The sequence below is a fragment of the Polypterus senegalus genome, chromosome 4, assembly GCF_016835505.1.
Source record: "Polypterus senegalus isolate Bchr_013 chromosome 4, ASM1683550v1, whole genome shotgun sequence".
NCBI classification, from domain to species: Eukaryota; Metazoa; Chordata; class Cladistia; order Polypteriformes; family Polypteridae; genus Polypterus; species Polypterus senegalus.
The window spans coordinates 139,391,689-139,535,867 of NC_053157.1; the positions used below are offsets into that span (position 1 = coordinate 139,391,689).

Sequence of the window (144,179 nt, forward strand, 5' to 3'; positions counted from 1 at the left end):
CTGGGAAATGGAAAGCATGTGATGAAGCTTTACTGTTGGTCTGGTAAACCGGACCCTTCACTGCGTTTGTTAGTTGGCGTATAGGTGGACTAACCTTTAGCCATTGTTATACTGTATTTTAAGAAAATGTGTCCTTGTAGTTTTCAGTCTTCTTTTACTCCTGTGCAGCACCACATGTCTTTCAAAGGAAGTTATGTATCTAAAGTCAGGGCCGTCTTAATGCATGGGCACGCTAATGATAACATAAAATAAAGGTGTCCAATGGTCTGTGCTATAAATTTGTCTTATGTTTGATTCCAAAAATTTTGATAATTTTTATAGTCAAAATCGCTACATTTGCGCATTTCCTGTTCAAATACAGGGGAGAAACATGAGGTGTGGCGGCAGCGAGAAAAGACGAGCCTCCCCTCAGACTGCGCTCTTCCTCACACATTGGGTTGATGCATGCAGTTGGCGTGTGCCTGTTGCTGTCTCTCTGTAAATCGCCAATATAATGTTTGCACACACGTTTATTATACACCCTGACTTTCCACAGTCTGGCTAATATCGTTAATGAATGTGTGTGACATATTTGGTGTTGCTGATTGGACACAAAACTGTGAGAAGGCACAAGGTAAGGCAGACAGTACCGTGCTGCACTGAAGGGGACGGATGTGAGCCCAACTGGTTCTTGTTGCTGCTGTTCTTCTACACAGAGGCTCTGAGCGCCAATAAGTTAGTGATATCAGAAACTCAAGTGCACTGCAGTGGTTTCGTGGAGAAGGAGAGGCACATGGACTTCATTTCCAAATAAAGGTAAGACCATAAACAGTTTTCAATTTTATAAAAAATGGGATCAAACTAGGAAAAAAAACAATCCAATATTTAAAAACTAAATTTTGACCTTACATAAAATATTCTTTTGTTTTTTCATGTTATTCTTTTGTTGAACAGTCTGAATTAAAATTGGGTAAAGCATCAGAATTAAAAGCTTTTAAAAACAACTAAATATTTCAATTAAGGTCAAAATTGAAATCCATTTTTTTGTACACCACTTTATACTTTCATTTGTATTGAATGAGTATAAATGGTGGAATTGCAACAACAAATGTAGAACATATGGAGGTTGCAAAGCAAATGCTCTCTCTCACCGCTGTAAATGTAACGATCTTTCTTAGCCAAATATGTGCTGTACCTATGTGTGTGTAAAGAATGCTGATGAGATATGAAACATCTGTAGTCAATGGGCATGCTGCCAATGGGCATGAAGAAGCTACTCTTTTGGGTTCATATATTTGTAAATCTGACTCTGAAGAAGTCCGTGTCTCACCAGCCATGAACCTCACCGCACGTCACTGACTGCTAGTCACTCCATAGAATTCTGCTTTAGATTCAGTACGAGCAGCGGATGTCGTCGCAACATACAGAAACGCACAGCCCTTTTGGTTTATACGCTGCTCACTAACCAAACTGTGTGTTGCTTTTACCGCAGTTGTTTTGATTATTGAGGAGCGATCTCAACAGCCTTGATAAACCCGGTGAATAGGAAAGTAGCCATCTTACTCACACTTGGTACCCATTTATTATTTACATCACTCTACATAAAGACAAAATATAGAAAAAATAAAAGCAACTTGGTATTTATGAACATATAACAGTATCAAATAGAAGAAAATATAATACAAAATAAAACATATAGGTGGAACGGTGGCGCAGTGGTAGTGCTGCTGCCTCGCAGTTAGGAGACCCGGGTTCGGTCATCCTCCAGGCGCTCCGGTTTCCTCCCACAGTCCAAAGACATGCAGGCTACGTGGATTGGCGATTCTAAATTGTGTGTGTCCTGCGGTGGGTTGGCACCCTGCCCGGGATTGGTCCCTGCCTTGTGCCCTGTGTTGGCTGGGATTGGCTCCAGTAGACCCCCATGACCCTGTGTTCGGATTCAGCGGGTTGGAAAATAGTTGGATGGATAAAACATGTAAACTAAATGTCAAGGGGTGATGTTGTCCTGGGTGGGTGGCTTTTGGTTTTAGCGATTGATTGGCGTTGTTCATATGTTGAGTTTTCGAGAAGGGTGTAGCTGTAATAGCTTGCAATACCTATGACACAGATGGGGTAATGCCCACAACGTCAGTCACAAAACGCCCTTTGACCCCGATAACCCTCCTATGACCCTAATCTTAACCATAGTGTAATGGGGCCCTAATGTTAATCATAGTCTAATGCGATGGGTGTTACGTGACTGGCGTTGAGGTCATTTTGTGATGTTGGGGCATTACATGACTGACCTAATAGATACTACGGTCTGGAATTACACTCGGTTGGAGTTTTCTGCCATCCAAATCTTGGGTCTCTTATCTCCGACATCACTTCCTCCATTGCCCTTGTGTTGTTGTTTTATCTTCTTTATTTTAGTCTCTTGGTCAAGCCATATTTATGTTAAAATGCACACGTGGAATTTCAGGACATGTGACATTGTATATATTTGATTGGCAATCTTGTCTTGATGACAGATGACTCTGATCAAAGAGTTTGATCTTTGAAGTACCTCTGCACTCCTTCCCTTCTCGAGCTGTAAACTAATCCTCTAATTCCTAGTACAGCATCCATCTGTTCCCGGGTTATAAATGAATTAAATCAGGTTCTGTGGCATCTGTGCTTATTTCCCATTCCCAGGTCATATATTAATTAGAAAACAAACCGACTGCAACAGATGCATAAATTACTGATACAATACAGTAGGATTTTTGCAGTGCCTGTAATGAAATGAAACTGTAAATTCAGTTCATCCTGGTTCATTTGAGCAAAATAATAAAAATTTAATATAACGTCTCTGCAATTCGAAAATTGAAGAGTTTCCACACCAGGACAGTCTGTATCCCCCTTCCTATTGGAGGTCTTTAAAAGTGTAGTGCCTCCATGTACTAGCATGGAAATGGGTGTCTAACATTGGTATTAGTACTGTCACCAGGCTCTGGCAGATAAGCAAGGAAGAGTGTCATTGTAGAGTAAGCATGTGACCGTGAATGTGAACTCTACCTCTGATATACCTAAAAATGACTCACATATACACCACCATAAACGGGCATATTAACATAATCTTCTGTAATAATTTTATCGCCTTGATTTCCAGTGCTCTGTCCTAACTAAACCTGAGCACACACTCCCCCTCATGTGCCGTGGACTCAGTAGCCATTAGCTGTAACTGACTAGTGTTGGCTTTCCTGTACAACATGGAAGGACTTCAGCTTGAGCTTATTGGTCTTCAGTGTGTTGTAGCCACTTCTTCTGGAGAATCTTTGGAGCAGTCAGCTCAGGTAAGCATTTTGCTCAAAATGACGAAGCTTTGTCTTTCCCCCATCCTCTTTATACTGTCCCTCTGTGTTTTGCTCCTCTGCCTATCTTGGGTTGCTTGTTCTTATTTATAAATGTAATTTCTTTCCCACTATGTGTACACACATGGCCTACTGCTATTATCTTCCAAATTCTGTTTACAATGTCTTTCCTACCTTTGTGTTAGTCGTCAATTTTTTCTATTTTATTGAAGATGTAAAAACAATGTAATGTGAGATTCTGCACCGGTTTTGATAGATAACAAGATTTTCACTTTTCAGTGGCTATCAGACATCCTTGTTCAAGGAGTAGACTAGGCTGACATCAAACATGATGGTACAGTAAATGAAGTACAAAAATGCCATATGTGAAAGACAATTATAACTAATATAATCGAAAAACAACTCTTTAGATGCTGAGCTATATACTTCATCTTCTTTCAGCTGCTCCCATTAGGGGTTGCCACAGTGGATCATCTTCTTCCATATCTTTCTTTCCTCTGCATCTTGTTCTGTTACACCCATCGCCTGCATGTCCTCTCTCACCACATTCATAAACCTCCTCTTAGGCCTTCCTATTTTAATTTTCTCTGGCAGCTCTATCCTTATCATCCTTCTTCCAAAATACCCAGCATCTCTCCTCTGCACATGTCCAAACCATCACAATCTCGCCTCTCTGACTTTGTCTCCCAACTGTCCAACTTGAGCTGACCCTCTAATGTACTCATTTCCAATCCTATCCATCCTCGGCACAACCAGTGCAAATCTTAGCATCTTTAACTCTGCTACCTTCAGCTCTGTCTTCTGCTTTCTGGTCAGTGCCACCGTCTCTTCAACCCATATAACATAGCTGGACTCACTACTGTCCTGTAGACCTTCCCTTTTACTCTTGCTGATATCCGTCTGTCACAAATCACTCCTGACACTCTTCTCCACCCATTCCACCCTGCCTGCACTTTCTTTTTCACCTGTCTTCCACAATCTCCATTACTCTGTACTGTTGATCCCAAGTATTTAAACTCCTCCACCTTCGCCAACTCTACTCCGTGCATCCTCACAATTGCACTGACCTCCCTCTTATTTACACACATGTATTCTGTCTTGTACTACTGACCTTCATTCCTCTCCTCTCTAGAGCATATCTCCACCTATACAGGGTCTCCTCAACCTGCTCCCTACTCTCACTACAGATCACAATGTCATCAGCAAACATCATAGTCCACGGGGACTCCTGTCTAATCTCATCTGTCAACCTGTCCATCACCATTGCAAATAAGAAAGGGCTCACAGCCGTTCCCTGATGTAATCCCACCTCCACCTTGAATGCATCTGTTACTCCTACTGCAGATCTCACCACTGTCACACTTCCCTCGTACATATTCTGTACAACTCTTACGTACTTCTCTGCCACTCCCAACTTCCTCATACAATATCATAGTTCCTCTCGAGGCACCCTGTCATATGCTTTCTCCAGGTCCACACAGACACAATGCAGCTCCTTCTGGCCTACTCTAAACTTCTCCATCAATGCCTTTAGAGCAAACATTGCATCTGTGGTGCTCTTTCTTGGCATGAAACCATACTGCACCTCACTAATCATCACCTCCCTTCTTAACCTAGCTTCCACTACTCTTTCTCATAACTTCATGCTGTGGCTCATCAATTTTATTCCCCTGTAGTTCCTGCAGTCCTGCACACCCCCCTTATTCTTAAATATCGGCACCAGTACACTTCTTCTCCACTCCTCAGGCATCCTTTCACTTTCCAAGATTCCATTAAACAATCTGATTAAAAACTCCACTGCCATCTATCCTAAACACCTTCATGCTTCCACAGGTATGTCATCTGGACCAACGGCCTTTCCATTTTTCATCTTCTCCATAGCTGTCCTTACTTTTTCCTGGCTAATCCGATGCACTTCCTGATTCACTGTCTCCACATCATCCAACCTCTTCTCTCTCTTGTTCTCTTCATTCATCAGCCTCTCAAAGTACTCTTTCCATCTGCTCAACACACTCTCCTCGCTTATGAGTACGTTTCCATCTTTATCCTTTATCACCCTAACCTTTTGCACATCTTTCCCAGCTCGGTCCTTCTGTCTAACCAGTCAGTACAGGTCCTTTTCTCCCTCCTTGGTGTCCAGCTTCTCATACAACTCATGCACCTTTTCTTTAGCCTTCGCCACTTCTCTCTTTTCACCTTGCGCCTTATCTCCTTGTACCCTTGTCTACTTTCTGCATCTCTCTGACTATCCCACTTCTTCTTTGCCATCCTCTTCCTCTCTATAATCTCCTGTATTTCCTTATCCCACCACCAGGTTTCCTTTTCCTCCTTCCTCTTTCCAGATGTCATGCCAAGCACCCTTCTTGCTGTCACCTTACTACATCTGCTGTAGTTTCCCAACTGTCTGGTAACTCTTCACTGCCAGCCAGTACCTGTCTCACCTTCTCTCTAACCTCAACCTTGCCCCAGTCTTCCTTTTCAAATTCCACCATTTGATCCTTGGCTCTGCCATCACTCTCTTCCTCTTCTTGATCTCCAACGTCATCCTACAGACCACCATCCTATGCTGCTTAACTACACTTTCCCCTGCCACCACTTTGCAGTCTTCAATCTCCTTCAGATCAACTCTTCTGCATAGGATGTAATCTACCTGTGTGCATCTTCCTCCACTCTTGTACGTAACCCTATGTTCCTCCCTCTTCTTAAAATACGTATTCACCACAGCCATGTCCATCCTTTTGGCAAAATCCACTATCCTCTGACCTTCTTCATTCCTCTCCTTGACACTATACCTACCCATCACCTCCTTGTCTCCACTGTTCCCTTCACCAACATGCCCATTGAAATTCACTCCTATCACCACTTTCTGTCCCTTGGGTACACTGTTCATCACTTCATCCAACTCACTCCAAAAATCTTCTTTCTCACCGATTACACACCCAACTTGTGGGCCATATGCACTAACAACATTCATCATCACACCTCCAGTTTCCAGCTTCATAATCATTACTCTGCCTGACACTCTTTTCACCTCCAAAACACTCTTGACATACTGTTCCTTCAGAATAACTCCTACCCCATTTTTCCTCCCATCCACACCATGATAGAATAATTTGAATCCACCTCCGATCCACCTGGCCTTACTCCCCTTCCATTTAATCTCTTGCATGTACAATATATCAAACTTCCTTCTCTCCATCATATCGACTAACTCCCTCCCCTTACCAGTCATACTGCCAACATTCAAAGTTCCTACCCTCAGTTCCACGAACTTTACCTTCCTCTTCTCCTCCAGCTCCGGAAACGTCTCCCCCCTCTTCTTCTGCTTCTTCAGCCAACAGTAGCCCAATTTCAGTCAGCACCCTGTTGACTAACAGTACTGGTGGCAGTCAGTTAACCCGGAGCTCAACTGATCCAGTATGGAAATTTGTATTGTCTGCATATTAATTTGGCAAAGTTTTATACCGGATGCCCTTCCTGATGTAACCCTCCCCATTTATCCGGGCTTGGGACCGGCATGAAGAAACACACTGGTGTGTGCATCCTCTGTGGCTGAGCCATATACTTGCTGTTATAAAAAAGCTCTTAATATTTAATACCATTAATAATGAGGTTAAAGTCTTCTGTCACTTCAGGTACAAGTTGTGAAGGCCTTTCCAATAAACTTTGCTGCTGTAGCATCAGAGGTTAAAAAGAGAAGCATCACATTGCAGAAGACAACAGTCTGCTATTGTGGTATTGAATTTGCCTGCACACTTGACCGGCATTTTCAAAACGTAGACATATGGAATTATCTGAGGCCAAACACAAGAGGATTCTACGCTTTGATGGGACCAAAAATCTCCCATTTGTTTGGTGTGGGCATAACATCACACTGAATTTTGAGAATGTGATATCAGGTGGGAGGTGAGGGTCTATCCAGGTTCTGGTGGCTGAGGGTGCAAGGAATCCTGGGGTCATTTTTGATTCCTCCCTTTCTTCTTCAACTCACCAAAATCACATGAACATATTTATAACTAGCACCTCTGCATCAAATCCATTGTCTGCTTGTTCCTCTCCTTTTCTGATGCTGAGAAGCTCATCTGAGCTTTCACATCCCACGTTGACTTCTATAGCCCTCTCTTGTCAGGTGTCCATTCCATTCTTTTATATCGGCGCCAGTGGGTTAAAATGTCTGCTGCAACAGTCCACACTCACTCCACATGCCTGTTCTGTAGCATCTTCACTGGCTCCCTCCGTCTCACTGAATATATACTGTAGTTAGCCATTATGGATGCAATTAGATGTTAATCAAAATGACACATTTTATTGGCTAACTGAACAGATTATATTATGCAAGAATTCAAGACAACTCAGGCCCCTTCTTCAGGCAGGATGTAATACAGAAATTAGAGGTCCCTCTATTTATATAGACCTTAGGACGGAGACAGCATTGGAAAACCTTTAAGTGGGTCATCTTTAATGTAAAAAATTAACAGACCCCTCCAGCTGAAGATTCATTTAGCAGAAGAGGTGAGCAGTGTACAGACTACAGTAGATCTTCTGATAACCACCAAACCAGCCACAACTAGGGAATCCATTCTTGGACGGGTTTATCCATTCCCAGGAATTCAGGAATCCTGCATGTCATTCCCGGGAATCCCAGGCTCCCGGGGATGACACAGTGCACGGGCATCTCACATGTGAACAGTTTTAGAACGACAGACACGTATTTTTAATAAAACTACTGCAATATGTTGACACCAATAAAAGACTAACCTTATCTACAAGCAGTTTATGCTATCATATAAGTACCTGTGTCTAGTTAGTTGCGGTAATGAGTGTAGAAAGCACAACTTGTCCAGTGTCCAGTCGTCCAAGCGAGAGTGCACCTTCGTGCCACTGAAGTAGGCAGCAGAGCCATCAGATACTGGTAGACTTGTTCTAAACAACGGCCGCGCTTGCCGTTGCATTGAAACACCACCATTTCAGCTTTTACTGATGCATCCAGTTTCTTGTCATCATTCTGTAATGGCAAGTTTCTTGGCACAGATAATGCGGATGCAACAGACTGACACATTGCAATTTCAAGTTGCTGTTCAAAGCTGTTGTCTGGCAGATGTCAATGAAGTCTGCCCCGTCCCCGAGTTCGTGAGCTGCTGAGTGCGGACTCCTCCCAGTCCACTGAGCCGGGAGACTGACTGCTGCTGGTCTGTTGTTCACTGAATTAATGAGCAACACACTACACCGTGGGCCAAAAAACTGTGCCACTTAATTATTTTCAACTATAACTCGATTTTTACACTTTTACACGCTATATATGCGAGCTTGGCCGTTTCCGGTTTCCCAAGAATTACAGCAGTTTGATTCCTGGGAACGCGGGAATGAAAAATGTCCAGGAATCACGGGCTCCCGATCCCGATGGATTCCCTAGCCACAACTAATTGTCCGAAGACGAGCCTGAGTTGCCTGAAAATCTTGCATGTTGTAATCTGTTCAGTTGGCCAATAAAAGATGTAATTTTGCTTGACTTCTCATTGCATCTCACTGAATACAAAAGCCTGTTGCTAACCTATTATTCTGTAAATGGCATATAACAGACAGCAGTAGCTGCCTGCCACATTTATCCTGGATGACAACCTACATGTGAGAGAGATGCTATGAAATGCCCCCATCCTTTGTCCCTGGCTTACATCTTTCAGGACAACGAATCCTGTGCATTACTTAGATACTGTTGGGGCTGCTACAGATGGCCGCTCTCTGGCAAGCTAACTTGTGCTGTTTGGGTATCGGAAGTAACCAGCTCTGCTAAATCCATTCATTCCTTTACAAGGTAACTGAGTTGCTGCGGCCTGATAACATGAAACATCTCACTTTAAGTATAAGCACTGTGATGAACTGATGTTCGATTTAGTTGTGATCTCCTTGCAGCATGAGCTAAAAGAGTAGCTGCACAGAGGCCATCTCTGAACACTATGAGTGGAGCACTTCCTTGTGACATCAACTGATCCGTCTCTCTGTCAGCCCCCACCTTTTCTGTGCAGTGTCACATCTACACTCCACCTGTTCATACTGAAAATCCCATCCTCTTCACCAAGTTAATTACTGTGGACAAACACCATGAAGCATCTCAGTATGATGAACTGTCAATGGCCAGCTACAAACCTGCAATGTCTGGCTCAGAAATGATCTTCTTGTAGTGTGCGCTAAAGGAATATCATATTTAAAAAAAAAAAAGGGGAACGGTCTAAGCCAGTCGTAGTTCAGGGACATTTATGACTTACCAGAACAAGACAAGATTTCTGCATGCAGGTAGTCCTAGCTGAAATTCCAAAGCAGGAATTGACTGGCCAGGTTAGCTGGCCTGGGGGGTTACAGGTGGCCAGGACATTAAGGCTGGAGTGGTCTGGTTAGGTAGGTGGCACTTCCCCCTCCAGAGGGAAAGAAAGCATGGGCTGAATCATCAAAATTATGGCTCTGCAAGGGACATGTCAGGGACTATTAGATTGGATAAATGAAGCCGGCAAGTCATGTGATCGAACCCTTTTTCTCTTCCCCTCTCTCTTTCTTGATCATTTTCCATCCTGTGGAGAGGCCATTTCTGCTGCCCTATGCAGACGGTATGCTGGATCAAGGAGAACGCCAGACCAAGCTGGACCAGAGACTAAGACAGAGAGCCATCTGGTAATCTAACCATATTTAATGCTTGAGTTTTGTTAGTTTAACAGCATTTAAATATGTGGCGCATAGGGAGCAGCCGATTATCTATAATACACGAATACAAGTGCTCACTTTTTCTCTTGTCTGCTTTAGCACTCCCAACTTGTTGCTTTAGGTCCCAGATTTAAAATGTAATATAACATATGAGGACTGTATCTGGGGTTTGGGGGCATTTTGTTAAGGTCTACATAAGAAGAGTATAAAGGGGAGAATAGGGTCTCACTGCAGGACCGCATCTCAACAAAAGAGCAACGCAAAGCAGGAGTGTTCTAGAAGGCTGACGTTCCAAGCCTTTAGCTCAGTAAAGCCGCACTGTCCAGGTCTTCATGATGGTATCACAGATGTGCTTTTTGTTTACTAACACCATTTATTTTATTTCAGGCAGTTCTTGTTTCTTGTTCTAACTCAATGATGGTGTATTTGACGTATTTATCTGGTGTTTAATACCGACTTTCTTATTTTTTTAAGCTATTCCAGTGCATCTATTCCTGTTTTACACTATTAAATATTTATGAAGCTGTGAGAGCACAGGCAAGGCACTATATAAATACAATGCATTGATATTAAAAAACATTAATAGTTAAAGAATCTCTGCGGTGGGCTGGCGCCCTGCCCGGGATTTGTTCCTGCCTTGCGCCCTGTGTTGGCTGGGGTTAGCTCCAGCAGACCCCCGTGACCCTGTGTTAGGATATAGGAGGTTGGACAATGACTGACTGACTGACTGAATTAAAGAATCGGACACCATCTTGTATTGTTCTGAAGTCCGGGTTGACTCTTGATTTTCATTTTTTTTTTTTGCCCGTGTGAATTCTGGCAATGGCACCATAAATGGCTGTGTGGAGACGAGGCCTTGTGGTGGTGTTTCTCTGTAATGATGACCACGAGATAAACCCAGAATGATTCCATGAGAAGGAAACAGCATTTTGAGACAGAATGTAAAGCAATTTTAATGTTCCTCCAAGACATGTAGCACACTTACGAAATGACACACGGAGGGATTCATCCAATAAAACAGTACGTGGTACAGTATATTACTGAGGTGGACAGAAATGATCTTGTACAAATATTACAGGAACAATAAAAAAAATAGAGAAGAGTACTATTTTCCTTCACAGTGTTTACATGAACAGTCACTTGAGAATATAAAATACATAAAATAACTTTGACAATTCAGTACGCTTTCACTAGAATTCGACTACCCGGTAAGCCGTAATATGTGACATTTTAATGTCCCTTAGGAGGCCTTCTTTAACAGTATCCCATTATGTCTACAGTAAAAAGCAAGTCACAGTTTTTTATGTAATAAACTCAACATTTATTTATTTTTTTACAAAGGCATCTTGAATGGTGGGAGATATGATCATTAATGGAATGTCAAAGAGAATGGCTCAATATAATTCCACCTTAGCCATTATGGCGGCTTAGCAGTTAAGGAGCAGCACTGTGTCTCCGCTCACTTCGGCATTTTCTCCACGTTCCCCTCCCTCAGTTCGGCTAATAGAATGTCACTGGACGTCATGTCGCTCTAAAATAACTTTTTTTTTTTTTTGCCTAATGGATATGCTCAGGCAGTCCACCAGTGTTTGGTCCTCCAAGCTGAAGGCAACATCTTCACTTAGAAGGCAATTAGTTGAGAGAGAGAAAAAAAAAAAGGCATCACGAAATAAGGAACAACAAAAATGGCGACTAGAAAAGAAAAACCCCAACAGAACTTGTTTACTCTTCATTTATGCTACAAACGGGTATGGCAAAGGGTTGGCCTGTTGGGTCACCATTGGAGCTGAGTGAAGGCCACTTCAGACCCGTAACGTACAAGTGCTGGGTCTCTCCGAGGTCCCCTCTAAATCAAGGCATGTAACAAAGGCACAGAGGATCTAAAGGGGAGAAGCCCCAGCGGGGATGATGTGCTTGACACAGAATACGCGCCTCGGACCTCAAATGGCCCATTTGGACACAGAGGTCTTGCACTTTGTATTTGTTGGTGAGCTACACTGTTTCATTCTTCCTGTTTTAAGTTATTGCATATTTGATCGGGTGCTTTTGATGGTTTTACATCTGCATGGTCAATGAAGAAGTAACTGAAGAACTTTTAGCTGTTCAGAGCACATGAAGGGAATGAGCTTGGGAAGTTAAACCTGCGCTTTCTCTCCCAGAATGCCAAGAAACAGAGAGCAACTGTATCATCTTTAAGGTGGGAGCTGATGGAGGAAACCCAACTAAACAACGTGCAAACTGCCAAAATGAAAAATGATGCATCATCATTTAAAATCTAATACTATTGGAAGGTTCAAAATACTCGTAGATTCAGAGAAAATAATACAGTAGTTACACTGGTGAGATGAAATGCAGAACATTTCAAATAAACAAGGCCAGGTAAATCTAGGTTAAAACTAAAAGCAGCCCACCTATGGCCGCTGTTACCATAATACCTGTGGTTAAGTAAGAGCTGCTCGCCCACCAACTGACACAAATTAAACATGCAGGAGGCCAAAGAATCCAAAGCGGGTCAATGCTGATTAGTGATGGACGGTTCACAAACAACTTGCTCTGTCTAAAGGACTCTTTTTCGGTGAATCATGGGACTTGTTTGCGAACACAAATGACCCGATTCAGTCGACTCAACAGGAGTGTTAAAGCACATGCGTGCTGCCGTCAGCCTGCTTCATTTAGATGCTTAAAGCAACTATGCAAGTACTGCCCGTCTCATAATCTCTGCCGCCGAGTATTCTTTCATTCATCATTCAAATGCAATACACTATCAACGCAGTTATATAAGAATGTGTTAATTGTTGGTTTAGTACAATTGGGCTAAACAGAATATACTGTATAAACATATTATTAAACTAATATGGTCAACAAGATCATTGCACAAAATGGAACCTTATCTTCTTATATAATACACTACCATGGCTGTCCATTTCCGTTTGTCTGTCCACGATTTTAAATCACCTGTAGCTCGCAAACCGTTTGACCTTTTGACCTGGAATTTGGCACACATATACTATGTGACATCTACTATCCGCTTTCGGGGTGGTGATTGACCTCCAAGGTTATTCCTTTTTTTATTTTTATTTTATTGTAGAATCAACTTTCGGCAGCAGACATCAGGGTGGCCATGCGGCACATGTGTATGGGTGCCGTTCTCATCCCTACGACCTTCGCCATCACTTCCCCAACCTCTTCATATCTTAAATCATTCTTGAAGCAGATTGAATACTTAAGTGCCAGCTTCAGTGGAAAATTAAAGAAAACGTACTAAATAATTGCAACACAAACACTGACTTAGTCAGTTTTAAGGCAAAAAGATGCCGACGAAAGAATAGAAGAAGTGGGCCGCCATGGTGGAGAAAAGAAGAGCTGTTCAGAAAGCAGCAAGCGTATCAACCTCTGAGCAAACAAATGCTAAACATACAGAGAAAGAGAATGAAAACTATGAACGCTCAAGTGCAAATTCCTAACAAATATTTACTTTCAAATTTACTTTAGCACATGGCTCATTAAATGCACAAACCCTTAATTATTCATTGATTTTTTCAAGTTCCAACAGACGCATTACCCGAGAATGAGTGTTACGATTCTTGTTCAGTTGACTTGCTAATGAGTTACGATTGTTGATCATTTGATTCAAGAACAAGTCATGAAAATCTCATTCATTTGATTTGTGAAAAAGTTACAAGGTTCTCATTCATCTGATTCATGAACTGAATCATCATTGCCCGAGATCAAACTGAACAGTTCTTATTCACTTATGATATTGTACCATAACATCTTATTTTAATTATGCATTTTAAATGTGTTATCATCATGTTAAATATTTAATATATCAAATAACACACAATTATACATATGTGATGCAATCGGGGGGGACGACCTTAGGACTACTTCAAATATGCAAAAAAGAAATGATTCACTTAAATGGGTACTTCAAATGCCCATCACTAATACTAATATCTCAAACTAATGTTCTTGTGCTAATCTCAAGAGCAGATGGCAGGAAAATGCATGACCCTCCAAAAGCATCCCCCAGTTACACACTTTCTGAATTTGTTTTTTTTTTTTTTTCTTTTCATTTACTAGGTTTGGGCACCAGGGTCTCACACAGCCAGAGTGACAGCCACTAAACTAGGAACTGAAACTAGTGACGTGAGACTCCAGCAGTAACTCCTGTGTCACCGTGAAATTCGGTTTCAGAGCAGGAGTTCCCGTGTCCCCAAGGAAGCGTTCACTTTTAGTTAACTTACTATTCAGTATAGGTCAAGCCATACTAATATGTCTCATGGTTGGTTAGTTTTCACTATTATCCTATTATTTTTCTAAGGAATTGTTTAGCTGTAAATGTTTTGAGGTTGCTGTTTCTATATTTTATTGCATCTCCTACAATATATTATTGTTTTGCTCACAATAAGAAAACAGAATCTTTTGTTTTTTCTTGTCTTTCTGCTTCTCTGTTCGCTTTTTTTGCTTCAGGTTTTTTGACTCTTTGAGTTAAGGTTATGTTTCAGGTTTTGTTGCTTTGATCACTTGCCTACCAGATACAATTTTTGCTTTGCTTTGACTCCCGTTTATCTCCTGGTCCATCCTCTTGCCCTCACAGCATAAAGAAAAGGAACAGTTTGTACGTAAGTTTATGAAAATATCTACCCTTTTTCTGCTAAACCATTAAAATGTGCAAAACCAAGAAAGGTGGGCTGTAGGTAAAAGCCCACTGCACCGTACAGTGTAGTCTAAAATTAGCACCATGCTGTTCATAGCTGTTCAGTCCTCTCAAGACAAAACTATGACAGATAGATAGATATGACTGGCAGTTTTATAATTACTGACTCATGTGTGTGTATGTGTGTGTGTATATATATATATATATATATATATATATATATATATATATATATATATATAATTTATTTATCTACCTATTTATGTATTTATTTATTTAATGAGCTTATGTAAACAGCCTTGGGATAAAGTTCTATTTATCTATCTGCCGCAAAATATTGCAATAAATGGTAAGCATAGAGAAGAAGTAGGAGTGTAGCTGCCTTATTCACACATCTTTATGCGTTTATAAAGCCCTGCAATTTGCCAACAGAAGGTTTGTTAGTAATAATTGTAGTTAAAGAGCAGCAGATGTAGGACCAACGTTGTGTCGGGGATGTGACTGCTGAACTATTATAGTTTGGAGTGTTATCTAAAGGGGTGGAGTCTCATACCATGGCCCATCCTTTCTTCTCTGTCACAGAGGGGGTGTGTCTTTAAACCCCGCCTCCAACTCCAGTAGCCAAATACAACAATGGCAGTTTTATGACCTGGGAGCTACTGGGGCAGACTAAATGAATGGGAAAGAATGACAAAAGAATATTCCTGCAGTCAGTCTTTTCCCAGGTGTATCCATGTTCCAGCGACTCTCTGCATCATCTGAAATTCAAACAAGCTTACAAATGTAATGAGCTGATTTGAGGCAAAACAACCAAACTGCTGCTTGGGCTTCTCAATGCAAAGTGCACTCCAACCAACGCACACATAAAACGACATGCAGAATTAGAATCCTTTGGAATTAAGATTCTGTGAACCACTGAGCTTTGTTTAAAGCAAAACATAAAATTATAAGTGCAATAAAAATAAAACAGAAGATGCCTATTAATATACTTTTGGCCCCTCATGTTCTAATGTATTCATGTAAAAATGTAGACCAAATGTAGACCAAACAGCAAAACAAGTCCTTGTGGACCTCTACAGTACAATTGAAATAAAATACAAGCAAATGATTACAGTTTGAACACTGACTTAGTTTGAATGCGGCTGTTAGGTTAGCATGACTAAATTCTGCACAGGATCAACTTGTGTTTTGGTCATTGGTTATAACTTCACGAAACAACTTTTTATATACTGTACAGTGTACAATTGATAAAAAGTGTTTTTTGACAAGTTAATAAAATTATTAAAAGAAAGGATTTCAAAATTGAAAACTATTTTGACACAAGTCTTTGGAAAAACTGAAGAAAGTAGGGCCTTTAGTCACATTATTGTGAGATTTAGAGTAAAATAATGAAAGGAAGATCGTGACTGTCTGGATACACTCATTTTTGGTAATTCTAGTAGCTGGATATGAAAGCGGACTACTACACCTGGTGCTTGTGAGATGTTATGGCCTTTGTTTTGAGTATGTCAGCCAAAAGATGTGCACACGTTCTTCAGTAGGCCCTGTTTTGCACTGTTTTGAAAACAGGCCATTCAGGACAACAAAGCACACCAATCCTATCCACCTAATTTCTCCAAAAAAGTTCTACTCTCCACCACACTAGTTGGTAATTTATTCTATGTGTCTGTGATTTTCTTTGTGAAGAAAAACCTTCTAACATTTGTGTGTTTTCCCCTTGACAAGTTTCCAGCTGTATACAGTAAATGTATTCTTGTTGTTACTTCACCTTGATTATGCTGCCAAGAAAGGTTCCAAAATTCTAACATTGATGGACAGGAGGTGCTATCACTATTTCAAATTACCAGATTGATCTCATGATATATGATTTCCAGAAAATCACTTTGATGAGAACCACAAATAATTGTTTGGGAGGCAAACTTTGCTCGGAGATGAAGAACAGCCAGGCTTAAAGCTTTCGGACTTTGTACACCTCCATTTTGGCATGGGAAGAGTCGTGAAAGCATATAATAATGATCAAATTCGCAGAAGCCCTTAACAATCAAACTTAAAATAAAAATAATTTTGGAATAATTTGTGATGGTACTGATTTGCCACCTTATTTAGGCCATTTTATGCAGAAAGTTAAAAAAAAAAAAAGCATTTTTAACCCTTCATTTCCATTTCCTGGCCATGCTTATTTCAATACTAAGCCACAGTGATCTACAACCTTTCTTGGTAGCACAAAGGTCAAGATAGAAATCAGCACAGGGGTACGGCGGAGCACAAACCTCCCCACAGCCTCTCATAATCAGATAGTGCAGCCTAACCTACAAGTCTTTAAAAGCGGGGAGGAAACAGAAGTATCTGGAGAAGAAACTCTGAAGACTCAGGTAGAACAGGCACCCAGGATTCTGCAGCACCACTAATGAACGCACCACCCTTTTTCAAATTGTGGATGTTAAATTTGTTTAAATAAAGGTACATCTTATTTTCTTGCTGTTTTAGACCCACAATAATTCCCAGTCTAGAAGTCCCATTCACCTTCTATATGTGTTGTTCCATGATTGCACTGCCCCACCCGTTCGCTCATTCAACAATGCTGCTCAAATTCTTGTCACACCATGCAAATGCCCTGCCCAAAGAGGTGTCTCCTTTTCTGATCATCACTCCTGCCCATGACACGTGGTTCACCAAGCAGCCACTGCCTTAATTTCTACCTTGCTGAGTTGGTAAAAGATAAAATCCAGGTTTCTCCATTTTGGCAGAATGCTTTCAACTGAGAAAAGATTTAATTGACTTTTTTTCAGTAAACTATAAAACTTAAATTGACCCATCCAAAATAAACATGGCTGCCTAAAACTATCAATCTTCTTCTTCTTTGTTTGTTCTTAACAAAGGCAGTGTTGCCATCTCAACAGTCTCAACATCTCATTCGCCACAACCATAAATGTGAAATTACAGTTTCTCTGATTTAAAGTGATCATTGTCCAGTAGAGGACATGAGAGTGCTTGTAGAAAGCATGGAGTGACCAAATAACTTGAGACTCTATTACTGTGTGGTAAGTTAAAAATGCACCAGTGAGACGCCAAGTGCTGCAAATGCTCCTCTGTGGCCAACAGACTTGTAGGAGACGTTCTTCACTTCATTCCCCAGTTCCATCTTGAGATCCCTTGGCAAACATTTCATCTTGTGACAAATGGCTCTCGAAGCTCTCGAAGGTCACAATATTGTTTCCAGGAGTGCTGGTGCTGAGGAAGGACCCTACCGCCCGTCCCTGCCGAGCGTGGCCCACTGCATCGCTAAACACCTTGTTAATCTGCTCCTCGGAAGGCATCCACCAGTCTGGATTGGAGGCACAGTGCATTCTTATAAACTCTGTGGAGGAAATGACAACACTTATTATTCCAAGTTCTTTTAGGAGAAGAAGCACAGATCTAGAAAAGTGGGAGGAAAGCATTGAACATTCAATGATGTGATTTGGCAGAGGGTGAAGTCATCACAATGTGGACCCAACTAATGTGTCATCACTACCCAAGAGGTTAACAACTATTTGGAAGAGGCATTAACATAAAGATCAAGTAGGAAGTGGTTGTTCTGCAAGTATATTATGGTAAAACAACCATTAAAACACACAGCACAGGATAAAAATACATTCAATAAGCTACGCCTAACATCAAATGGGCTTTGAACTCCGGACATGTTTACAGATCCTAGCCTACAGGGTCCATCTCATAACATGACACTGGGATCAACCGTGTGTGGAGGTCAGTCAACTGCAGGGCAGAGCAACACTTGCTTACAGTCAGTTTTGACGTGTCGGTCATCTTACGTTACAAACCGATGTGAACAAAATGAGAAGCAGTCATACAGGTTTTTTATTTACTGAGTTTGTCAATGTTTCTACCATTCATGTCACACCATGCAAATGCCCTGCCCAAAGAGTTATCTTCTTTTCTAATCACTCCAGCCCATGACACGTGTAGGTGTAGGTGCCAGGGAGGAAGGACAGGCATCCTGGCCAGGATAAAGTAAGAACTCATACCTGGCCAGGGGGCCACAATAGATGGACTAAGCAAGCAAGTTCACCCAGCACTGTTCATTCTCCCACACGACAGGTGGCAGTGTTCCTCAAGGCTGGACCAGAATTGGACACCCACAGTTTGACATTTGAGTTGGAGTCCGGAAATGCAGCCAGTCAGGGTCTTTGGATTCCACCAGAGGGTGCTGCCAGGGGAGGACTGCCCTGGTTTCAGCTCGACCCAGAAATACTCTGGACAACCTGGGCATGAGACCGGAAGCAGTTCCCGGGTCAGCTTTAATAGAGAGCCCACTGCCATACTTAAACGAGTCAGAGTCAGGAATCGGTGGGCAACACTTTCTTAGAGGTGGGAGGAGATTTGTGATTTGATGCGTTTTGTTTGCTTTCTGATGAAGAAGGCGTTTTTGTTGAATAAAATCCTTCATTTGAACCTTGAAATTGTGTTGGCTATTGCTGTGTCAGTGGTTTGGAGCTCAGTGGAGCCCCCTTGTGGTTCCAATGGTTATCTGTACTATTTAGCGCATTTGATTATAGCACTGGTGGTGTGTTGCATGTTGCTTATCACATCCATGTTATAATTTTACCGTACTATGTAGATGTGACAATACTGACCCTATATGCCTATTCACACTTTATATAGTACACTTCTTGTGTGGTCTTAAACTTGCTATCAGATGTTTGACTTATTCACTCACTAAAGTATGTGAACAGCATGCTTGTATGAAATCCCAGCTACCCATAATGACTGTTGGGTGAAAGATCATTTTAAACAGTGACTGGCTTATTGTACAGAGCCTGATGCAATGTCAGAAAAATTCTAATGGAAATCATCCTTTCATTTATTATGACATGATCCAGGTTATCTGCAATTCTGTCCCTCTGGATCATTCTGCATACTAGTATCATTTTGAAATGCTGGCAGTGGAATTAATTATCAAAGCTGATTAATCCATTCCAGTGTCATGGAGGCTAAAGTATTAACTCTTATTAATAATCTGCCCGGGTAGACCTTGTGTTCGTGCAACACTCAATGGGGAAAAGGATGGCAACAGAAAATGTCAGGATATTTTGTGATTGTGATGGCATGAGGGCACAGTGATCGGTGCTGCCACCTCAGGTTCGTGTAGTGGCGACACATTAGTGGGCCCACATTGTGAGGACTTTCTCTTTAGGGTAATGTCATCAGTTCATTTTAGAGTTACTATGCCTAGTTGCGGTCTTCGTACAGTCCGCATGTGATGCCAGTGTCTGTTTGGGGGGGTTTCCTCCTACATCCCAAAGAAATGCACATGAAGTTAACTCGCAATTTAAAATGCTCCCCCAGCCCACAGCCCCAGTGTGCGTATGTGTTCCTTGTGAAGAGCCAGTCTCCCATTCAGGGTAATTTTTGTCATTTTTTTTATTTTCCTGATGCCCAAGCATAAACACTGTTTCAGCATTATAAACATAAAAAGTACCATATTTCAATAGTATAGTGCTAAACTATACAGATTATATAGAAACGATTGGCTGAAGCACCTGACATTGCCCAACTATATTTATATAATGGGATAGGTTAACAAAGCAGATATTAAAGTGTTTGTTAAATGTTGACCCTTTTGTCATTCGTGCCTGAAATGCTAGTGTCCCATTCGTTATCTACACATGTGTCTCTGTCAGGTTTTTTTGTTTTTGTGTGTGTGTATGATTGGATCCATAACTGTCAAGGCTCCTTGCTGGGTTGAAACAATGAGTTCTACTTCTTTGTATTTCCTGAATAAGTATGGGTTCACAAACCGATCCTTAATCTCACATTAATGAATTGGATGGCTGGCTGAATAACTGAATCCATGGAGCACTGAAAGTATAAAAAGCACCGCTGGTTCGCAGACATCGCTGCAGGCCTCCTTATTATTATAAGAGACAGCAACAGTGTCGGTATTCGATAAAGTTGTAAAGATGATTCAAAGTTTCTTTAATTTACCTCTGATTTAAAATTGCTACAAATTACTGATTCAAAATGCTGCATTGCCTCATCATAAGATGGACTTGAACAATTGTCTCTGTCAAGAAACAGCAAAAGTCACTAACGGCATCCACACTCATTCTCTGTTTATGTGAACAACTCGGCACGTACTAAAAAACTGCAGTTCATTTGGTTTCGTCTTGGCTTATCCCTGTCTTACTTAGTAAGCATATGCAGTGTTACACATGCGCCTCAGAGGAACTACCTTTCTGGCTCATCACAGGTATGCAATACCCCACTGGGGCGTTAGGGGGCGCTGACGCTAACAGTCTTGTGTTTCCTCCGCAGCAATGGGAAGACGTCCCTATTGGGAAATTAACCCACATGCTGAAGGGGTATAAAGGTCCGATGGTGTCTGTTTTGGACCCGAACCTGATAAAAATATGGAGTTCTCCGTAACTAACTGCTCTCTGGAGCTAAGAATTTGCAAAACGAGAAGGCAGCATTGCCGTGGTTTCTGTTTTGCACCCGTGAGCACTGATTTTTGTTAATGTTTCTGTTCAAGAATTAACAGGAGGGGACCCTGTTGACTCCTCCGTCGTTAATTCATCCATCCACAGCAGGTTTACAACAGCGTTCTCTTTTTCAAAAATTTTAGGTTTTGCCTTGATAAAAAATGTAATGTCCTCAGTTTATTTCTGAGTTACTCTTGCTTTTACACCTCACAATGCATGACCAGTACTCTGACTGCCTGAATCTCGTCCTGTTGACTTAACATCACAAAATAACAGATTGTGGTGAGCAAAACAGCTGAGTTTCCTTGTGCAAGACTGACATTACATTTCATTTTGCTTGCAATTTTACAACTGGAAAAACTCACAAAAAGGATGTTTTCGAGTTTTAAATGTTTTTGGTGGGGAGCAATGGAATAGACCTGTATATTTTTCAGAAAAAGGTCCAGATTACAATAAATGTAAAAACTTTCTTTTAGAGATTCAATATGACTAAACACAACCCAAACTGAAACAAAACAGTGTACTCTTTGAGAAAAGCTGGAATCCAGCAAGGCAATGAAATTGTTATCCAGATTTGGAGAGAAGAAAATGCTGTACCTCTGGTCTTAGATAAGATCCCACTTTGGCTGGCAAAAATATTTTCTAACACTCCTGCTGCCTGATGGGAATTCCTCGGTCACTGGTCTTGGCCTGCCCCCACTAATTACAGCCCCTCTCCTGATATGCCATATAGGAATTATTTTAAGTTGAACCAACTCAAATGTTCATGGAAGATTTCATGAAAATCGTTTCATCCATTCATGATTGGCAAACAAACAAGACATACAAGCAAATGATGATTTTATTTAAGTAGATTAATTAAATAAAATGGTTAATGATACCAAAGTTACCTTATGAAGTCATAAAATTGTAGTAAAAATGTAACTCAGTGTATGTATTAAATGCTGCACATTTAGTTCTCATGTGCAGAATGTTCTGAGCTTTTAATTCATTAAGATTAAATATTTTATTCAATAATAATAATACAAATAAGGCCAGGCATCCCTCCTTGACCAGTGTTCTGGTTTTGAACACCAGGCCCAGTCACTGCCCAAGTGGCATCTCCACATTTCCCTGTGTGGGTTTTTCTCTGGGTACTCCGGTTTTCTTCCTGCATCCCCAAAGAAATGCAGATTAGGCTAACTGGTGACTGTAAACTGGCCCCAGTGTTTATGCGAGGGGTTGCTTTGATAGGTCCTGACCAGGGCTGTTACCATGCCTTGCACCCAGCAACCCAGCAGCCCTGAATTGGATTCAACAGACTTGTCAATGAAATTTGCCAACAATATGTCACAGTACAACTAAGAGAGTCCAATGTCTGCTCAGCTCAATGAAAGTGAAGCTGGTAATGTGCAAAATACATTCAATAATTAAAACCTAAATGAGTTAGTGAACCTTTCTGTTGTCATTTTATTATTTTGTCACTTCTGTTTAATTACAATCCTCATGATTTATTTTCTTTATTAAGGTTGTAAATGATCCTTCAGTTTTGAGGATTGCTTTTTCAATGATAAGGGTGGTGCAGTGGTAGCGTTGCTGTCTTGCAGTTAGGGTCCTCTCTGTATGTTCTCCCTGTGGGTTTCCTTCAGGTGCTCTGGTTTCCTCCCACAGTCCAAAGACACACAGGTTAGGTGGACTGGCCAGCTTGTGTGGGTGGGGTGCATGCATGTGTTCATCCTGGCACCTTGATTGTTTCTGCCTTTCATCCTATGCTTGCTGAGATAGGCTTCAGTCCCCCACAACCATGCTCTGGATTAAGCGACTTTAGAAAATGGCTTTTCTGTGATATTGCACTTAGTAGGAGACCATTCTAAACTTTGAGGTGAAGTTAACTTTACAGTCTGTTTCCACCACAAACCAAATCCTTAAAAACTGCCACCGATATGAGGCCAAAATGTTGATCCATTGATAGATTAAATATGGCATATTTGTTTGCATGACCTAATGCATCGCACAGCTTAATTATGCAAGCATGTTTTATGTGACATGAAAAGGGAGAAGCTGACCAGAGTAATCAGGTGCGGCTTTTGAGAAAATGAGGATACAATTGAATAAAAAGCCCTGGATAGATGGACATCAACAGACACACTCATCAATTATTGGTTGTTTAGTAATATTCCTGCCAACACTGAAGCAACATTATAGCATTCAGAAAAAAGTAATAAGAAAAAAAAAAAAGGAAACTATGTGTACCTCTGAGACAGGTTACTTTAACTGGGTTGAGGGGACGCCTTTCTGGGCCCAAGTCACCCATGTGCACGGATCTCTTCCTCTTTCCCAATCCACAAGAATACTTGAGCTCATCTGTGGTGAACACAAACCGAATCAGATAGCGCAGAAGCCTCCTTCCATCTTTCTTGGACGAGTTTACAGCCTCATCCCACTGCTTGTTGGTGATGTAAACAGGATAGTTGCCCAGCAACTGCTTGCTTCCCTGGAAGTTCAAAGATAATAAGGGGAACATTCTCATATGTGGTAAAATATCACAAAACACAGCACAACACTGTCAAATATTAATGGAACTGCTGATAGAAAAGCAACACAAGTGAAATGTCATCTTAATATGCACTGACTTGACTCCGATCAGATTGCCTCACCACATCAGATCAAAGTGATTTGGGTTGTCTAAACTGTGGAACTGATTTTGGTACTGTAGGTCATCTTTATCATTTTCATTATACTTTCCCTGGTAAGGGTCACAGCAGCAACAAACATGGAGTCTAGTTTTGAAAGTCCTACTGTCTACCACATTACTTGGTACCTTACTCCCTGTGCCTGTGTGTCTCTGTGTAAAATACTCCAGATGAGGCCTCACCAGTGCATTATAAAGCTTGAGCATAACCTCCTTGGACTTGTACTCCACACATCTGGGTCCTATATAACATAAAACTCTGTTAGCCTTCTTAATGGCTTCTGAACACTGCCAGATGATAGCTTAGAGTCCACTACGACTCCTAAATCCTTCTCATAAGGTGTACTTTGGATTTTCAGACCTCCCGTTGTGTATTCAAACCTAACATGTTTGTTTCCTACATGTAATACTTTGCATTTACTGACATTAAATTTCATCTGCCATAAATCTGCCCAAGCCTGCATGCTGTCCAAATTCCTCTGTAATGATTCAACATCTTCAAGGTTACCTGTGAATCCACCTAACTTGGTATCAAACAGAGTATCCTATGTCCAGCTTCTTTTGGAGTAATCCTAGACACTCACACAACAGTTGAGAGATACAGAATAAACTTTCTGGGGTGTACTGGGGCTTCCCCAGGTCCTCTTCTAGTGGACTGCAACTTGTACACCTCCTGAGAGAAGCCACCAGGAGCATCCAAAGAAAATGCTCAAACTTCCTCCACTGGATGTTCTTGATTCAAGCACAGCATCTGGGATCTTAGTCTTGTAAGAAGAGGAAAGTATTTAAAATACCACCAGATACCAGTGGCTCCTGCCTTGAGCAGTAGTTAGTAAGGAGCCTTATCAAGGATTTAAGTGTGTCTCAATAAATGACTCTTAGGCTTTATCTACTATAGCACATGAGATGACTGCTTGTTAATAGAATAAATAGTATTTATATATAAAAGAATTCCAAAATATAAATCAGTCATACTATTTTTATGAGGAGGCACAAATTGTCTGCAGTAATTATTTACTTAACTTTTTCATATAATTTTTTTTTCTTAAAGAATTCAAACTTGTAGAACAAATTAACTCTGGGCTCCAAAGCCAAAAAGATGTGAAGTATTTCAGCTATCATATCAGGTATTTTTTATTATAGATTTAGATACAGCAATAAATGGAAGAACCCTTCTAAATGTTTTTGCAAGAGTTGCAGCTGCAGCAGAACATTCAAGCCGCCAGGACATCTGGCTGTCTACGGCTAACCTGAACAGCAGAACCTGAGACTAAACAACGCTGTAGCATCGAGAATAGTGAGCAGTCAATGGTTTTTTCCTGCTGATCAGGTTGTAAAAGCACCCCAAAAATTAGTCAGAAATCTTTTTGACATGATTAATCTAGGCATCCAACACAATACTTTCATGAAATGAATGCAGCACAAGAAGGATAGGCTCAGCTTTAGTAAATGGAGGCCATAACAGTGTTATAACATAACCCATGAACCACACAGCCTCTAAATGCTGTGACAAAGCCAGGGCAATGGAGAAAACCATGCTAGCCAGTCTGTCGTACAGATTGATGTACGTAGCAATGCACGTGATAGTATGTAAGACCTTAAAACAACTTAACTGCCTTGTTGCTGAGGAAAGAGTCCTGTGAAAGAAAGTGCTGATAATGAAAGTTATGGTGTGTTTGTTGCTTCCCTCATGCTTTTGTAAGTTAGGTTTCCTCTTACTGTACATGTTTATTTCTGGGAATTCCCCTTTATGCTTCTACTTGCAAAATGAATGAATCTGTGAATCGTTTTTATCATTTCATTTCTACCTGTGCTTTTCTATGACTATTAAGTACACAAGGTGATTTCCCAGATTAAAAGGCCACTGTCTATTAATTAAACTGGCTGCACATTTTGTTTGCTTCATTCTTAATAACTGACACGCAAAACATTATAGAAGTGTGAAAATGAAATTAAATGCTTAAATGCCTGTTTGATGGTGCCTTAACGATTAAGAAATTAGACTGCCCAAAGAAATGAAAGTATAGACATGAAGGAAGTAGCACCAGAAAAGATGTCTTCCCACAGATCTTGGGGTTAAAATTAGAGTGAGGTGCTGGGTTTTCAGAATGGTGGCTTGGAAGGTGGCTGCAGATGACAGGCAAAGTGTAAATTGGAATTGTGCGACATAAAAAGTAAGAATGAAGAATAATGGAAAAGAGATATGTGGAGATGTACAGAAGGTAAGATGCCTGAGTAATCTCATGACAGCTGCCATAGAGGCCAAGAGGAAGTGTTGAGAGACACCATTGGAAAGATGAACAAATCAAGTAAATTAGTCAGCAAATGCAAAATGTGAATACAACAGGGCAGAGTTTGGTCTGATGTGCCTTCTATTGGGGTTCATTCAATTTAGGGCTATACTTATTCTTCAACTTTAATTTTAGATTGTCTTAGTGCGGTCTGATTGTGTTGTTTAGTCTCTGTTTAACTTCCTACTTTGTGTAATTTAAAGTATGTTTATCATGTTAATTTATTTTGCAGTTATAATATTTCATTAGTATGCAGTTTGGGTTTTATGTATCGTCACCTATTTACCTATATTTACTGTACTTTGTGGTTGGCTCCTCAAGAGGCGGGGCCACCTCCATGAGGAACTGCCCTCAACCCTATAAAGGCTGCATAGACCCACAGGTTTCCAGGTCAAATGCACTTAATTTTGTGTATTTTTGGTGTTGTTGAGTTCTCTTGTGTTTTTCAGTTATTGTTATTATTGCATTCTTGGATTACTGTCCTCTGTTTTGTTTTTGAACTGTCTCTTTGCATTCTGTTTTGGGACTTTGTTTGCTATCAGATTCCCTTAGGGCATTTCCATTTTCCTTGTTTTGTTCTTTGAGCATCTTGGAGTTTCGGAACCTTTTGGAAATGAGCATTTTTATTTTAATAACACTCATTTATTGTATAGCCAGAGGTTTACGGTGCCCCTCTCCCTGTTGGGACTTGCATATTTGTGGTCAGTTTCCCATTTTGAGGGCCTGCTTCCTGCATAAAGTCAGTAGGTCCCCCATGGGAACTTACTGAGTCAAGTGTGCCTCCCCAGCCAGTGTGGAGGCCAATGAGAAGAACCCCCTTCAGCATAACATAAATGTCCCACTTTATCCTAAATGCAAAGTGACTGTTTTACAGAATGGAAGGCTGTCCTTTGGTGGCTGTTACCAACCTTTCCTACCTAAATAGAAAAAAAAACATTGCTAACATTAATGAACTACATATTTCTAGCAGTTAGGATTAAACCAAATGTATATATCCAGGAGAAGTGAGGGTGTTTGTTAAAGACAGAAAATGTCCCCGTGGAGTGAGTTATTTAATTATCAAGTACTGTTTTGGTCCTTGAGGGAAATATTTCTGATAACCATCTCCATACTTTGAAAATTGCTTTTTATAGATTAATTGAGACACTATTCATTTTCTTTTAAAGAGTCTATGTTTAAAGTTGTTTTTTTATTTTTGTAGTTTTTAATACATGTAAGCATACTTGATGAATTGGGTATCTCAATATTATAATATGTCAAATGATCAAAGTAAATAGTAAAACATGCAACTCTGCTCTTACTGAAAGACCCAAAGTGTCTGTATACATATATACAGGGTAGAGAACAGAAGTGACCTAAGAAAATCATTTTTAAATCTACTTGTGATAAATATTAGTAATCAGCCAAAAAAAACCTTTGGTGTCTTGCAATCCACAAAATTTGCACCATTGACAAAGAAAGAAATGTGTTAAGTCCACTGTCACGTACAAACAACTTTCACCCCAATATCCTTGTGCCCATCTCATTAACCCACTTTTTAGTATAAAACTGAACCTTTATCCACCCACTGACCCGCCTGTGTTTCAGGTTTACTGCCCAGTTGTCAGGGTCAAACAACACTACTACAGGTACAACAAGAGATAAAAGGAATAGGGGTGCATATGACATCATATATCAGCAAGCGACCTGCCACACCAAGGACAAACAAGAGGACAAACACTTGCACATAGAAACAGCCACATTGCTTGCTTTCCACCACAAAAAAAAAAAAAACCCGTAAAAGCTGAAGTGAGTTTTGTGATTTCAAAATCACGTGCAAAACTAATTTTGCCATCAATTTCACAAAAGTGTATGCAAAACAAAACTTGGCTGTTTTGTGCACCAGTACTTGTAACACATGAATTTAGAATAAACGTAAGTAAGCACTGTGTCATGTCCATGTGCTTCGGAGGCAGCTTAAGGGCTCGGATGATGGTAATTTCTTGCTGAACCAGCAGTTGTTGCTGTGTAGTAATGCCATCTCTCTTCCTCCCTCTGTAGAACAGAACACTGACAGCCATTCCATCAATGTTTGCCCTCCTGGACCTGCCCCTTCCTGATCGAAACCCATAAGACCAGACGTTCAGACATCGTTGAGTTAATTCTATATTCGACTCCCATCTAAAAAGTTGTCATTGTTATACAGTATTTGCAGAAAGATAATTTTCCTTTTCATTTATTTTCGTTACATTGGTTCACAGATGTGACCCAACTGTTTTTTTGTGTTTACTTCTTGTCTTACAATTAATATAGTATAAAAAAACACAAATGTATGGTGTTTGTCAAAAACTAAATGATATCTTATGAGATGGCCAGGAGAAAACGAGTGCAGTTCCCAAACATTTCCTCACGGCCCTCCAATCCATTCTGTGTATTTGTTGAATTCCTTTGAGAGAATGTCTGTTATAAGTGAATACACCAGTGATTGAGTGATCCAGGTGTACTAGCGGGGAATTTTAACAAAACTATGGGTGCACCAAATGGTACCAAAAAATACTGGGGTTCTTCGAGGAAAGGTTGGGTTTGGAAATGGCCAAGTTAGCGCCTTTTGACAGACAAAAAATCATAAGTTTACATAAACAAGGCAATAATCACTTACCAAGTACAAAACTGAAAGCAAAATAGAGCACCAAAATAGATGTGGTGTCATAAACAAATTTGAAAAATTGTGCAAGATAATAATTGAAACCACAGTCAAAAAACCTGACCTCTCAGCATGATAACAAACCCAAACACAACTGGCTGTCTCAGAACCCCAAAAACAAGAGAACCAAAGCCGTCTGGGATCACTTGGACAAGGAAAAGAACAAAAAGTGGATGGAAATATTTACTAGAAATAAACACTGAGCAGTTCATTAAAGAGAACTAGTGCACTATTGCTTGGGTTTATTCTAATATTAAATAGCATTTTTCTAAGGAAATGCATACCTATTGAGGAGATAACAAGTATTAAAAACTATTTTTTCAGATGGTGTAAACCTTTTGTACAGTATTTGTGTCTATGTTTATTTATTTCGAGCTTATTCCAGTACAGATTCACAGGAGGCACGTTTACGTAGTCTTGAATTTCAGCATGGGATTGTGGGTATCACAGTTTATTATTTTAAAATCTTGCATGTTCAGCTCAATAAAGTAGGTAAATTCCCTGCTCTTTCAAAGCAAAAAAAAAGGTTTTCATTACTGCCACCTTTATCCCATGATATAAAAGTTCAGAAATAAACATATACAGTATGGCGAGCTGATGCCTTGATTGTGTGATGATGTGCAATTAAAAGTTGCATCATACAATTACATGACTGAGTTAGAAATCATAGTGAAATGAATTGCTTTTATTGCTGTACAATGCATAAAAGAGCATTTATTCTCGGAATGGACATGGCCGCCGATGTCCATCCATCTATTTATCCATTATATAGGACAACAGTGATGAAATGAGCTATCCCATACATTCATTCAAAAATAAAATCTACTTAGTGTTTCAGAACTGTCATGTTGGAAGACATTCATAATGCTTTGAATGACAAACTGATGTGACACATAATGCGTGAACGGAGGCACATGATCTCTGCGACGCACAATTAGTGGGGCTGCTAAAACAGCACACTTCATTGTTGTAATCCCCAAATTTGGTTTTTAGATGGTAAAGTGCTATATATATATATATATATATATATATATATATATATACAGTGGTGTGAAAAACTATTTGCCCCTTCCTGATTTCTTATTCTTTTGCATGTTTGTCACACAAAATGTTTCTGATCATCAAACACATTTAACCATTAGTCAAATATAACACAAGTAAACACAAAATGCAGTTTTAAATTATGGTTTTATTATTTAGGGAGAAAAAAATCCAAACCTACATGGCCCTGTGTGACAAAGTAATTGCCCCTTGTTAAAAATAACCTAACTGTGGTGTATCACACCTGAGTTCAATTTCCGTAGCCACCCCAGGCCTGATTACTGCCACACCTGTTTCAATCAAGAAATCACTTAAATAGGAGCTGCCTGACACAGAGAAGTAGACCAAAAGCACCTCAAAAGCTAGACATCATGCCAAGATCTAAAGAAATTCAGGAACAAATGAGAACAGAAGTAATTGAGATCTATCAGTCTGGTAAAGGTTATAAAGCCATTTCTAAAGCTTTGGGACTCCAGCGAACCACAGTGAGAGCCATTATCCACAAATGGCAAAAACATAGAACAGTGGTGAACCTTCCCAGGAGTGGCTGGCCGACCAAAATTACCCCAAGAGCGCAGAGACGACTCATCCAAGAGGTCACAAAAGACCCCAGGACAACGTCTAAAGAACTGCAGGCCTCACTTGCCTCAATTAAGGTCAGTGTTCACGACTCCACCATAAGAAAGAGACTGGGCAAAACGGCCTGCATGGCAGATTTCCAAGACGCAAACCACTGTTAAGCAAAAGAACATTAGGGCTCATCTCAATTTTGCTAAGAAACATCTCAATGATTGACAAGACTTTTGGGAAAATACCTTGTGGACTGATGAGACAAAAGTTGAACTTTTTGGAAGGCAAATGTCCCGTTACATCTGGCGTAAAAGGAACACAGCATTTCAGAAAAAGAACATCATACCAACAGTAAAATATAGTGGTGGTAGTGTGATGGTCTGGGGTTGTTTTGCTGCTTCAGAAATTGGAAGGCTTGCTGTGATAGATGGAACCATGAATTCTACTGTCTACCAAAAAATCCTGAAGGAGAATGTCCGGCCATCTGTTCGTCAACTCAAGCTGAAGCGATCTTGGGTGCTGCAACAGGACAATGACCCAAAACACACCAGCAAATCCACCTCTGAATGGCTGAAGAAAAACAAAATGAAGACTTTGGAGTAGCCTAGTCAAAGTCCTGCCTTAATCCAATTGAGATGCTATGGCATGACCTTAAAAAGGCGGTTCATGCTAGAAAACCCTCAAATAAAGCTGAATTACAACAATTCTGCAAAGATGAGTGGGCCAAAATTCCTCCAGAGCGCTGTAAAGACTCATTGCAAGTTATTGCAAACGCTTGATTGCAGTTATTGCTGCTAAGGGTGGCCCAACCAGTTATTAGGTTCAGGGGGCAATTACTTTTTCACACAGGGCCATGTAGGTTTGGATTTTTTCTCCCTAAATAATAAAACCATCATTTAAAAACTGCATTTTGTGTTTACTTGTGTTATATTTGACTAATGGTTAAATGTGTTTGATGATCAGAAACATTTTGTGTGACAAACATGCAAAAGAATAAGAAATCAGGGAGGGGGCAAATAGTTTTTCACACCACTGTATATATATATATTTAAATGGCATGGCAGTGAATGGAATATCATCCACAGTTATTTTTGCAATTCAAATCAATCAAGTTCAATGGCTAAATCTGAATTATTACACGGGCATAACAAGGAATAACAACATCTGATCAGTTATGCGAGGAACGTTGTGAACAACCAAACAAAGAATGTTTTACAGAAGGTCTGAAAGAATGAGTTAATCTTCAGCTAAGCGGTTTTACTTCACAAAGGTAGCCCTAAAATGGGTACTAATGTAAAAAACGTAGGGTGAGATTTGGAAAATCAAACATTAGAAAACTGAATTTTACTCATCCTTTAAAAATTCCTTGTCAGTACACATGTTTATTATCCAGCTAATATGTTCTCAAACAGAAAGCTCACAACACAAAAATGTCACTAACCTAACCTGATTTAATTGCAAACTTGATTTCATTAACCCAGCCACAGACAAACCAGTGTGTTTCTTCGTGCTGGTCCCAAGCCCGGATAAATGGGAGGGTTACATTAGGAAGGGCATCCGGTGTAAAATTTTGCCAAATCAATATGCGGACAACAATACAAATTTCCATACTGGATCGGTCGAGCCCTGGGTTAACAACGACCGCCACCAGTACTGTTAGCCAACAGGGTGCTGGCGGAAATTGGGCTACTGTTGGCTGAAGAAGAAGAAGGAGAAGAAGAGGGGGGAGACGTGTCCAGAGGCAGGAGGAGAGAAGGAAAGTAAAGACAGTGGAACTGAGGGTAGGAACTTTGAATGTTGGCAGTATGACTGGTAAGGGGAGAGAGTTAGCAGATATGATGGAGAGATTGAAGGTTGATATATTGTGCATGCAAGAGACTAAATGGAAGGGGAGTAAGGCCAGGTGGATCGGAGGTGGATTCAAATTGCTCTATCATGGTTTGGATGGGACGAAAAATGGGGTAGGAGTTATTCTGAAGGAACAGTATGTCAAGAGTGTTTTGGAAGTGAAAAGAGTGTCAGGCAGAGTAATTATTATGAAGCTGGAAACTGGAGGTGTGATGATGAATGTTGTTAGTGCATATGCACTGCAAGTTGGGTTTGCAATGGGCGAGAACGAAGATTTTTGGAGTGAGTTGGATGAAGTGATGAACAGTGTACCCATGGGACAGAAAGTGGTGACTAGAGTGGATTTCAATGGGCATGTTGGTGAAGGGAGCAGTGGAGATGAGGAGGTGATGAGTAGGTATGGTGTCAAGGAGAGGAATGAAGAAGGTCAGAGGATAGTGGATTTTGCCAAAAGGATGGACATGGCTGTGGTGAATACGTATTTTAAGAAGAGGGAGGAACATAGGGTTACGTACAAGAGTGGTGGCAGGGGAAAGTGTAGTTAAGCAGCATAGGATGGTGGTCTGTAGGATGACACTGGAGATCAAGAAGAGGAAGAGAATGAGGGCAGAGCCAAGGATCAAATGGTGGAAGTTGAAAAAGGAAGACTGAAAGGTTGAGTATAGGGAGGAGGTGAGACAGGCACTGGGTGGCAGTGAAGAGTTACCAGACAGCTGGGAAACTACAACAGATATAGTAAGGGTGACAGCAAGAAGGGTGCTTGGCGTGACATCTGGAAAGAGAAAGGAGGAAAAGGAAACCTGGTGGTGGAATGAGGAAATACAGGAGAGTATAAAGAGGAAGAGGATAGCAAAGGAGAAGTGGGTTAGTCAGAGAGATGCAGAAAGTAGACAAGAGTACAAGGAGATGAGGCGCAAGGTGAAGAGAGAGGTGGCGAAGGCTAAAGAAAAGGCGTATGATGAGTTGTATGAGAGGTTGGACACTAAGGAGGGAGAAAAGGACCTGTACCGATTGGCTAGACAGAGGGACCGAGCTGGGAAAGATGTACAGCAGGTTAGGGTGATAAAGGATAAAGATAGAAACGTACTCATAAGCGAGGAGAGTGTGTTGAGCAGATGGAAAGAGTACTTTGAGAGGCTGATGAATGAAGAGAACGAGAGAGAGAAGAGGTTGGATGATGTGGAGACAGTGAATCAGGAAGTGCATCGGATTAGCAAGGAAAAAGTAAGGACAGCTATGGAGAAGATGAAAAATGGAAAGGCCGTTGGTCCAGATGACATACCTATGGAAGCATGGAGGTGTTTAGCAGAGATGGCAGTGGGGTTTTTAATCAGATTGCTTAATGGAATCTTGGAAAGTGAGAGGATGCCTGAGGAGTGGAGAAGAAGTGTACTGGTGCCGATATTTAAGAATAAGGGGGATGTACAGGACTGCAGTAACTACAGGGGAATAAAATTGATGAGCCACAGCATTAAGTTATGGGAAATAGTAGTGGAGGCTAGGTTAAGAATTGAGGTGATGATTAATGAGCAGCAGTATGGTTTCATGCCAAGAAAGAGCACCACAGATGCAATGTTTGCTCTGAGGATGTTGATGGAGAAGTTTAGAGAAGGCCATAAGGGCTTGCATTGCGTCTTTGTGGACCTGGAGAAAGCATATGACAGGGTGCCTTGAGAGGAGCTGTGGTATTGTATGAGGAAGTCGGGAGTGGCAGAGAAGTACGTAAGAGTTGTACAGGATATGTACGAGGTAAGTATGACAGTGGTGAGGTCTGTGGTAGGAGTGACGGATGCATTCAATGTGGAGGTGGGATTACATCAGGGATCAGCTCTGAGCCCTTTTTTTATTTGCAATGGTGATGGACAGGTTGACAGACAAGATTAGACAGGAGTCCCCGTGGACTATGATGTTTGCTGATGGCATTGTGATCTGTTGCGATAGTAGGGAGCAGGTTAAGGAGACCCTGGAGAGGTGGAGATACAGTGGGTACGGAAAGTATTCAGACCCCCTTCAATTTTTCACTCTTTGTTATATTGCAGCCATTTGCTACAATCATTTAAATTAATTTTTCCCTCATTAATGTACACACAGCACCCCATATTGACAGACAAAAAAAAAGAATTTTTGAAATTGTTGCAGATTTATTAAAAAAGAAAAACTGAAATAACACATGGTCCTAAGTATTCAGACCCTTTGCTCAGTATTTAGTAGAAGCACCCTTTTGAGCTAATACAGCCATGAGTCTACTTGGGAAAGATGCAACAAGTTTTTCACACCTGGATTTGGGGATCCTCTGCCATTCCTCCTTGCAGATCCTCTTCTGTCAGGTTGGATGGTCCACACACTGAGGAGAGGCAAGACACATGACAGCCCACGTGGTGTTTGCTAAAAGACACCTGAAGGACTCTGAGATGGTGAGAAATAAGATTCTCTGGTCTGATGAGACCAAGATAGAACTTTTTGGCCTTAATTCTAAGCGGTATGTGTGGAGACAACCAGGCACTGCTCATCACTTGTCCAATACAGTCCCCACAGTGAAGCATGGCAGTGGCAGCATCATGCTTTGGGGGTGTTTTTCAGCTGCAGGGACAGGACGACTGGTTGCAATCGAGGGAAAGATGAATGCGGCCAAGTACAGGGATATCCTGGACAAAAACCTTCTCCAGAGTGCTAAGGACCTCAGACTGGGCCGAAGGTTTACCTTCCAACAAGACAATGACCCTAAGCACACAGCTAAAATAACGAAGGAGTGGCTTCACAACAACTCTTGAATGGCCCAGCCAGAGCCCTGACTTAAACCCAACTGAGCATCTCTGGAGACCTAAAAATGGCTGTCCACCAACGTTTACCATCCAACCTGACAGAACTGGAGAGGATCTGCAAGAGGAATGGCAGAGGATCCCAAAATCCAGGTGTGAAAAACTTGTTGCATTTTTCCGAAGAGGACTCATGGCTGTATTAGCTCAAAAGGGTGCTTCTACTAAATACTGAGCAAAGGGTCTGAATACTTAGGACCATGTGATATTTCAGTTTTTCTTTTTTAATAAATTCTGTTTTTTGTCTGTCAATATGGGGTGCTGTGTGTACATTAATGAGGAAAAAAATAAATGTAAATGATTTTAGCAAATGGCTGCAATATAACAAAGAGTGAAAAATTGAAGGGGGTCTGAATACTTTCCATACCCACTGTATGCTCTAGAGAGAAGAGGAATGAAAGTCAGTAGGAACAAGAGAGAATACTTGTGTGTAAATGACAGGGAGGTCAGTGGAATGGTGAGGATGCAGGTAGTACAGTTGGCGAAGGTGGATGAGTTTAAATACCTGGGATCAACAGCACAGAGTAATGGAGATTGTGGAAGAGAGGTCAAAAAGAGAGTGCCGGCAGGGTGGAATGGGTGGAGAAGAGTGTCAGGAGTAATTTGAGACAGATGGGTATCGGCAAGAGTGAAAGGGAAGGTCTACAGGACGGTAGTGAGACCAGCTATGTTATATGGGTTGGAGACGGTGGCACTGACCAGAAAGCAGGAAACAGAGCTGGAGGTAGCAGAGTTAAAGATGCTAAGATTTGTGTTGGGTGTGACGAGGATGGATAGGATTAGAAATGAGTACATTAGAGGGTCAGCTCAAGTTGGATGGTTGGGAGACAAAGTCAGAGAGGCGAGATTGCGTTGGTTTGGACATGTGCAGAGGAGAGATGCTGGGTATATTGGGAGAAGGATGCTAAGGATAGAGCTACCAGGCAAGAGAAAAAGAGGAAGGCCTAAGAGAAGATTTATGGATGTGGTGAGAGAGGACATGCAGGTGACGGGTGTAACAGAACAAGATGCAGAGGACAGAAAGGTATGGAAGAAGGTGATCCGCTGTGGCAACCCCTAACAGGAGCAGCTGAAAGAAGAAGTCATAAAGGCATCTTTAAGGAGATTGGTTACATGAAAGTCTCCTGAATTATCTTGATATTCACTGGTTCATGAGGCACTGATATAATAATGTTTTTTTTTTTTTTAAGATAATTCATTATAAACTTTACACTGAAGTCCCCTCCAAGTCAATAAAATCCCTCCATTTTGTTGTTACATTGGACATTGTTACATTGTGGTTTGTAGCAATTACAATTAAACCAAGAATACTGTAAATAACCAAGAAAAGTGATGATGTTTAATAAAGCAGGAAAATGATTCTGTTGAATGAGTTCCTACAATTATGAAGTTCTTTTCAAAATGAATATTGCGGGAAAGATTTCAGGCAACCATCTCCATACTTTTTAAAATTACCTTTTATACATAACTCAAGCTCTGCTGCCTCACATCCTGGGTCCCCCTATGTGGAGTTTGCATGTTTTCCTCGAGTGTGCATGGGTTTATCCCTGGGTGCTAGGGTTTCTTCCCACTGTCCAAAGATTTTCAGTTTAGGTGAATTGGCAACGTTAAATTGGACCTAGTGTGTTCAACCTGCAGTGGACTGGTGCCCCATACAGGGATTGCTCCTGCCTGGCACCCTATGCTAACTGGGATAGGCTTCAGCACCCCCCACCACCCTCTTCTAGATTAAGTGCATTAGAAAATGACACAACATATATATCACATATATTTATGTGTATGGAAGCAAAGGTCTGTGATATTTGTATTTGCAGCTGGAAAGCCACAAAATAAGAAAATGAGCCACATACCTTAAAATAGGTTTTTAATCCTAAGCTTTCAGCTCCCATCAAGAATCATCATTAGAGGAAAATGATTAGTCTTACAGGAATCCAGGGCAATATATAGTAAATAAGGAGGGGAGGGTAGGTGTATGGGGGATTCAGAGGGTGTTAGTAATAAAGTCTTGTTTATTATTTGTTTGTTCTACTTTTCAAGCTTGCATATGCTGGGTTCATGTCTAAATGTCTGTTAATGCTGTTTTCATTGGATAGCCACTTTGCAGCAAGTTTTCTTGCACTGCGTCACATTTAAATGTGGTTCCAGTTCAACTTGTATGTGTAAATCAGAGACCATGTATCCTTCCTTCTGACAGAATTATGATGATCCTGTATATGTGTTGTATGACAGTTTATATAAGTACATGCTCTTGTGTATTTCAATTTTCATGCATTGTTTCCAGTATTAGATCGAACAAAACTGGTACTATGATAACTTCCTAGTGGCACAAGTAAAGTGCAAACAGCAGGGACAAGAATTAATATTCTTAAAAACACATAGTGCAGCTCAGCATTACCAACTCAAGGGGAATAGTCCCTACTGTCTGTGTTTCAAGGGGAGCAGATGCGTTGAATAACCTGGTTTCATGTTTTAAGATCATAAACAGTCAGCACAGGGTACCCTTTTCATTTTGAATTATATATATTTTTTTTACTTCTACTCTAATTTTGGTTAAAAAAATCATCCCCGCCTTTTATGCTTTGCTATTCAGATCTGTCAGTTATTTTATGCTGTATGAAAACGTTTTTGAAAGAAAGGGCACCAATGTCTTCTGCTTTATGCTGTCCTTCATGTCTATTATCTATCTAATGGCAGCCTAATGTATCTATCTAATGGCATACTAATGTCTAATGTCTGTCTAATGGCTGTGTAATGTCTCTATCTAATGACAGTTTAATGTCTGTCTTATGCCTATTCTGAGCTACGGCATTCAAACTTCCCAGTTATGCTAAATCATATGGGTTATGAAATGTCAAAAGAAAGTTGAAAAGCGATACTGTCTTCTCTCTGTGGTCTGCACAGGTGGGTGATCTAATAACTAAAGATAGTTCTGGTCCTCCATTTCTTATATGCTTCCAGCCAAAGATCTTACACTTTGTAGTTCAAACTGTTTCTGGAAACAGGATGCTGTAAATCTTTACATTTTCATTCAAAAGTCAGAAAAAGAAATAAAAAAAAACAATTGGTATGGCATTTTTAAGGGAATATACTGTAGTTCAGTGAATATTTTATATATAACCATTTAAAATACTAATCATTATGTTGAACACTAGACTCAGCAAGCACTGTTCATTGAAGGTTATGCAGTCTGCCAATCATACTTTCTGACTTAATGCATTATGGTGATCTGCAGATGCTTTAGGAGTGCACATGTGTGAAATACCCTTGAGCTGGACAGAAATATGTCAAAACTGAAATTGAGTAAAAATGCAAAACACAACTTAACCAAAAACAAGCGCAGATATTATATATACACTCAGTAGGGCAAACCATCTGCTGAGGATTAGAAGCAGCTTGATGAGATGATGCTCAGCATCTATAATCACTGGCTGCCCTGTCCTCAGACATAAAGTGGTTAAGTTCTTCTCTGACCTTCCACCCTGAGCATTCAGTGTTCACTCTCTTCACTTTCGAAAGACTAAAGTCAATGAAGACCAAGATTACCACATTTCTTAAAATAATAAGATGCATGAACTTAACATTTTGATTTTAGGAATCCTTCATAATAATAATAATAATTAATAAAACAATAACTGGATGACTGCAGTGGGCTAGAGCCCTGCCTGTGGTTTGCTTCCTGCCTTGCATCCTGTGTTGGCTGGGATTGGCTCCAGCAGACCCCCGTGACCCTGTAGTTAGGATATAGCGGGTTGGATAATGGAGGGATGGATAACTGGACGACTCTGTTTTTAAAGCTTTTCGTTGGTGGGCTGCTGAGGCCTTATGACCACCATTTTTCTAATTTCATATTTTTATATTGTTTTATTTGTGTGAATTAAATCAAATTAGACTTCATTAATCGTATGTTTTTATAGTGGTACAAAACAGAATAATAAATAAAAACAACTATAATTAGTTTTAAGATTTGTGATAATATTTTATTTTTTTATGGCACAATTTGGAACTAATATCATTAAAGATACTTCTTCTGGAGGTTGCTCTTTTTAAATGCCTTATACAGATGAATACATGGTGACAAAAAAAGTGAGAAGCTAGTAACAACGTTCAATCTTGTGTACTACACTGATAGCTGAGTTCAGCAAAATTACTTCAAAACCACTGCAAAAGAATAATATATTAGTAGAGACTAGGGCTACAAGTATGGCTTTTAAACTAAGGGTAAACCTCTCAAAATTAGACATAAAACTTGCTTTACATCTTGGCATGGAGGGTGCCAATGGGCACATTCAACTACGCATTACAATTGCTCCTCCAGGGAGACAATGTTGAGAGTGTGGAGTGTTAAATATCCCATACGTGCTGTGCAACAAACAGGTCTGACATTGAGAAGGGTGCTGATATGATGAAGACAACTCCCAGGAGAAGGGGGACACGTGTGCAGGTCATTATCTTGTTCATAAATGGCACCTGGCAGACCTACTAAAAAAAAGGATGAATTTATGATGGATGTAAGACAAATAACTGAATATTTGGAGAACCAGATCATGAATGCTGACCCCTAATGAACTTTAAGAGTATTGTAGGGAAAGCTGCTTATACTGATAGCATTTAAAAAAAATGACATGTTTGTTTCTAGAGCATGTCTTGGGCAGTGCAGGCAAAAACAACAGTTTTATGACAGTCAGCTACAACATTTTAACACTTAAATATAGTTTCTGCCAAAAACACAAACACTTACATAGAGTACAGTATGTGACTGCCAGTGTGTTATACTAAAGTGAGCATCACATTACACGACTACTAGTCATCAAACTTGACGTATGCAGTTGCTGATCTCATCACCTGAGGATGTCAAATTATATGACAAGGAACTGCAGGGGAGTCAAGTTACTTGTGACATCTTCTAGCACAGGTTCACATTTTCAGAGTATTGCAAACTTGCCCCTTTTTCTGACAGCCAATCACATGCTACCTGAAAGCTTTACAGGTATGGCACGTTCAGCTGTAGCTTCACCCATCTTTTTTCCATTCTGTTTCCATTCTTTCCATACTTTGCCGCTGGGCAGCTTTGGGTGTTGTCTCAGGGATTGCTGGGGGAAATAAAGTATGGCACAGATTTTTTAAAAGTGAGCCAGAAGTTGTCATGATCACAATTGTCTATTTCTGTTTCGAATTACAAATACCATTTTGGAGTACAGTTTTTCTGGGTTTATGTTCTTGTCCTGTGCCTGCTTGTTCATGTGGTTTCACTTTGGTTGGATGTGTCTTCGTCTTTGGAGTGCTCCCAATCACTTGAACTGGAACTCAGCAGGGCATTACATTTCATAACATTCAGGAGGCTCTTCACTTAATCATCATTGTTTGCAACTGTGGAACGGGACTGTTTATGGACTGTATCATGAGTGTTTACCGTTTTGAGCTTATTTTGTTGGGATTCATTTGTCCGAGGTTAGTTAAGTAATTATCTATCTCCTTCAGAGAAAGTGAGTTTTTGTGTGCACATTGTTTGTTTATTAATTGTGTATTATCCTGTTTATTTGGTTAATATATTCTTTATTCCTTTATATTCTTATTTATACATGTCTGTGTTTGAGTCTGTGTGTGCTAGGTCAATGTTAAGTATGTTCCTGTGGTCTAAATAACAAAATAAAAAAAATGAAAGAATCACATAAGTGTGAATCCGAGAGTCGCACAACTACTGCAATGTAAAGACGAGCCTTTTTACTGTTTGTAAGGTCCAAAACACACACTTCCCCTGTTTCACTGCAGATGCGTTGCTTCCATTGGACTTCTAGGTGGGCACCCATTGGTTGTCGACTCTCACACACACATAGAACACTTCTGCAACTTAAACCTGTTTGATTTTGTTATGGTGAGTCACAGACTGATTGGATTGAGTGGCTCAGGATGCAGAACTACATGACTGGTGATCACAGAAGTGTGTCATGACTGCTTCCGACTCTCTATGATTAAGGAAATAAAGTCTGTGAACGAAACCTGCTGATGTAATGTGAAGGGGGCTTAAGAAGTAATAGTGTGTATCTCAGATTCTTTGTGTATAAATATGCTTTTATATTGTATTCAGTCTGAATCTGTAAATTACAAAAAAAAAAAAAAAAAATACTATACAGTGAGGAGCATTAAAATTGGCAGCAATGTCCCTCGTTTAGTTTACCTCTGTTAGCTGCTCTTCTGATGGCGGCTGCACAAACTGGTTGTGCTGTTGAAGCACCCTTTTGAAATAGTCCAAGACATTCTGGCAGGGAACTGTAAAAAAACACACAAAAAGAAACCCATAAAAGTAAGTCATGTATAGTAAAGCCTGCCACTCAGTAAACACATTCTGCACATTCAACTGTTATTTTCAATGAATTCTAATAAAAATTGGCTAAGGCAAGCTGAGTAAATGCACCAAAAATCTTTAAATACCGTGTCTCTACGTAGATACTGGCAGAATTTGGTTTGTCCCACTTCTAGGTGTTGTTTGCTAAGAATATTTGGGGGCTAACAAGTTTACTTCTCATTCTACAAAATAGAAAGACACACTGCTTTGCACACAGAGCACTTGCACCCACCCATAATTAACTCATTGTTTTGTCACAATGTGTTTTTTTCCCACATACTGAAGGTTTTACCAGATAAATAGAAACACAGCATCAGAAGGTTTGCTGCAGACCACATGATTCTCTGGTTGAAGAGGGCAAGAGGAGGTCACACAGCACAACATGCTTAATATGACAAATGTCTGTGCCATTTATTTGTAACAATGGTGCAGAAAATGACAAGGTGCTAACCACAGATTTAAAAATTGACCACACAGAACAGAACACATGATGATTCTGAATTATCAAATAATTCAGAAAGAAATGAAGAATGTTGTTGTCACAGTTCACTGTTATATTCTTAAGCTGTATTAATCTAAAGAAGTAAATGTTAACTATAAGCTGTGAACTGTTCTTCTGGTAGGTATACAAAAGTGTAGGTGGAAAGTAGGATGCCTGTCATGTAAGAAAAAGCAAGAGAGAGAAGTAGAAAACACTGAATGAGCTGGTGCAGCCTCACAGGAAGACATCACAGATCTGGAGAAGTAAATGTCAATTGTGGGGGCTTGCAGTAGACGAGACTCGAGAGTAAAAGAATGTGACACCAAAATGTGTATCGCTACAAAGCTGAAAGAGGACTCCTTTGGAGTGTTTAAATGAGATGCTGCAACAACCAGAAAGCCAGTTTCAGATCCCAAATTTAAAACAGACATGTCCTTTGCTCATTTCCAAATTATGTTACAGCTCAAGATAAGTCCTTTCGGTGTCATGATTATGAATGCAAGTTCTAAATTTCAGGCTCCAGAAGTGGCTCTAATCTTGTTCATTACCTATAACACAGCCTACAGGGTAATGGAATAAAAATGAATTAGAGACATGTAATTAAAAAACAAACCTCATGTTTGTTTAAATGATTAGCAAAAGGTATTTGAGGATTTCCTCATAACGTCGAGAGATTCAGATACCTTGGGCTCAAATTAATTAATCTAGCTGAATTAATATCATTTTAGAGGAAAATACTTTTAGCAGGAAAATGACTTGCTGTATATTTAGGACAAACTTTACTTTTAAATAGTATGGGTTTATGAGATAATACCTTTAAGTTATTGTGCTAATACTGCCAAAATAGGCTCTGGCCCTCCACAACCCTGAAATGGATTCAACAGGCTTGATATGGGAATGCATGGATGGATCAGTTTGAGAGATGCACCCTCATTGTGCTTGTCCCTTCACCAGAAGGGTTCAGACAGTGTACCTATTCTTCCTATATGCAGTACATTTTATGGTATTCTGGTTTCCTTCCAAATCATAAAGATGTGTATACACTAAATTGAACAGCAATGGAATAAGTTGCCGAATCCAGCTCCTTTTGGAATGTTTCAAACTCCATAATGGACTATAGCTATTGACTTGGGTTCTTGGTGGCCACAAACCCTAGTGGAAATTAAGTTAAAATTAAGTGAAAACAAACACACTTTTAACAGCACCCATTTCACCAAATGTGTTTTTTTCACTACAGGGTTAAAGAGAGAGAACCAATTTTATCCACTGTAGGACATGCTGATGAAGGACACCAGACTGAGAAACCCTTGGTCTTGCCACAACCTGCTTAAGAAATAACATGAAACATAACATTCTCAAATTTGCTTCACCAATTTCTGGTTATGGGAGACACCACTGACAAGTCACCGGTCAAGACAGCAATCGCCGCATGGCCCATTCATGAGCAGGACAACTCACACTCTTCCAGTTTAAATTTGCTAATTAGGTTAACCTATGCATTAGGGATATCAGAGGAAACAAAGAGAACATTCACAATCCACACACGACTTGAGTTGGGAATTTTGGGTTCATGAGGCAGCAGCACTAGCCGATGTGCCATCTTCCTGAAAAATTAAACTTGACAATTTCAGTGACTAAATTGTTAAATATATTTGAGTGGCCATGATTAATAAACATAGTCATAAAAACAAAACTTGGTGAAAAATCAGAAATCAGAATCAAGCTGAGGCATAAGAACAAAATGAAAAATAAGGTGGATTCAAAATTAGAAACGCTCTAAGGTCAAAGACAGCATACAAAGTTAACTGTTATGTTATTTAAATACTTTTGGGAACCAGTGTAGTATCCACATTTAAGATCTTCCTCATCCCAACTGTCAGGGGCCTCCTGTAGTGATTGCCTCCTTGAAACTGTGCTCCAAATCTATAAATTCTACACTTCAAGCACAGTGAAAAACACTCATCACACAAACCTGACCAAACACATGTGACGAAAACTAATAAAAATAACCCACTCTGAAATTCTGTTCAACAATACGGGAACCTCATTAACTTTAACTAAAATGAAAGACATCCTTTCAACCAAAAGTCAAACCTAATAACAACAGCAGAAAAGATAGAGAAAGTATTAAGAGTACTGGATATACTAAGACCAAATAACCAGTTAAACAAAATACAATTTTATTAGGCTTCACTAATTTTATTTCACAAAGTAAAAAGTAAAAAAAGTGTTTACAACATAAAGAATGGTATTAAATGAGAACCAGGAAAATGGAAAAAAGAAAGATGACATTTACAACAATTAATTAAAACTAACTCCAAAGAAATATTGGGAGAGAGAATGAGGAAGAGAGAAAAAGAGCACAAATTAAATTTAACAGGACAAAAAATAAAGAAACCATAAGCCAACATGTTAATTCAACTTTTTAATATAATTACAAGATGGGAGACATTGTCCTAAAGAAAGCAACCTCTGAAAAGGATTTAGGGGTTTATGCTGACACAACATTTTATCATCTAAGCAATGAGCAGATGCCATTAAAAGGCAAATAAAATGTTAGGTTATACCACAATAACTGTTGAATATCAGTCAAGGGATGTTATGCTTGGACTATATAATACACTAGTAAGACCACATTTGCAGTGTTATGTGCAGTTCTCATCCCCAGGAAAGAAAAAGGACATAGCAGCACTTGAAGCTGTGCAAAAGAGTGCACCCAAGTGCTTCTCCGGACTTTAGAACATGTCCTGCTCTGTTACAGGTTTAAACAATTAAACCTGTTTAGAGAAGACTATGCGGGGTCCTAATCCAGGTCTTCAAAATTCTCAAAGGCATTGATAAAGTAGATCCAGCAACATTCTTTTAGCTTAAGGGTGATTCACTTACTCGATGACAGCAGTGTAAATAAACTGGAAGAAAGCACTTGTTTAGGCAAAGAGTTGTGGGAATCTGGAACAAACTACGGAGACATATAGTTGAAGAAGAAATAAACCTTGCCAACCATTAAGAAGAATCTGGATGAGGTACCAGGATAGATTAGCTAAGCTAAAGAAACGAGCTTGATGGACTGGAGGATCTCCTCTCATTCATCAAATTTCTTTTTAAGTTCTTCTTATGTTTTCCTAAAGTCTTTCCTAAATCCAACAATTCTAAACCCTGAAAATATGTAGCAACATCTTTTTTTAAAATTCATTTTGGCTTTCCAATCTACACTGAGATGGTGTTTTCTACCACCAAAAGTAAATACAGTATTTTCAAAAACTCCCTCTGAAGTGTACAAATGTTTAAATGCTGGGTCTTGCATAGCAGTGTCGATGTGAAAACAAACGTTTTTGAAAATGCTGTCACATGATTGCCAAGTAATCAGGTGCGTGGTGGTCATGTGAATGTCAAGGAAGTCTCTTGTACATTTTAGTGAACTATTACATCCTTATACTGAAGGTCAGACAACACAAATGAGATCACCAGAGGAAGTCTTTAGAAAGTCATCTTTATTTTCTATTATGTATGAAATGAAAGACATTTCCAAAAAATCAACAAATTAATTTGATTGTTCCAGCATATTGTGTCTGAAATGGTCAGGGAAGCGTTCAACACCATCACTGTTAACCATGGTACTGACTTTCACAGATCCTGATTTACAGGTTTTTGTTATTTTAGTTTGGATGACAAACTTTTAGAAAACGATCTGAAAGTGCAAGTGTTTAATGGAAAACGTTTGAAACAAAAAAGGGTGTTTTAAAACTTATTGGTGTTTGTGAGGAATAGTTAGATTTTCCAAATGCAAAATTCAAAATAAAACCAAATTGAAAAGAAACTTGAATAGAAGGCTCCTTCAATGCCAGAAGAAATAATTCAATGTCCGAGTGAAAGAATAAGGAATGAGACTACAGCAGCTTGTCAGGTACAGTCTCAAGTGAACAAATTAACTGACAGTACAAGTGAGTTTATGATAAGTAGAGACCCTGCCAAATTTTAGGAAAAAAATCAAGCTCCAACAAAATCTTAACTAACACTCTAGATTTGCAGAAAAAGCAAACTTTCATTATATTTAAATGTTACTAATATTTATCTTCCTAGACATTAGATGTTTAGTGATCTTTCTCCCTCCTTCTCTTAGTTTTACATACGGTACATTTTCACAAAAAAATGTCAGCCTTCCCCTGTTCAGGTTCTGCTAGTCAAGTGTTTTTTTATGAGATGACGTCGGTGATGTCATACTTTAGCCTGTGTGAAAATATGTCAGGGTTAGCAAAAAATGTTTATCAATCTTTTATCAGTTCTTTTCTGGTAATGATGTGTGAATAGGAATAAGTACAAAGATATTTTCTGATTTAATTATGTGGAAATAATGTGCAAATTTGAGCAACAGAGAAGACTGGGTGGTTTGAACTCAATGTATGTGTGTGTATGTATGTTCAAGCATCACTTCCGAATGGCTGGAGAGATTTTCATGAAACTTGGTACACATGTTTCTCATTGGTCGATTAAAAATACTGTAGGGTGAAATCAACCCTAACCCACCCCCTTCTGGGTAGGGTGGGGGTGATCTTGTGGTCTTGTTATGTACACTCGGAACGACCACCAGAGGGCGAACTGGAGGTGACTGCCAGCATTCTTTATGTTTGAACAGCACCATGCCCCTGTTGCTTTTGAAATTAAATAGAGTCAACTGGATGATAACATACATACAAGACCGCAAGACAGCACATTAGTGAGTCTTTATTGTTTGCTAATTTATTATTATTTTTAAAGTTGTGTTTTTATAATGATATTATTCTCAAACAAGTAAAAAAAAAACACTTTATTTTCCTACCAGGCAATGCTGGGTATTTCAACTAGTAACCAATAAGATAGCAGAAATTTTTGTTGTAAAAATAAAAAAAATCTAAAAATAAAATGTAATGACTATATTTCTTGATCTCTGAAAGGTGCATTTAAAATAAGGGAGCTGTATATAAAAATTTACAAAGCACAGAAAAAAATAAAGTCATAATGAAATCATAACAGATGTCTCTGCAAATTTACCAGTGCTTTTCAAAACTTTGTACAGTGTGTGCTATTTGTTATGACTGGGTGTCTCAAAGACATAAGACCCAAAAGTATTTCCAAAAATACCCGCTAGAGGGGAAAATCCCATCAAAATCCCCAGCTAGATAGTAAAGTTGCCATGAAGAATCTTTATAAAATTTATAAAAAATCTTTCTCACAAAAATACTCTTCAACAAGAATTAAGCTCTGTAGAGCACAAAAATGAAAATCACAGTTGCATAAGACGATAAGATAATCCAATGTAATTAAAGTTCAAATACAAGGAACAAAGAGTGGTCAAAAATCCAACAAATCACAATAATCACAGGGAAAATAATAACTCACCAAAATACCCAAGCACATCTGAAATGAGCTTCCAGGAACTGTGACTCTCCAGATTTATGGGGTGGAGGGCAGTTCCATGTGGTTATTAGCAGGTGGGACGACAAACAAAACACATGGAACATAGCACAGGCATAAAAAACAAAGCAGACAATAAACAAAAGTAACATTAACATACTTCAACGACTTGAAATTGAATAAAAATGACATAAAAGAAGGTGTTGTACCCCAGCCAGAGGGAACCCTGGCTGGAATATATTACTATTCAAGATGTCTCAACGAAAGCTGAACTTTCCCAACTAATCGAGCAGCCCAAACTTCAGCAAAATCAGTCCAGGAAGCTGAGTTGCTTCAAGTGGGCAGACAGACAAACAAACTGATGGATAGACCGAGTGATCACACAAGGTGCTTATCACATTATATGCACCTAAAAAGGAGAAAGATGGTATGAGATTGTGGTTGAACACACTATATCTGAAAAATGTTTGTAGAACCATCTGTGTTGTGAAGCAGCATGCCAGTTGGTTATCAATAGCTTGGAATACTTTTTGAAAAATTGAAACTGGGCTCTTAAGTTGTGAGGTATTTGTATAATCTGTAATTCCCTGTGATTTCCTAGTCATGTAAATGGACATTCCTCAAAGCAATGTGACCCAGCAACTACAACTGATAAATTTAACCTTCTCTCTGACTGAACATCATGTGGTGTGTTGCCAGCCTAAGAGACGTTATGCAGCTGTAGGAATTATAGCCACATCTCGGTTTCTGATAAGCATCTCACTTATGTGCTCAAAGAGACATTACACTCAGTAAAGAAGTGTAAATAAGAGTTGGTGATGATGAAATGGCCTCAAAGGAACTTCAGTTCGGGTCCTCGGATTTGGAGACAAAACTCTGAGCATAATGATTAAAGAAAAGAAATGAGATTACTAAATATATTTCATCAGAGTTAGAAGAGAACTGCTGTGATATAACTACCCCACACTACAGAAGAGTGATCTTAGATTCTCAGGTTACAGAATGATTCATTTGGTCTGCAGGTTAGGTGAACTGTGCTAAATCAGCAAACAAGTTAGAGCCTTGAGTCCAGGTGGAGACCTACCTGCAGTGAATGTGGAGTGAGCCTCTGGTAGTATTATGAATATACAGTACACTGTCATGATTGACTTGATTCTTATTGAGTATAAAGAGGTTCAGTTGTTATAACTCCTAATGCAACGATCAATAAAACTTGATAGCCGATGTATAAACTTTAAGCAATAGTGTCCTGCCTCCAACTTTCACTTACTTTCAAGGTAACCTTACTTACATTTTTCCAAAGCTGATGAAGTTATAAAGGAAGGAACAGGAGAGAAATGTAAGTATATTAATACAAGCTGCTGTACTGTCATTCAAACACTATTAATAAAGTAATGATATGGGCATACCACATTCCCATCATAACTCAATCATTTGCAGTATGTTTGTGTGTGTGACTATTACAGTTAAGATTTCTTAAATAAGATCTGCTGGAAAATATGTTGGTTACAATATCAGTTTTAGGTACCATACCATAGTTCTATTACTGAAACCACTTAGGTTAGAAAGAAGTTCATTTTGTGCAGGTTTTGTTTGCTTCAAGCCACTGTGGTTTAAGGTGTGACTCATATTAAGATGAGACATAGGCTATGCTATTGCATATTCAATGTAGTGTATGTATACTTTGGGCCATTTGCTGTAAGGTGTAGAAGAAAACAAAAGAAGGTCAGATCACTGAGCAAGTGTTAATATACCGTATTGAATCAATACATGAACATATAAAATGACGTAGAAGTAGAACCTGGCCCTCTTTTTAGATGGAAAGGCCATAGAACACTGACAATTGAGAACAAGACCTCTTGGTTGATAGGTGGCAGCTCAAGGTCTCAAGCTGGAGAAAATGAGAGGTAAGATTGCTCACTTGAGGGTGATGTTTGGGAAAATTGGCAAGAGGTCAGTATTCTCCTTCATGAAATGGTAATTACCAAGGTGTGTCACTAAAGGAGAAATAGGTGCCAATGAGGTCCTGAAATGTTCTCACCTAATCCTGCCTCCATAGAACTTCCACAATGCTATAGTCTCTTAAACTGATGAGCTTCTTTGAAGACCCAGCCCTTTAAAGATGCATGGTTTCGCTTGTGGTCCACTCCAGCTCTACGTTTATGATTCATTTCCTTTAATGTTCACTTTATTTGTTTTTGGCCTTTCAATCACCTGTCGATTGTTATGGTGTGCTGGTTATTGTGGTGGCCACCAGAAGAACTTAGTTCATGCATGTGTCTTACCAGGCCTCCTCTACCAGTCTTTTTTTGTTTTCCTTATTTATAACACTCCCAAAAATCCCAAAATGAAGAAAACAAAACAAACCTAATAAATTTAGTATACCTAATAAACTGAAAAAAAGTTTTGGACTTTGGCTGTTCTTTTTTGTATTAATTAACTGTTTCTACTTTGGTTTGGAATTTCAAAATAATCTGATGTCTTAAATTTATTAAAAATGTTTTTGGGATTTAAATATAGAAATTTGCTTTTGCCAACTTTGTTTACATTAAGTATATTGAGTTCTGTTTAATTGACTTTTCTGATATAGATTTCTGTTCTACTATTATTACTTTCTTATACTTTAATCTTGTATTAGCCTAATTTTTATTTCTGGCAATAAACTTCTAATAATTGCATTAGCCTTGTTTGATAACTGAGAAGATATGGGTGGAGTCCACTCTTTGTAAGTGTTCATTTTAATCACTGTGGGAGGCACAGAGGATGCAAATTCCATCCTATGGATTACTAATAGCTCACAAGTGTAGAAACTCCAGGGAGGGAGTTCTAGAGGGAAACTAGAGGGAGTTCTACCCTGGTGTTCTTGTACCTAAGGATGGACCAGCATGAACACAGAAGTAACTGCTGGGCTTGATGTGAGAAGCCTCTAGGGCAGAGTTACTTAACTTTGGTCCTAGATGTCCGCAATGGCTGCAGGTTTTTGTTCCAGCTAGTTTCGAAATTAGAAGCCAGGCAAAGCAGACAAAGACACTTGGTATTTAATTATATGGCTTATTAGTGCTTTTATTCTTCCATGATAAATCTTTATTACATTGTGGATTTTTTTGAGAACTTATTTGTAGGTTTTATGGTCTAGAACTTAATTCAAACATTGTTTTGGCACAGCTTCTTCATGATGCATACAGTGGTGTGAAAAACTATTTGCCCCCTTCCTGATTTCTTATTCTTTTGCATGTTTGTCACACAAAATGTTTCTGATCATCAAACACATTTAACCATTAGTCAAATATAACACAAGTAAACACAAAATGCAGTTTTTAAATGATGGTTTTTATTATTTAGGGAGGAAAAAAATCCAAACCAACATGGCCCTGTGTGAAAAAGTAATTGCCCCCTTGTTAAAAAATAACCTAACTGTGGTATATCACACCTGAGTTCAATTTCTGTAGCCACCCCCAGGCCTGATTACTGCCACACCTGTTTCAATCAAGAAATCACTTAAATAGGAGCTGCCTGACACAGAGAAGTAGACCAAAAGCACCTCAAAAGCTAGACATCATGCCAAAATCCAAAGAAATTCGGGAACAAATGAGAACAGAAGTAATTGAGATCTATCAGTCTGGTAAAGCCATTTCTAAAGCTTTGGGACTCCAGCGAACCACAGTGAGAGCCATTATCCACAAATGGCAAAAACATGGAACAGTGGTGAACCTTCCCAGGAGTGGCCGGCCGACCAAAATTACCCCAAGAGCACAGAGACAACTCATCCGAGAGGTCACAAAAGACCCCAGGACAACGTCTAAAGAACTGCAGGCCTCACTTGCCTCAATTAAGGTCAGTGTTCACGACTCCACCATAAGAAAGAGACTGGGCAAAAACGGCCTGCATGGCAGATTTCCAAGACACAACCACTGTTAAGCAAAAAGAACATTAGGACTCGTCTCAATTTTTCTAAGAAACATCTCAATGATTGCCAAGACTTTTGGGAAAATACCTTGTGGACTGATGAGACAAAAGTTGAACTTTTTGGAAGACAAATGTCCCGTTACATCTGGCGTAAAAGGAACACAGCATTTCAGAAAAAGAACATCATACCAACAGTAAAATATGGTGGTGGTAATGTGATGGTCTGGGGTTGTTTTGCTGCTTCAGGACCTGCAAGGCTTGCTGTGATAGATGGAACCATGAATTCTACTGTCTACCAAAAAATCCTGAAGGAGAATGTCCGGCCATCTGTTCGTCAACTCAAGCTGAAGCGATCTTGGGTGCTGCAACAGGACAATGACCCAAAACACACCAGCAAATCCACCTCTGAATGGCTGAAGAAAAACAAAATGAAGACTTTGGAGTGGCCTAGTCAAAGTCCTGACCTGAATCCAATTGAATTGCTATGGCATGACCTTAAAAAGGCGGTTCATGCTAGAAAACCCTCAAATAAAGCTGAATTACAACAATTCTGCAAAGTTGAGTGGGCCAAAATTCCTCCAGAGCGCTGTAAAAGACTCATTGCAAGTTATCACAAACACTTGATTGCAGTTATTGCTGCTAAGGGTGGCCCAACCAGTTATTAGGTTCAGGGGGCAATTACTTTTTCACACAGGGTCATGTAGGTTTGGATTTTTTTCCTCCCTAAATAATAAAAACTATCATTTAAAAACTGCATTTTGTGTTTACTTGTGTTGTATTTGACCAATGGTTAAATGTGTTTGATGATCAGAAACATTTTGTGTGACAAACATGCAAAAGAATAAGAAATCAGGAAGGGGGCAAATAGTTTTTCACACCACTGTATACACAGGATTAAATGGAAGCACCTTAGCTGGAGGTTCCTTTGTCATTTGCACCTCATTATTACCTGATGGTTGGTTAAGAAAACAGGCAACAATTAAAACCTAAATACAGCTGTTTAAAACTGAAATAGGCAATTAAGGGTTCTGAATCGTAACAAGTGTGTTAACTAATCCCAAAATAATATTGGTTTAGTAATAAATAATTGGGCTTTAATTAAGAAATCAGTTAAAGCCACTGTGGCCTTCCAGGACCAGAGTTGAGTACCTTGCTCTAAGGGACCTCATTCCATAGTCTAGAGTTAGGAAGGGGTGTTTGGAACAAAGGCTGTTACGATTATAGCAGGTAGCAAAAGGAAAAACCATTTATGCCATTATACATTTACATTTAATGTAAATTTGTTTAGACTATGGTAAATTTAAGTAACAATAAATCTACTTTTATTTAGAAAAACTAAGAGGTTAACTTATAACAAATAACACTCCCAAAAATCCCAAAATGAAGAAAACAAAACAAACCTAACAAATTTAGTATACCTAATAAACTGAAAAAAAGGAGTAAATTCTTATCCTTCAGAAAGGGAAACTGTCAAAAAGCTAACTGCAAAGTAAAGGAGTATACTCTACAAACAAAGAAGCCTACATTGAAACAATAACCAACTTATCTAATTGGTTAGATAACAATGGTCTTAACAATGGTCACAGCTTTACTTAAACTGCTCAAATATGCCATCTTCAGAGAAGGAGAGCACCAAAGATGATGAAAAAAGAACTCAATGCCCCAGTGTGCAGCCTGAAGTGATGGTCCTAACAACAGCACACCTGAGTAATTGGGAGACCCGCCCCCCTATGTCTAAATTAAGAGGAAGGATGAAAGAAGCAAATTAAGAAATACAAAATCAGTTCTCAAAAAAAAGGTAACTAAAAATTATCAAAGGGAACAAACTTCTTTACAAAGAGAAATAAAGCAAATAGAAACATTTAACAACATTAAAAACAGGCATGGAGCCCCAACAAGACAACAGCTCACTGTCTACAGGATTTGGTGTTATACTTACAAGGTTGGCAAGTATGGCAGCTACCACATAGGAAAGACACAGGTTCTGCCTTTATTTATTGTACTCCTCCATTGTTAACAATTAAAAGAGGTCATCTTAGATTAGTGACCAAGTAATTTTGTAATAGTATTATTATTTGGAAAAAGGGGCACACGTGAGTCTATAGTTATAGGACTGAAAAAGGGTAGCATGGCAAATACTTATCTATAGGAAACAGTTTTGCCATTGGGCCCTGTGTTGGACTATTACCCAGTCCAGCACTGTCTTATTGCTTGTACCCTGTGCTGCCAGGACCCCTTACCCTGAAATAGATAAAGCAGGCTTTCAAATGTTACATTATGGTTTCCCATTTTGTACATTACACATTTTGTAAAAACTAATTGAAAGTAATAACACTTCAATTCAGATAAACAAAAAGCCTTATTGCATAGTGAACTAGTAATTTAATTTCAACATGTGCCTTTAAGGGGGTGGGGATAGGGATATAAGTTGTCTTCTACACATCTAAGCTACTGGAAAGTACTAACTACAAGACAGTCTAAGCACACTCAAATAGGGGCAGTACCAGGGTGGAAACACAATTGATTAAGCAAGGTTTATTGACAAGAAAACTTTCCATTACTGTGGTAAAAACAAACTGCTCTTAGTGCAGTTTTGGTTATTTTATTCTAGATTGTAATGTGCACGGTTGGGTAAGGGGGAAAAAAGATAAAGAAATGTAAAGTGTAAATGGCAAAACTTATGAAGCGACTCCTGCATACTGATCTACTCGTGCCATACTGATTGCATTTCTCTTCCTTCCAAGATTGCCTTTTAACACAGGATTCATTTTAAAGTGGTGTATAGATGAAGATGCAATGAAAGGTCGTCTTATACTTGTACTGAGCTGTTGTGAAAAGAAAACACAAAACCTCACAGAAATCGGACATGTGTTGCAGTAAAATAAACTGTTGCTTTGTGCTACTTTGCGATTAAATGTTCACTGAGAATTACAAAAAGCATACAGCTCCATGAGACGCCTCTGATCATGTTGAACCATACTCCAGCAAGAGTGCGGGACTGGAAGTCTGGCACATGGCTCACAATATTAGTTGCTAGCAAGAAAGGCACTCACTTTTCTCTTCTGTTGCTATTAATTAGAAGGATGCAACTGTTATTGCAACATTCAGAAGTGAAACGTGAATAACGAATTTAACACTTGCTTGGTGCCACTGCCGCCTGTTTATTCACACCTGTCTTTGACCATGACACCCCGCAAATAAAAGTACAGAAAAGGCAACTAGGCATTCATGCATCTGCCTTAAGTAGATGTATGCTCATTGCCCTTCTAACCTGCGTCAAGTGCTGTAACCTGAGAGCTGCACTTTTAATGTTTCTTCTACAAATAATTAGTGCATTTTATACGGGGGCAACCATATACAGAAACTACACTTAGTCACTGCACTTGCTGGCACAGACACCAATTATTCAGTATCATCCTGAAGGTCAGAAGTTAGACTTTAAAAGCTGACCTAGTTAAGAATCCAAGCAGTTAATCACCCTGGCATTCATGTTGACAAGAGATGAGCACCAGTCTCCATTTCCAAATTATAAAGACAGAGACTGAGTAATTTTGATGCTGGAAATTTTAAACTGTCTGGCTTGAAACAGCAGGACAGTTTTTAAACTTTTGCAAGCAAGGGTTAAGTGCTGTTTTTGCTGTGTTAAGAGAACTAATATAATATGGTATGACTCATATTTAAGCAACCATCCTGTGAAATTTCAGAAAACCTCTTAAGTCAGTCAAGGTATTAAAAATGTAGGTGAAATGCTGATTCATACTGATTATGGACAGAATAAGGGTTTAAATAGTTAACTTGTGACACAGAGGTGCAGTGGTTATAGTTGTTGGGACACAGCTTCGTTGACCTGGACTTGCTGGATATGTGGGCTTTGTATGTTTGACAGGGTCTTCTCTGGGTTCTTTGTTTTCATTCTGAGTTTCAAGTCAATTTAATGTCTCTAAATTTGTCCAATGGTGTGACTGATCCTACCATGGAAGGACTGCCCATCTAGGGCTGGTTGTTGCCTTTTTCACAAAGCTGCTATAATAGGTTCTGCCTTCCAGAGTTCACGTAACAAACATAAAATAAATGCATAACTAACCTACCTATCAAATGTATTGCCCAAAAATGTCACTCAAGTATGCCCCTGTGTCCTACTTTCAGCCATTAGTAGGAGAAAAAAGCAGTTTAAGGCAATGTTCCATTCTCAGCTCTTACTGAGTCATGTTCATGTTATGTTGAAATTGACAAAGGGAGGAATTCCACAGTCCTCTCAGGCTAATCCACACAAGTGGGAATTACTTTTAACGTGACGGAACATTTTAATCCAGTTCAGTGTTGTGGAATCTCAGAGCCTATTCATTCAGTGGCTATAGGGCAGGAACCAGTCATTGTTGGGGTCCCTGTCCACTGCATAATTCATACACGTACTCACACCAGGACCAGTGTAGAACTGCCATTTAACCTCTATGAGGGAGGAAAACAGGAGGACTCAGATGCAAAATCCACTTAGACAACAATCAGGCAGAGAAGTCAAATCCAGATGCTGGATTGTTGAGGTAGCAGTACTGAACAGTGTCATTTCCAGGCAGAGGAGCAGCTTCAGCAACAGACTGCTGTCACTGTCCTGCTCCACTGACAGAATGAGGAGATCGTTCCTCCCCCACACTATGCGACTCTTCAATTCCACCTGGGGGGATAAACGTTAACATTATTCAAAGTTATTATCTGTTTTTACCTGCATTTATTATTCTTTAATTTAATATTGTTTTTTGTATCAGTATGCTGCTGTTGGATTATGTGAATTTCCCCTTGGGATTATTAAAGTATCTATCTATCTATCTATCTATCTATCTATCTATCTATCTATCTATCTATCTATCTATCTATCTATCTATCTATCTATCTATCTATCTATCTATCTATCTATCTAATGACTGTGGCACCAAGCTGCTCAGAAGGCACTCATTTCATTTCAAATTTATTGGTAAAATGATTAAAAAATATAAAGGATTTTCTTAAGTAATACTATCCATAACTTCCTAAAACAGCTAAATCCAATTTAGGGTTCACAGGAACCAGACGTCTATTCATTATGTTCAGTTAGGTTTCTGGCATAATTATTTTTCAATTTTGATAAAGTACAATTTTGTTGAATTTATATAGGGAATTTTGTGAGCTGCATAAAAATGCAAGGGGTTTTGCCTGAAAGGGTGCTGATATTTTATGTGGCCAAAGATTGGCTCCTGTTTACTAAAATATATGAATTGCAGGCTTCTACCATTTTGTGGTTTAATGTATATTTTTCTTGTTTCAGAACCAAGTCAAAATGGCTGCCAAAAACCACAAAATTAAGTATCACCCTATCACCAGACAATGTTAGGTAATAATGCACCTTTGGCGATTCATTCACACCTTTCACACCTAGACAGCTTGTATAGTACCAGGAGCAGTAACCTTCACAGGCTAGTCAAGAAATGGGTTGCAAAATTGTGTCTTGGCAGAATGGCTCTGGAAGACACCCCAAGGTATGGCTGATTGTGCATATGTATGAGAGAAAAAAATGCTGCTCTTGTGGAGCAAACCATAATAAAGAATTGAAAAGTGATGATGAGTAAGAGACCAGAAACTGCTAGGATCTGTCCAAGGTCAGATGAATCCATTCTTCAAAAACAATTAAAATGAGCAATGTCTTGCATACATTGGGTGCCTAGAACGTTGACTACTGAAGTGAATCATTATTTCCGGCAGTGTTCCTGGAAATCTGGTCCTGCTGAATTCAGACTATGAAAAATTAAAGAAACGTTTATAATAAGGCAATGAAACCTATATATATCCTGATGATTCAGTGCCCAAATTATAATCAAAACAATAGAATCATGGTGATCCTCCCACACTAAAGAAATTCAAGGTCCAACCCAGTGCCACCAAGTTCATGTGAACAATTTAATATGTTGCTCAGTATGCAGTCCTTAATAATTATTTTCCTCAAAATGGCCACCTTAGCATATTACTCCGATTTGCTTTGCTGTTTGAGGTAGTGGGTCAAGGAAAAGCAGAATAAAAAGCCATTAACCAGTGTGCTTAACAATAATGCCCCAGCTCACAGCTACAAAGGCTGTTGGGAGAGACTGGGGATTCAAACACATGTCACACCCACACCGTCCTCCAGACCTGGGCCTGTGTGATGAGTGGCTGCACAAGCAATGAAAATGAGTTGCACAGAAAAGCGTTGTGAATGTTAGAACACATGTATAAAAAATTAAACTTGTTTTGAGTTCTCTGGCTCAACAATTTTTGATCACCTCTTATATAGATACGCACTCAGATATTTTAGTTTTTGCAGATTGATCAATTGCCATATTAATATAAAAATAAATATTTTATAGTCAGTTATTTATGCTGAAAATAAATTTAAATTCATACAAAACAAAAAAATGAACAATTGATTATTAATAACAATACTGATTTTTTAGTAAATAATCGATGACAGTTTAGTTTAGTTACTGCAAAAATGCATCTATTACTCATTTACTTTTATGTAATAAGACCTTAACAAAGGCTTCCTTTGGCCTTCATAACACTTATTCAACTCTGTGCAGTGTGACATATTGACATGATGGTAAAATGACTTGTTAATATGAAGGATTCACAGGTCTTGTACTAAATACTTTATGTAATATATCAAGAGAAATGTGTGTTCAGTTAGGCCACCTCCAAAGTGAAATTTTATTAGTAGGTCACACTGCTGAGATGAATAAACACTTTAATGATGCTTTATAAGTGTTATGAAGACCCAAAGAAATGTATTTTAAGGTCTTGTTACCTAAGAGTAAATGAGTAATAGATGCATTTTTGCAGCAGATAACTAAAATGTTGCCGACTGAATTAATAAACAGACACTGAAAAGGATCAAACATTTCATTGTGCTTTCATTTGACATTTATCCTGATTTACCATATTGTAAAACAATGGCACTAACATTATGCCTTACCTGGAAAGCTGTCCAGCTTGCGGCGCAGTTCTTCATTTTCTTGCTGAAGCGACAGGACTTCTTGCTCTAGCTCCAGACACCTGGGGCAGTATCCCTCCTCTTCCTCTTCCTCTGGGAGAGTGGAAGAGGGGTGGCCATGAGACTCAGAGGTGGCAGGAGATGTCCAGCCTGCAACAGTATGAACAGGGGAAGAGGACAATGGATCTATGTCACTGGCATGACAAAAGTCATTTGCAGCGGAAGTACTCTGAGAGGGCCGGCTCCCAGCTATCAGGTAGCTCTGAAGAGATTCTGTGAAGACCCGGAGTAAGGCAGATGTCTGCTGCTTCTTCTGTACATATTGAATCTCCATGTCTAGGCTGTCCGATGTCTGCAGCTCCCCGGGGCCACCACCTTTGACCATCTGACACTGGACAGATCTTTCCCCATAACATTCATCTTCTTGTTTTATGTGAGACACCACTGACTGGGATGGCCGGGGATCAAGGAACCTTCCATTGTTATTGAGGAGGCTTAGTACCCGACTGCATTGCTGGGCAAAGGCATCTAAAATCATGCGGCTTTCTGTAATCAGACAAGAAAAAAAGATCTTTATTAATATCTCATTTTATTGTACCTGTTTTTGTATTTTACATCTCTGAGTTAACAGATAACAGGCGTACATGTGGTTAAGAGACAAACTGGCAGTTAGCTGTAGCAATGCTTCTAGACGCCTTTGAAGCAAGCAGAAAGTAATAATGCGTGGTTGTCAAGCACGTCTTGAGAAAACTCACTTTTCATCCAAAAAAAGACAAAAACCCATCATCATTTTTACTTAATGTTCCTTGATTAAAAATAATATCTGGGTGTATTCACCTAGGTACAATGGACTAATCAAACAAACTGAAAGACACTCAGTCAAATCCTTATACCCAGTTACTGCAGGATTTCAGCTTAACCTCTGTATGCAAGTGCTATTTGATACTGACTTTCTTTGTCAGCTCAGACCCAAATCCAAGACTTGCTTATTCCCCCCTCAGTCTACATTTAGGCCCTCATTCCTTTCATCAAAAATTTTTAAACAGCAATCACTTAAATATTCCAATTGCATTTACTACAAATTATAAGCTTTATTTTTCATTGTGAGCTTTCCTTCTGCTGCTCCCAAGTGAATCAGTGAGATGTATGATCGCACTGGCATTATTTGAATCTTTTCTACACTACATTTAGTGATTGCTGGGAAGAGTCTGAGACTTTCAGAAATTGAAATAGAGGAACAATTATGTGCTGACAATCAACCAGGCAGCATGTTTTAGAATGTGGGAGAAGAGGAGGCACCGGAAGAGGTTCAAATGGGTATGGTGGGTATAACAAATTCTGCACAGAGGACACCCCCATGTGCCACTAGGCCTCAATAACATATATTTTATGAGCTGTCATGTTGTCCTATTTGAAAGTAACCTTTAAAAACTGACAGCCTTTTTTGAGGACCCATTTCTCTCGTCTGCATAGTGCATGCTTTTCTTTTTCATAAAATACAGTACTTTGAGACATGGTTAGTGCGTAAGACCCATGTTATAAAGCACTCTCCTCCTAACTTGCCTCAGCCCATAGCTGCTGTGCACATTTATGTCTATGTTTTATTAACTCTCTAATCCATTTTGTTCTTTTGTCATGTGAAAGATATCCAGTGTCAGCATGTGATGTTCTTTAGCACTAAAAAGAAAATCTGACAAATCATTACAGTTAATTGGACTTTTTGAAATTGGGATTGAATCTCACCTGAAAACCTTTTACACTTCCCAAGTGGCCCATACTTCATGGGTTGGAAACTACGGCTGCAGACCCCTAAAATACATAGATAAATCAATATACTGTAGATACTCTAGAGCCGTACTTTCAAGATGTAATACTGTTGTCTTGGTTAAATGCACAGATTCAGCTCAGTAAAACATAATCATACCCTTTAACTCTAATGCCTAGAAGCATGCTTTACATTTTACAGCTCTAGCCAGCAGATGATTATATTACATTTTAAAAATGGCCAGCTTTTATACATTTGCTTTGTTGTATACTGGCTATTAAAAAATAAGTGCCTCCTGTCTGATCGTTCACTCCACTTCCAAACATTTACCAATTAGGCCAGAAATGCTAAGCAAACACGGCACTTAACATTCATCCATCTTCCTAAATTGCTTCTAGAAGATAACTGTTTTGTGGGTGGTCTAATTTAAATTAGTCGTGTTGTAACTGAAGTGTTTTTTCTGTTCTAAAGAACATTGACCTTCCGAAGTTAAATGACAAAAATTTCCACGACAGTAACTCAAGGCAGAAAGGAGGATCAAGGATGAGTATGGAATGCCTTAATAAGGTAAAATAAAAAATCTAACACAATTCTTTCTTGAGGCAGGATGTCTTTTAAGGCTTCTCTTTACAGCTATCTGTACCACAAAAAGATGCATCTAATTAGAAATGGTAGGCTTATTTAATTTTAAAAGTCTGGACTTTAACTAAAGTATGAGCTGTCACCTATTGTAACAAATTACAATACATCAAATTAAGTGAATATTTATTTTAAAAATGTGATAAGTAAAACAATTCTAACTCCTAGACAGTCATTAAAAATAGGCATAGAAGAAAAATATGAGCTACACAGGTCTAAAAAGCTGTGCCATTCACATATTTGCCAAGCTCATACAGCGTAATACTTCTGAAGAGAACCAAGATGCACAGGTGAATACGTAAAAAACTAAGGCACATTCTTCCATCTCGACTAGTTTATAGTAAGCTTTTTGTTTTTCTGTCTATCTCAGGGATACTCAGTTAACAGTCCTGGAGGTCTGCAGCGGCTGAAGGTTTTTATTCTAACCAATTCCGTAATTAGCAGCCTGGCCTTGCAGATAATGAGACTTGGTGCTTATTCAATTATATGGCTGGTTAGTGCTTTAATTCTTCTAGTACAGAAACTTTACATTTATTGTTTTCTGAGAACTGTAGCGATATGTTTTGTGGTCCTTCCCTACTCTATCATTTATTTCAAAATATTGTTGTAACACAGATACTTCATGATGCATGTACACAAGTTTAAATGGAAGCATGTTAGCTAGAGCGCTGCAGGTTCCTTTGTCATTCGGTGTTAACTGATAGCTGGTGAAGAAAACAGGAAACTATTAAAACCTAAATGCAAAAGTTTCAAACTGAAATAAGCAATTAAGGATCTGAACTATAACCAGCAAGGTAACTAATCATTTGAATACATAGGTTTGTGTGGTTATAATCCTTTGTGCCTAAAGAAGGTCCTCGGCACTTAACAAACTGTTGTTTACCACCACCATGATAGAGACTGAGCCAGTCTGTCGTACACAACCCATTCCACCAGCTTCTCACCGATTAGGAGATGTTACTCGGGACACATCTTCGTTGTGCACCTCAGAATCATGAGATGTTTTGGCCTTTTAATCACAATACACCCTCTGCTGAGGCAGGCCCACCACAGGCTGATCAGACTTGAGTGTGTGTCCCATTCTCTTTGGGGCCCAGGTAGGGTCCTTACTCTTCAGACATATCCACTGGCTACAGTGTTCAGCAGGCTCTGATGTTTCCTTGATAGTCTGACGCGGGGCTTGGCCATAGATTATGTGATCCCTCAGAAGCTTTGTAGTGGATGTTGCTATAAAAACCCAATAACCAACCGTGGATCGCTGCTCTAAAGCCCCACCCAAAATATTACTTTATTAGTAAATAAATATGTTCAAATTAGAAAACTTGTTAAAGCAAAAGCCTACAACCACTGTGAGGTCTCCAGAACATAACAGAGTACCCCTGATCTATATGGTGCGACACAATTTTCATTAATGCCTAAAATACAAGTTAGAACATAAGAATGTAAGAAATTTGACAAATGAGAGGAGACCATTTAGTCCAACAAGCCCATTTGTCTAGCTAATAGCTAAGCTGCCTCAATTGTACCAAAGATGTGGAAGACCAAATGTACTTTCTAAAATGGTTTAAGGTGTTCAGCATGTTTGCCAGTATTGAAGCAACAAGGCTTTTATTAACCACTATTGTGACTAATAGTGTGAAATCACTGTATATCCCATGTGCACTAAACAGTCAAGTTGAAAATCCAGTGAAATTACTTTTGGAAACAAAAATATGCATAATTAATAAAATACAAAGGTATCAGTGATTCCCTTTTTAAGGCAAGTACAACCGTAATAGAGAACAGTAGCTCTGATGACACCTCTGTAAAGATTAGTTATTCACAAAAAATCACTAATTTTTTAGTTTACATCCTCTTACAAATAACACAAAATATGTATGGAGCTTGTTCAGCACTGGTGTACTCATATCTGACTAACTAGAATTGTGATTGACCACTGACATGGTCGGCTTGATGTTGTGTCTCAGACATGATGTTGACCATTGGCCCCCCAGAGTGTCAGCTTGTGGGCATCCTTTCCTTTTGCTTAGCTTTCCATCTCTCTTAAACCACCTAAAGCTCACCCACATGTTTAGTATATATAAAATATAGAAAAGAATTAAGTGTACAATACTCATGGTGATCATCCAAGAAACTGGTGAAGAATTTGTTAAATGAATAATCGATTTAAAAATGATTTTTTTATGTGTTGCTTACCCCGCTTGTGTTTTGTAGTGAACACTGAGAAAATAATTTAATCCCATGTTTTCACAGACACCAGAGATTAAAAAATATTTTTGGTTAAATACCATTAAATAAATGCTTTAGCAAAAATCTGGAATAAACAGAAAGCGCACATTGCCTGGCTTTTGAATTGAAAAAAGCACTCCTGAAAAATAAATTCATTTGACATTATGTTAGAAAAAATGCAGGTATTTTGTTTTGTGTGTTGTGAGCATATGACTGGATGACTGATATGTGGATGTGACATGAGTAATGTGAGACTTTTGTTTTGTCATTGTTTGCTGTGGTCCAGCATTTTTCACCATAGAGCACCTTTCTATCATAAACACTTTAATCTCCATTCTCCACAGAACACATGGGGGAAGTAACATACATATAAAAATCAATTTTGGGAGGAGTATTCCAGTGGTAGCGCTGCTGCCTCGCAGTTAGGAGACCCGGGTTCGCTTCCCGGGTCCTCCCTGCATGGAGTTTGCATGTTCTCCCCGTGTCTGCGTGGGTTTCCTCCGGGCGCTCCGGTTTCCTCCCACAGTCCAAAGACATGCAGGTTAGGTGGATTGGCGATTCTAAATTGGCCCTAGTGTGTGCTTGGTGTTTGTGTGTGTCCTGCGGTGGGTTGGCACCCTGCCCAGGATTGGTTCCTGCCTTGTGCCCTGTGTTGGCTGGGATTGGCTCCAGCAGACCCCCGTGACCCTGTATTTGGATTCAACGGGTTAGGAAATGGATGGATGGATTCCTTTAAGCTGTGGAGTACAATAGAAATGTCCCTTTTAGAGATATAACATTGTTCCCCCAAGTTAGACACCCGGAATCACAGTCCCAGTTTTGAATCAAAGAAAAATGTTGAAAGGCTTAATAAAAATACTTTACAAATATTTAAAGCAGTAACTTGGGCAGCTTGATAAGGCGGCAGGAAGTGGTATTGATTGCTTAAAGGTAAAAAATAGAAAAGTGCATTTCATTCTGCTACCAATTTTAAAATAGTCTACAGATAACACTTAATTTAAGTATGAGTTGATAAGCATAAGTAAACTTTACTGGCAGGCAACAAATATAAAGACTACTGCAAAAGAGATCTAGCAGTATATGAAAAAAAAATCAAAGCTACTAAATAACTTATATGTTATTTTTGAGGCTCACGCATGAACAGCTAGTTCCCCTTTGGTTGGTTGTTTGTTTTATTCTTCTTTATTTCTTTGTGTATTATTTCTTCTTCTTGTCCCATTTTTAATGTGTGCCATGCAAATGGCTGCTCCTTCAGTGTCTAACAGATTGGATAAAAAAATGTAAGTTTTAATCTATTGTATTTATTTGCTGTTTACCTTTTTTGCACTCTTGAAGGGTTCATAAGACTGGAATGGAGTCAGTCTGAAATCCATCTATCCATTATCCAACCCACTATATCATACGTAACTACAGGGTCACGTGGGTTTGAAATTGCAATATAATTCCATAGATGTTGCTGTAGAAATCCATAAAATGCTGAATTTCTCTGATTTGGCAAGAAAGATGGAAACGAGAATTGGAATGTGACTGTGACTTCTCCAAAAAGTCCATGACAAATGAGACAATGAAATGGAGTCTAAACTCAGCAGCTCTGGGCGACTGATCTGCTTTTCAGTTTTGTAGGTCTGCATTCACCTGTACTTATCACTCTCTCTCTTCCAATGTACTGTGTAGTGTAGGCATGCATTTTACCCCATTTTGATGCTGAGAGAATAAACACAGCTACTTTACAATCTGTCTGACATTAATGACAAAGATAAAGCTTAAATGTGTGGCTGACACAGGACTGCATCATAGACTGACAGTGACACTTTCAGACCCCATACACCCACTGAAGAACACTGCCCTGGACACGGCTGTTTGCCTATTTCTCAATGAAGGCTAAAGCAGCTACAGCATCAGACTGTTAGGAGAGGCAAACGTGGTTTGAGGGATGCTTGCATTCTTCTCTCTACCTCCAGGTAGTCCAGTGCTTTTGTGTTTTATATGGAACTTTCAACAAGACAAGCTAACTGAAAAATAATAACATTTGCAAGATTTGTTTTTCATCCACGATATTAAATGACAACATCACCAGGGATCATGACTCAGGCTTTGACTCCATTATAGTCATGCTGATTCATTCATACCTTTTGTAATAAAATAATGGAGCATTCATGAGAAGTCTTTAAAATCATTAGAAAGAAACAAAGCTTTTCCATCCATCCATCCATCCATCCATTGTCTAACCCGCTGAATCCGAATAGGGTCACGGGGGTCTGCTGGAGCCAATCCCAGCCAACAGTTTTGTTTTATACTGGAGTGCAAATAATTATGGTCTTACACATGCTTCTATTGTTAAACAGTATCATATCACATCAAATGTCTTGCATAAACTACAATTCTTGCTTATACCTTAGAGAATAAGAGCTTGGGCAGAAGGCCATCTGCAGTCTGCTGAGTTACTCTACTAGTTGTTCAAAATCACTGTTATTTTGGGTTATTCATCTACCGTAACATTTAGCAGCAAATTAATTCTAATCATACTGTTTAACTAACATATTAAGGTGATTATCCATATACTTTAAAATCCTCCGATGGTGCATAAAACAATTTTCAACAATTTCTAGCCTCTATTAAGCTTAGAGCATACTATAATGGCGTTAAAAATTATGGCATACAATACTGTACTTTCATAAAAATTTATATATATGTTAAATTATGGAGTAAGGTTACATTTTCGAGGTGTTAGCAGTTTTAACTATATACTGAATATAGTGAAACATTTGTTAGCATCACAGAGCTTGGTTAACATGTAGCTTTTTATTTGTATCCACTTTGATAACCAGATATTAGTATATAGTTTTCCCTTCTTTCAGCACACAAGAATGAAATCATCATTTAGATCACCAGCTTCCACTAATTCAATGAGATGGCGGATGTCCTCCCTCATCAGCTCCCTGCTCAAGTAAAACACACTAGCGATTGAAACACCTCTTTCCCCAACTGTTGGTGCCCCTTGCCCGATATTTTGATGCTGATTGGTTATTTGATTACATTTGGTTTTGGTGCAGTTAAAGCATGCTCTCGAATTGAAATGCAATACACTGGGAACTGCCACTAAGTGAAAGACAATACTTTTTTTTTTTTGCTTTTAGTTATGGCACATAATCTACAGACATGAATTAAAATGCAATACACTTTTGTATTGCCTTGAAAACCTTGGCTCCTGGAATTCATGTGGATGTTACTTTGGCATGTACCACAAACATAAAGATAGTTACAGTCCACTTACACCCCTTCATTTCAACAGTCACACTGCAAAAACTGCTCAGGAATGGTTTGAGGAACATGGCAAAGAGTTCAAGGTGTTGACTTGGCCTCCAAATTCCCCAGACCTCAATCCAACTGAGCATATGTAGAATGTGCTGGAAAAACAAGTTTGATCCACAGAAAGCCCCACCTTGTAACTTATAGAACAAAGGATCTTCTACTAATGTCTTGGTGCCAGAATACCACAAAACATCTTCAGAAGTCTTGTGGAGTCCAAGCCTCAATGGGTTAGAATCATTTAGGTGGCACTATGGGGACTTACACAATATTAGGCCAATGGTTTTAATGTTGTGGCTAACAAAGCCTCCATTCTAGATCCAGTTCCAAGCTCAGATAGATGGGAAGGATACATCAGGATACCATTCCAAGGAACTTTTCAAGGTCAACCATTTATTTATTTTGCTTTTATATCTGGAGTAGTCAGGATCTCTCAAAATGAAGTGAATTGAAAGCCTTATGTGTCAGAGTTCAGTTCTTCACATTTAACATGTGTATGCATTCATTTTGCAAGTTCTTTAACCACTTCCCCACACTACCTCAGTATATTTTGGTCTTTCATGAATGTTACATGCCCTGCTTTTTTCAGGGAAATCTGTACAGATTCAATTTCCTTAATTAGCACACAGATTGTGTCACTTTCTCCAAAGGCAATGAAAAATATTTCTATAAGTGTGCCTGTTCCAATTTAAGGAACATAAATTACAGGTCAAGTGCATATACTCATCTGGTAACCAGCACCACCTGGTGGTCAAGTAATGCATTCAGTAAATGTTAGGTCATTGAAAATTTGTTGAATTGGTTCATTTGAATATGATCATTTATTCATCCATGAAACCATCTTTCTAGAACAAGGTTACAGAAATGTGCTGGATGCATGGCAGGCTGGAACAAATCCTGGTTTGTACACCCCTGGGGGTGGAGGATGGGTAAATGTTAAACGTTAACATTATACAAAGTTATTGTCTGTTTTACTTGCATTTTTATCACTCTTTAATTTAATATTGTTTTTTATTAGTTTACTGCTGCTGGAGTATGTGAATTTCCCCTTGGGATTAATAAAGTATGTATCTATCTATCTATCTATCTATCTATCTATCTATCTATCTATCTATCTATCTTTCTACTGCAGATAATTCCATGTAAAATCATCAGGTGCTTGCATTTATTAATTTTTAAAAATTCTTTGCTGCCTGCATTTTTTTTAATTAAAATAAAAAGAAATAGTTTATTCACCTGAAACTCTGCAAAAAATTTAGACAGAATATTTTTTTAAAGTTATGGAGAAATAGTCAAGTCAGCCCTTAAACTGAAAGAAATGTTTTCTAGGGTTTCAACTGCAGAAAGCAGTAAACAAGTGAGACCACCACAGACAACTGAGTAACCTAGAAAGGTTCAGGTGTATCTTCAGACAAATGTGTTTGCATTGTGGCTGTTTGGGGCATTTTTAAAAAAATGTATCCAAAATTAGTAAAAAGGGAATGCCCTTTTCTGAGGCCTGTGATCTTTTAATAGTACCCTGAAGATAACGGCATGATTAGATTCTGGGTCTGCTAAAAACTTTTGTTGGTTCTGTTCTGCCAAGGTAGGAGTTAAAACAGCAAGTTAGTTATGACGTGGAGAAAGACCTGGAGATGGTGCTGAGTGATATGGAATTAAAATTATATTGTTATTTTGACTTAAAATGTGATATTTACTATATCTCAATATAGTCCCAAAACACCTTAAAATTGAAGATCAGCACCATATAGGCATGTAAATATACGTTGTCTAGACAAAGTCTAGAGTCCAAAACCCAGCATATATTCTTACAATAATAATCTATATATATAATTCATTAAAGGCATGCAAGACAGTGAGCGCAATCGAGACAGAGCCCCGCCCTCCAACTCTAAGACCATGGGAAATGCTCGACAGAGCCCCGCCCACGAACTCTAACCCTCCTACCACGTCATGGGATACCCGCGACAGAACCACGCACGTCAAATGTAACCGTCCTCTCGAGTCCAGCATCGCTCTCGAGGCACGCAACAACTCACCAAACACAGCCTCAGTCTCTTTTGTCTGTGCAAAAGTCCACATGCACCTCTGAGCCACGTTGACTTTACACCACACGCAAGATAGAGAGCCACGCCCGCCAACTCACAGAGCCCCGCCCGCCAACTCTAAGACCATGGGATATGCATGCATTTAGAGTATAAATGGATATAAATAATTGCATGTAAACAATTCACCAAAATCTGTTGTATGTAAATGATACTGTTTAAAACGTTATTGTTTTTCTATCAGAAAACCACGTCTACCTGTATTAGTTTACATGGCACTTTTACCACTTGCAATAGGACGGACGCGCTGACTTATTGTGTCGACTGGGCAACACAGTCGATGCGCCGTCTATCTATATATGTCTATGTTTTCTGTAGCCTGCTACAGGAAGGTACTCTCTCGACCATTGGCATTGGTTTCGCTCCTTGCTATTTTCGTTATACTGCGACGGTGGTTTCCTAAGCCTTTGTTACACTGAAATCCTTTCTCACCATTTTCCGTTCCTATTCTTACACTGCCATATGCTACAGCGGGCTTCGGCTAGTATAAAATATTAGTAAAGGAAACATCATTTTTCATCCAAAAACAATTTCATGAATAGATGTGCCTTAAAGAAACAGCTCAAATAACCTTGTTTTTTTCTTAGCCATGTTTGATTTATATCTTCTATAACATACTTAGTTTTGAGTTTCCATTGTGTGTAACACATCCAATACCTTGCATGCCTTGCTGGCATTTGTATCTGTCTGTCACTATTGTCTAGGTAAGAATTGCTCTCGCTCTTACTTTGACAGTTACTTAAGAAAAAGCTTTTGATTCATAACTGTTCTAAACACTAATAATAATTCATGTACATATTTATATCTCAAATACCTGTATATTTTTTAGGATTTACATCTATACTAATAAAAGGCAAAGCCCTCATTGACTGACTGACTGACTCACTGACTCATCACTAATTCTCCAAGTTCCCGTGTAGGTAGAAGGCTGAAATTTGGCAGGCTAATTCCTTACAGCTTCCTTACAAAAGTTGGGCAGGTTTCATTTCGAAATTCTACGCGTAATGGTCATAACTAGAAGCTATTTTTCTCCATTTACTGTAATGGAGTTGAGCTCGAAAGCCGTGGGGGCGGAGTTTCGTGTAACATCATCACGCCTCCCACGTAATCACGTGAACTGACTGTCAACGCAGTGCGTAGAAAACCAGGAAGACCTCCAAAAAGCGCTGAAGAAAACATGCATTATACAATTGAGAAGGCAGCGAAACAATAAGTGAATGAATGACATATACAACCATATTCATGAGTGCTGCTACTTCGGAAACAAAGCAAGGTGTAAATCTAAAGTTTAAATTAAGTTCATAGACAGGCTGCCGCTGGCGTTTGTCATGCCCACGGGTAATGCGGGATACAAGTTTAATGAGAGGACGCAGGATATAAACGAGAGTTTTGATCACTTTGTAACTAAATTAAAATTGCACGTGAAGGGCTGTGCTTATGCAAATTCCGAGAGACTGTGTTTGTGGGGGATTGACAGTTAAGGAGGGTGGGGGAGTCACGTCATCATCTCCCCTCCCATTCACCTCATTTCGCTCTGAGCTGAGCTCCGCAGCTAACGCACGCAGTGTTACGGAAGCGACTTTGTGACGCTGCCATCAAATACTCACAGAAAAATCCACAAGTTAATACACACGCTGTCTCTACAGTTTCTCCACACTGAATCATCCAGGCACTACTTACAAAAGGTTACATTGACAATCGTGTTATGTTATTTTTAAAATGTTTCCTTTTCTTAGCACAAGCACAGCTGAGAAGCTTCGATGCATGTGCTCCATAACGCGTTAAAAAATCATGCATTTAATCACACTTTGCATTCCAAGCAAAGGGGAACTTCTGTCAATGCATGATTTCCTGGTACACCGATTAAATTGATCAGCGCTTCCCGATTCATTTTACCCTTGCACCCCCTTGGTTTGAGAAGAAGTATGAAAAATATGAGGTTAACACAGAAAAACAGATCACCAATTGAAGCTTTATGAATAATCGATTCGCCATCAATAATTGTTTTGGTAAAGTCATACTCGGTGTAATCCTCCTTCCATTTTATAATTTTTCCGCCACTAGCCATGATTAAATGAATGGGAAAAAAGTAAGAGCGAAGCGAGGGTGACTTATTCAGGCAGGCAGGCGACAGCTCAATAGCTCGAATTTGGATATAAGTAGGTTCTATTTAGTCGCCAGAAATATCTTTGTTAGGAATGGAAGTTGAATTTAGTCTTTAAATTTCTATGGTAAAGAAAACGTTATGTAATGATGACTACATTTAACTATATAAAGTCAAAACTTGATTATATAAAGTCACTGTCGGAATAAATAAAGTCAAAACTTGAAAATATAAAGTCAGCCGGTATATATAAAGTCAAAACTTAAATATATAAAGTCAGCATCAGAATATATAAAGTAAGCGCTGCAATATATAAAGTCAAAACTTCAATATATAAAGTCAGCATCGGAATATATAAAGTAAGCGCTGGAATATCCATTAATTTCCCAACCCATTGAATCCGACCACAGGGTCACGGGGGTCTGCTGGAGCCAATCCCAGCCAACACTGGGCGCAAGGCAGGAACCAATCCTGGGCAGGGCACATGCATCATTTTCAAAACATTAACCGAACAGTGTTTTTTTAATATATTTTTCTGAATACGTTTTTGTTCACTTAGTTCAGTTCAGAGTCGTTTCAATCAATAGATTTTGACTTTGACTTTATATATTCAGGAATGAGTTTATATACTCCGATGTTGACTTTATATAATCAGGAATGACTTTATGTATACCAACGCTGACTTTATATATTCGGGAATGACTTTATATATTCAAGTTTTGACTTTATATATTCTGAAGCCGACTTTATATATTCACAAAATCAATTTATTTGCCTGTTTGTCATCCCATAGTATATGTATGTGTGTATATATGTACAGTACACATGTATGTGTATATATATATCTATATATATATATATGTATATGCCAGCAACACTCATGACAATGACAAAACAATTACATTGTCAATCATGTTACGTTATTATTAAAATGTTTCCTTTTCTTTTTACTTCTCCGCTGCCAAGCTCGGGTATTTTGAGATATATATATATACAATATACAATATATATAGATAGATATAGATATAGATATATATATATATATATAGATATGAGAACAACACTCATATCAATGACAAAACAATTACATTAAAAATCATGTTACGTTATTTTAAAAATTTTTCCTTTTCTTTTTCTTCTTTAACACACTACTTCTCTGCTGCGAAGCGCGGGTATTCTGCTAGTCATTCATAATTGTTCCAAAATATGTATTTGCTTATATGTGTTTTTTCTTGTCTTTAACAGTATGTTTGATGCATACAAGTGTTACTGTATTTAACACTGTATTTGCAGTCAGACAACTTGTATTTCAAATCGAGTGTTCTTAACAGCCTCTTGATGGGTACTTTACAAGGCTGGTGCCAGAGAAAAATCTGTAAGGGGTGCTTGCAGTTCCAAGGATGGGATTAATATTTCAACTAAAATGTGAAACTCTACTTCCACTTTCAATCTCAATGAACAGAAAAGTAACATCTCCCTATTAACATTTGGCATTATAAAGTCACACAGATTTTTATTTCATTAATTGATATATTATTATCCTATTACTAACTGCTGCTCATAAAGTAATATGGCTGTATATTTGACTTCCTTCGACAATCTTAACATATCCAAAGATCACCAGAACAATGTATTTATAAAGGGTATTGTAACATAGACTATACGTTGAATATTCATTATTGTAACCTGCTAAATAAAATACAAATTCAAAGTGAAAATAAAATGGTAAGTAATGCAGTTTAACTCCATAACTGATACACAAACACTGAATAATTCACACAAAGGAAACTTACAAACATGACTGTTCTTATTCATGCTTGATTTTTCTTAAATGTCAAATCAAAATGAAAAATTGCCCAGCCCTTCCTGGAGATGACAAATGCATATCTGGTATCTAGAACAAATGTCAAAAATGTAAAAAACAAATGACAATGCAGAAATGTTAACTAAATACCGATAAAAGTTAGACAAGAGTTTAAGATCAAAAAGAAAGCACAAAATAAGTGCAAAACTGAATTCAACACATATCGAAACCCCAAAAATTGTAATACTGATATCCAGTCACCTCTTGCAGGAATACCATTTTGCAATGTGCCTCGGGACTGCTGAGACTCTCTGCGGTTCTGAAGAACTTTAATTAACCAGTAAGACTTCTAGTTTTTCTAGCATAGGCACTAGTTATGGTTCAACATTTCCTGGACTTAACTCATAATTTTCTTTTCTGTTTCTTGTTAACTCAGTACTTTCTAATCCCTCAAACTGTGTGTGTTATGGTTGCTTTTGTAAGCTGCCTAGAATACAGATGTTAGCTAAGTACAAAATAATAAAAAAAGAATTAAAATATTTTACGTCAAATGCCAACCTTTGAATACATTCGTTTTTTTTTTATTATTTTTTCCTTTTATCATTTTAGTTAAAAGAACATTGCCAAAATATACTTGGATCCCATATTTATAACCAATTTGATATACAATTTATTACAACTCTACATACGTTACTGCAAAGGAACTGATGCTAAACAGAACACAGCAGGATATGCTCACTTTTCTAATGTTTCTCAAGTTCACCAATCTTTAAAAATGAGCACTATATTATTTCTTTGGATCTGGTTGAAAAATGGATACTTTCAATTTTTTCAAGTCTGTGTAATGTACCAAAGCATCAACAGACTCTCACTATCTCTCGCTCATGTACTACCCACTTTTAACACATTTAGAATATGTGAAAAAAATATTATCTTTGACATTTTGGCTTTGATCTACAACACTCACTCTCTCAATCATTCCATTAAACCTGCCATTTATACAACCTGTTTTTTCTTATGCACCAGCATGGGCTGCAAACAGCAAAGGGCACAAGGATTACATACAATGTAAGTATGAAACAAAGTTCTCTATGCAGCTGCTAAAAGCAATGTCAAATGTGAACAACTTCAGGCAACAATATTTGTAGGTCTAAAGGTGCAAGAATATGTGAAAGTAGGTAAACTTCAATCCAACCATACACTGTTTCCAATAGAAGACGTATCCTAGTAGCGTCAAGTGGAGGGCAAAAACCAATAACAGTTCATCATGATCAAGTCCAAGCTCAAATTTATTGACACATCCACAAGAGTAAACAAGGCAGTGCATACAGTGAGGTTCTTAAGTGCATGTCTAATTAAGATGTAACATGCTACCAGGCTAAAGCACCATGATCACCATTTATTCCTAGTCAAACATGGATTTTACCTGGAAATGACTGTCTTTTAATACTACTCTTTACAAAACACATGGCGGAACACAACAGGCTGAATGGTACAGCTTGAAACAGACATCACAAAGACATTAGGTGGACAGTGTATGAACATTAGAATGAACCAGTGATTTAAGACTACTATGTGCTTTAGTGCTGCCCACAGACTAGGAAAATGTGTATTTCCCTGCCGGCAAGGATCCATTTTGTTGGATTTTGTTCAAAACCAACTTCATAAATAAACATTTGAACAGTGAAGGCTGAAACGGGTCTGGATGTTTTCAGTAAAAATGGCAGTGGTGGAAGAAAAGGAAACGTACAAAATCAAATGGTGATCTGTGCTTGCAGCTTATTCCTATAACAAAAAAAATTAAAATTCAGATTGTATGAGGCACCTCCCAAACATTCAAATGTTAGAAAACTAATGTGATTTTGGGTGTTTATGCTAATAGCATATACAATATATCAAAGTTACACTTTATATGTATATGGTATAGAATATTCACTTGAAAAACAAGCTGCCGTAAATTAAGGTAATTTAAACAAAATATACAGTATAAGACAAAATAAGTACAATGCACATGTTGCACATAAATATCCAATTAGCATTCATTAAATGACTTTGAAGTGACACAGATTTTTCTCTTTGTGGTAAACTAAGATGTAGTTTTTCTTTCTCATTCATTTGATGAATGGGTGATTAGGATAAGCTGATTGGTCTTCTGTAACCTTGAATTATTAATTCTTACTTGATTAGCCTTCTTTAGCCATATTTTCCATAAATTGACACAGAATATTTATATATATATACTGTTCTATATATACTGTACATGTATTTATATACAAATATTTACATATACATATATATATATACACACTTTTATATACATATATATATTCCCTTATGTTCCCACTTTCTGTTTCAGTTATTTGTTTTCTCTGACTTTTAGGTTTCAGTTTGCTTTTAGCTAACAACTGTAACTTTAAATTGCAGTAAACAAATACCCACTATAAAGGCTTTAAGCTGTGGCTCCTACAGAAAACTGAAGGTGTACAATTAAAAAGAATGCTGATCTAACAAAAAGTGTTATAACTTTCTTTTACTGAAAAATAGTTGTAGGTGTATACAATTTATATTATTTTTTATAAGCTCCAAATCTGATACCACTTTTAATAACGGAAAATGTTCATGTATGTCACAATGTTTTATTAGATTATACAACATGCATAGCTTTTTAACTAAAATATATACTGTATGTAGAAGACATCTGTCAACTAGGCCTATAGCAAGCATACATTCAGAAACATACTACACATTTCATATTTTCAGTCATAACCATCAATTCATTCTTCAGAAAAAGCAATCATATAAACCATCAACTTTGCTGGCTTTCAGATATATGCAAGTACTGTATATTCTAAACCATTACATACTTGTATTTTGAAAATAAAGCACTTAATGATTTCTGAAAAAGTGTTTTTTTTTTCTTACTGTTTTGATGGAACTAAACTCTCAAAGGCATACAACTTAGGTAAACTAGTGACTTTAAACAGTCATTTGTGTGGCTCATGGAGTGCCAGGATGGACTTGTGCCCAATTTAAGGCTGATTACTGGTTTATGCACAGTGCAGATATTATAAGCTCCTGTTTCCCATGATGCCTTATTAAGACAGGCAGGACCAGGAGGCTGATGGATAAATATTTAGTTATTGTAGCTGCATTATTCAATGATGTATGAAAATGAAATGAAATACAGAGAAAGATAGAAGGAAAAATATAGACCTGTACAACTCCAACTCCACCAAGGTGTGATGATACAGCATCGTGCTCTATCAGTGAATGCTCCTAGCCTAATGTAAGGCTGTTCTTGTCAATATAGCCAGGAAGTGTGTATATAGAAAGAGTGATGAATAGAATGATTAAAAATTTTATAACTTTTGCAAGTGCAATAAATAATTCCATAAACTGTAAACCAATATAACTGAAATCATTACAGTACAATAAAGGTAGGAAATAGGTAAAACAGATTTTAGATATTAACGATCTAATTTCACACTGCTTTAAAAATAACTGCTTTTTTAGTAGACACACCTTCCCAAGACACACAAGTGCTTAGCTAAGTTAGGTGTTATACCAAAGTGCCTACACTGAATCACTATTTCCATTTACCAGCTATTTGAACCCTATCTGCACCCAGCAATATGCACATGATAAATATAAAATGCTAAAAATAACTGTGAGGTATAAACTATCTTATGTAATGCACAGTCCTGCACAATGATAAACCACGAACCACACAGCAACAACCCTTTGATATATATATATATATATATATATATATACACACAAACACATACATTTATGTATGTATGTGTATAAAGACAGTAGAATTAGTTTCTTTGAACAGAGAGAACTGAACTAAGCATATATGCATTAAACAATATTTTTTTCAGTTTTTTTAAACTTTAATTATTTAAATTGCTCAAATAATGTAAATTAAAATGCTTGGTCATGAAAACGCATTGACAGTGAAATATTCTTGGCCTTGCTAGTTCTTTATTCTTTTTATTATTATTATTATTATTTCTACAATATGTAGTAGATTTGCAAATGCTGGTAGCATTGTGCTGGCATCTTTACCAAAAAAGAGATTTTTGTAGTATGCAGTGCTTCGCCAAATCACTCATAGTGCAGCCTGTTCATTGAAGCCATCCAAAAAACAAGCATTATGTAGTGCAATTGTTTAACAGATATATAAAGTTGTGACTAATTGGTTGCGTTGTTTGAAGATTACACGAAATTCAAGGGGCAAATACTTTTTAGAGGAATAGAACTAGGAGCTTCTGAAGTCTCTAGAATATTTTCAGCTTCTTTCCGCTAGGTTTCAGCATATAACTGTACCTTACCACCTTCGCATTACTGAAAAATAAGTAAAAAAAAAAGTGTTGTCATATTTGAGGTCTAGGCTGTGTTCAGTTGTATTTATTTGGGCCAGTTCTACGTGTGATTGCAGTGTCACCAAAAAAGACCACCAATAAGTAAGATTGCATAGGCATAAAACCACATGAGGACCTATAAACAATCAATGTTAAGGGACGCGATGCTGAGTGCTGAAGAGAACAAGAAACAGGACAAATATACAAAGTCTGTACTTACCTACTGACTGCAAATTCAAATAGGATCCAACTTTATTTTACAAACTGCTAAGTCAATGGATGCCACTCAAGATACCAAGTAACGCTAACCGCTTACTAAAATGTGAAAGTGTAATTTTCTCCATGGCCAGAAGTACAAATCAGTTTATTCTTTTGGTGTTTTTAAAGCCTGAAGTTTTAGGCCATGAGAAAACCAAACCATCTAGACATACTTTTAGTAAAGCAGTTTTTACTGCATGTTATGTAGACACTGATATTGCAATCAACTGCTCCCCAGCATTTCTACATTCAAAACCATAATTCAAAACTTTCTTTTCCAAAGTTAATATGAATAAAAGTAGAATATGAGGTACAATGCAAATAACTTCACCCATTACCAATGAAAAGATTTATTTTATGCATAAGAAGTCTCTGCATATTTTTTCGGCCATTGAACTTAACACAAACATACTCTTAATTTAAATGAAAAATATTAAGCCGAAAGTTTTGATATAACAGCATTTGTTTGTGGCATTTAACCTGGGTGACCAAAAAATTAAGATCAAAAGGACACCAGAAAACAGGTCAGGAGTCTACATCAATACTTGCATGTTTCACTGCATGTGTCAATGGAGAAAAGTAATACTGAGATCAATTCTACAACCAGGACTCTCTTCAGACACAATGCCAACCGCAAACGCTAGACTGAAGAGTCTGCTTTTGTCAAAGTACTTCCTCAATATCTTATGAACACAATAATCTGATTGACTTTTTATGCTTTATATATTGTTAAACATTTCACTGAACTTGGATCTTCAAGGCTGCCAGTTTAATCCTTATCCCTGGCTCACTATAAGACCATGAAAAAGTCACTTAACAATGATACATACAGTTGTAAAATTTCTTCATCTTGATCGTTGCATTGGTGAAACCTTAAACCAAAAGTAAAACAAACAATATAACAATATTAATAAAATACTTAATCTCTGATCAGGAATGAGATGGCACTAAATATGAGGAAAACAGAAATTTTCAAATAGGAATAAATATGATGCATGATAAATAAGTGGGAAAATAAAAAAGAATAAAAACATGATAAAATACGTTAACTTGGATAGTTTCTTCATATGCTGTGATAAATTGTTTACACTGTTAATGTCTATTTAAGGCAAAAGGTAAATGATGCATGGATTTCTTATTATGTTAATTTGATCCATTCTAAAGCATTTTTCACTACAGCCTATCCAAAAAACACTGTTACATACAGTAGATGTAGCCAGTAGAACAGAAATGTTTCTCAACTGAAATAGGTTTATTTTAGTGTAAAATGAATTTTAAAATATTTTTATATAGACAGAGTCTGACAATACTGCACTTTTTTGTCTAGACTCCCAAAGCATCAAACTAAAATATAAGCTATATCAAAGTGAATAACAGCTAAAATATGATCAACAAAGTAAATATGTGTAACCACCTCTAATGAGTCACAGGATTAGAAATCAAATGCAATACCATCAAACGTTGAGAAGTTTAAAAACCACAAAATGGAATATATGTACGGTATATAACAGAAATATTCTCAAAAATGAGATGTATTCACTAGCTGGGACTGTGATTACTGCTGTCCTACAGAGCTGATTTTGATGTCCAGCCTGATCAGTGTCTGTATGGAGTCTGCACGTTGTCCACACAGATGTAAAGATGCATGTGTTACATTAACTGATGCTTGTTGGAATGAGCTGGTGTTTATTGTGATGAGCTGGTGCCCCATCCAGAGTTGGTTCCTTCCTTCAGCCAGATAGGTTGCTGGAATATCAAGTATGGAACTAACTGAGATACTGTAGATGGATGGATGGAAAGAGATCCAGATTCAACAGTCACCTTACAAACATTCTGACTATTCCAAAAACTGAGGTGTAGAAAAATTATTTGAGATAAGAATAAAGGCCACTTTTCCAAATTGACCTTAACCATTGTTTAAATGCCGTGATGTGTTTGAATGATTATAAAATATATTACATCTTTTACCCTGTTGTTTCTATATCTTTCTGTTGATAGAATTAAGAAAAAAGTTCATACCTTCTTGTGTAACCATAACCAACCCTAAACACCTTATATCAGGTGGCAAGAATGTTAGTAAAGATGGGAGTCACTTAGTTACTGGAAGCAACTCCAAAAAATGGAAAGTTGAAACACCTAAAAATCAAATAAAAAATTGTGTCAAGAGAAGAGCAACCTCATGGCCTCTGTGAACTAAAAGTCATGTCAGCTTCTTGGGTCAGATCGGCTAGCCTTTACATTTCCCCTTTGGAATTTCTTTGGATCATTTCCATTCTTGACTTGATCTTCATTTCTCAACCATAGTACAGACTGAACCGGTCGGCTCCTTTCTTCTAGAGTATACTACCTCTTCTCAAGCTGAAACCTTTCCATGCTGTTATTCGTATGTTGGTAAATGCCACATGCGACACAAGACCCATTTCATGTCGCGCAACTGAATGTTAAAGGTTTCACCAAAAAGTCTGAAGTGTTTCCTTGCCAGCTCACTCAGCACCTCACAGCATTAGTGCTTTTTTCACACTTTTTAGTTTTCACATTTACTAAGCTGTTTATCTGATTTACAGTACTCTCAAGTTCTTATTTGGTTTATTTGGTTAGAATCTTGGCTATCATAATAACAAGAATCAATCCCACTGTGCAATATTGTGAAAATGAAAATTAAATATGTGAAAGGAATACAAGGCTTTGTTAAATTATTCATGAATCACTAAATCTTTATTACTTCCATAAAGCATATTCAGTTTACAGAACGCATCAGAAGATTTTCAGCAAGCAACACGAAGGGACTTGCTCAGAGATTCTTTATTAACATCTGTAATCAGTAAATATATATTAATATTAAATTTCCCAAGAGTTACAATGTTTGCTTGCTTGCTTTTTTCTATATAAACTGCAATGAGTGGTTTATTAAATTGCCCAAGACCGAGCAACATAAACAGTAACACACATATACCTTAAAGTTACACCAAAGTACTGTTTGTGTTCTGCCTAATTTCCTAAATTAAGACTATATAATTGCTGCTAAAACTTTTACATTGGATTTACCAGTTTCTCGTTAAGACAAGTAAGAAAAAGGCAAGAGTAGCACATTGCTAAAATTAGAGTAGGGTACAGGTCTTAATAAGCAGATGCTTTTAATTCTATTGTACAGGAGGTAGAGCTGCTGGCTCATGCGTCTCTACTTCCACGATTAGTTCTGGACTATGAGGAAGTTTTCATGATCTACCCATTTTTAACAGTAGTATTTTTAGATATAGGTAGTACAATGGGGTGGCGTGGTGGGTAAGATGGGTGCTTCATGGAGGCAGTGTCCTGAATTCTCATGCTGCTAAGGGGTAGAGAAGTTCTAGGCCTAAAACTAATTAGTTTAGATGCTGTTCGCAAAATAATTATCCAAGTGAAAAAATATTTTCTTATATGTATATGTATAAAGCAGTGGCAGTGTCTCACTTGGACAGAATTTCAGACTATGTATATGAATAGTTTCACAGTAAGCAGTATTTGTAAATTATCAAAACTACATATGTGACTGACAACCACAACATACAAAAAAATAAATAAATAATGCCTTCAATTTCCACAAACTAAGTCAGTGAAAATAAGTGACTCTACTTCTTGAATGCTGGTTTATAAATACTTATGTGTGATGAGCACACTGTATGTAACTTGGAAACTGTACACCCAAAAGTGTACCAATGTCATGCATTCCCCTAAGAAGATCATAAGAAGTTTTACAAACAAGAGATCATTCAATCCACTAAGCATGTTTGGCTAACTAATAGTTGAGTTGTCCCAATATCTCATGCAGATGCACCGTTTTCAAAGATCGCGAAGGTTTCAACTTCAACTATATGACTCTGTAGTTTGTGCCAGATTTAAACACCTCTTTCAGTGAAAAAGTGCTTCCTGGCCTCACTCTTAAATTAGAACATTGGAACATCAGGAGGATTTAGATGATAACAGGACTATCCACTTAATTCTTCCAAAATAACAGGTCTAGTTTTGAAGGTCTGCCACACTATTAGATAACTAATTCCATGTGTCTATAGTTCTCTGTGTAAAAAAAAAAAAAACTTCCTAATTACATCCTAATGTTTGTGCAAAATTTCCCCTAAACATGTACCAACTGTGTCCCTGTATTATTGTTGAACTCATTTTAAAGCAACAGTCTTGATCCACTGTACTAATTCCAATCATTCCCTTCATAATTTTAAACCCTTTAGTTATGTCTCCTCTTAATCTTCTTTTGCTTACACTGAAAAGGCTCATTTCTTTTAACATTTCCTCATAATTTATCCCATGTAGCCATGGAATCAGCCTAGTCGCTTTTCTCTGGGCTTTTTCCAGTGCTGCTATGTCCTTTTTGTAGCCTGGACACCAAAACTGTACACAGTACTCCACATGGACCTGACTAGTGCCTTATTAAGGCTGATCAAAACATTTATATGCTCAATAAGTGCTCCAGCATAACTCGAGCAAAAATCTGTGTATTGTGAAATTAAACTGTCTTACCTGAGCCCAGTATGTTAATATCTATTTTTTGTACTCACCTATATTCTACTATAACACATGGGTACCACTGCAGAGGACTTCATGGGGAACATGTTAGCAACAAGTAATTTTTCGCTTTGGATCTCTTGCTTATCACTCAAATGAAATTGCATTACCAGTTTTTATCAGTCCCATGACAATGGAACAGTAGGTATCAATGGTGCTTCCCTGAGATGGATTATGAGGCTTGTTATTCATGAATTATGTACTGATAACAGTGAACTTGCTCTTTAACATAAATTATGATCAAATAAAATCCACTGCTTTTGTAAATCCATACTCTTCATTAATATGTCAGATTTGTAAAGTGATTACAACTGATTTAGGCTTAAAGGTAGGTCCTTAAAGATAGATAGATAGATAGATAGATAGATAGATAGATAGATAGATAGATAGATAGATAGATAGATAGATAGATAGATAATTTATTAATCCCCAAGGGGAAATTCACATAGTCCAGCAGCAACATACTGATAAAAACAATATCAATTAAAAAGCAAAAAAAAAGCAGTTGAAGTTAAAAAAAATGCAAGATGGAGAGTGAGAGGCAGGTATAACATTCCAAGAAATATCTCATTTTAAAAGCAGTGATCAAAGTTACTGTGCTGTCATTTTGTCATTTATTTTTCTATAAACTGTCAAGACAAGAACAAATATAGACCTATCTATCTATCTATCTATCTATCTATCTATCTATCTATCTATCTATCTATCTATCTATCTATCTATCTATTCTATTACTCTTAAACATTGTTATCATTGTTCAGTACTGCATGTACTTCCTGATATGTTCACATGGCACTAATAATTGATAAAGAATGCGCTTCAAGGGACAGGCTCAGGAAAACACTGTAGAAATAAACAAATATAATACTGGAATACAAAACATAATGTATATACACATATACACAAATACACATGATTCCAGCAAGCTTTGGTAGATTAATAAGCTTAATATTCTAGTATATTTCTGGCCCAAGATTCCTTGTGAAGTTTAAGTAAGGTAAAGTAATTTAAGGTATGTCATGCTTGATTAAAATGACTTAATTAAAGAAACATAACGTACAACATTCCAGAATTCATAATCCAAGAACCTAATTTTGTTACGTTCTCGACACTAATTTCTGTGGAAAGGAGGAACTGGCTTTTGACTGAAAGACTTAGTTGAATTTAACACTTACTAACCTGGGAGTCAGTATATACTAGAAGAATACAATTCTGAAAGCTGCTTATACGTATTTCACACCTGTGCTATTTTTTGTTTTCTTTGAAGTGAGGTCAACTGTTCATTATTATCAGATACTGACTAAACACAACTACAAAAATGGCAGAGACCTTTTAGAGAAGTGCAATAAAGCAGACTTGTAACCACTAGTGACTTTCACTCACAGATATGATACAAAATAACATCATTTCTGCATTGAATTTTACCTCATTAGAAAGTTGCTAGGAAGAAAATTGTGAATTTGCGTGATCATAATCTATAAATATACACATCAAGATACGAGTACATTTTCCACATTCCATGTTCCAACATACAATGTCTGCAAATTAGTCAAAAACAGAATCTGCTTCTAATAAAGTCTATTAAACATGGATAAACCTGTAGTTTAAGATAAACTATAAGAATGGATCTGTTACTAAAATGAATGAATTTGCACTCATAGACCTTGATCATTACTTATGTCTGAAATAAAGATCTACAAATAAAGATACCACTGCTTATCATGGAAAGCATAAAAGAGCAAATCCATTTTCTTTTCATTTCCTTGAAAATAACTCTGATATTTCTTATGTTGATACTGTATGTGATTAGATTGCAGCTCAAAGCATTGTATATATTCTGTGTATAAATGCTATGGGTTATCCACATCTGATTTTGAAGCTAAAATGAGCAAAACCAACTTCAGTTCCTAGCCCAGCCTCTGCATGTACAGTATGCTTGATTCTTCCTGCTCAACACTATGGCTTCATCCCACAGTTCATACAGATTACAGTTATTAGCTGCTGAAAACTGGTTTGGTATGAGTGATAAGGTGTCCACCTTGTGCTGTCCAGAGTTGGTTTTTCCCTTGTACTGGAGATTTGCCAGGCACTGGCTACAACACCTCCAAGCTCTGGAGTGCAATGTACCAGTTAACAATATGCATGTCTTTCTGAAATTTTTTTCATGGTATTCTAAAGCCTTTCCATATTCAGAAATCCTTTGATAATCTGAACAGGCAAATGACTTATAACAGAACTGGGGACTATCTATGCAATAAACATTAACAATAAGATCATGTGGGAACACAAAGCTAATGGTCATGTGAAAAGACAATTACCCCTTGGGGATTAATATAGTGTACAAAAAAGTCAGCTAAGAAACCCTAGAGGATATCAGATGAATATGCTAATGTACATGTACATGTTATTGACTTTGCAAGGAAATTTCATTATGCTTGCTTGGAAAATTCACTTCTTATATAGCACACTTGCACTGAAATTCCTGGCACTTTATACATTAATTATAAACAAAAATATAACTAAAAAAATAACAAAAATGACATGCAGATAAAATAAAAAAATAATTAAACAATGGTAAAAAAGCACATAGAAAGAATTATATATATCTTTCTATGTATCTAGCCCTTTAATGTAACAAAGGTTTCTCAGTGCTGAAAGTTTTATTTTTCTTTTCCTAGTCTCAGATACCAAAGTCAGTTGCACTATGTAGTGAATAACAGCAGAGAGAAATTCATTCACTTAGGAGCACAGTATATCCTGCGATCTATGCACTCCTTCTTGAACGTGCTTAGAACAGTTTGGGGTCATGATGAGTCAGAGCCCACCCAGGCAGTGCTGTTCACATGGCAGACACCAGCCCTGAACACAATATACAGTTCATGAATTACTGGGTGCTGTTGGAGAGAATTTTGAAATATTTTCAAGCATTAGTTACATTTTGACTTGCACAATGCAACATAGTGGACATGATCCAGGCTTACACTAACATCCTGAGAAGACTGTTATCAAACTGGATACTAATATAATTTTACTATGCAAATTAAATCTGCAAAACATTTTCTTAGGAGTCAACAAACTACACAAAATTAAGACATTTTGAATATGTGGCTGATATATTTGTATGAAGTGAACATTATCTGCCACTGGAGCAGCCCTTTGAGCCCAGCAATAAATTCTGCAGAAGTTGTTATACTGCTGTACAGTGTACAAGATACATAGATTTTTATTTACTGTTTAACAGCGGAGAGACTGAGGAATATGTTATGCAATGATCTAATGTAAAGGGTTTTTCTCTTAATAATGACTACAAAGGAGATAAATGACAGCCAACCACTCGGAGTTTTAAAAAATAAAATATACTCAATAAAATCACTACATAGATAAGTATTAAACATTGGGATCAAAGTTTGTCAAACTGAGTAGTTTAAGTTCTTTTCTTTATAGTTTTATTCTACTGGATCTAATAGCATAACGCTACATGACAAATTTTAACCAATTTCTATAGGGTTCTTTGCCTTTAAGTACGTGGTGAAAAAAATACCTTATCATGTGCATTTATATGGATATTTAGTTTGTTATGACACTGATTAACAAACACACAACACGTGCCAATGGGCATACACAAGAATTACAATGTTCTCATTAACCATGTGAGTTGTTTTGAGTGTAAGTGAAAGACAGGTAAAGACATCATTTAAAAGAGGCCCATTTGATCATAATAAATTAATAAATACAAAAAAAAAAACATAAAAAAATTGGGCTGTACAATATTAACTTCATATATCACAAAACAGGTCATGGTAGCATCTATAAATGGCAGAAATATCTGTGGAATGTCTGGCTGAACGAAAAATTTCTGATATTTTAAAATATGAACATTTACCACTATATGTTTTTCACCATTACCGTATATACAGTATGAATGTTAAAATAAACCTGCAATAATAAATCAACCCCAAAATGTTTCTAAAGAAAGTCTATGAAACGACAGGGTTTGTGTTAAAAAGGTCATATAAAAATACATAGAATGAGAAAGGCTACAAGTGAAAAGTGCCATGCAAAGATTTCTGATGTGATGAGACGTGTATAAAAGGCGATACAAGCCAGGCTGCAAGCGATGTGAACTATATAAAGAATATTTAAAAAAGATGTATGTCAAAGGTGCTCTATTAAAAGTTTTTGAACTAAGCATTATGGTGTGTGAAAGGTGTCAGGTAAGAATGTCTCCCACAGACTAGCTAGGCTGTAAGTGAAAGGTTCATTTTAAACACCACCAAAACTGGGCTGAGCTTTATGAAGAAGCTGCCGTTTCTTCTTTTAAAAAAGCAGATGAAGAAAAGAGGCTATGGTTTTTTGTACTTCTTGTGTGTTTCATATAATAATTCTTGAGCATCTACAAAATTTATATTTCCTCTTTGAAGAAATATCTAACTATACTGTACTCAACTTCTTTAAACACTACCTCTATTTATTATTTCCAATCAACTTTTTCTCACAGTATTATATCTAAACTATAGAGTTATTTTATGTAATATTTGTATTTGTTTCCTTCTAATAATTCAACATCTATGAACAAAACAGCACATTTGAATTAGATTTGTGACCTTAATTTTGCCTCTTCTCATAGATAAGTAACAAATTACTTCCAGGCCAAAACTGCAAGTATTTTCAAATGTATGTTTATCAGTTGGTAAAAGTGAAATCTGTTACCTCTTAAGCCCACTGATAACTCAGAAAATTCAGAATGGCTTGGAAATCTCTTCATGGCAATTTAATGTGCAGAAATCCTCATTACTGTCTGAAGTCTTTTTCTCTCAACCAATTAGGCTCACTCAAGAAAGTAATGTAAAGCAATTGTCCATACTAAAACTGTCTTGAGAATTCACACTTTTAATATTACTGTGTTAATGCTTTTAATGCAAACAACTAAAGGGCATGGCTGTTATGGTTCAACCAGAGCTCTTTTTATCACTTCACTTTGTCATTATTTACAAATCTTCTTGTGTTTTATGTTATTGAATATATTTCTGACTTCTTTTTATGTTGTATTCTTGCTAATATTTTCTTGTCAGTTAATCATTTCACTTTGTCGTTTTATGTTAATCCTGCCAGTCATTTCATTTGAGCTCTATATATTGAAACAAAGGACATGGGGCCACTTAACGCTGCAGCTGTGAGAGAAATATGTTGTTCAGATCCCATCTTTCGATTATCTTTGTGTTCTGGATCTTTGTCAGGTCTTGTTATTGATTTTTCTGATTTTTTAACTTTCTGCTCTTGTCTTTGGTTTTGATGTCTGGATTACGAATTTGGAATTTGTTTGCTTTAGGTCATTTTAAAAATGCATTCTTGTCTGCCTTTTTATATTCCTTGTCAAATAAACATTATTATTATAAAAAATGTTTGTTTTGTTATTTGGGCCAGATGTTTTATGGTCCCCCCTTCTTTGTACGTTTTACAGGCTTTGGCACCTCTTGAAGTGGGGACCACATGGCCTGTGCCTGTTCCTCAATCTTGGGGCCAGGCTAATTTGTGCTGTTGTGGCCTACCCTCTGTACCCAGACTTTACGAGAATGTTTTAAGTTGTGGATTAATACCTTTTTGATTTTTGTGAGCTGGCAGTAGCTGCTTTGGCAGATTACCAATTACTTTAAATTCAACTCTTTGAAAGGCTAGCACTGGACTGAATTAATTCTAAACTCTTAAGTCTTTACATGTAAAACACCAGACAGATGCAGTAATTAAAGGAAGCAAAAACATTGTCCCAGTGTTTTGAATAGATTAAGTTATGACCTTAACGTCATACCTAAATAGTATGTCCATCTTCTACTAGGGAGAACAAAACTGTATACATTCATTTAAATCTGATTTTATAAGTTCCTTATACAGCTTAACACATAACCTCTCTTGACTTGTACTGCACTGCTGTTGATATTGACAAGAACAGCTCTACTGTTGTGTTTTCTTTCATGAGGCATATACATTTTTATACACTCTTGTGTAATTATATCTAATATTTGCTACATTTATATGAAATTTATCTTCTTTAATCTTTATCTGACACATGTCTGTCCATTTGTTATGGTATTGTTGAAATGCAAATCCACCAAGTTTTACGCCATTAAAAAACTTTAGCCAACTTAGATACTCGCCTTACTCCAGGTATAAGAGCAAAACAATTTAGAGACTGTATCAATCTGGCATGGCCAGTAAAAGCTCACATATTCAATCTCTGTAAGCAGATGGAAAGACGGCTATGCCCAAACAAAATTTTGAGCGACAAGGTGATGGAGACAATTACCATGGACTATGTAGTCTCTTGGCAGGCTGCTGAGGTAACAAACCTGGTGAAACATTGAGGAACTGATTGATGTACTGTAACTAAACAGCAGAAAGAGACAATGGATACAAGGAAGAACTGGAGAGAAAATGAAGGCCCGATCACCTAACTTGTAAGAAACCTCACTACCACTACTACGTCCCTGCTTCTACAAGTGTGGACAGTTACACTATTTAGTCCACAACTGCCCCATTAACTGGATGAGCCAATGGGTACATGGGAAATGTTTTTTTTATTTTTTTGTTGGGATCTCTCTGCTCTGAGTTAGTGGTGATTAAGGGACATGCAGTTTGAGCATTCGTAGACTATGGAAGCAACACTAATATTGTAGCTGATTGTTACATATTCAACAGCAAAAATATGAAAACAAATAGAATTACCTTTATTAATTGTGACCACACTAGGGCAGAATTGTACTAATTCTAAGGCAGTCACTTCACTAAATAAACCTCCTTATGTCATGCTAACAGGTTGTAGTTGGCCTGAAATGAAGTGTGGTTTGTGTAAAACAACTTACATTTCTTACAAATTTCAAATAATAATCTATAAAGGGATTTTCCACATGAACAAGGATGCACTTTCCAATCTTCACAACATAGTAGCTGGGAATGCTCTCTCCTGCTGGAAAGAGCTGGGGGAGGCATGTCATACATGTGGGATTTGTGAGGGCCTATTGGGGATCAATTTATCGGGACACAGTAGAACTAGAAACAGAATTACACCATCTACAACAGCAATTTTCATTCTTGTTACCAGAACAGAGGAAGTTCTGTCTGAAAACTAATTCCGTGCCTGGCCTTACCTCAACCCTCCCATTCTGATTAAAACAGTATAAAAGGAAAAGTTGTTACTTGAATGGAATATTTCAAAGCATCTCAACACTGTTTATGAGACGCGTGAAGAGCCACAATTACTAAACTACCTACAAATACCTACCATTAAACATGGTTCTCCCAGGTGGGATCTCAGAACTTTGAGATCCTCTCAAACCCATGGACAAAAACCAGCTGCTACATCCTTTACTATATGTTACTGCATTTCACTTCTGATATTCTACACTTCTATTACCATTCTCTTACAACTAATGTGTTGAGTTTTGCATTTTTAACCTACGTAAGTGCTAAAGAGATCACAGGCATTTTTCTTATAAGAACAATACAACCTTTCTCCACATTTCTTATTTCCTTGATCATACATTGAGTAAATATGTTTACTTCACTATTACTTCTATTTTTCTTATAACTTTGGGGTGCACTCTACTAAGTAAACCCTAAAATCCATTATATTGCCCTAAGTTGGTTCTAGGAGGAATTCAATTCTGTTCATTAAATTTAATAGTTTTAATTTTGATTACCAAACATCACTGATCAAAATATAGCCTGATTACTACCACCTAGTTTAATAATCACTACTGGTGTTTATACCAAATTAATCAATGGTACTTTTTAAAATCTCAGTTGACCCACCCCAATAGTACAGGTCCAATCTTTCCCCCAAGGTGTTCCAATACCTCATCATTTTGTGCAACTCAATCCTGTATCTACATTTAAATCGCATAAGAAGATTTCCGATGTGCTAAATTTTATCCGGACTAACATGTGGCACTGAAAGAACTTTAAGAACACCGCTTTTTAAATTCTGCTCTTAGTTTGTTTTACTGCGCTGTCAGCCTACCTTTATTTATGTCTTTTGTTCTGATGTGAACAAAGAAAACTTGATTCAATTCAGCTCTTGCCAGAAGCTCACCCTCATGCTCACAGGTCTTATATCTGTACACAGGGAAAGCAAAATACTATACCAGATTCCAAGACCCTACTGCAGATTATGGCAATTTAGAAGGAAAAATGTCCCTCCCCTAAAGGAAAAGATTTATTAATAATATAATTAATGTATGAGATATATTCAAAATATATTCCTAATATGTGTACCATTGAACTTATGTGCAGCACATAAACAAAAAACTACTACAAAATGTCAAAAGTTCACCAGATAGCTCTAAAACATTTGCTCAGGTTCAGTTCTAAACATTATGGTTTCTAGCTTTATGAGCAGTGAACTGGCATCCTATTCAGAAATGGATCCTGCATTGCATTGACTGTTGCTGTGATGATTCCTCTCTCAATGCAACCTTGTTGACAAAATGTGGTTTCGGGAATGGCACGAAAATATAAAAAAAAGCTTTTACAAACATTTATGTAATACAGGAAAATACAGTTGGTCAGATGTCCATCCTGTAAATGTGAATATTCCACCAAGTGGTTCTCTATCACTCATGGGGAAATGGCTTCTTTTTTAACTTGCTTTGTGTGGAATTTTCCTTACAGAATGTGCATGTTATGAATGTTTAACTTTGATTTATTATTTATTTAAAGACAGAAGTTTGTTCATTAACTGGGGAAAATGCATAAGGTTTTCTAAATGCAAAATGTTTTCTAAAGGTAAATTCTAAAGTGATACACATCATATCAGCCTGAACAATGTGAGCTCTATTAAGCTAAAAAATCGATTTCTAAGATTAGGACAAACTTTTAAAAGGCGTTTATGAGCCCTCCTTTAATGTCAATCCTAGTTGCTGTAAATTACGATTCTTAAATTATTTTTGTTTGTGTGTCAGATTTCTGCAGTCCATTATTTTACTAATTATCTCACTCTGTGTTGTTTACTTTAACCATAAAAAAAATTACCTGAAAATAAATGTTTTTTATCTGTGTATTCCACCTGGAATCTATTTAATCTATTTAAATTAAGATGTATTTTGTTTCTTACCAAGCAATTTTTATCCAATTCTTAGTTGTTTGACATTAACCCTGCTTTATCATGTTGAATGTTTTATAATTATTATTGTAGCTCTTGTCGAATAGTGATGGTGTGTTCCTGCTACACACAATGACAATATAACCATGACTCAAGGTAACACTGAAGGAAAAACATTTTTCCACATAAGAAAAAAAACAATAAAAAATCACCAAAGTTTTGTTTGTGGGAAAATTGGGTTTCTGTTGAGCTCAATAAATATTCATCCATCCATAAATATCCATAACATTTTTATATGTTGATCAGCAGTTGGAAGAATAGACTGAACCACCTCTGCCATGGCATGGAAACATGCTTTTATTTTTTACTGTTATGCATTCATTTATTCATTTTCTGCCACTTATCTGAGACTGGGTCGAGAGGACAGCAGTCTTAAGCAATGAGGCCCAAATCTCCTTTTTCATGCCACACTTGCCAACTCATATTATGGGATCCCAAGGTGTTTGTTCTCAGGCCATCTAGGAGATATAATCCTCCAAACAAGACCTTTACTATTCCTTTCTGCAAAAGGGATTGACTAACACTGCAGAAGAAGTTTATCTAACACTTAACATGCAAGAAAAGTGATAGGAGAGCTCAGGGAGGCTGTAAGGGAATGTATGCAGCGTACACCTAAGGGAGTAGTGAGGAAGTATCTGAAAAGTATCCACTGATACATGCAGTTTCATACTTTCCAGAGAACTGATCATGCAACACCTTAAATATAAGGAAAGAATGTTTGCTTTACTAAAACATAAGAATGTCACATCTGGGATTAGGTACAATTTAGCAGTTGACGCATCGATATGAGACCATTTCTTTCATTGTGTGCACAAAAAAAAAAATGCAAATCAGTCTTGGGACTGGAAATAATTGCTTGTCTTTAAAGTCTTTGCTTTTTTTTCATTTGCTTGTTACTGGCTCCTCAGAACAAAGAAGCAACAAGAAAGGGATGGTGCATTCATTGCCTAAGCAATGCCCCTACTCAGAATGTGGCTGACTCAGGGAAAGTTCAAACTTTGACTTAAAGTGTATACATGAAAATAATAAACACTCTTTCCATATACTGTATACACATTTATGGATCACTTTAGCATTGGTAATTTTGCCATGTTAAGGCTCCACACAGTCCTTGACCAAGCTGGCATTTGACCCCAGGCGGTTTGAGGCCGCTACAAAACTCGCTGCGCCATCTTGCTACCAATGCTACTGTGATATGCAAAATAAGACGTATTATATAATATACTGTGTGCCAACGTGAAGTAAGAAATGAGTAGGAAAGGGAATGAGTTGAACAGGTATACTATAGTTGAATGGAAGTGTTAATGTATGTGGAAAACAGGCTGATGATTTACTGTTCAAGTAAAATGACATCCCTTGAGCCAGTGAAATCAGCTATTTAACAACTTAAACCTCTAAAATAACATAACAAACTCACTTAATGCAATTCAGGGTGACATATGTATTTCAGATAACATTCACATCAAATACAATAATTCTATTACCAAAATAATGCCAGAATAAAATGTATAATAAAACTTTAAAAGGGCAATGTAGCCCATTCCCGCCACAGTTAATTACAAGAGAACTTAATTCGACAATTTCAGCTTTGTTCTGAATAGCTGACTCTAAATAATAATTGACAGCATAAATAGAATTGAGAAATAAAAACAAGGGTGTACTTTGATTTATCCACAGAGAACTGAAATAATCTTTGCATTGCAAAAAGTGGAATTGTATTAGAGAAAACAACAGAACTTTCTAATTTATGGTCACTACTGGATGCACTGTTGTTGAAACATGCAACATGCCAAAGAACACGCAAGAAAGCTTAACATAACATTGTAGTTATTTGGAGATCACCAAGCACTGAATTCGCTGTTGCCAGAAGATCAGCTGCAGACCTGTTGCAGACCTGTTGCAGACCTGTTGCAGACTGCTGACCCTGCTTTCTCACACTATGTGACAAGCTATAAGTAGGGCACGGTAGCACAAAGGCATGAAAAGCAGCTTCAATTGTGCCCCTGCTGGCCAGTAGCGCCGAGGAACATGTGCAAATCAGTTTCCATTGTGGCTTGCATGTTACTAAATAGTTATGTCATTAGCAGAAATTCAGTCAAAGCGAAGGCTCTAGCTGCGGTATTCTTAGTATCACAGCCCCAGTTTCCTGTTTCTCTCCAGCTACTTGATATTAGAGGCTGATAAAGTTCACAGTACAGCTCAAGCATGCAGACCTGATAAATGCTTTCACAGCAATGTGTGCTTCAATGTTCTTACATAAATATTCCAAGCAACAGTTACATTTCCATTCTTTCTTCATTCATACTGAATTCAACTGCATACATGTCAGACAACCAGGGAGAAGAGGTCTAATAACCACATTTATCTAAACCTTATCAAGAATTAAAAACCTAGTATTCTTGTATAAAGAAGACCCAATCACCTCAGAGAATATACTTATGGTCATGAGCCACTAAAGCAATCGTAGATAAAATTGTCTCCTAAGTAAGGGAAGAAAACTGTTTTAATTAACAAATAGGCTAAACTTTTAAGCCATAACTTGCAGAATTGTGTAAGCAGGTCCCACGGTCAGCACATGATCTGGCAATTTAGGACATTGTGTATGTGTCCTATTCCTTTACTGAGATACATTAAATATCATTCCCACTCAGATGTTCTTTCAAGAGGCTCATAAAATCTCATTAAGAATAACACGTGTTTGAGTACTAGATTTATTGTCACCCTTTATTTTAATCATGGTCTTCCTAAAAGCTTTTCTGTGCCATTTGCTTTATTACACTGATTGTATTAATCCAACACAGGATTTCCTCAACCAAGAATCTTAATTAAAATGACTGCAATTACTGTTGTCTGTCATCTTGAGATTCAGGCTCTGATCAGTGCAACCATCTCTTCTTACGCAGGGATGTGCTCTGCGTTTCCTCTGATTCCTTAAATATCTAATAACCATGATAATATCTCTTTTCTGTTTTGCTGTTGGTAGAAACCCCCGCCCTTTCAAGAAAGGAGATCTATTGATTCACTAACTGGAAACTGTACCATTGCCCCAAGTCTAAAATGGCCTCTGATAAGATCTTAGAAGATGAGTATTCTAATTAATCTCTGCAGAAAAAAATACGTCTTCGATGAGGCAACATTAAAAAAAAAAAAACCCTCATAGCCGTTAGGCTGCTGTATTTTGTTCACTGCACATCAGGGAACTGTTACAGCATTCTTTGATCTTTAGCTATTGTTCTGAGATTTTCACAAGAATTACAAAGCCCAATATTTATCAGTATTTTGACAAGAACTAAGATCAAACCAAACCAGAAATGTGTTTGTTGTCAAAGCAGTGTTAGCCACATAGGAGGTAAAAATATACAATACAGTATATATAAAAAAAAGAATTGTTTTCCCTAAAATATAAATTAACAGGTTTTAAACTAATAAATTCTTCAGGTACATACACACAAAGAAAAAACAGTACCATGTTATTTTCTTTATTTTATCATAATAGTCTGTTTGTGTGCTGTGTTGTCAGAGGATGAATTTGGAAGCATTGCTACCTAACAGTTGCTGAGTTATGGTTTCCATTTCTGGGCAATCTGTGTCAAGTGTGCATGTTGCAGAATGCACCATCGATGCCCAGGTTTTCCTTGGGCACTTCATTACACTCCCATTTTCAAAATGGTTTACACCATTGATTAATTGATCATGCTATACTGTCCTAATAAAAATGAGTGTGTGCATGAGAGTATCGCGTTTCCCATCTAGGATTGATTCTTACCTTACACATGAAGCTGCTAGGATAGGCTACAGTTATTCTAACCCTGTGCTAGACAAAATGACTTGGAAAGAGGACTGATGGATATCTACCAGTATATAGCTAGGACTTTTCTAGAAGGGCCTCCCACCTCCAGCAAGCTGTATCTGAAACCTTTGTGTGGAGTTTAAAACTTCTCCTCTTGCAGTACATGTATTCAATACATACTCTGGTATTCACTGATATTACAAAGATAGGCATTTAAGACTGATAAATACAAGTAAACTGGTCTTGTATGAGGAAGTGCAAATATAAGGCTAAACTGAGAGAATATTTTTTTTCTAGTGCTATTTAAGAAAAATGTTTTTTAGGTTTTTGTTAAGACACTTGGACATCTATTCTTTGTGCTTACTGATATCTGAAAAATCAACATGTATGTAATGCTTTGTCGTACAAAGACTGGATGAGTATCAACTAATAAAAGAAAAGCAATAGTATTCTATGTGGAATTAGCAAGTTTGCTGCTATGTTCAGTACAAGTTGGAATTCTCCATTGAGCACAATTCACTCCCAGAGCCCAAAGACAGGCCAGCCAGATGTTTGCATTGGAGGAAGCATATTTGTCCTGCTAATTGTAAAACCTTTATCAGTTTACACTCTTTTTCTAATTCTCATGTGCACTATTATTTATGTCTTCCAAAAATCTGAAATAGGCTGGCCGGGTGTAAATACAGAAAATTTGCTTTGGCACTTTGTACACTTATGGTACAAGCAGATTACACTTAGCTGTACAATACAGATTGCAGCATACAATGCGTTGATGTTGGGGTATTTTCTGACATAGGATGTAAGTTACGCATACATTAATTTTTTATTCTTACTTCATTCTTCTATATGTATAGGTTTTAGGGTCCTTATTGTTATGGTTGCAGAGTACAGTGAAATTCTTAGTACTAATCAACAGGCAGCGACACTCTCCGGCAACATGATCAGTGAGTGTAATGACCCCACCTTAAAATGTCTTTCTTCCCTACCTGAAAAATCTTAGTATATATTCCTCATTAACAGAAAAAGAGAATAAGGAATTTACTTATAGGTTAAGTGACTTGTTCAACATTACAAAAAGAGATGACAATGTGAGAAACAAATTGCAGCTATATCGTCTGTAGTTAATTTATTCATCAATTATGTGTTTAAATGTGTATTTATATACTGTATATGTCTATATATGACTAGGGCAATATATATTTATAAAGTCATGCATGTGTGCTTGGGAACCACCTTCCTGGCTATGACAAGATAAGCAGTTCCACCACAAGATGTTAGGGGGTGCTGATGCTAATGGTATCGTCCCTTTCTCCCAGTAGCATTGAAGAGCTGCGATGGGTGATACCTCAGCACAAAGGACAGAAATCTAAATTACAAACTATCACATTTGAAGACCAAGGCTATCAGGAGCCTTTTTTTTTCCATTTTGCCACCTTGCGGCTGTATTTCTGTTACAGTTAAATAGATTACCATGGCTGGCACCCTAACATTTAGCCTGCCTATGACAATGTGTTCCCTGCCATGTTACTATATATATGTATGTGTGTATATATTGTTGAAAGTTGTCATGAACAAAAAAACTCCAAGGGATGGAAAATAATGGAAACATGTGTGGTTGGGTGTGTGGGATTAAAATGTTAAAATGTTAACATGGGGACTTTAACAAGTTAAAATGGGGACTTAAACTAGTAAAAAAAAAGGGTCCCTTAAAGTACCAGCAACAGTATGCCATAAATTTTAAAGGGTGATCAAGAAATAATTACTGAGTACTGAATTAAATTTGTGAAGGATGAGAAGAAGGCCATGGGAGTTTCCACCAAATGATAATGTGGCAGCAAGGGAGTTCCACATGGAACTGCATGTTATAGAAGACAGGCAGTACTAGAGCCACCAAGGATATCCTGACCGTTTAGTTGTGTAGCAGGGATGAGAAATGCAAAAATCTATGGACCTCTAGGGTGACAGTCCCAAAACTTTCATAGAGTAGTCCTGAAGAAGCCCAAGGACTGGGTTTAAAGGTTGCTTGCTGCTAGTGGCCAGTTTAGCTTCTAGTAGGGCAATGAAGCGGGACAAAGGCTGGATTAAAAAAGATTTTGTTTCAATACACACGCACAAATATATATAAGTATTTTCACTTGTATAGGAAATTGTGAAACACAATATAAACACAATAATAAACATCCAGAGTAAAACTAGAAAAGAAGCTTATGGCCTAAAAATGACCAGAATTGGTTGTAAAGGAGAGAAAGAGTGTGAAGAAAGTGCATATTTGAAATTGTATCGCTTATTTGGCAAATTTTTTAATAACTGAATAGGCTGATAAAAATGGTGATGATAACACATTCTGCTGTTACTCTGTTTTGTCACTAAGGTTGAACATATGAGTGATGTCTGTTTGGAAGTAATTGAGCCATCCAGTTTTTGCCCATATGAAGCTACCTGTATATCACTAAAGAGACAAAACCTGAGCTTCAGCCAAGAACACGATCCTGTTCCTCTGTATGATATTGATGTTGTGCCTCCTCAGCTGCTTGCCTGCTTCAAGAAGTTCAGTTAGAATTAAAAGTTAAGCTAAGTGCAATATGTTGCTAATATTTAATTGCTTTGTCTTCCAACACCTGTTTTTGAGGTGTGTGTATTGGTGTTTTCTGGGCTAGCACTAGGCTGTGAGATATAAGAATTTTCACGGAGTCTGCTCCCTGTAAAATATGAACACCTTTCTGGTTTCCCATTTAACCATTCTGTTCTACACAACTCTGTGTCCAAGTGGCTAAATTTCTTTCATGGCCACAGACACTTAACTATCGGTGAGGTTGAGGGAAAGGAAAACCCTCCAAAAAATTAAGGCATAATGAAAATAGAGGATATTACTGACTGTGAAGGGGCTTGCTTTGTTTTATTGGCATGTTTGGATATTTTATTTCCCACCATAAATTAATATTTTGTGTTAGGGTGTTTGTGAATGTTAGCAGTTAAGTCCCAATAAAACAAGATTCACAATATATAGTTATATCCCATGATGGAGCACCACAAGGAAATTCCAGAATATTAATCAGGACAAACAACACCCAGAAATACCTAGAGGTTTGTTTGTTGTAGTTGTTTAATAGTGTGAATTTCGCCATAATACTGTATTAGCGAGTAAAACACTGTACAAAACTATAATTTTTAAAACAGCTCTGATCTTAGAGCATGTAGATTAGGAAACTATTAAATACTTTATTATAGCTATGTTTTTATGCAGTAAAAGTTACTATAGAGGCATGTTATATTAACATACCCTGAATAAAATTATTAACATACTCTAATATCAGTGCATACTCCCAAACTCACCTCACCTCAATAACAAAGTTATAATTCTTTGCTCATACAGATTGAAAAAAAGCGACTGGGGTGTTTGTGCCCTGTCCAACTGCGAATTGGATTAAACACATTTAAGAATCAAATGAGATAATAATTAACGACACTGCAATAGACTGGTGCCATGTCCTGGATTGCTTACTGCCTTGGATCCAGTACTGTTTGAATAGGCTCCTGGCTCTTGTGATAGTGAATTTGATGAAGCAAGTTTGAGAATAATATGATACAACTGTATTTGCTGTATAAATATTTATGATATTTAGCCAAGTTAAATTGTAAATGTCTATAAAGTAAAGATTTACTGGATGATTAGCCAATGATCAGAATCATACAATTTGCGTTCATAATGTGGGAATAATGTAGCTGATGAGTTCAAAATCATTCCATTTCACAATAAAATAAAAAGGCAAATGCAAGCACACTGTCTAGCAATATTAATAACTAATGAAACATATATGGCAACATTCACTTTCACAAAGTTCATTTAGTACTCTGTCTCATTAAAAATCAAAGAATATTACAAATAAGATAATGGAACCAATTTAGAGAGTTCAACATTAGATTCGATAAGCACATGGTAAACAGTAAAGAAGAAGAACCATCCACTCAAAGAAACCAGTCGCCTTTTAATATGAGAAATGGAAGGAGACAATTGGAGGTGATCACTTAAGTAACTGTCACTCTTGGACAAAATGTAGGAAATTCTTCCTGGCAATATCCAGAAAAAAGCCAAGCAAAATGACACCTTTTATTGGCTAACTAAAAAGATTACAATATGCAAGCTTTCGAGGCAACTCAGGCCCCTTCTTCAGGCAAGATGCCTGAAGAAGGGGCCTGAGTTGCCTCGAAAGCTTGCATATTGTAATCTTTTTAGTTAGCCAATAAAAGGTGTCATTTTGCTTGGCTTTTCTCTACATTCATAATGGCTAACACGGTACAACAACCTAGTACTACTGGCAATATCCAGTAATCTCATACTGTCATGTAATGGCCTATCTCATCGAATGCAGTGTCTGCCTGTTAACTAAATGCTTGATATTGTAGATGATAGTGTACAAACCAAGCATTTGCAATTTTAATGTTAACTTTATTTTCTGTTATATGCTTTTCTTTAGAGTTATAGATTTACAGACGAAAGCTTCATCCTTTCAGTCTCCTCAGGCAGATCAAAAAACTTGCACTGTATGATCTCACGGGCTCTTAATTAGTAACAAATTAATTTCATGAACTGCAAACACCAATTGCAATCTTTACCTTGAAGAGAACATTTAATGATTTTGTAACACATAGCCTCTCTTGTACAAAAAGATCTTCACGGATAATCTGGAAAGCTATCCTGCCTATAATTACAGCAAAAATAAACCATTTATTGGCCTGCCAATATATTCAGTCCACACCCTCCAAAATAAAAATGATCTTCCCAGAAATACTATGCATGGTCATGTATTCCACCCAGGTAAGTATTCTGTTTTCATTATACAGTATAAGGTTTGACCCCTTCAGGTGGTAGACAATTGGACTTAAGACTTGTAATTTGTTTCCATCCTTCTTCACAGTGAAAGTTTACTGTCCTTCTATTCATTTAAGAAATGTCTAGAAAGACAAGGTGAACTATTGCTCTCACTGTTATTCGAGTGCCTGATCATTTAACTTCCTGAACTCAGCAACACAAAGTACCTTAGTTTAACTTCTTAAATACATAGCTGTGCCTGTATTGCTCAGCATAAACTCACCTCACCTTGCTGTCTGCTCACAAGGGAATGCAGGATAAAATTTGCCTTTGAGATATTCCCAATACGTTCTTGGGGTATTTTATTACTTTCAAAGTCTATGTATAATAATAATAATAATAATATGGGACCAAACCTACAACCTTTCTTGGAGTTATTTTAGCAGTTTTTTTTTTTTCTAATAGCATTTAATCCTACATTTAACTATGATACATCAAGCCTCTTTCTTCCACAGGGGTCTCTTAAGATCCTGTATGGTTTGTAGCAAGTTTTTTCAGAAAGACCACTTTCTAAACATGTAAAAAGGCATACATGCTGTTAGAGATCACCAACTGGGTGCTCTTTTCTCTGAAAAGCTGGGGTGTTCATGCTGTCTCAAGCAGTTGTATTTATTTTCTCTCTACTAATGTGCATTTTGTCCTGTAAAAGGTGGGCACCAAGCACTTTGTATTTACTATCACTTACTTATACTGGTCCTTTATGTGTATGATGGTTGAAATATGTTTTGGTTTATTTTTATCATTACTCCAGATAATAAACTGCAGTTGAATGTGTCCTCCGCACAGTGTTCTATCTAATCTATTTGGAACAAAACTGCATTAAGTTGGAATAACCCTGCACCATTATCCAGTTTACAACACCTAAAAAATAGGTACCACAACATCTGAAACTGATAATGACAAAGTTTACTTCATATGAATCAACCAAGTTTTTCTATAAATTATAGCAGCTATTTTTGGACACAATTATCGTTTAAAAAACCCCTCTGCAGTCTCGTAGACCTTTCTCTTCTTCTAGCGCTTCCTAATCTGTTAGTTAGTGAGTTAAAGGAGAAGGGAATAATTGGTAGTAACAAGTGGAAAACAGGAAAGCAATTGACTACATACTGCAAAGGTGATTTATTTACAATGTATTGTATCACTTTACTCAAATAGGAGAAAAAATAAAGTCTAAGAAAATAAGCAGATTCAACGGTCTTCCTACTTTTTTGATAGGGTTTGCAGGAACTAGCGCCTATCCCAAACTCTTCCCAACCTTGGCCAGACCAAGCAACCTTTGCTTTGGCACATTTAAACTGAGGTAAAATAAAAATTCAATGGCAAAACAGCAGAAATAATATAACTGAACTCACAGCAGCGTATCATTTTTATTTGAATCATAAAAACACATTAAATATTTCATGAAGGAATTATATAGTGACAATAAAAGAATCCACCTAAAACCCATAGTATGCACACAAACAAACAACACACATACATTCTCGTTCTTCTTTCTTTTTCATTTACCCATTTCAAGTGTAGAATCAAGTAGCTTAGAGAGGATGATCTTTACAGTATTAGTATTAGGGTTGACCATTAGAATATTAGAACTATTACAACAAGAACAGGCTATTCAGCCCATCATCACTTTTATGAGGTACCCAAAACACTATTGTGAACTCCACTACGAAGTAACTTATTTCAAAACTATAATTCTCTATAAGAAGATAGAAATACTTTCTAACATCCATCCATTTTCCAACCCGCTGAATCCAAACACAGGGTCACGGGAGTCTGCTAGAGCCAATCCCAGCCAACACAGGGCAGGAACCAATCCCAGGCAGGGTGCCAACCCACCGCAGGACACACACAAACACACACTTGGGCCAATTTAGAATCGCCAATGCACCTAACCTGCATGTCTTTGGACTGTGGGAGGAAACCGGAGCACCCAGAGGAAACCCATGCAGACACGGGGAGAACATGCAAACTCCAAGCAGGGAGGACCCGGGAAGCGAACCCGGGTCTCCTAACTGCGAGGCAACATCGCTACCACTGCGCCACTGTTCTGCCAACTTTCTAACATTTGAACGAAATTTAGCCTTTAACCCATTTTCATCAGTGTTCCCATGTTTTTCTTGAGGAACCCATTTTAAAACAACAGCTGTGATCCACCATACTAATTCACTTCATAATTTTGAACACTTCAGACATGTCACCTTTTATACACAACTTGCTTATGCTGAGTGTAGCATTCAAATTCTTCAGTATATCCTCATAGATCATACCCTGAAGCACTGCAATCGGTCTACTCGCTCTTATTTGTATTATAGATGCTAAAAGTGTACATGGAGCCCCTAACAAATCCTCACCAAGCTTAAGTACAACCTCCCTTCACTTGTATTCTACACATTGTGCTATGTACCCTAACACACTAATAGCTTTGTTTTCCATACTCTGTCAGGAACTGTAGAGAGAGACAAGCCCACAGCAACTACTAAGTCCTCCTCAGCAGGTGTATGTTTAAAACCTCACATTGTGTGTTCAAATCTAACATTTTTACTTACTACATGTAGTACTTTGCATTATATACTTTATATTACCTGCAGACTTAACCAGCTTGTTACTTATATCCTTGTCAAGATCATTTATGTATATTAAAAAGCGCAGTAGCTCCAACACTGATTCCCGAGGAGATACCACTTTTAATATCAGTTAAAGTGGAAAAAGGTTCCTTGAACCATAACCCAGTGCTTTCTCTGTTTAAGTCAATTTTATACTAATTAACAGACTGCACCTTGAACTCCCACTTCTGTTAGCTTGATCATGAGCCTTCCATGTAGTATCTTATCTAAATTCTTCCTGAAATTCTAGATAAATAATATAGTATGCACCTCCTTGATCACATTTTAGTTGCCTCCACAAAGAATTCTAACATATTAGTGAAACATGCTCTCCCCAGTCTGAAACTCTGACACATGTTAAGCTTACTGGCCTATATTTACTAGAACTGGCCTATTCACCTTTTTCATATAATGGGGCAACATTTGCTACCCTTCAATCCTTGGGAATTTCTTTGGTGATTTTGAAAAATGAGGGTTTATATATGTACTCACAAACCTCCTTAAACAGTCTAGGATAAATGATGTCTGGTCTCAGTGAGTTGTCGTATTTCAGCTCTTTTAATCTAAGCAGGACTTTTCTCTGTACTATTTATAAATCACTGAATTATCCCTGTTAACTGCTGGAAAGTTATCAACCTCTTCATATGTAAAAACACAGTAAAAAATATTAATTTAGATTATTTCCTATTTTAATATCTCTATACTGAAATTCACATTTATTATTCCTAATACACCAAACTTCCTCCTTGACCATACATTTAATAGTAAAATATCATAGTGTCACTTATTATATTTTCCACAATATTTCTCTCCAAACAAATCACACTATCACAAACTTTTCTAATGGCAGATTTCAGGTAATTGATCTTAAGTCCTAAAGACTTGTCATGCTGGTCAGAAGTAAAGTGTATTCTGGGAAAGATGAAAGGCAAAGCAGGATCTTAGAATGTTTTGCATAGCCAGTCTTTTTGCAGCATTGAGTGGCTTTTGATTTCCATGGAAATCAACCTTACTGTAAGCTTGTGTGATAACCATTTCAGCATTTTGAAAATCTGCCTGCCCTGCTAATGGAATGTAAGCAAGGTGTGTGCATTTAATTTGGGCAAGAAGGATGGAGAGTGTGGTTGCCTTTTGTTAGACTTTTCCCAAAAAGACTTTTCTCGGCTCAATTTTTTTGTTTTACTTCAGTTGGTGCTTTGTTGCAAAATTTCTGAGAGGAGGTATGGCCATTTAAAAGGAGCTTGCTACCTGATTAACTGCTAGACAGCTGCAAAGAGTTCTTCTTTGTTATTTTTCACATAAGGATATATAATCTGTAACTAAGGAAGTGGACCATCTGGGAAATGTTATCTGGGATTGAATGAACCCACTCAGGGTATATAATTCTTTGTATTGCTTACATTTGCTGCTGTTGTATATTGTGGAATTAAATTATAATTTTTAAGTAAAAGCTTAAGCTCAATGATTATTGATTTTTAGTGTAGCCAACAGGCTAAATTGATCATTCCTTGTCTAGGTGTGATCCCTTATGGACAAGAAGGACACTTTGTGAAGTCCTCTAACACTGATAAATTGGGCTGAAGTAAAGGGGTAAAAATAAAAGGGAGTCTCAGACAGTGAGCAGTCTGTCATTAGATGTTTCTAGGACTGAATATATGAGAATCAATACAGTTATTGAGACGGATAATAGGTTTCAGGTAGCAGTTGGATAGCTGGTTTTGACATTTCTTTGTATACCCCACTAAGAAAAGAACCTAAGAGGTTAGTTGGTATCTTTCAGGTACATGTTACAGGTTATCTGACAACATGATCAAACACTGGGAAAGAGATAACTTGTTGAAAAAATATTTTACATATAGTTGTTTTCTAGAAAATTATGTTCTTAACTAAACTATGAGATAACTGATTCCTGTGAATGGGCGGCACAGTGGCACAGTGTTTAGTCTGGCTGCCTGACAGGTTCAGCCTGCACGATTTGATTTCTGTGCCATTATCTGCACATTCCATGCTCTGCTTGTGAACATGTTTTCTCTCTTAGTAGTCAGCTGTCCCACCTACATCTACAATCACATGCATGTTAGTTTAACCGGCAGTTCTCTGGGCGTGTGGGTGTATGTGTGTGTGTGTGTGTGTGTGTGTTGTAACTGATTTGCAAATCATGCAGGGTTTTTTTTTCAACCTTGTGCCCAATGCTGCTTGGACAGGTTCTGACCACACACAACCATGACATTTGGAAATTGCCATTTATAATTAATTGAGCAAACAATGGTAACTAAACTCCTGTGATCAAGTTTACATTAAGGTTAAGTAATACTCCAAACATTTTTAACAAAACAAAAAACATGTAGAAGACGACATTTTGCATATGCTTAAACAGTACATGGTGTATTTGATACTACATACTGTATTATAAGCAGTTTTGCCTGAACTGTGTTTTTTGTTTACTTTCTAAAATTACATTTACCAAATAGATATACTGTATAACTGTAACATCATATTTTCTACAAAAATCTAAAAAAAACACACATCACTATGTAGGAAACGACTGAAACAAACCTTTTTAAAGGTTGTATACAACTGAACTAACTCCAACACCTAAGTAATAAAAAATATGCATCAATCTATCAACAGTCTGAGAATAACACACACTAAACAAAGACAACAGTAAGAGTGCTGAGGTAGTAGAATCCAGCACCCAGGGTTTAATCTGCTATCTGGTTGTTGTATTTGCTATGTCTGCCTATGTGCAGGTCTTCCTCTGGTTACCCTAGGGTTCTTCTCATGTCTCCAAACATGTATGGGTTAGGTTAGTTGATGATTCTAAGTCAGTTCAATGTCTAGGGCTAGTTTCTGCCCTCTTCCAATGCAGGCGGGATAAGCTGCAGCTCCGATAGCACTAAATTGAATTAATCGGGTTTGAGGATGTTCAATCTATGTTAAAAACAGATACTGCAGATATCATTTTGCTGTGTTCAACAGTAGACTTCATTGTAATTATGACACTACTGCTAGTATGCAAATCATACATCATATAGGTTATGTATTATTGTATGTATTATCTTTACAGAAAGGTCATGAAATTTGGATGGAATGCCAGCACCAAAGACTTAACTCAACAGGGAAATACTGTATGTATAATAGGAAAATTCCAATTTACATTACAATCTGCATAGTTACACCCATCATAGGAGACACACTTGAAGAATGGGGATAATGGTCATAGACAATACACTACAAACAGCAATGCAATTATTATGACTTTCTATACACTATGAACCAGTAAATACAAGCATATGTGGCATGACCTACAAATTACATAACAGAAATAATATAAAGATTGTCAATTTTGTACATTATGCCTCAATTTACTATAAATTAAATATATGGTAAAAAAGAAAAAGTTCTGGGAAATAGAACACCTCTGTTCACATTGCAGATTCTGAAAATAAGAGAAATGTGCAAACAAGCAGTAACATTTCTTCATATGACTGATGACTGCATCTCTTTTTAGTCTGTTTTGAGTAACACTAAAAATATATATTTCACTCATAAAATTTGTCTTACACATAATAGATTTATGCACATGGATCATGTACTCTGTGTACTGTAAGGAAAAAAAACTATTTACTTTCTATGATGTGACTTATTTCAAAGAAGACTGCTGTAAGATTTTCAGGCAGATCAGATGTCTACAATGATGCACATGTGTTATTTTCCACATTTGGCCTGATCGGTGCTCATTGTAATGCAAGACAACAATTCTCTAGATGCGAGATAACAATGTTCTCAAGGTCAGAGACAGTGCAGAAATAGATGATGCATGTCTACATTGATGTCAAGCACCCAAAGCAGTGCTCGCACACACTTGAAGACAAGCAAGCGGGCAGTGTCTGTTATAAAGTGGAAACTTAAGGCATGAATGTCATAACAATTTAACACATTGCGTCTCTGGAAAGAAAATTGTTAAAAAAAAAAAAAGTGTATGGACTTGAAGAGGCTACATTAAATTATTGAAAATCAAAGCAGACATCAAAAAACCTCTCCCTTATGAAATGAAGGACACCCTTTTTGCCAAAATGAAGGTTCAAAAAACCACTCACTATAAGTAATATCAGTTTGTATTTCATGGAGGTTAACAGATAATCTTGTTCTCAGGGTTCTCTTTGAGAATAAATCATTAGAATGGCCTGTCTTAATGCATTAATACTGTACGTCATGCATTATTTTCTCAGCCAGGATGATATTAAACCATTCGGATGTAGACAGTAAAAAATCAGTAAGCCATTTATGTTAAACTTGCTTTGTGTTTAAGCAAGCTTTAAGCCAAAAAGTGACATAAACTGTTTTGAGATTATTTTTGTATCACACAAAGATGTGACACCTGTACACATTCTATCTTGTAGACACACTTCCACTTTGACACACACCTAAAGGCTGAATCAAGTACTAGTATCAACTGGAGTCTTCCTTTTCCATTCATTTCACAAACAAGCTGATTTCTACCAATGGTATTTACATTACAGCTTGGGGGATTTCTTTAGGGGCAACACTTCTAGGAATCTCTGATCTATTAGAAGGTTCTGTTGAATGTTATATAGTCTTTGGAATGTCAGTGTTTTCTGTTTCCACCTCTTCAATAGCAAAAACAATTCTAATTAATTACATATTGCAATAAAATGCAAAAATCCCATGAGGGGCCAACGGTTCTTATTGTCACTCTAACCACACAAACCAAACATACTGCAGCTTATCATTTTTATGCAATGGAAAGGCTTTCAGAATATCCTAATCTGTAAGGAGTAATTTGATGTTGACTAAAAATTAGGCACTTATGTCCTAGGACACATTCGTCTCAAACCATCTTTCCCTTGCAGGCAGAGCTCCTGGTTTTGCATGGAGATGCTCAGCAGACTACTGGAAGCAAAAGTACCGGGCGTGTATCTCCCATTATGATACGAATGCTCAGGTCTCCTCTTATTAGCTAGACATTACCAAGGAGAATGAAGTGCACGAATCATTCATGCTCTTTGTAGAGTCCGGTGCTTACTAACTGCATTTGAGAGATGACTTTTTTAAACTTTCTTCCGCGCGGACAGTTGGCAGCGACACGAAACCACAGAGTGGTCTTCTCGCCTCTCCGGCTACAGAACGGGCACACGAAGTACCTTAGCTGCGCGTGACACCTGGCTTTTACCACCCCAATAAAGTTTTCCTTGCGGCGCACCTACCTGCGCTGAGGCCCGGTTGTGAGTCGGGGGGCTCGTGCCCCAGGGCAGCAGCGTAGCGCCCGGAGCCGTGCCTCTGCTGACTGCTGAGCGAAGCCACCGTCGGGCAGGTGGAGGAAGAGGAGTACGAGGATGTTGCCGCTTTGGACCCGGGCCCGTTCTCGTAAGGGAAAGGCGGCTGCGGTGGCTCGCTGCTGCTGATGATGGAGGGCTGCTGATGCTGAAGGTGTTGTTGTTGATGCTGCTGGGGGTGGTGGTGATGCCCCCCGCCGGCTCCCAGCTGCGGGATCTCCACCATGGTCGGTCTGTCGTACCGCTTACCCACCAGTTTCTTGCAAGTGAACGTCTTGAGGGCGCTGTAGGGGCTTCTCTGCTTACAGATTTTGGGGACGCAGGGACCCTCCTCTGCCGGCTGCATCTCCTCCTCCATCTCCGTCTCTCTCTCGCTCGCTCTCTTGCTCGCTCTCTCTCTCGCTCTCCCTCTCTCTTTTCCTGTCTAGTCTCGTCTTCTCTTATGTCTCTCCCTCTCACTTACAGACAGACAAGCCGGCCAATCCCCTGACGAGCCAGCCACCGATTGTGACAGTTCTGCCAACAAGGGGATACGCGGGCGGGACGCGGTAAGCGGGAGGAGGGAGTGGAAGGCACCTAACCCCCCACCTGAAAGCCGCAGGATAGGCGGCAAGTCGGTGGCCAAGCCGAATGGGTTGAGTGACGACCACCCCACTTTCGAAACACCTGATAAGGGGTGGAACTCTTGGACACCCGCAAATAGAGAGGCGTTATGAAGTTTCCACTGTTGGGCATCTTCGAGGAATCCTCTGGATGAGCAGAGAACGAGTTTTGAAGCAGCATCTACAAAGAAAAGTAAAGAATCAGAAATGAGCTGGTAGGGAGGCCACTTCAATGGGGGGTATTTGGTTGATGCTTTTAAGGGGCGTTGTTACCCCTTTAAGGCACACACGTCGCATTGACTGCCCTTTCCTCTTACTTAAGGTTATTTTATGCAAATTAACAAAATCGTTGAAGACACGGTTGAAAAAAGGATATTAACAAACAGTTTTAAAGTTCACATTGGGCAATGCTTCCTGTTTGGCTAGTGCTCGTTCCTAGGCAGGGGCACAGGTTCCATTGTCTGGTTAGTTTAGTATGTGGTTTCTAGGTATGGTTAAGGTTAAGCACTGGTTTCATTGTCTGCTCATTATTAGTTGCTTACATACAACGATGAAGGAGAGAAAAGGCTAATTAAAATATGTAAGCTGATGCAGCAAAAGCATATTAGTTCATTGAATATATTTAAATATTAACACATTCTGTAAGGTAGCAAAAGTTTATATAATATATTTTAAAATGCATAGGAAAACAGGTGAAAATCGATTGTCAGCTTTAAACATGGGCAGTACAGCAGGAGAAGACATGAGTTGTTTATTGTAGATACACTAGAGATTCTCTTTATTTCCATCCATTATCCAACCCGCTATATCCTAACTACAGGAGCCAATCCCAGTGAACATAGGGTGCAAGGCAGGAAACGTATCTCCTAAAATTCATTACTATTTATTAATACTAGGCAAAAAATTGCATCAAACTCTTCTTTCTTGCCCTATATACAATTGTCTTCTAAACTTAGATAAGACGTATTATCAAGTAGACAGTTTTCTTGTGGAATGCGCCCCCAGAGTTGGATAATCCAGTGCTTTCTTTCATGCTATTTAAGCCTTGTATATTAATTTTTTATTGTTTTGTTTAAGCTAACAACACATTAGTGGTTCATAGATGATAAAGTTAGAAAAAAAGCAAATATATGTGGCACAGATGAATAAACAACAGTTTTATAATAATGGAGAAATAATTGAATTTTTAACTTAATAATAAATCTGTTAATGATAAATATGTTTTGAGATGTTTCAGTTAAGGATGACAATTTTGAGGTAATGCGGGTATACTCACAAATTGTAGTGCCGGAGAGCAGCACTGTGTTGCATATTGATTAGCACATGCAAGTAATAATTTCACTGTACTCTGTACACGAGACAATAATGACCCCTATATTTCATAAGCAATATCAGTCATTAACCAATCTTCATAACTTGCTTTTTGAATTAATGAGTCACGGGAGCCAATCCCAGCAGCGTCAGACATTATTACAGGACTTAGTCCTGGATGGCACCTTGTGTTAAGGTCCACTCATATACTCACATGCTCTCACTCACATAGTTTCTGTTTAACACTCATGTATTTATGACTTGGGATTAAACACATAGTGACAGAACCCATTCAGCAGTAGTTTAAAGCGCCTTGCTACTAGCTAGACCCTTCTGTAGGATGTGAAAATGATGTTGGACACTTGCTTAGAAACCCCCAAGACCACATTTCTACTTGAAAATGATATCTTGGCTTCTTTAAGCATCCCATGGTGCCCGTCATTGACTATAAACAATGGCCAGATTTTGGTATCCTTCCTTTCTTTCCCAAGTCTGACACATGACAGCCTAGGATGTAGCTCTTGCCTGACTCCAGCTTTCAAGCCATTTAACACAAACTGCCCCTTCCTTAACATAATCTTTTTTTTTTATTCTTAAAACGTGGAGATGGGATTACATCAAGCATCAGCTCTGAGCCCTTCCTTATTTGCAATGGTGATGGACAGGTTGACAGATGAGATTAGACAGGAGTCCCCGTGGACTATGATGTTTGTTGATGACATTGTGATCTGTAGTGAGAGTAGGGAGCAGGTTGAGGAGACCCTGGAGAGGTGGAGATATGCTCTAGAGAGGAGAGGAATGAAGGTCAGTAGGAACAAGACAGAAAACGTGTGTAAATGAGAAGGAGGTCAGTGGAATGGTGAGGATGCAAGGAACAGAACTGGAGAAGGTGGATGAGTTTAAATACTTGGGATCAACAGTACAGAGTAATGGAGATTGTGGAAGAGAGGTGAAAAAGAGAGTGCAGGCAGGGTGGAATGGGTGGAGAAGAGTGTTAGGAGTAATTTGTGACAGACGGGTATCAGCAAGAGTGAAAGGGAAGGTCTACAGAACGGTAGTGAGACCAGCTATGTTATATGGGTTGGAGATGGTGGCACTGACCAGAAAGCAAGAGATAGAGCTGGAGGTAGCAGAGTTAAATATGCTAAGATTTGTACTGGGTGTGACGAGGATGGATAGGATTAGAAATGAGTACATTAGAAGGTCAGCTCAAGTTGGGAGACAAAGTCAGAGAGGCGAGATTGCGTTGGTTTGGACATGTGCAGAGGAGAGATGCTGGGTATATTGGGAGAAGGATGCTAAGGATAGAGCTACCAGGCAAGAGAAAAAGAGGAAGGCCTAAGAAAAGGTTTATGGATGTGGTGAGAGAGGACATGCAGGTGATGGGTGTAACAGAACAAGATGCAGAGGACAGAAAGATATGGAAGAAGATAATCCACTGTGGCAACCCCTAAAGGGAGCAGCCGAAAGAAGAAGAAGAAGTGTGTTTTAGCTTGATCCCTCAATTTTAATACCACCTCTGTTTCAGAGTTCTGGGGGCCTTGGATTGACACTTATTCAGTTATAGTCTGTCTTGGTGAGGATGCTCTCTGTGTACTTTGCATGCCTTCAGACCCCAAAGAGGTGCCTGTGTTAGATTCATTTTTGACTTTAAATTAGTCCCAAGTGATTGTGTATTCAGTTCACAGTTCATTCCTTTATTGTGCTCATGGCATCAGAGACTGGAAATGGTTCTGTTTCTGGGTGTCTTTGAGGTAGTCACAGAAAATCTGTCTTTATATAAAAGATGGGCATTTTTAAGTTTCAGTTTCAGATTTTCAGTCTGGCAGGGGTGTGATTCCCTAAAACACCTACACCTACCTAAACTGATAGTGTATGATCCCACTTTCTCTTAAACTACATATCCTTAGACATGTATCCATACATAAGTAACTATAGATTATATGTACCTAATAAATAATTTTCATACTTTTACCTTGTTTTCTTAACAGTTCGTTTTTCTGTTTCTGGTGAGTTTCTGTTTTATATTGCCTACATTTGGTGGCACAGTGTGAAGTATATCTGTTTTATTTTATTTTATTTTGTTTTAGTTTCTCACTGAGTTGTGTATGTAGTATGTCATCACATGGTCTTTGTTTAAAGGGTTGTTACTGGATTATACTTTAAAAAAAGTATTCTGAAGCATTAGAATAAGTTAATAGGTTAAGAACAGACAAACGTGATTACATGATAATATAAAATGTCCAGGAAGCAAACAAGTATGACTTAGTGAATAGTGCTATCAAGTATACGGAGGGAGATTCAGAAACTTTCCAAAATCAGTGATTCACTTACTTCTGCAGACTTCTGCAGGCAGAGCTTTTTTTTCTGCTTGCAAAAAATATGTTAATTTGTTGCACCTATTTAAAGAGACTTCTCAAAGTACAAGGAGAAGGCTATCCTAGTCTATGATGGCAGTTAAAATAAAATATGAAGGGGTACGTTAGACTGCAATGAACACAAAATCAACAGTCTCCCAAGACCAGAAAATTTTCTGTGAAGCAGCCATTTCAAAGAGACCTCTAAAAATTAATAACATGAATTGCCACCCTAGCTTTTTTTAGCACAAAACTTGCAATGTTCTGTGGACAGCGAAAATGTTCAGGCAGGATCTGTGTTTCAGTCTGGTCAGACCTATGCCCATGGTTCCTCCTGTATGTTCTTTAAGTATTTGATCTACCTGTCTTTTATGATAATTTGTTTATTTGGTGCAACTCTTCACTGGAACTCAGCCCTCATTCCCTCAGTACTTTTCAGGTGGGCTAAATATCAGTAAATTATCTTGGCAATTACTTAGTAGATAGACTGATTACTAGTAAAGCACATAGAGGAAGAGGAGGAGCCATATGCAAAGCTTGGGCCAGATATTAAGTTGCAGAGTTATGTGTGACAAAGAACCAATCAGCACATTAATACCACACATATCATAATTAAAGAACACCGAAGGGGAATAGGAAAATGAATAAAGTCTATACAGTATAGAGAATATGTTGGCGGGTATTTGTTCCTAGGTTCTTGGAAATGTGTGGCAGCAGTGCTACATGATATAATATGTATGCACTATAGTTTATTATTGCAACCTGCTTAGTAAGTCTGGATGTGCTTGATGCTGCACAAATGTTAATTTGCCTTTGTTATTTTGTGTTGACAACTGCACCAAATCACTTGATTTTGTCTTGGCTCAACAATCAATAAGCTATAATCCAAACATTTTCTAAAACTGCTATTTACAGTAGACACAGAGCCTATCCCAGCAGGACTGAGTTTTGAGAGAATACATATAGAAAGACCACTTGGAGATGGGGAGAATAGGCAAATGCTACAGAGAAGATTTGAGCAAAGGTCCCTGGAGCTAATGCGCTGCCCAGCTTTCAGTAAGTTTCTCTGAAGTGCCCTTCCATCTTTATGCACAAGTTCACATTGTTTTATCAATTTTGGCTCTAGCTTTAATTTTACCTGAGATCCTCTTTTGCCTCATTCTGTGTCAGAACTATGACAATACAAATAGCTGTATGCTGCTAAATATACAGTCATATGTGCACTGTTTCATTCCTATGCATGTATAAGGAGCTACAAATGACAGCATCCTTTTGACATAGTATTGTTTAAAAAATTGTTAATGTATATACATTGTCCTTTAGTCTTTATGAAAGTTAACTGAAGAAGGGAATGAGCAAGAGTAACCAAATTTTCAGATAAGATTTTTTGCTGAAAACCTGCCATGAAGCATAGGGATACTGCATTGGAGAACAGCAAGCAGCATCAAATCCATCTTTAGCACTTATCCTTTTCCCCAATGGATACTCAACTAATAAACCATTGATACCAGCATAGATAATCACTTAAATTAGTCTTTTTCAGTCACCAGAAACCACTTGTCATAAGAGTAACCCAGCAAAAGATAAAATTTTCAAATTTAAAAAAAGGTACTAATGTTAAAAAAAAGTGCTTCGCATGAATTGTATGGAAACCTTTTTCTCATGTTTTTTTCTTCCTTTCTCTTCCTTGCTGTCATAAGTTCTGTATAAATGATGTAGTCGGAAACTGGTTCAGTGATAGGCTCTTCACACTGTGGGCATCAAAAGTCAGCCAGGGCTTAGATTTAAATATAGCCCTCCAATGTCTGTGTCAGTCTAATGGACATCAAATATATCTCTTCAGCAGTACCAGTTATGGTATGCTGTACCATCCATTCATTATCCAACCCGCTATATCCTAACTACAGGGTCACGAGGGTCTGCCAGCGCCAATCCCAGTCAACACAGGGTGCAAGGCAGGAAATAAACCCCGGGCAGGGCACCAGCCCACCACAGGGTGCGCGCGCGCAGACACACACACACACACACACACACACACTAGGGACAATTTAGAATCGCCAATGCACCTAACCTGTATGTCTTTGGACTGTGGGAGGAAACCCACGCAGACACGGGGAGAACATGCAAACTCCACGCAGAGAGGATCCGGGAAGGGAACCCGGGTCTCCTAACTGCGAGGCAGCAGCGCCACCACTGTGCCACCGTGCTGCCCATGCTGTACCATGTCAATTGTAAAAATGCTGATACTGTTCTGCTTTTTAATATTAATCTTTATGAACACAAAATTATCCATAACATACTATATGCTATGTGCTGAGTTGACTTGTCTTTATGTGTTTTATGCTTCACCTTGTTGTAATTTTAGTTAAAACAAATCAACACAACACCCCAAAGAATGTTCAGTACATTTCTTGGTTGTTAAATGAAGACACAGCTAACTCAGAAATAAAAGTTGTGACAGATTTCTTACTCATGAAAAAGGATATAAGGTTAAAAGAAAAAAAAATCAGAAACAGATGAAACATTTTTAAAGTCCTAAATATGGATGCTAGTAAACTGGATCTCAGCAAGACATGAAATTGCACAAGGCTATTTGTGCGACACAAGTAATTGCATACAACACCTACAAATTATGAATAATTCAGCTAGTCAAGCTGATATTTTGAATTAATGAAGGAGAACTGTGTCTGGATATTTAATGAAACTCAATATCCTTGTTATATCCATCAAACAGAACTAGCCTGGCAGGCTTAACAGACATTTATCTTATACTCATGCAAGGGTATGGGGGATTAAAAAGTTCCTGCGTTGTTTTAATTCCTTTTGATGCAATTTTGTACATAGCTGACCATTAGCAGTATAGTGAAAACTGAACAAGCATAAACATGCTTCTTAGACTTTAAACCTCAGTGTTATCTGATGTGATTTGAATAAGATGTAGTACTGTATATCTTACTGAGTTATAATTTACTCATTATAATGAAATCCTTACAAGCAAAATAAATATCTATATAAAGAAATAAATAAGTTGTTCATCTGTTGTTATATTGCAAGCATGGATGTGCCTGTGTTGATTTGAGCAAATAGTAGAATGCTGTTCATTTTTGTTTTTTCTATTTAAAAGCCCAGAATTAGTTAAACCAGATTATTTAAAACTAATTTTCTAGAAGAGTTTGAATGAAAAGATCAGAAATATTAAATGTGAGTTGTATTTTTGAATGAACTAAGTTGTGTTAGTTGTCACAGTGCTACCTTGCTCCAGGATACTAATGTAGGTTTGAATTCCAGTCTGATCACTGTGTGGTGTTTGCATGTTCTTCACATGTCTGCAGGGTATTCTTCTGGGTACTCTGTTTTTTCCACCACATCCCAAAGAAGTGATTGCTATACTAATTGGCCTCTCTAAATTGTGAGCAACTGTGGGTATGTGCAAGACTGTGCCCTGTGACAAAGTGGTGCCCTTTTCAGTGCTGGTTTACACTTCACTCCAGCCCTTGACAACTGAACTGGATTAAATACATGATGGGGATGATGGAGAGATGCACGTAGACATATTGTTTACATTTGTATTTTTTCTTTTCTTGATGGCATCAAGAATATGAATCAGTGATTTACCACCCCTGTGACACTCTCTAAAAAAGTGGAGTGAGTGACTAATTTTTTATCATGTTATCAGATCACCTGTGGTATGTACTTAATGCTAAAGGTACCAACTTAACCTCTTAGGGGCTTTTCTTCATGGGGTATAGAAGAAAATACCAAAACTGGCTATATAACTGTTACCTGTAATCTCTTACCTGTCCATATTGTAGCCCACATTTTTAAGCCTAGGGATCTTTACCACCTAGATGCTTCACTGAGCGGGTCTTTTATTTTCATTCCTTTAGTTTATCTCAGCCACCAACTGAGAGTTTCACAAAGTATCTTTTTGACCTCTTAAGGGCCCCCACCTAGATAAGGAATGTCAATTCAGCACTCAACTTGCTACTAGCAATCATAAAGAGTCTGTCTTCAAGCTTTTACTTAAACAAAAAAAACATGTTTATTTGCATAATAACCAGTAGCAGCAAATATAAACAAAACAAAGAAATATACAACCTGGGTCAGTTCATTCAGTCTTCATTCAGTCCAGATGATCCATTTTTTTGCCAGAGAGAGAGCTCCTTTCCAAGTGTCCATAAAAGTGTCTGTAGCTCCTCTTGAACTGAGCTGAGCTCTTTACAAAAGCTAGACAAGCAACTGAAAGCTCCATTTTCAAAATAATCGGCAATTTAACTGAACTCTAATAATAAGGCATCCACCCTCTCTGCCTTTCTAGACTTTCTACTAAAACAGCAGCTAACATTTTTACACTTTCTCAAAAAATGAATGTTACATTATCACCCAAGGTCAAGGTCATATTCCCATGGGATTCAAGATATACTCGAAGCAGCAAGGCCCTGCTTAACTTACTTCTTCTTCTTTCGGCTGCTCCCATTAGGGGTTGCCACAGTGGATCATCTTCTTCCATATCTTTCTGTCTTCTGTAACTTGCTCTTGTAATGGCCGACCCCTTACCCAGCCGGCAGCTACACCTCCAAGACCTGTGGCCTGGATAAATTACTGAGGTGAATCTTATAAAATCAAGCCGTACCTCTAACAAATACAATTTTTCCCACAATCGATGGATTAAACATAGGCACACAGAAGCAGATATGTAAAATTAAGTGATTAATTATATTAAATTAAATAATAACAGAAAATACAAATTTCACACACAAAAAAAATAAGTATATATATGTATAAAAATACGTATATCCCTCCACCAAACTAACAACGTGACAACACCATATATACAATAACAAAACCCTCCCTTGTCCCAGTAATATATAACAAACAGAAAACACGAATAAAGATAAATGAATATGGAAGTGCCAATGATCGTCAATTTGAGTCCAAGTATAAAGCTGTCCTGAATACGGATGACTGTTCAACAGATAAGTGATTTGTTTGAATTTCCCGGAAAAATATGAAGCAACCTCACCGTGAATCCTCGGCGGATGTTGGACAATGTAATTCAACCCCGGGGTCTCTTGTGATGATTGAATCAATGTAAGTCTGGCAGAATGAAAAACAAACAGGATCCCAAAGCGCGATATAGAAAAATAGCAGGTACTGGCGGTTCGTGGTAATGAATTGTGACCCCCGTCTTTCTCCTTCCTCTCTCTGTTCCCTTCAGATTGGTTATATAGTGATGAGCTGGCTGTACTTGATTAATTGTGAACAGGTGCTTTTCATCCAGGGGCTGTGGTCTCCCTCCATCATCCATCCCCTCTGTACTTACGTGGACGACATTCACTGACACACACATGATAGACAGCAAACGGGACGATGGAAATAAAACGCACTCAGCACAAACATTGACAACACTATTACTACTCTGTAGCCCCACTACACTCTGTTACACCCATCACCTGCATATCCTCTCTCACCACATCCATAAATCTTTTCTTAAGCCTAACTCTTTTCCTCTTTCCTGGCAGCTCTATCGTTAACATCCTTTTCCCAATATACTCAGCATCTCTCCTCTGCACATGTCGAAACTAACATAATCTCACCATCTCTGACTTTGTCTCCCAACCTTCCAACCTGAGCTGACCCTCTAATGTACTTAACTTACTATGTAAAATACCCTGAATCCTGCTTTATCTTTTATCTTTCCCAGAAAACACTGCACCTCTGTTCAGCATGACAGCACATCCAGGCTAAGGCCTATTACCTGAAATGATTAAAGTACTGCATCTCCCATACACTAAGCAAGTGATCAATGCAACGTTTAGACAGAACATTTCTATAGTGGCCTACAGTACATTACCTGTCTAAACAAAGTCAGTTTCCCTTACAAATGACTCTCTGGTCACAATTTGTAAAGACAACATTGTTAACAAAATATAGTATATGTGTATTAAAAATATAAAATAAAATGACATTAGTGTGTGGTATTAGTTTTACCTCATGAGAATTCTGGGAATGTCACACTGTCAAGTAGTAGTCAGAATTTACTAATTAGTGTAATGATGTATAAGGAGTTGATATTCTGTTTATCCGATGATACCATATGATTATTCAACTCTCCACACTTCTAATACTTTCACATTTCAGGTTAGCTTTGAAGTATGAAAGGGCTCAGAACTTTACACTTACAGCACGGCATAATATTGCAACTGAAACTGCATGAGTGAGGCTGAAAACAGAGAATCAAGAGCTACCATACTAATGTTTATTTTTTTAACCAATAGTTGCAGTTCTAATGCTCAAAATATTTGTATGTAGTCTAGCATGCTGTGAGCCCACAAGCAGCATCTCCACATCTTATATGGTGCCATAGTAATGTAGGAAAGTCTTTTATTGATACAAGCACCTCTTAGTAAACCTGATCTCCATTTGTACATTAGCAGCCTGGTCAAAGGATCTGTTGCACATTTTTATTTCCTCTGGTCCAGTTTTAAGGACTGCTAACATCCATTTGACTCTAGAACCACAATTATTATTTTGCCAGCAATTGCTTCATGTGTAGTATACCCTGCCCTGTCTCCCTGGCACTGTGGCCTCTGGCTTGCTATCGTCCTTCTCACACAGTGTAGCAAATATCCCATTGCAGCTAATAAGCTGCCTTTGTCTTGTAATGGGCTGCAGCATTTACAGTACCTATGATTTCTGCATTGTGCACTTTAGCTAGATTTGTGTAAATCATGATATTCACAAAGTGCTTACCATAACAAAAATTATTTGACTGAATAAGGTAACTTGTTCACTTAGATGTTCATGAACCAAAATGCTACATACAGTAAGTATAAAGGGAATGTCCATGGTTTTAAGTTAATTACGAGAGCTTAAACTTCATCTTTACCTTTATAGACTTTCGATTATTGTATACTTTATATTGATGTACAATGGCTTGGTGTCCTTTACAGTTATACAGTGCAATATGCCAGCTTACCATTTTTTCCATGCACCCACAGGAAAAAAGACAGTGCTAAACCTGAAGACCAGTGATGTTACAAGTCCTGTCTTTAACTCAGTCTTTTCTGGTTCAATTCCTATAAATCCTGCTGCAAACAGGAACATTATTATATAATTAAGTATATACATTATTGCACACACAGTCAGAAACAGCCTTTGCTTCTTTTCCATCATAATGGAAGCAGACAATTTGGGTGAACCGTGATGTCATTTCCACCACAGGTCTTCATCCTCGAACAAGGTTTTTTAAAGTCGGCTTAAGTCCTACTTGTTTTGTTCTGACTTTCATTGTATATGATAGGATTGTGGTGGATGTTACAGTTGGTTGTTTTATTAATCTGCTTTTGCATGATTGTTTGTATTGTGTTTATTTTGATGCTTTTTTGTACAGCACTTTGGCGCAACCTCTGTTGTTTTAAATGTGCTTTTATAAATAAATAATCTAATCTAATCTAATGGCACAGTAAGCCCCACCCTTTCCAGTCCATTCTCTAATTAAGAAGAAGGACAGCCGGAAGTCAGAATTCATTTTGGACTCTGTTCCCCCAGAGAATGGATACTCTGAGGAGAAAAAGAACAGAACTAGCACAATACTGGAACAATGACCCTTACTGTTTGCTTTTCATATTTTCTGTGCTTTATTTGGAAACAAGTCTGGATGCACCGAGAAATTTTCAATTGATACCTTTCTTTTAAAGATACCATTAATTTTATTTCAAAATACAGACAAAACATGACTAATGCTGCTAATGGATATTACTGCTTGAAATTAATGGTTTTTAATTTATTTTTCACATATGAGTATATGGATAGGGTTGACTTTCAGTTTTCAATGTATTAACACATTTTAGGCCTCCCTGAACATAATGTGACCACATTTAGAGTGATGTCTTTTGTTTGTGTATCAAGATGGGAGTCTATGAACAAAAAAACAGCTCAAAAATAAATCTGAATAAAACATAGCACTATTATTAGTACTCTATGATATCAGAAGCCTATTGATTTTAAACAAAATCATTCCAGTGGATGTTGCTGCATGGAGATAATGATTTTGTATTTATACAGTACAACTCAAGAAGGACAGTAAACATTTTTTTCAATAAAACATGATTCTTCCATTTCATTCTACATATTAAAGTATAATTTTGCTGGTAATATCATGGTGTTGTGTACGAAAAGTAATGTGCTGGACACATCTGATTTCACAGTTGTTTGAAGTATTGATTATAATCACTTTGTGTGCTATGAGAAGATGTGGTGTTTTCAATTCCATTCATGCCTTTAATTGTGTATGATAAGGATTTAACTTATTAAGGTTGCTGGGATAGATGGGTGTCTTGTCCGTCCACAGTTTTTTCAGGATGCACTTAGGCACCCACAAGCCAAAAGTGGTATGAGTTTGTTTGATAATGAATGGATTATTAGTGACCTCACTAGTTAGTGACACCATAGTTTCAACTAATGCTTATATTTGCCAACCTTTCTCACTTTCACACAGGCACTAGAGCAGACTGTGCCTAGGAATGCTAGTAACTGAATCAAAATATTTTATTCTCCAGTGGCACAGCCAAACGAAATATAATGGTGTTAGCTTTTGTTTAAGATGTGGTGAAAACAATTTCAGTCAAGAAAATATTATTTAGAGTGGCATTCAGTGATTATAGGGTTTAGACCTCAGCAGTGCATTAATGCCTCCAGTCTACTCATTTCATTTGTTATACCAATTGAGAGTAGTGATCACTTGAACCTGTTTGTTGAGAGGGAGCCATATCTTCTATCTTTCTGATGTGCTAGCATTTTGATTATAAGGTGCGCCCAGGTAACTTTGATTTGGATTTAATATGAAGGAATCTGTGAAATTGTGGAATAGTTAAGATGTTTTTCACTTTGTGAACACATTTGTTTTACCTGTGCTTCACCACTGAGTTTCTTCCTGGACTTCCAGCATGCCGTCTGTAGCTTCAAATGTAAATGGTCATGTGTGCAGACTGATGTCAATTACCTGCCAAGTGTCAGTTGATACTGTTGATTTCAAGGTTCTTAGTGTCAATGAAAAATTGGTCAAGGATTCTCGGTCTTACTGAGTACAATTACCAAAAAGACATGTTGCTTGTGTTCCACTGATCTGCCCTGATTTGTTTCATGGAAGCAATAAGCCTACAATACAAAGGCATGCTATGTTTGAATATGAGTCAAAACAAATCTAGAGCATTGAACATATATAAATATATACATTATAATGGACGGCACACATAGACTCGCATCCTGACCAGGACTGAACAAGGTTTCTTATCTGCCAGTGAGTTCAATGCAATGGAAGTGACCAGTGGAGATAAGTACTGATAAATATTTTCTCTTCCATTATACTAGATGGCAGGCACCCTGCGTTATGATTCCCACACGGATGCCCACAGGGCATGCTGGGACCTGTGGTTCCATGGGGCAACCCTGTTGGGTTCTGTGGGGTCCACCAAGGGGAGCTCATGGGATTCACAATGCCTAGTTTTTGGGACTTGCAATTGACCAGGAAATACCTAGGAAGCCCTAGCACCAGAAGTACTCCTGGGTCCATAAAGATAAAAGAGACCGCTGAACCTCATCCAGGTGAGTTAGAGTCGGGTGGAAGCTGTCGAAGCTTGCCAGGAGGAGTGGAAAGATACAAAAAAGAAAGAGATGAACCATATTTGGTTTATGTTGTTTTTGAAACCTTTGTACAAGGTATTCAAGCTAATAAATCTTTTATTTATATTAGGGCTTGTGTTTGTGAGGTTGTATCTGGGGTATATGGTGCTGCAATGCCCCCTGTTGGTCATTATATATATATATATATATATATATATATATATATATATATATATATATATATATATATATATCCATTATCCAACCCATTATATCCTAACTGGAGCCAATCCCATTCAACACAGGGCACAAGGCAGGAAACAAACCCCGGGCAGGGCGCCAGCCCACTGCGGGGCACATACACACACACACACCAAGCACACACTAGGGACAATTGAGGATCGCCAATGCACCAAACCTGCATGTGTTTGGACTGTGGGAGGAAACCGGAGTACCCGGAGGAAACCCACGCAGACACAGGGAGAACATGCAGACCACGCAGGGAGGACGTGGGAAGCGAACCCGGGTCTCCTTACTGTGAGACAGCTGTGCTAACCACCGCTCCACCGTATATATATGTAGCTACTTTTTTGTATGAAAATCTGCTATATAAATAAATGTTGCTGTTGTTGTTGTTTTCTCCCAAAGTGTCTAACACTCACATTTCTCTTCCTACTGCATCGCCAAAGCCAAATTGACCAATCAGATGCTCTGAGGGACCGGAACACACACACAGGAACTTAGTATTTTTTATATAGTACTAGCTATGTTATCTGTCGAAGACAGGTTATAGAATAAAGTTAAAAATATTGCATATATGATATCTCTAGCCTTACATGTACTGCCAGCGTTTGTCCTATGCATTTGTTCGGTATCCTTGAGTGTCTCATCCTATCTTGGCCAGCACGTTCTCTACCAGTTCCATTCATTTCAAATCACCTTGGTCACTCCTGTCCCTTTATACTTCTTATCTTGGACTGCACCTCATTAATATTCAGGGACCCAATGTTGCTCAGTACGATATCCACTTTGTTGTCACTGGAATGTTCCATTTTAAATCCTTTTTTGTAAAAAAAAAAAAAATTGTCACAATCAAGAATTGAACTTTGCACCTCTTGGTATCTTTGTGTGTCAACATCTCTTGCATGGAGCCTCCTATCTCAACTGAGCAACCAAAGTGAAACTGACCAATCAGACCAATGCCAAACTCACCAGTCAGATTGCTTGGAAGGACCAGACACACAGGCAGTAGTGTTTTATTATATAGTAGATAAATATGTGTGTGTGTGCAAAGAGAGAGAGTATCTATAGGTCTAATCTCAAAGGATTACATATTTTTAATTACAGTACATTTGTGGAAACTATTTTAACACAGCTCTGTCTTATTAAAGGTGCACGATTGCCCAGACTTGGTTTTCCATAACACTCACAGTCTCATTTAATCCTTCTGACATTTAATCAAGAGAATGGTTTCCCAAATTGTGGCATACTTAGATGACAACAAAGAAATTCTTGACCTAGGGACGGAGGCCTACAAATGGTAATATTTTGTCATGTGGATTAAGAGGAACCTTTTTGACACTGCTCTCTCTCTCTCTCTATATATATATAAACTGCTCAAAAAAATTAAAGGAACACTTTGAAAACACATCAGATCTCAATGGGAAAAAGAAATCCTCCTGGATATCTATACTGATATAGACTGGGTAATGTGTTAGGAACGAAAGAATGCCACATCGTTTGATGGAAATGAAAATGATCAACCTACAGAGCCCTGAATTCAAAGACGCACCAAAAATCAGAGTGAAAAAATTATGTGGCAGGCTAGTCCATTTTGCCAAAATTTAATTGCAGCAACTCAAAATTGTACGCAGCACTTTGTATGGCCCCTGTGTTCTTGTATACATGCCTGACAACATCGGTGCATGCTTCTAATGAGATGACAGATGGTGTTGTGGGGATCTCCCCAGATCTGGACCAGGGCATCACTGAGCTCCTGGACAGTCTGAGGTGCAACCGTGGCATTGGATGGACCAAAACATAATGTCCCAGAGGTGTTCTATTGGATTTAGGTCAGGAAAGTGTGGTGGCCAGTCAATGGTATCAATTCCTTCATCCTCCAGGAACTGCCTGCATACTCTCACCACATGAGGCCAGGAATTGTCGTGCACCAGGAGCCACTGTACCAGCATAGGGTCTGACAATGGGTCCAAGGATTTCATCCTGATACCTAATGGCAGCCAAGGTGCCTTTGTCAAGCCTGTAGCGGTCTGTGTGACCCTCCATGGATATGCCTCCCCAGACAATCATTAACCCACCACCAAACTGCTCATGCTGAATGATGTTACAGGCAGCATAATGTTCTCCATGGCTTCTCCAGAGCCTTTCACTTCTGTCACGTGCTCAGGGTAAAACTGCTCTCATCTGTAAAAGCACAGGGCACCAGTGGTGCATCTGCCAATTCTGGTATTCTATGGCGAATGCCAATCAAGCTGCATTCTGCTGGGCAGTGAGCTCAGGGCCCATTAGAGGACATGGGGCCCTTAGGTCACCCTCATGAAGTCTTTCTGGTTGTTTGGTCAGAGACATTCACACCAGTGGCCTGCTGGAGGTCATTTTGTAGGGCTCTGGCAGTGCTCATCCTGTTCCTCCTTGCCCAAAGGAGCAGATACTGGTCCTGCTGATGGGTTATGGACCTTCTATGGCCCTCTCCAGCTCTCCTAGAGTAACTGCTTGTCTCCTAGAATCTCCTCCATGCCCTTGAGAATGTGCAGGGAGACACAGCAAACCTTCTGGCAATGACACGCATTGATGTGCCATCCTGGAGAAGTTGGACTAACTGTGCAACCTCTGTAGGGTCCAGGTATCACCTCGTGCTACCAGTAGTGACACTGACTGTAGCCAAATGCAAAACTAGTGAAGAAACAGTCAGAAAAGATGAGGAGGGAAAAATGTCAGTGGCCTCCACCTGTTAAACCATTCCTGTTTTGGGGTCATCTCATTTTGCCCTCTAGTGCATCTGTTGTTAATTTCATTAACACCACAGCAGCTGAAACTGATTAACAACCCCTCCTGCTACTTAACTGACCAGATTAATATCCCATAAGTTTCATTGACTTTATGCTATACTCTGATTAAAAAGTGTTCCTTTAATTCTTTTGAGCAGTATATATATATATATATATATATATATATATATATATATATATATATATATATATATATATATATATATACTGTGTGCACAATTATTAGGCAAGTGAGTATTTTGACCATATCATCATTTTTATGCGTATATTCCAACTCCAAGCTGTATTAACTTGAATGCTTATTGGATTTAAGCACGTCAGGTGATGTGTATTTGTGTAATGAGGGAGGGTGTGGCCTAAGGAGATCAACACCCTATATCAAGGTGTGCAGAATTATTAGGCAGCTAGCTTTCTTCAGGCAAAATGGGCCAAAAAGAGATTTAACTGACTCTGAAAAGTCAAAAATTGTAAAAGTCTTTCAGAGGGATGCAGCACTTTTGGAATTGCTAAGATATTGGTGTGTGATCACAGAACCATCAAACATTTTGTTGCAAATAGTCAACAGGGTCGCAAGAAACGTGTTGAGAACAAAAGACGCAAATTAGCTGCCAAAGATTTGAGAAGAATCAAACGTGAAGCTACCAGGAACCCATTATCCTCCAGTACTTTCATATTCCAGAGCTGCAACCTACCTGGAGTGCCCAGAAGTACAAGGTGTTCAGTGCTCAAAGACATGGCCAAGGTAAGGAGGGCTGAAACCCAACCACCACTGAACAAGAAACATAAGTTGAAACGTCAAAACTGGGCTAAGAAATATTTGAAGACAGATTTTTTTCAAAAGTTTTATGGACCGATTAGATGAGAGTGACTCTTGATGGACCAGATGGATGGACCTGTGGATCAGTAATGGCACAGAGCTCCACTCCAACGTGGAGGTGGGGTACTGGTATGAGCTGGTATTTTTAAAGATGAGCTAGTTGGACCTTTTGCATTGAAGATGAACTCAAAATCAACTCCCAAACCTACTGCCAGTTTTTCAAGACACTTTCTTCAAACAGTGATACAGGAAAAGACCATGATTTTTATGCAGGCCAATGCTCCATTACTTGCATCGAAGTTCTCCACTGCGTGGCCAGCCAGTAAAGGCCTTAAAGATGAAGGAATAATGACATGGCCCCCCTTCCTCATCTGACCTAAACCCTATCGAGAACTTGTGGGCACTTCTTAAACGCTAGATTTACGGGGAGAAAAACAATACACCTCTCTGAAGAGTGTCTGGGAGGCTGTAGTCACTGCTCCACAAAAGCTGATCGTCAACAGATCAAGAAACTGACAGACTCCATGAATGGAAAGGCTTATGACTGTTATTGGAAAGAAGGGTGGCTATATTGGTCATTGATTGATTGATTTATTTTTTTGAAATGTCAGAGATGTTTATTTGTAAATTTTGAGGTGTTTGTTTATTATTCTCACTATAACAGATGAAAATAAACAAGTGAGATGGGAAAATTTTCATTTTCATTTAGTTGCATAATAAATCTGCACACTAATAGTTGCCTAATAATTGTGCACACATATGTATTCCCCTGATGATGTTCACACTCACATTTCCGTTGTGAAACATTCAGGTTTCAGGTTTATTAACATTTTGGATTGACTGATAGCACTGTGTTTGTTCCATATTAAAATTAATCCTCAAAAATACAACTTGCCTAATAATTGTGCACACAGTGTATATATATATATATATATATAAGAAACAGTGACACAGACAATAGGTTTGATGTAGCCTTCCCATATACAGTACTTGAAGAACTGCGGTACAGACGTGAATCCAAAACAGAACTGAAGTATAATAACAAGCATGGCCAATATATACTGTAGCTGACTGACAGGAAGAGAATGGACTGGAAGTGGAAATTACATCATTAGGAAGCAGGATCCAAGGAACTAGAAGTGGAAATGATGTTTTTAGGAGGTAAGTTACTGTGATGGTCTGCAAAGGGGAAGAGGAAAATGAGTTAGAGTACAGTAGTACAGTGCAACCCCTGGCCCAGCGGAGAAATACATTTATTCAAGGCTGTAAACTGTTTCCTGTGTGACTAAGTATATATCTTTATATATAAAATCCAACTTCTGTCTGTATGTCTGTCCACTTTTCACGAGAGAACTTCTTAACGGATTTGGATCGGGTTTTTTTCTATAATTTGCTTAAACATTCTGGTTGATTTTGTGACTTCTGTCATCATGCTAAGTATCATTGATCGTTTCTGGTACCGATTTACTTGCATGAATCCGAGAGACACGCAGCGGGCCAAGGGTAGGGGATGGGGGGCGGGGCACTGCTCATTCACTCATCAGCTTCAGGGTGAACCTTACATCCGCTTAGCTAGCGAACGAGAGAACCCAGGTCTCCTTACTACAAGGCAGCAGCTCTACCACTGCACCACCATGCCGCCTGGGGGCCAGTCTATGGTATCAATTCCTTCATCCTCCAGGAACTGCTTGCATACTCTCGCCACATAAGGCTGGGCATTGTCATGCACCAGGAGAAACCCAGGACTCACTGCACCAGCATAGGGACTGACGGTGGGTCCAAGGATTGCTCATCCCGATACCTAATGGTAGTCAAGGTGTTATTGTCTAGCCTGTAGAGGTTTTTGTGTCCCTCCATGGATATGCCTCCCCAGACCATCACTGACTCACCACCAAACCGGTCATGCTGACCAATGTTACAGGCAGCATAACAGGCATATATTAATGCCCATTAAAAGTCAAATAAGAGTGACCTGGCAGAAGGTCAGCTCTCTTCTGCCTAACCCATAGTGATGAAAATATATACTCCATTACTTGGAGAAGAGGCAGGTATGAGGTTGCCTTGAATATCTGACCCTTTAAAGGCTGCAAAGGTGAGAGGTGCAGGGAGCCTCTAAAGAAAACAAAAGTAGAACATCTTCTAACCCTTAAAAGTGGTTCTGTTGCTAGGCTGGAAATGTCACCAATACCGAGTCTACAGTTGGGCGGAGGAATCAGATCAATGTTAAGGGAGATGAAGGGAGGGTTGTGTTTTGATAAGTGGTAGGTTGGCAAGTAGATAGATGAACTATCCCTTCAGACCAGCAGGAACTCCAGTATTGTATAGGAGGGTGCTGAGAGGCTATAGGATTAGCTGGCTACTCTATCTGTATTTGCACTTTGCATTCTTCCTGTATTTACACCCTTTATTGTGCTTATTTGTCAATAAATGTTTAGTTTTAGTTTACTTTTCATTCCATTCCCTCATATTATAAGCAATTTATTTACACTATATGTACTGTAGACAAAGAAAGGCAAGCATGTACTTAGTTTGTATACCTATGGTAATGTTGAGTCACCATTTTTTTCTGTTTTTATGCAAACCTGACTGCACAATCAGAACAAGAGGATGTTTAGAAGAACTGTGCCAATTCCTGTACGAGATAAGAAGCCTTATCTCTGAAGTTAATCTGCACATTGTGAACACATTTTGCTCTGCCATTAGCAAGTGCTTAAGAAAAAGACATACCTCTACAGAGGTAGCATATGCAGCAGAAGGCTGGTAGACCTTTCTTCTATAGAATATCTGTTGAGATGTCTGCATTTTAAAGCCTCTTGTGGATGGACGAGGTTATGGGCAAAGAGAGGCAAAATGAGATGGTGTCTGCTCCTGTTAAGTTTAGCCTTCATTTTGAATTTTCCAGACTGCATGTTTCTGTCTTGAAATAAAAAATGAAGTAAAAGCCAAGAGTCGTTTGTGCAGATTTACACAACCTACCTTGAAAGAAAAGAAAATGGCAAAATAATTTAACTGCTTTGACTTGTTTTAAAATATTTTTTGTTCTCTCACAACCTTTCTCTCTTGCGTTAAAACTTTTTTTTTTTTTTAACTTTGTACAACTATTTTCAGGGTTATCCTACTTTTCATATCATTAATAACAAAAATGACTTCATGCTGAAAGTCTCTTTTTTGTCATATCCACAGTATTATGTCAGTGCTGTTTTCTCAACATCCACAAACTGGGCTGACTTAGAAACCCAAAATTTATTTTATCAATATGTAGCATTTAGGTTTTATTAATACTGTTTCCTGTAGAGGTGTTCACAAGCTTATCCCAAACCCAGAATAAGAACAAAAATGAGGTTTACTGACACAATCCAGAACAATTACAGGAGTAAGATCTGAAATATAAGCAGAAAAGGTAAGAACAATAAATACCTTGGCCGCCATATACTCAAGTAGTCTCTGTCTAACTTGTCAGGTTCCTGGTACACATACCCACTGTGCAAACTCTCACCCCGCATATCACCTTGAACACCAATTTCATACACTTTGGCTTACTTCCCACTGCCAGTTCAGCCTGTGTCCAAAAATCATTTCACAGCTTAAATCTTCCCATGCATTTGGGTGAAAGGGAACTTTAAATTCATATCCAGGTAGCCAATTGCAAATGCTTCTGGAATCCTTAGTTATGTCACAAATCCCCGGGGACATACAAGTATAATCCCCACTTAGTGGAACCAGCATTTACAGGTGCAGGGCAGTAAAATTGTCATTTTCAGTGTTTATGAGGAACTACCACACATGTTGTGTTACACAGAACCATACCTGTGATTTGGGGAATTCTGTATAACTAAAAGGCCATTTCTGTGTTTTACCTAGGATCCTTTTGTTGACCACAAATATTAATGTTGCCTTGGTTTCCTTCACAACACCTAAATGAGACCAATATAAAACACTCCTACCATTCTCTACATTTGTTTGGTGGTTGTCAATATTCATGCCAAGACAACAACAACAACAACATTTATTTATATAGCACATTTTCATACAAACAGTAGCTCAAAGTGCTTTACATATTAAAGAATAGAAAAATGAAAGACAATTATAAAACAAAATAAATCAACATTAATTAACATCGAATAAGAGTAAGGTTCAATGGCCGGGGGGGACAGAAAAAACAAAAAAACTCCAGACGGCTGGAGAAAAAAGAAAATCTGTAGGGATTCCAGACCATGAGACCGCCCAGTCCCCTCTGGGCATTCTACCTAACATAAATGAAACAGTCCTCTTTGGATTTAGGGTTCTCACGGAAGGGCTTGATGATGATGATGGTTACGTAGACTTCTGCCTTTTAATCCGTCCATCATTGTTGGAGCATCATGAAGCTTTGAGTAGCTGCGCCACCACCACAAAGAAACCGGAAAAAGAAACAGAAAAGAGAGTAGGGGTCAGTACCGATTTTAGAGCCACCATGAATAGTTATTTTGAGGAAATTGAACATATAGAGTATCAGGATTAAGTTAAATTAAGATTAAAATGAAGTTATAAAAAGGCCATGTTAAAGTAATGTGTTTTCAGCAGTGTTTTAAAGTGCTCTACTGTATCAGCCTGGCGAATTCCTATTGGCAGGCTATTCCAGATTTTAGGTGCATAGCAGCAGAAGGCCGCCTCACCACTTCTTTTAAGTTTTGTTCTTGGAATTCTAAGGAGACACTCATTTGAGGATCTGAGGTTACGATTTGGAATATAATGTGTCAGACATTCCGATATATAAGATGGGGCGAGATTATTTAAGGCTTTATAAACCATAAGCAGAATTTTAAAGTCAATTCTGAATGACACAGGTAACCAGTGTAGTGACATTAAAACTGGAGAATTGTGTTTGGATTTTCTTTTCCTAGTTAGGATTCTAGCAGCTGCATTCTGCACTAGTTGCAACCGATTTATGTCTTTTTTGGGTAGTCCTGAGAGGAGTGCGTTACAGTAATCTAGTCTACTGAAAACAAACGCGTGAACTAATTTCTCAGCATCTTTCAGTGATATAAGAGGTCTAACTTTACTTATGTTTCTTAAGTGAAAAAATGCTGTCCTAATGATCTGATTAATATGTGATTTAAAATTCAGATTACAGTCAACAATCACCCCTAAGCTTTTTACCTCCGTCTTGACTTTTAATCCTAATGTATCCAGTTTATTTCTAATAGCCTCATTGTATCCATTATTGCTGATCACTAAAATTTCAGTTTTCTCTTTATTTAACTTGAGAAAATTACTATTCATCCATTCTGAGATACTAGTCAGACATTTTGTTAGTGAATCAATAGAATCGGGGTCATCAGGAGCTATTGATAAGTACAGCTGTGTGTCATCAGCATAGCTGTGGTAGCTCACGTTGTGCCCTGAGATAATCTGACCTAACGGAAGCATGTAGATTGAGAAGAGGAGCGGACCCAGGATAGAGCCTTGTGGAACACCATATCGGATATCATGTGTCTTCGAGTTGTAATTCCCACAACTAACAAAAAATTTTCTCCCTGTCAGGTAGGATTCAAACCAATTTAAGACTGTGCCAGAGAGGCCCACCCATTGACTAAGGCGATTTCTAAGAATGTTGTGATCAATGGTGTCAAATGCAGCACCAATCTAAGAGGATGAGAACAGATAAATGGCCTCTGTCTGCATTTACCCGCAAGTGATTTGTTCTAAAACCCGACTGAAATTTATCAAGAATAGCATGTTTATTTAGGTGGTCATTTAACTGCATAATGACTGCCTTCTCCAGAACTTTACTTAAGAAAGGCAGGTTAGAGATGGGTCTAAAATTTTCAAGAGCTGAGGGGTCGAGATTATGTTTCTTAAGTAGGGGTTTAACTACAGCAGTCTTAAGACAGTCTGGGAAGACCCCAGTATCTAGTGACAATTTACTATGTCAAGAATATTGTCAATTAGCACGCCTGATACTTCTTTGAAAAACCTTGTTGGTATCGGGTCAAGGACGCAGGTGGAGGGTTTTAATTGAGAGATTATTTTCTTTAAATCAGGTAAATCTATCCTAGTGAAAGAGTTTAATTTGTTTATAACAGGATGCTGGGGTTTAGGAGGATCCTTAGTGTTGGGGAGATATACTATGTTATTTCTAATATCATTAATTTTTTGATTGAAAAATACAGCGACAGCCTCACAGGTTTCACTGGAAGCACTTAGGAGGCATTCCTTTGAGTTACCTGGGTTTAGTAGGCGATCAATTGTAGAAAATAAGACTCTGGGATTACTAGCATTGTTATTTATAATCTTGGAGAAATAGCAGTGCCTCTCAAGACAGACAGTGTTATTGTATTCTGTTATTTTGACTTTTAATATTTCGTGGTGGATAGTAAGTTTAGTCTTCCTCCATTGACGCTCAGCTCTACGGCATGTTCTCTTTAAATCAGACACTCTTTGGGTCTTCCATGGTATAACAATGCTAGAAGATTTTTTAACTGTCTTTTCAGGTGCAACTATGTCAACAGCAGCTCTCACTTTAGTATTAAATCTTTCCACCTTACTATTTACATTATCCTCGCTATTATAGCTGGCACTATAAACGGACTGATTGCTTAAAATGTTTGTAAGTTTTAAAGCTGCTGCCGAATCAAAGAAGCGTTTTTAACAATATGCTTCTCATGAGTGTTTTTATCATTATTTCTATATTAAAAGTAGAAGAAAATGGTCTGATACACCAATATCAGTGATCTGTTTTATATCAACTTTCAGTCCTTTAGTAATCACTAAGTCTAACGTATGACCTGCTTTATGTGTAGGCTGATTTATGAGTTGTCTCAAATCAAAAGAATCCAGGAGGTTCATAAATTCTTTTACTTTTAGATCACACTGATTATCTATATGAAAATTAAAGTCGCCAACTTTTAGGAGTGTGTCATAGTTAGTAATTAAAATTGACATTAAGTCAGAGAATTCCTCAAAAACGAGCGTTATATTTAGGAGGTCTATACACGGATAGTACTAGAACTTGAGAATCTCCATGGGTAATAACGGCGAGATACTCAAAGGACTTGAACTTACCAAAACTGATATCTTTACATTTTAATCGGCTCGAGTAAATGTTAGCCAATCCGCCCCCTCTTTTCCCCTGGCGGTCTGCACGAGTAAAACTGTAATGCGGAGGCGCAGATTCGATTAAAACTGCCGCGCTATCTGAACTAAGCCATGTTTCATTTAGTGCAATAAAATCTATTTTTTTATCACTAATAAGATCGTTGATAAAAAACGTTTTGTTAGTTAAAGCTCTAACATTCAATAGTGCCATATTTAATGTTTCGGAGGTGCAGAGATGAGTACTATGTGCGTTATTGATATTTGGAATAGGAACTAAATTATTATTATTAACGCCACTCTGTGTGTATTTTTTGTTTAATCTGTGATCTGTTTTTATAGTTTTAATACAATGTTCCTCTAAAATAGTGATTTTAATTAAATTATTGGAGTTTATGCCGTACTGCTGAACTGCTGCAACCACATCATCCACATCATCCTAAAGTATAACATCACAAAATAATACACTGTGAGAAAATACCTTGCTGTTAGCTGTTCTACTCTATCTTTCCTGGTTATTCTACTGTTTGGCATAAAAAGGCAATTCCAAATATAAGATTACTTACCAGGCATCACTCCTCAGTAAAAGTATGTGGCCATTGGGGTGGCACTGTGCCAAGGGTGCAGAGATAGAAGGGAATAAGCCACAGGCTGTCCATCTTGGGGGTGAGGTGTGAGGAGGAGGAGGAGAGTACAGTCCATGGTGGAGCACTTTGAGGCCTTCTTGGGTAGCAGACTTCATTCTGTGTTGGCAGAGGCATAGTGAAAGGACATGTAAGGCAGACAATTGCCTGGGAGGGAGCCCCTGAGGGTGTCAATTTACATAAGTACATATTGCAATGAAAAATCTGTGGGAACACTGCCTTGAAGGTCATGGTGTGTTCCATTTACCTCAGAAGTCAGATGTTGGAGCTGGGAATGACATCACACCCGAGTAGACCATGTTTTAGTAAAGACATTCGGAAAACTGATATGGACACATCCAGGGAAACTTTTGTTGTTCTTGCTCCATCAGAAAATAAATAGCAGTTGATAACAACGCATTATGCAGTATTTATTCAAACACTATAGAAACATATCCACAGATAGAACCTGGACAGTACTGTGTGCATGACTAATTTAATGACACAAACAGACAGAAGTGCTAATAAACAGTAAATACTACAGCTTTCACTAAAGTTTGTGATGTACGTCACCATTTTGCATTGAAATCAAGATCTAAAGTCTGGCAAACTCGGGCTTGACAGACCAGCCCTGAGTTTTCCAGTTGGAAATCAGACTTAACGGGGTGTTCCAGTTGAAAATTCACACTTAAAGTGGGGAGGCAGAATTTCTGAGTTTCAAAGACAACGCTAGTCAGCAAATAGCCTTTGAGGTCCCCTGGGTTAAATAAGCAAGGTACAGCATGGCAAGTAATACAGGTAAGAAGTTACTGATACCAGCTGTATAGCCGGTTTTGACATTTCTTCCTACTCCCCATTTAGAAAAGGAACCAAGAGGTTAGTTGGTACCTTTCATGTTAGGTGTAAGTCATACTGTAGGTGATCTGATAACACAATAAAACAGTGAAAAAGTTATAAAAGTTTGTAGCAGAGAGTCATTTTACTGAAGGTCTCTAGCTACACTTTAAAATGTCACAATCAACATTTAAAAATGCTGTATAGTTGCTTAGGATAATTTGTTGGATCATTAATTACCATTGCATTAAGTATACAGTACGACAGTCATTAAAGCTAGTTAGGCCACCATCCATTGCTGTGCTGGTGTGGTTTGTAAGGCCACTCGAGAGAAAAATGATACATAGTTACATCAAGTTAGCAAACCTAGTACCAAAGAAGTATGGCATACTCGATGAAAAGTTTATACCTATTCCTCCCCAAGTGAAGGTCACTGCCATTACCTTAATGTTATTGCCTTATGTTTATCTATATTTTTTTAGATGCTTTTCAACGATAAACATTTAATCCGAGGCAACCCAGGAAGTGCACATAAAGTTCACCAAATTAGACTTATACAGGCATGTAGAACAACTTTAAAGCCTTAAAATATTATGAGAACTGGCCTACTGTTAAACTACTAGTGTCTTTTAATGGATGTCTAAGAAGAAATGTGGTTATTTTATTTTTGAAAGTGGCATTGCACATATGAAAGGCAGTTATTATGATTTTGACAGGCTTTATATTTTTATAGGACAGATAAGTGATTAAAAATGTATCACGCCATAAAATTTATGCATAAATGCGGTATTCTTTTACATTTTAAAAACATTTCCACTACAGCTTTACACAAAAATTCAAGTACTGATTAACAGTTTATCCAGTAAAACGGAACAGAAAAACTTATATTATTCATAATATTACCAACAACCATTCGAAGTCCAAGTTGAAATGCATTGTTGTGTGCAGAATACAATGAAATTCTTACTTGCATATCTCAGAACGGTGACAATAATACAGTACCAGCAAAGACACACATACACACACATACAAACATAAAAATGATACATACTGCAGTATGAAACAAATATATACATCCAGTTATTTAAAATGTATATTTGATAATATTTGTTTACATACACACATATTTATACTAGTTTTCAAAAGTTTGGAATCACCCAGAAATTTTCATGTTTTTAATTGAAATTAATAGTTGTGCTATCAAGGTGCCATTAAATTAATTATAGGCAAGGTATTGCTAATATCGCAAATGGCTATATAGCCTATGACTGCAATGCCGAATTTTCAGTAGCCATTACTTCAGTATCCTAATGGTAAAGTTAAATCATCCTTAATTTATTTTGTTTAAATGTTGGTTATTAGTTTACTTAATTACATTTGTAATTATGTTAGCACGACTGAAAGGTGTTATTCTGTCCAATAAAGCAAGTAAATTGTATTGTTGATATGGGCCAAGGTACTGGTATACATAAAGTTCAATTTTAGGTTCATAAATGAACAAAACTAAACGGCTTTTTCAAAAACACACATCAGTCCATTGTTGTTTTGTAAAATAATAGTCATTTCATATGACAGGTTACCAAAAAGTGGAAGATTTCATACAAAGGTGACCACTACTGTCTTGAGAAAAGAGAGCAAACTAAACATTCAGCGATTTACAATTTAGGCGGAGTGGTGGCTCTGAGGCTAGGGATCTGCACTGGTTTGAATCCCGTAAATGCTAATAAGGACTCTGCTCTGTTGGGCCCTTGAGTAAGAACCTTAACCTGCAATTACTGAGCGCTTTGAGTAGTAAGAAAAGCGCTATATAAATGTAAAGAATTATTATTATTTATTAATTTAGGTCCAATATCTACTTGCAGAGAGTGGCGCTAAGCCCTTAATTGAGGAGTTTGGTGGTCAGCCTTGCTGGCTGAACAGTACTGAGTAATGAGCTGTAGTCTATATATAGGGATAACAGTTTTTATTATCAGATTATCAGATGTTCCAGGATTATACAAAGTGCAAGGGATATGGCACCCCCTGTGGGCTGGTTGTGATGATATGCAAACCGGACGTGATCACGGCTGTCTGGACTATTCTGCTTAACGTGTCCTAGCAGAAGTCTGTCAAAGCACTTCATCGTTTGCATTGATTGCCACCAGTCTGTAGTCACTCAGATAGCTCACTTTTGTTTGCTTAGGCAAAGGGTTAATAATTGCTGTCCATTTGGAGCAGACAGGGACCACAGATTCTCTGAATAAAATTTTAATGTTGTCATTGAAGGCTTCAGCTTAATTATGGCCAATGTCACAAATTACCCTAAGGATTTCCCACTGGTTAGCAGAAAAAAATTTAAAAATCAATCCTAAGTCCTTAAACAGGGAAGATGGTAACATTAAACCAACAGGAGATAAACTTTCTTAAGTATTTATTTATACAAAATATATTCTAATCAAGAACAAAAGAAGGAAGAATAAACAAATAAGAAGTAATTAAAGTAACTGATAAACTTAATCGAGAACAGAATAAAATGCGACAAATATTTATTCTAGTTTATAACTTTTAATGCAAACCACTGCAGCAAATGTGTGTTTAGCACTTACACATTTAATATATTCTAAATCTTTAAGTGTTATGTCTGCTGGAAATTTCAGCTTTCTGGATTTGAGACAGATGTTATATAAAAGCAAGCAGTTCAGTAGCTGCAATTTTAAAACTACTACTACTACTACTACTAGAAAAAGAAAATATAAACACTGTCACACACGTGTGCATGGGAAGCAGCTGAAGGGCTTAGGAAATACTGTTTATACATCTGCCCAGGGGGGGTGCACTGACGCTCTTTCTGAGTTCTCTGCAGGTCTTACCCGGAAATCCCACCAGGAGCCGCCATTTCCAGGAAGGACACATCACTTCCGGTTCCGCCCCAAGAATGAGGTCACTTCCGGTTCCGCCCCAAGGATGATGTCACTTCCAGTTCCGCCCAGAGGACGACATCATTTCCCCCTCTGTGCTATAAAGCTCACTGCCTTTGCTTAGGCAGGCAGTTCTGTTTTGGACTCTGTTGTGTAACAACTGTTTAAATGCCTCAAAGACTTTTGCAGCCGGGAAACCGCATTAAACGGGTGGCTGCCCCAAACCTTTCTACGTCTCTGGTCTCCTCTTCTTACAGTGGCGTAGTCGGCAGGATGGTGTCCCGATGAACCCGGGACACGAACTTCATGGAACCAGGTGGGTGAGTACCGGGCCGAGTTTCAGGGCAGGGAGTGCGCGGAGGGTCAGGAAGGGCGCGTGCAGGCTCTGCTCCATGAGCATAACCGGGTTGACCACCCATCTCGTGGAGAAGGTAGAGGGGACCCACAGGCGTGGGCTGGCTTCTGGGGAACACATCGAGTGGCTCAGTATGCTCTCCTTGGCAGGAAAGCCGAGCTGCCCATCGGGACCAAGGTCCCTGTTAACGATGGGTTGTCCCCAGGCTGGCAGGTGAAGGAAATAATAAACTGGGAGTTTAACCCAAACAAAGGGCTGTCAGAGCAGGCGATGGCTCTCTGGCAACAGGTGGGTGAGTGGCTACGCCATTGAGTTGACCCCTTACAGATAGTGCAGCAAGTGGCCTGTTTTTGCTGCTAAAAGCTACCCCAGGATTTTGCCCAGCCGCCTGGGGCAATTCCATTCTATGGACGAGCTGCTACACCTTGCAAACCCAGAGGCCGGCTGTGAAACCTGGGAAGGCAGAACAGCCGCTCTGTGGACTACCCGGGAGCTATGTCCTACTAAAGCAGTCCCTTCCACGCAATCCAGAGCCTGTTCCGAAGTCGCCGGGCCGTCTGGCTTGCGACCTGTCGGGAACAAGGCGGACCGTAGGGGACAATGGCGGGTTGTTTGTGTGCCCTTAGCAATCCCTGGCGGATAAACATACGGGGAGCTTCTTATTAATGGACATAAATAACAGCGCTGTTCGATTCCGCAGTAACGTGTCTGTCGTTGCTCGCCGCTTTATTCTACCGCAACAGTGGATTAAAAGAAGACCAGTCTAAAATGTATACACGGAGATATCCGCGACATACAATACCGCCCGGTGTTACGTATGTCTCGGAGGAACCCTTCGACAGCTTACCGTGGCGGTGCATCCGGATCCTCCGTTTCCCGTAATCCTCGGGCGAGACTGGTCTGATAGTAACGGCGGTAGTTTAGAAAGCATTCCCGAAAAAACTTATGGCCTCGTTATAGATGACAACGATTCATCTCAAGTTGCTTCCACACCGTGTAATCAGCCGACAGGGAGTGGGGCGGTAGGCCAAGAGAGTGACGAAGACACTCCCGGCCCGTCGCGGGCTACTACGCCATCCACTAGCGCCCCGGCAGCGAGGGAGGAATCTCCGCCCCTTGAGGTCAGACCGGACCCGCTCTCTGAGTTGCACTTTCAGTTTAGAGCGACGCGGCTTCTTTCAAGAGAGAACAGTGGAATGACGACTCTCTGAAACACATAAAGAATGCAGTGGTTCTCGTTAACGCCAACGCGCATTTGCCCATGCCACAGGGACCTCACTTTGTCGTTGATAATGATTTGTTGTATCGGGTCGCTGAACATGAGGGGAAGGTCGGAAGTTGTTGCTAATCCCGCGGACCTACCGGCGGCAGGTTTGCGAGTTAGCACACTCCCACCTTCTTGGAGGCCATCTCGCTCCGATAAAACATTAGAGCGAATTAAGCTCCGTTTTTCTGGCCGGGATTAATGAGGAGGTTCGCGCTTTTGCATTTCCTGTCCGGAATGTCAACTGCGGCAAATTCCTAGGAGGACCGTGCTCCTCTGGTTCCCCTTCCCCTTATTGACGTTCCTTTGATAGGATTGGGGTTGACATAGTAGGACCCCTAGAACCCTCAGCCCGAGGATATAAATATATACTCGTCCTCGTGGATTATGCTACCCGATTCCCTGAAGCCGTTCCGTTGCTTTCGGCTACCACAAAAATATTGCACGGAACTAGTAGGAGTCTTTTCAGCAGTAGGCATTCCTAGAGAAGTCCTGACGGACCAAGGAACGCCTTTTACCTCGGAAACGTTCAAGGAGACTGCCAAGTTACTGAAAATAAAGCATTTAAAGACCTCGTGTATCATCCTCAAACCGATGGCCTAGTGGAGAGATTTAATCAAACTCTCAAGCAAATGCTACGTAAGGTAGTCAGCAAGGATGGGAGGATTGGGACCAACTCCTCCCCTTGTCCTCTTTGCATATCGGAAGTTCCTCAAGCCTCTACGGGTTCTCTCCATTTGAATTACTGTACGGAAGACAACCCGGGGTTTATTGGATATTTTAAAAGAGGGCTGGGAAGGGAGGCACAGCCCTCCACTAATATTTTGGAATATATCGCCCAATTGCGCGTAGATTTGATGCAATAAGACCGATTCTAAAAAGTCATATAGAGGAGGCGCAATCAGCACAGGCCCGCCTTTATGACCGTGGCACGACTCTCGGGAGTTCCAACCGGGGATCGCGTCATGGTATTGGTACCAACTTCTCACTCTAAACTGCTCGCCATTGGCTAGGCCCCTACGAAATTAAGGAAAGGAAGGGATTGGTTGACTATTTGGTGAAACAGCCCAATCGCCACCAGCTGAGCGAATATATCATGTAAACCTGCTGAAACCGTGGAAGGAGAGGGTCCCGATCCCTCCTCCGGACAGCCCTGCTCTCTTCGCTGAAGTAAGTTCCCTTAATTTCGTGAGCAGCTATCCCCAGGCAGAAACAAGAGCTCGAAGCAGCTATCCGCTCTGTCCCAGAGGTGGTAAGTGAAAACCGGTCGGACCTCTCTGATTGCGCATGACATATTGACTGACCCGGGGGTGATCGTCCGTGAGCGACCCTACAGACTCCCGGAGGCAAAGAAAGTAGAAGTGGAACTGGAAATCAAGCGAATGCTGGCACTAGGAGTAATCGAGGAAAGTAGTAGTCCCTGGTCCAGTCCCATCGCCTTGATTGCTAAGCCTGACGGCAGTTGGAGGTTTTGCAATGACTTCCGCCGGCTTAACCAAGTTTCCAATTGATGCTTATCCCATGCCTCGCGTGGATGACCTCCTCGAGACTGGGACCAGCCAAATTCTTGACTACACTTGACATGACAAAGGGGTACTGGCAGGTTCCTTTAACGGAGTCCGCGAAGGAAAAAACCGCGTTTAGCACTCCTAGCGGACACTGGCAGTATCGTGTCCTTCCATTCGGGTTACACGGGGGCCTGCGACTTTTCAGCGTCTGGTGGACAAAGTGCTCCGGCCCCATAACTCGTTCTGTGCTGCCTATCTGGATGACGTCGTCATCTATTCCAGCACCTGGAAGGAACACATACAGCAGGTCACAGCAGTATTACGGACACTGGGAGCGGCCGGGCTCCGAATCAACCCCAAGAAATGTTTCTTTGGATTGAGGAAGCCAAATATTTGGGCTACCTAGTGGGCGGGGTACTGTGAGGCCACAGTGTTCCAAGTTGCAAGCCATAATGGCCTGGCCCGTCCAAAACCAAGCGGCAAGTCCAATCCTTTCTCGGTTTGGCGGGTACTACCGCCGGTTTGTGCCTCGCTTCTCGAGAGCGCGCCCTTGACCGATTTGACAAAGAAAAGAGCTCCTAATACGGTGGTATGGTCTGATAAAGCGGGGCTGCATTCAGTGACTTAAAAGGGCTCTGACTTCAGCACCTATCTTGATCTCCCCTAACTTCTCTCTCTTTTATCCTCCAGACGGACGCTTCGGACACAGGCTTGGGTGCCGTGTTGAGCCAAAGCGTCGACGGTGTTGAACACCCCGTTATGTACCTGAGCCGGAAACTGTTGGACAGGGAGACCAGGTACGCGCGGTGGAGAAAGAGGCTCTGGCGATCAAATGGGCGGTAACTCAGCTGCGGTACTACCTCTTGGGTCGCGTGTTCACTCTGGTGACGGATCATGCACCTCTGAAGTGGATGGCCCTTCACAGGAGTCGAATCCACGGGTCACGAGGTGGTTTCTTGACCTGCAGCAGTACAAGTATACGCCGTTCATCGACAGGGGTCTCTTCATGCCAACGCCGATGCCCTCTCCCGGCCCACGACCTCGGTGCAGGTCGCCCGACCCGGACGGGTCTGGGCTGAGGGGGGAGTCTTGTCACACACGTGTGCATGGGAAGCAGCTGAAGGGCTTAGGAAATACTGTTTATACATCTGCCCAGGGGGGGGGGGGTGCACTGACGCTCTTTCTGAGTTCTCTGCAGGTCTTACCCGGAAATCCCACCAGGAGCCGCCATTTCCAGGAAGGACACATCACTTCGGTTCCGCCCCAAGAATGAGGTCACTTCGGTTCCGGCCCCAAGGATGATGTCACTTCCAGTTCGGCCCAGAGGACGACATCATTTCCGCCCTCTGTGCTATAAAGCTCACTGCCTTTGCTTAGGCAGGCAGTTCTGTTTTGGACTCTGTTGTGTAACAACTGTTTAATTATGCCTCAAAGACTTTTGCAGCCGGGAAACCGCATTAAACGGGTGGCTGCCCCAAACCTTTCTACGCCTCTGGTCTCCTCTTCTTACAACACCTAAAGAAGAACTAAGGAAAAATAAAGAATAAAAGAAACTTAACACTAAATATTTTACAATGATTACGGTGGAAAACCTACAGAAGTCTCAAAAGCAGAGAAGGTAAATTAGCAATTTAACTAATCTTAAACCCATATTCTCAAAGATTTATTCTGAGTACTTAAAATGAAAAAATGAATCCAAATCTTATATACTGTAATCTAAACAGAAATGAAATCTTCAATATTTAAAACTACTGAGAGTAGAAAGAAAGAATAGAAAATAGCTAACAAGACACTTGACTGTATAAGGGAGAGAAGCACTTTGCTGTCTACTCAAATGCTTATTTGGGCAACTGAGCTCTTTATGCCCTGGCTGAAATAAGCTAAACAGCCAATGGTGAAAACAACTCAAAGGAATATCGACTAAAGAAAGTCTAATTAAAGTACTAGAAGGAAAAGAAGAACCGAAACTTGTTATGCTGAGCCCAGGCTGAATTGTAACCTTAACAGAATTTCAGCTACTTGTTTTATTGAATTTTATACCCCTTACACAGAACAATGGAGAAAATTGTATTATTTATTAATTATTGGGATTACCTTATGTAAAGTCTCAATATTTGTATAAAAGGCCAAGCGTCCATAGCATCTTCTGGTCTCAGTTCCTTTGCTTATACGTAGAAGGTGAGTGGGGAAAATGCTGGTTTCTTGTCACTCATCACTGATCTTGTACTCGAATCGGCACCTTGTCCTTATCTTCACCACTTACTCACCACGCATTGTCTCTTGTCAATCAGAGGGTCTGGCTGTTTTTTGACTTCCTTGAGTGGCAGCTCTGTCTGTCTCGATAGTGTCAGAGATCTACCAGATCACTTTCTCCCTAGTATTATTGATGAGAGTCCTTCATGGCTGCTTCTCTGAAACAGCCTATCATACCCACAAGACTTACTCACTACAGCTCAATGTTACCTCTAACATATAAAGAAGTATGACAGTGTTTCCCATAGAAAATTGTAAATATGAACGGCTTTGGATTCTAATCGGGTTTGGAGCCCCACTTAGGAAGGTAATACAATTTAAATAATTAAACAATAGCAAAAATAAACAATTAAATATGCAAATATTGTTTTATAACAAAAAAGAAATAAATGCAAAGTTTAAATTGAATTTCAATAAAAGCATAACCACAAAAAGGTGTGCTCACAAATTTTAAATTAAATAACATTCACAAAAGGAATGTCCACAAAAAGTAATATACATTTTTAATCAAATTCATATTTTCTGACTTTTTATAATAAGTAGGAGTTCAGAACAGTTTGCATATATGAATAAATTTCACTGTGTAACAAAATGTTACTTTTTTGTCACATGAATCAATACAGATGGGAGAGTCTCACCTAAAAGATAGACGTGTATAATTTTCTTCCGTACTTGGCCTCAGAAATATCTCCCTTAAGGGTCTAGCATACTGGGACTCCACTTGCCTTGGTATAACTTTACCATTTCAGAAATGTCCAGATAAAACCGTTTGCCATGAGGGCTCTGAGATTTCCAGGGAAAATGTTTTAACCTTTTCAACTGATAGATTTCAGGTATGCGGCCAAAGCATGAAAGTTTTATCATGCTGAGCAGTGTAGTGTATTCTGGAAAAGTTGAATGTCAAACCAGGATTCAGAGTACTTGACATACTTAGGGACTGGACCAGGACCTTAGAATGTCTTGTATCAGAAAGTGTGTTTGCAGCTTTGAGTACCTTTTTATTACCATGGGAATCCACCTTGAGTTTGGTGATAATGATATAGCAACTGTCTGATATGCTAGTTCAATAAAATCTAGGTATTTGCACTTATTCTTTTCTACTTGTGGAAAAATGTATTTGAATAGTTTAGACAGATTTGAAAATACTATGGTATGTTAAATAACGTACTATTGTACGTTATGTTATTTTACAGAATATAATTGATCAATGAAAATAAATTAGCTCTCAGACATCATTCAGAAATAAATAATTGATTAGGGTGAGATCAGGTCACCCTGAATGCTGTGGCAGAATCAACTTCAATGCTAGGCCTATCTAACTACTATATACAATTATATAGTGATGACCTATAAGTTCTTCTTTTAAGTGGATATGCATACCAAGAGTTAAGAAAGTCAGGCCACACCTTTTTAGAACTCTGAAAACCCATTGCTATGAAATGTTTTTGTTTGGTTTGTGCCACACATGTACCCATCCAGTGTCTGTACAAACTACCAAGCATGCTGAAAAATGTGTGGGTTGCAGAATGATTATGGTATCACACTCTTTTTTGCTGTTAACAACCCACTTTTTTGGAAACTGGCTGCTTACATTTTGAAATAAAATGTATAGTCTATTCAGTTTAAAACTGAACCATGAACAACTGTACTTTTAAATCAATCCAAGAGTATGCATCTCTATCAACGCCCGCTCTTTTGCTTATAAAGATCTTTCCAGAATTCCTTCACCCTGTAAATTGTACCAGATTACATCTGTCTCCTTGACTGAAGCTTCTACCAAATATGACCTGACAATAACTAGCTTTTAGTTTTCCAGCCAAACATATATTTTCAAACTAGATTATCCATTTCAGTATGGGGCCAAGAAAGTTTTTATCCCTGGGCATTGGGTAGGAACCAATCCTTACACTTAACTGATACTGAGACAGTTTTGATTTGTAATTCAAGCAAATCTGTATGTTTTATTATGTGGGAGTACACGGAGAAAAGTAAGATGGAGACACAAGGAGAACATGCAAAGTCCACAAACAGAGAGAACATGCTGGGATTAGAACCCAGGGTTTTGGAACTGTGAGGCAGTAGAGTTACACCATGCTACATGTTCTCTGGCTCTACTAGTTGTTGTACAGTCTGTCTAAACGTTTTGTTCAAAATGCTGTGTATGCTGGGATGTTAGTTGACTAAATTGCTCAGGAAGTCCTCATTTCACTATGCTTAGTCAGCCTTTTTTCAACAGTAACTGCAATTACAAGCAGTAAAATAGAATTGCTACATGTTTGAATCATGCACATGAGGAATATTCACTAAATGCTGTGTTATGCATACAGTGTTTCTGATAGCTTCCTAAATTTCATCTGCCCCTGTTCAAGGTTTTGAATCTTTAACTCAAACCACTTAAAATACTGTAATATTTGGTGCTTAACTCTAAATTCTCTTCCAACACTGTGAATTCTTTAGAATATTTATTTTTATTCTTTAGAATATTAACTGTTTTTCGTATCTATTTAGATTTAAAATTGGAGAATTCAATAAATGCAATGAAGAATAACAAGAACTTCTAGATTTGTTACACTGTCTGGAGTTTCATGATGGTGGTGTT

The 144,179-nt window shown here is 38.4% G+C and overlaps 1 protein-coding gene across 2 annotated transcripts; it reads right to left on the reverse strand.

Annotated features, from left to right (window-relative positions):
• Window positions 1-16,340: 16,340 nt before the first annotated feature.
• LOC120527676 (BEN domain-containing protein 4) lies at window positions 16,341-107,419 on the reverse strand. Of its 2 annotated transcripts, XM_039751367.1 has the most exons (6): window positions 106,964-107,419; window positions 59,925-59,990; window positions 58,164-58,727; window positions 41,242-41,333; window positions 23,379-23,619; window positions 16,341-18,022 (listed from the first exon to the last, which is right to left on the reverse strand). In XM_039751367.1, exons 1-6 carry the CDS (start codon window positions 107,388-107,390, stop codon window positions 17,790-17,792), a joined length of 1,623 nt encoding a protein of 540 aa, XP_039607301.1. In that variant the 5' UTR covers window positions 107,391-107,419; the 3' UTR covers window positions 16,341-17,789. The 2 variants fall into 2 exon arrangements, with proteins under 2 accessions (XP_039607301.1, XP_039607302.1); XM_039751368.1 differs by lacking the exon at window positions 59,925-59,990.
• Between the last annotated feature and the right edge of the window lie 36,760 nt (window positions 107,420-144,179).

Coding starts and splice junctions, on each gene's coding strand:
- LOC120527676 (XM_039751367.1), bottom strand. CDS start 107,390: ATGGAGGAGGAGATGCAGCCGGCAGAGGAGGGTCCCTGCGTCCCCAAA. Junction 59,991..106,963: donor ACAACCGGGCCTCAGCGCAG/GTAGGTGCGCCG, acceptor TATGTATTTTAG/GGGTCTGCAGCCGTAGTTTC. Junction 23,620..41,241: donor CAGAAGAGCAGCTAACAGAG/GTAAACTAAACG, acceptor TTGAACTTCCAG/GGAAGCAAGCAGTTGCTGGG.